The sequence below is a fragment of the Lytechinus variegatus genome, chromosome 10 (assembly GCF_018143015.1).
Source record: "Lytechinus variegatus isolate NC3 chromosome 10, Lvar_3.0, whole genome shotgun sequence".
NCBI lineage: Eukaryota > Metazoa > Echinodermata > Echinoidea > Temnopleuroida > Toxopneustidae > Lytechinus > Lytechinus variegatus.
This window is the reverse complement of record NC_054749.1, coordinates 7,443,884-7,582,574: the sequence shown is the minus strand read 5'-3', so window position 1 is coordinate 7,582,574 and position 138,691 is coordinate 7,443,884. Positions and strand designations below refer to the sequence as shown.

General features: G+C 37.2%; 3 protein-coding genes across 3 annotated transcripts; 1 reads left to right on the top strand and 2 right to left on the bottom strand.

Annotated features, from left to right (window-relative positions):
* Positions 1-8,225: 8,225 nt before the first annotated feature.
* LOC121422934 (WD repeat domain phosphoinositide-interacting protein 3-like) lies at positions 8,226-25,990 on the bottom strand. The gene is made up of 10 exons (XM_041618174.1): positions 25,614-25,990; positions 19,740-19,814; positions 18,857-18,958; positions 17,457-17,544; positions 16,443-16,537; positions 14,886-15,076; positions 11,555-11,640; positions 10,990-11,094; positions 9,125-9,246; positions 8,226-8,573 (listed from the first exon to the last, which is right to left on the bottom strand). Exons 1-10 carry the CDS (start codon positions 25,687-25,689, stop codon positions 8,467-8,469), a joined length of 1,047 nt encoding a protein of 348 aa, XP_041474108.1. The 5' UTR covers positions 25,690-25,990; the 3' UTR covers positions 8,226-8,466.
* An 8,448-nt stretch (positions 25,991-34,438) lies between these two features.
* LOC121422839 (enoyl-CoA hydratase, mitochondrial-like) lies at positions 34,439-50,610 on the top strand. Its single transcript, XM_041618050.1, has 7 exons — positions 34,439-34,633; positions 41,183-41,377; positions 43,024-43,151; positions 45,819-45,918; positions 47,125-47,229; positions 47,705-47,892; positions 49,891-50,610. The coding sequence occupies exons 1-7, from the start codon at positions 34,528-34,530 to the stop codon at positions 49,954-49,956; spliced, it is 888 nt and encodes a 295-aa protein (XP_041473984.1). The 5' UTR covers positions 34,439-34,527; the 3' UTR covers positions 49,957-50,610.
* Positions 50,611-55,103: 4,493 nt separating this feature from the next.
* Positions 55,104-128,832, bottom strand: LOC121422914. Its single transcript, XM_041618156.1, has 32 exons — positions 128,074-128,832; positions 109,541-109,836; positions 107,450-107,732; positions 102,472-106,798; positions 101,726-101,886; positions 101,135-101,305; positions 99,516-99,808; positions 98,989-99,132; positions 98,488-98,517; positions 95,115-95,246; positions 93,879-93,969; positions 89,920-90,056; positions 86,871-87,122; positions 85,380-85,857; positions 83,089-83,279; positions 80,871-81,095; positions 79,261-79,431; positions 77,711-77,871; positions 76,037-76,133; positions 75,411-75,644; positions 74,368-74,586; positions 72,639-72,920; positions 70,657-70,807; positions 68,362-68,603; positions 66,850-67,054; positions 63,796-63,959; positions 62,579-62,923; positions 60,393-60,594; positions 57,894-58,156; positions 56,989-57,156; positions 56,138-56,318; positions 55,104-55,719 (listed from the first exon to the last, which is right to left on the bottom strand). The coding sequence occupies exons 1-32, from the start codon at positions 128,258-128,260 to the stop codon at positions 55,517-55,519; spliced, it is 10,686 nt and encodes a 3,561-aa protein (XP_041474090.1). The 5' UTR covers positions 128,261-128,832; the 3' UTR covers positions 55,104-55,516.
* Between the last annotated feature and the right edge of the window lie 9,859 nt (positions 128,833-138,691).

The window sequence follows — 138,691 nt, the reverse complement described above, 5'->3', positions numbered from 1 at the left end:
AACTACCATAGAAACTCTGATCTTGAGTAGCTGATTGGCCCGGGGAGGGCCACTTCCATTCACGAGTGGATACCATGCGCGACCATGGCGTCTCGAAAAGCACCCTAAACACGTAATTTCCATATTCTGAAAATGCACCCCTTAACAAGTATTGGCGTGTGAAACCCTACCCTTAACAAGTATTGGAAACAAAACGATACTCTTGGCAAATATTCCCTGAAATGAACCCCTTAACAAGTACAGGAACGTTTTATTGTTACGGGTCCTTCGGTCGTCGGCTTTATCTTATTTGGTTTAGTATGACCCCACCTTCTACACCTCGTGCAAATCGGACTCTAAACACTAAGTGTTTGGGCAAAAAGGACATCCTTTATAAAACATTTTAATTTTGTTTTATCATCCCAGCAAATTCGACCCTAAACACGTAATTTTCCTAGCGAAATAGATACCCTTTTTTATTATTTCTGTGTTTTTGACACCCTTATCACGCTACGTATGTAACGTGCCCTATCGTGAAAAGGACATCCTTTTTACGTGTTTTTTTGGTCGCGCATGGTATCCACTCGTCAATGTAAATGGCCCCCCCTGGGCTGATTGGCCCTTTTACCATGAAAGCTACCGAATGATAAAATTGCTTATTTTATAAGATGGAACCCCTGTAGCATTAGAGATGTTCTTTTATTTCCCCACCTTCCTCTTCACATAAAAAGGTCTTACAAAGAGTTGTGATTGATGCAATCAATCACAACTATGGACAGCCAGCAACGTCAACATCTATTATGCATGTTTGTTCAAAATATTTTATAACTATAGCGTACATTCATTGTTTTCTTGAAAATTCACTGTGCTTCTCTTTGTTTACGAATGACATTGTGCAAATTTCCAGTAGAAAAATTCATGACACCGATGGATTTCCATAGTTACGATTGATTGGATCAATCATCATTTTCACATTTTTCATCAGCAATATCAATAACCACCATCGCACATTAAAACAAATATGTTCAACAATAATATAGCAAATGACCACAAGCAAATATTATTATGCTAGAAATGTTTTTTATTAATTGTTTGAATATTATATTTACAATCATATTCTATTGTAATTGTTACTGTACATATACTAAATCCATACTGCTAAGTCTTATTGGTTTATCATTTATTAAGTAATAGTAGTATAAACAAAGATGGAATAAAATTGTTACATTATTAGCCTTGATCATAATGATGAAGTGTACCACCTTACAATGGGTGATTTCAAGTTCGGTGTTAGTGTCGGTGTTGGAAGCACATTTTGGATTGTGTTTCATAGCTCCAAAACCTATTCTGAGTTTACATAAATAATCCAGATCACAATATTGACAGCTCAACACCTAGTGAGTGACTTTTCAGGACCATACCTTCATTATATGTTTGGTGTTAAACTCGGGTAAAAATTGACCTAACACCGACACCTGAAGGTCAACACTGGACTTGAAATCACCCACTGCTTCAGTAACAGCAACAAAACCAACCCCCAGGCCCTGTCTTACAAAGAGTTGCGATTGATACGATCAACCACAACTATGGAAAGCCAGCAACGTCAATATCTAAAATACACTATAAAATATTTTCTAGATATGATGTACACTCGTACATTCACCATTTTCTTGTTAATTCAGTAGGGGAAGGCGGGGTAAGTTGTGACAGTTTTTGCTTTTTGCATGTTAGAATCGATATGATTAATAATGTTGTCGAAATAAGTACCTTGCCTTGAAATTTAATTCTTCTGAAATATTTTCTACCTATATATAACTTTCTATCCCCACACTGAAAGTCATTGTGACCTTTGAAAAAAACGATGTCAAATTGCTCAACTTGCCCCGTATATGGGGTAAGTTTGAGCCACCTTCTGGGGGAAGTTGAGCCACAAAAACTATGTACAAAATATATGGGGGAGAACCAGCATGTCAATTTTTTGTTTAAAGTCTTTTCACTTGCTAATTCTCTATAAATACTAACATCCTCTAAAAGGAAAAGAGCAGTCATGTAAATTTGTTCCTTTCAGCCTGCATTTCAATCGATTTTTATGGTTTGTTTTTTAAGATACATTACCATAGGAATTACCATGGCTCAACTTGCCCCATGCTGTTTGGCTCAACTTACCCCAGTCCGAACTTAGTGCGATAATCTTGTATCCACACATTTATTATGCATCCATCATATAAAATACTATGACACGAATGAAGATCCATACCTGGACTAATAATGTTGTTATCATGTCTCTATTATATTTGAAGACGTGTATGTTTCTAAAGCACTTATCTATTTCACACTCTTTTTTACTTTTTTGGCTGAAATTCATATTTTTCCCTCTAAAAATCTACTTTTTCTTTCAAAGTTGGAAACAATGTGGTGGGGTTAGGGGTCATGCTATGGGTCATCAATACATGACACCACCACAATGTCTGACTCATTCATTATTGGCCTGGGGCTGGTGGCTCAACTTGCCCCTATGCTCAACTTACCCCGCCTTCCCCTATGCTTCTCTCGGTTCTCAAAGGACATTGTGCAAATTTCCTTTGGACAAAATTATGACAGGGATGGGTTTCCATATACAGTAGTTGAAATTGATTCAATTGTATCAGTTGTAACTGTTTAAGATGGGCTTCCATCAACCACAATGTGAATATAAATGGCTAGCAATATCATACAAATACATAGTAAATAAGAGGCTTTTTATAGGAGGAAATTATAATTTGTTTAACAAATTTTCGGCATTACTCCTATTTGTTTAAGATCAGTATGCTCGATCTGTAATGAAAATCATAAGATCAGTATGCTCGATCTGTATGAAAATCATAAATCAAATTTGTTAAACAAAATACAAATACATATTTGCATGATTGTTCAAAGTAATTTCTAGATATATGCTGTTTATTCATACCTTCATCATTTTCTTGAAAATTCAGTGAGCTTCTCTTTGTTTACAAAGGACATATTGGAAAAATGATGACAATGATGGATTTCCAAATAGTTGAGGTCGATTGAATCGATCGCAACTCTTTGTAATATGGGGCACTGATCAACTCCAATTATTTGGGAATCCATTGTTGTTATTAACTTTTCTTACAGTCGTTTGGAAACAAAGGGAGCAAACTGAATTATAAAGACAGCAATGAATGCATGAGTATACATCATATCTTGAACAAACATGACTTACATGTTGGCATTGTTTGCTTTCCATAGTTTTGGTTGATCAGATTCAGGATATTTCAAAGGGGGGGGGGGGGGAGCATTTTGTACAAAAGAAATTAAGAAGCCCCCTAAAAAGGTATCCACTCCCAATTAATGGTGACTTACATGTATACCATGAAAATTTTGACAAGCAAACAATTGTGTAAACAGGACATATTCATTCTTCAAACAAATATCTGTCATGTCTCTCAAAGGATGGACGAATGGGCCCCCACCTGGATACGCCCCTGATTGGATCACTGCAACTCTTGGTAAGACATGGCCCACAACAAACAAATATTAAATTATTCCACTGACATACCACTGGTCGGTTTGAGTTGGTTTTGCCATTGGCCCGTATTCTGAAATCAGGTTTAACTTAAACTCAGGTTTAAAGTTGTGATTTAAGTATGGAAAGCCAAATGTATAAAATTGTTATTAAGTAGTATGTTTCTTATGTTTACTGTGCTCTGTCCTGATTCATTGATGGTGAAGACAATTATCTATCTACCCTTCCTATAGACAAATACAAATGATTTTAGAGCCAAATGAGCTGAAATATGACATCTCTACCATTAGTGATTTATGTAACAATTGGCTAACCATACTTAAACCACAACTTTAAACCTGAGTTTAAGGTAAACCCGACTTCAGAATACGGGCCATTGTGTCTAGTGTGGCGTTAACACCAGAGACAAAATGAGGAAAGATTTAGTGCTGTTTTAACAAGGGACTAAGAAATGAGTCATGTACTAAAATGAAGCTTTCTTTGATGTGGCAGCATATTTGAGGCAGTCTACTGCATGTTGCCTTGTACATGCAAGAACATTACCAGAAATTGAATAAAGTTTCAAATCTCTCTTACCAGGGAGCTAACTCCCTGCTCACCAAAGACACTTCCCTTTTATACAGCAAGACGAGAATACTGCACGTGACAAGAAAGTGATTATTTGCTAAGAAAATCGAGAAACGAGCGGGAATGTAAATACAATTCACATAATAAAATTAAAGATAATCTAAGTACTGAATCTACATGTATATAATTGTTACACCTACATATTAGAAACCTTAAAACATAATATATGACATACCATGTCATATTATATTTTACAAATGCAATTTCAAATGTAAATGTCTGATATTATAGAAAGCATACATTTCTATGAAAGTTGTTTCCTTCACGTTTGATTAATATCAATTTTACTGCAACCTATGCTACTTAATAGCATGCATCCTGGAGTATATATTATACTGAGTAATACTGGAAATTGTCTCGTAGAATTTCAACTGATTATTTACGAATGTTCATGCTTAAGCCATGAAACCCTGGATTGAAAAGTCCAGTGTAGTCTGCAGGCACAGACCCTGATTGAAACTTTGATCAACAAGTGTGTCTCCATGCAAAGACTAGCACATACAAAACTTGCTGAGGGCCTTCAGTACACAAGGCATGAGTAGGCTTCAATTCAGACCCTTAACTGGAGTGAAGGGTTTGCACAGCAGACTAGGCGATGTGGGTACTATAAATTCAAACTTGTCTTAAAGGCCAGCACGCATCGTGCGACACCGTTGCACTAAGATCCGATTGCAACAAGTTTGCCAATCTCATCTTGGGGCAATCGCATCGCAGGTCAGCACTGGTTTTAGACATTCATACATCAAAATGTTTTCAGAGTTATCACTGATATCCAAAGATATCCACCAGCAAAAAAGTTTAGAATGTTCTTGTGACGCAGAGGTTTACATGCAAACGATTGGTTATTTCAAGTTCAGTGTTGACCTTTTGGTGTTGGTGTTTAATCAATTTTTACACGAGCATACCACTAAACTTAAAATGAAGTTGGTCCTGACAGGTCACTCACTATGGATTGAGCTGTCAATATTGTGATCTGGATCATAAGTGTAAACTCAGAAAAGACTTTGGAGCTAGGAAACACAATCCAAATTGTGCTTTCAACACCGACACTAACACCAGACTTGAAATCACCCTGTATTAATTGTCCATCTTAAAGGACAAGTCCACCCCAACAAAAACTTGATTTGAATAAAAAGATAAAAATTCAACAAGCATAACACTGAAAATTTCATCAAAATCAGATGTAAAATAAGAAAGTTATGGCATTTTAAAGTTTCGCTTATTTTCAACAAAATAGTTGTATGAACGAGCCAGTTACATCCAAGTGAGAGAATTGATGACATCACTCACTCACTATTTCTTTTGTATTTTATTATATGAAATATTTGTATTTTCTCGTCATTGTCAAGTTTCATTCCTCCCTGAACACTTGGAATTCCATTATTTTATCATTTTGTGCTTCAGGCAATGAGGTCCTAATCGTCAAATTCGTAAAAATTGAAATATTGTATAATTTAAACAATAAAAAACAAAAGAAATAGTGAGTGACGTCATCGACTCTCTCATTTGGATGTAACTGGCTCGTTCATATAACTATTTTGTTGAAAATAAGCGAAACTTTGAAATGTCATAACTTTCTTATTTTACATCCGATTTTGATGAAATTTTCAGCATTGTGCTTGTCTGATTTTTCTCTATTGATTTAAATCAACATTTTTCTGAGGTGGACTTGACCTTTAAGAAAATCATCTTCAAAGATTGAGGGACCGACAAATAAAAATCAAGGCACATGTTGACAATTTCTTTTTAAAATCATCACCTACTAAAAACGTTTTGAAATGACTAAACAAATGTCACGTAACATGGAATGGCATTATTGAAATCAACCATGACTTAAAATGAAATGGTGCAAGAAAGAGACATATAATGTATGATTTTCATGAAATATACACTCGACAAAATGAACTGTGAATTTTACTTTTTTTGGAAGGGTTGGGATAATGAAGCTGTGACAATCATTTTTTTTTTACAATTTCATTTATGGAACGCATATTCAACAAAAATAATAGACAACTGACAAACGACATGTGAACTTGGACAAACTAAATTGGAACACTCGGGTTATTAAGTAACATATTTTTTCTCAAAAAAGGCAGAAGAAAATATAAAAGAAAATAAATGATCATGTACTGTCCAAATGCAACACTACTGTTTACATATGACTTGAATTTCATTTCAAGGAAGAAAGAGACAACAAAAAACAGTACACAGAATTCGGCTGTGAGATTTAGTCAGCCAAGATAAGAACAATGGGGTTTTGCATGGCATCAATATAAAAATATAAAATATGATAACTTTATATTTACAGCAAATATTGAAAGTGTTATAAAGAAATATGAATAACTATCAAATAAGCATGAATATATCTACCTCATTATGAATTAAACTCATAAATGCCAAATGACGACATTATTATAATCAATAATATCGTGTTCAGAAATTTCTGAAATTAGATCACAATGAATAGTTCTAATGGCATGGATGCATTTTGTGTGAAATCTTCACTTTGCGAAAATCGAATTTGAAAACCTTTTCTCCAAAAGGTTGTAATCAACTTTACTGTTATTATTAAATACAGTGAAAGTCATTGGTGGAGTATATGACCCCAAATATATGTGTATCTCTATAATAAACAGACAATATAAAACTGTTCATTTTCAGAACAGTATCGTCAGGGTCTAGTGGTTAAGACTCGTCTTACAGTCGTGAAGGATGTGGGTTCGATTCCCAGCCATGGTGTGTTTTCCATAAGCAAGAAATTTACCCACTTAGTGCTGCACTCAACCCAGGTGAGATAAATGGGTACCGGCAGGAAGTAATTCCTCAAAAAGCTGTGCGCACCGGAATCCGGAGACTAGCTCTGCCGGGGGAGTATAGGAGCGCCTTGAGCACCTAGCAAGGTGGATTCATGCGCTATACAAATCCTATATCATTATTATTTATTATATCCACTTTGCTATCAACAGTGTGCTTTAAGGCTTGCAAAAATCAATCGCTGCTTTACTGACTATGTTAGCCGCCAACTTTTCTCTAAATTGACTAATACCATAAACCTATTACACAGACCCATCAATAACGAAATTCAGAAAACAATTTGTAATGAAAGTTTTACCCATTCAAGCGGATAATTTGACGGCTTCATGTTATACAAGGTTAAAAATGGAAAAGTACTGAAAAATAAAACCAACATTTGAGAATTCCTGGAAGAGGTCCATTTTTGAGAGCATATCATGAAGTAAATAATGATTTTTAATGATGAATGTTACAAGCCAATGCTTGGCTAAAGACAAATTAGGCAGTAAAAATCAGAAAATAAGTTTCTGGCCTGGGGAACGTTTCATGACCTCATTTTTCAGTGACTTTCATTGCCAATTGAAATTCTTGCATCTAATACCAAATTTGCCAGTGGTATTCCCCAATAGGTTATGGAAGTCAAACGCCTTATTGAAGTGGAAAACAATCAAGAGGCGACATAATATTTACATCCCAAAGTTTTATCCATGAATTTTTGTAGAAGTGATAATAGAGTATTATAAAGGTGCTTATATTCAAATTCGTCATGCAGCATAGGTTAAAGTTTAGTATTCAATGGAGGAAGTAAGAAGTATAAAAAGCAATGGCCAATGCAATGCAAAGAGTATTTATTCATATCCAGGCCCCCGTTTCATAAAAGTTACTATAATATCAACTTTACCACCCATGCTCAACCACCAATCAGAATCAAGGATTTCAGTTAGGGTGCAATTGGATGACAATGTTACTGTAATAGTTTTATGCAAAGTGGTCCAAGAGTGTCTTTCACAGAGAGTTCAATGTGACTTAAGAGTCGTAATTGAACGCAAAATGTAATCTGATTTTTCTATGTTTTCTTGGTAGTGGGCATCGTGTGCACATGATCTAACCAATGCGGTGATGCATTACATACCGCACAAAACTGTAATTTAAGTGCGAATCTAAGTCACACTTAGGGGGTGTTGCAAGAAAATATTTGCGATCAACTTCAAATATTCTGTTGCAATGTTAGTTACAGCAAATCAGATTAAACTCCTTGTTTCATGGAGCAGATTAGCAATCAATTGCAAATTTACAATTAATTGCAAGACATATGATTGATTTAGGATCCAAAAATAGACTTGCAATTGATCGCAAGTTTCTTGCAACATCCCATTAGTTTCGTGAAACACCCCCTAATGTAAGATTCAATCAACAAAATACTATTTCCAATGCACTTATTATCAGCTTCAATCTATATATTATCACACATGGAATTACACGTCTTGCCTGGTCATGTGATTAGGTGACTCGCTGTCGGACCGGTCAAGAGGAAAGGGGTCTCAACTGTGGTCATCGGTCATCTCAAGGAATCGCGTGTAGACGTCTCGACTGCATTCTCCCTTGTTGTTGAAGACAAATTTGAAGTAGCTTCCATCAGCACAGATAGCTACCAGAGATAGGAAGAAATCAAGAGAGAGAGTTTGATAGGGGGAGGGGTAGATTAAAAATTATTTAAGAGTCAACAGACGGCTTTCAAGATAATGTTAGATTCTTACTTCTTTTATTCAGACCCTCAAAATAGGAGGGGGGTTAAACCCTGGAATGTTCAGAATTAGTGAACATTAAGTCAGCACATGCACTGAGAAACCAACAAGCTTTCTGCAAAGGGTGCTAAATTCAACTTTGAATTATCAAGCATGATTTCAACTCTACACAATTTCTGCAGTCCATGGGACTTAGAAAATTCCCTGCTTGGATACCTACTTGATTTTTATCTGGGGAGCTTTTCACAAGAAGTTTTGTCATTAATTTTCTCTAATATGCTCTAAGCCAATCAGATGCAAGGGATTCACAGCAGCTTATAATATCTGTCACTGAAAATCATTGACAAAACTCTTTTATTAAACACTTGCTCCCTTGATGTCATGTGACCAAGAACCACCTGATGGTGCTCCTTGATGTCATGTGACCAAGAACCACCTGATAGCTAGCACTCACCTACAACCGAGTTTGGATCAGAACCGAAGGCACAGATGCACTGGGCGTGGTTGGGCACCTGGAATTTACAGAAACTCCATGACGAGTTGAAGTACTTTGGCAGGAAAGTGGCTGATGCTAAGCTGTAAGAAACAATCACACAATAAATTAAACACAAAATGAATGTACTCATTCGGGGCAACGAAAAAGGACTCTCTCAAGACGGCACAAAGACTATTGACTACATAATTAACCCTACAAAATGTACTAATCTCAATAGGCCTAACCATTGCAATAGGGGTCTTCCATTTTGTTGATGTACTGCCCTTGGCTATCCCTGATGGACACGTCAATAATCTTGGAACAATTTGACACTGATTTCATGAGATTGACTGTAGAACCAAGATAAATTTTCATTATATCATCCTAGATCTAGATCCATACTGTGTCATGTAGCTATTCGTAAGTTGCGAGTGACTCTACGAACGACTGGTGATCCTTGTGGTAAATGATAATAATAATAGCTTGATTTATAAAGCGCTTTTTGCCTGAGGATACAAAGCGCTGCTATTATTACCCCAGCTTTAGCTCGAGCTACCATCACCGGCGCTCAGTGCATTCAAGGATATAATCCTGCCAGGTACCCATTCACCTCACCTGGGTCGAGTGCACCACAATGTGGATAAATTTCTTGCTGAAGGAAAACACGCCATGGCTAGGATTTGAACCCACGACCCTCTGTTTGAAAGGCGAGAGTCAGAACCACTAGACCACGGCGCGCACAAATCTTCATTGATGTCGAATAATGATATCGATAAAATAATGATTATGAAGAATAATTCAACATACATTATACCTCTAATGACTGTCATGTTGTATAAATTTCTTCTAAAGAGGCCAAACTGTAACAGGTATTGCTCGGATCATATTTGGGACAAACGACAAATTCCTATGTTTCAAATTTCATGCCATGATAAGTCTGAACTTATGGAAACACAATCAAAGAAGGCACCTGGACAAAGCCTGAAGGGCCAAAATGTCTACATTGATCTGCGAGAAGGATCACAGATGATGGCCTCACCAACCAGCCAGGTAAAGAAATCAATTTTCTCTTTCAAGTACGAGAATACTTAATACAGACCAATTGTTGGGTTTAAAAAGTGAGACCTTTAAGGAGTTTAAAATAATAATAATATGCAACATTTATATAGCGCTTAATACAAATGTTTCTAAGCGCTGCATACTATTACCCCGGCTTTAGCACGGCTACCCTGATCGGGCGCATCAAGCATTCAAGGAAATCCTTCCTACCGGGTACCCATTTACTACACCTGGGTCGAGAGTGGCAAATGTAGATAAACGCCTTGCCAAAGAGCGCTAGTGCTGCGGTGGGATTGAGGATCGTTGAGAACTCTGGTAACCCAAAGTTAATGACATCCCAAGTATGGTCAAATTGGTACTCTCTGCTGTTGTTTTTTTTATATCCATTGGTCCGACGGTTGCACAGCAGAGAAGCCTTTTCCAAATAACGTAGGATTCAATCTCCCCACGGTTTGGGACTTGCAAATTCCCCTTTATTCAGGGGTGTGAGTGGTCACAAATAAGAAGATCTGAAAAAAGCTGAAGAGTGTTGAAAAAAGTCTGAAATAAAAACAACTCCCATTCTTTTTGTACAGAGGAAAGCCAAAAATAAGCTGAAATTAAGCTTAAAATCAAAACAAAAAATCTGAAATCAGATAAAAATCAGAGCTCTCACACCCCTGTTAATTACAAGATTATAGATTTGTGGGATATCGGCCCGAAAATCCATAAAAAAGTTGACCATTTCCTCGTGAGGAATAGGCAAGCTAGAGAGTAACATGCATCAGCGGTCTCTCTGTACTCACTGTGATTTTTTGTTCTTCTGTGCGTCTGCCTCTAGAGCGAAGACATGAATGGTTCCATGGTCGCTTGACACACACAGCATGGTGGAATCCTGGTTGAAGTTGATACTGTTCATGGAAAATGGACAAAAATATGTACAATCATACTAATATATATATATATCAAACCAATTTCACGAGATTCAGTACTGTTATAGAATGGATGGTTTCAAGTACAGTGCTTGGAGCTGGTGTTGGTATAGTGACAACTCTAATTACACCACACATACTGACCCTGAAGTCACAAGGCTGGCATTTTGAATCATCGGTTGAACCCATGGTTTATGAAGGTTTGCTGTGTAAAATTACACTCAATTTACCACTTCTATAAATAAAATTACCAATGTCTTTTATCCTCTTTAAATTAAAAAGACACCATATAAATCCAGCTGTTATCATTAATATAATTATTATCAACAAAACAGCGAAATCACCACTACAGTGTTTTTAACAGGACAATAGCTTCTCAAATGTCATTTTTTAGAGATACACCTGGGAAGGGAGTGGCAAATATACATTAATGCCTCACCAGTATATCTGAGCCCCTCCTGATCCTCTTCTTAGCTCATGGAGTTGTTGTCCGTTGCCTGTATCAAAAACTCTGATCAACGTGCCCTATGGAAATAAAATAGTAATATTTGAAATGATTTACCTAGTGTATAATACTAAATAATGATAACTTATTTTCAAACCACAAATTAACAAATAGCCAATAAAACATTGACAAAAAAGTTTTTACTTTTGGTAAAAACCTGTACTGGAGCGTTGTGGCCCAGTGGATTAGTCTCTGGACTACTCCAGTAGTGGGTTCAAATCCCAGCCAAGGCGTAGTTTCCTTCAGCACAAGAAATTCATCCACATTGTGCTTCACTCAACCCAGGTGAGGTGAATGGGTACCTGGCAGGAATTTATTCCTTGAAATGCACTGAGCGCTTGAAGGCTGCTTTAGCTACAGCCTGGGTAATGATATCCAAGTCCTTTGGAAGCGCATAGAGACTTTATTCGTAATTTGCTAAGTACTATACAAGAACTATTTACTATTTGAGATTTACTTTACGATTGGCTATCACTAGTTAAATCACAACTTCAGACCAAAGTTTTAATAAAACCCAGGTTATGAATACAAGCCATTGAGCTAATTAGTTATGGTCTAGTTTGGAGTCAAGGGCTTTGATGGATATGGGTCCCGTGACACAGGCGCGTAGCCAGGGGGGGCGGTGGGGGCGGTCGCCCCCCCAAAACGTCCCCAAAAAGAAAAAAAAAGAAGGGAAAAAAGAGAGGAGAAAAGGGAAGGGAGGAAAGGGAAGAAAGGTAGCTTTGTGTTTTTTTTCTTTTTATTCTTTATTTTTTTCTCAAAAGAGAAACTCCTTCACTCTTCTTGCTCTAAATTCATATATGAATTTTGCTTCCGCGCTGCGCGCGGTTAAATGACAATATTGAAGTTCTCCATTGTTCCCCCACCTTTTCTCTAACCCTGTTTTTCCACCTCAGCTATGTGCTTCTTGCCAGTTAAAGTTAAAATTGTATACATTAGGGCATGAATTTGAGTAAGGTTAGGCCGAAGTAAATATATGAAGTTATCTTTTTTTTCAATTGATCGCGCAACTTCTGGTCTGGTCGGCTCCGAGCGGGTAAAATCTTTATATCAGTTTCTGCCGTCACCTCCATAAAGTCAGCTTCTCCCGCTTTTCAGCTCATTACTATAAACAATCATAATTTGGGGGCAAACAGGTTCCTAATTTAAAAAGAGGAAGGTATGGAATTCGTGTCGTATTAAATAAACAAGTGGAATGCCTCTGGCCGTCTCACCTGCATCACGCGGTTCAATATAGCAGCAGTGCTGACTTTGAATACTACTCTAACTCGCACAAGATGTTCAGTGATACATGGTTACTCTTATGTCCACTTTTTATGAACTAGACCAATAAACTTACAGAGATATGATGGTTATTCAACAAAAAACCCCAACATGGCCAAAATTCATTGACCTTACATGACCTTTGACCTTGATCATGTGACCTGAAACTCGCACAGGATGTTCAGTGATACTTGATTACTCTTATGTACAAGTTTCATGAATCAGATCCATAAACTTTCAAAGTTTTGATGGTAATTCAACTGATACACCCAATTCGGCCAAAGTTCATTGACCTTTGACCTTGGTCATGTGACCTGAAACGCGCACAGGATGTTCAGTGATATTTGATTACTCATATGTCCAAGTTTAATGAACTAAACTAATAAACTTTCAAAGTTATGATGGTAATTCAACAGATACCCCCGATTCGGCCAAAGTTCATTGACCCTAAATGACCTTTGACCTTAATCATTAGGCCTGAAACTCACACAAAATATTCAGTGATGCTTGATTACTATTATGTCCAAGTTTCATGAATCAGATCCATAAACTTTCAAAGTTATGATGGGAATTCAACAGATATCCCCAATTCGGCCAAAGTTCATTGACCCTAAATGACCTTTGACCTTGGTCATGTGACGTGAAACTCATGCAGGATGTTCAGTGATACTTGATTAACCTTATGTCCAAGTTTCATGAACTAGGTCCATATATTTTCTAAGTTATGATGACATTTCAAAAACTTAACCTCAGGTTAAGATTTCTCCAACATGGTCTAAGTTCATTGACCCTAAATGACCTTTGACCTTGGTCATGTGACATGAAACTTTAATAGAATGTTCAGTAATACTTGATCAACCTTATGGCCAAGTTTCATGAACTAGGTCCATATACTTTCTAAGTTATGATGTCATTTCAAAAACTTAACCTCAGGTTAAGATTTGATGTTGACGCCGCCGCCGTCGCCGCCGCCGTCGGAAAAGCGGCGCCTATAGTCTCACTCTGCTTCGCAGGTGAGACAAAAAGTACAATATTTTTTTATCAAATTGTATTAAACTTCATGTCATTTCCCTGTATACATTCATCTCCTGTCCTGTTTTGCGCCCTCAGTTTGAAATTTTGAATGACACTTAAGTTTCTTCATATTCAAAGTGAAGCGCTTCAGGATAAGTCAAAAAAATTAATCATCCTTTATTATATAGATAGATAATTTCAATAAATCACAGACGTTTCAACTTTATGCGCACTATTTTCCTTGTAATGAAGTTCAATAATCTTAGAAAATCAATTGAATTAGAGACGATTGGGTATTAGAGATATCTACATTTGATGAAACGTCCGCCCTTTGAAATTTCAGAGTTTCATTGCTCTGCACGGGGAGGAATATCTTCCTCTACCAATCTTCTCCTCTGTTTTGCGAGTTAAAAATATGCACTGATGCTAAATTGTTTGTAATCAAATCTGATCTTTCCAAAGAAAGTTTCAATATATCTTTGAGAATACCCTTTTCTCGGGACCCATTTTATGGCAAGAAAAATTGATAAATCACTTTTGCTTCCGCGCTTCGCGCGGAGTTATTATCATTTTAATTTCCTCCATTGTATACCTCTTTTGTGCGTTTACAATCACTTTTGAAAACAAGGTTCAAAATCGCAATATAGTCAACCGAATTGGAGGTACTAGAGACAAGAGAAACGGCTCCTTTTCATTTTAATTTATGAAACACTAAAAGCTTCGCGCGGGAGGGGGAAACTCCCCCTCCCTGCACCCACCCCCTAGGGAGCGCGCTTCGCGCGCTCTGTAAGTGTTGGCAAACTTCTCGTGCATTTACCACCCCCTCCAAAATGAAATCCTGGATACGCGGTTGCCGTAACACAAAGGTTAGCGATTAATCGTACGCTTGATTTTCACGATTGATTGTACATAGTAGTCAATGCAATCGATCATAGGAAAATGTTCTACAATCATTGCTAAGCTTTGTGTTACAGGTCACTGGCCTTACCCTATCTGATGCTGTTGCTAGTCTTGATCCTTGATGGTTGAATGTTAAACAGCTTAGGACGCCCTCGTGTGCTGCTATATCTAAAGGGGGTTTGTCCGTCTGAGCGAGATCAATGATCTGCACATGGCCTGTCTTTGTGGCAGGGAAGGCAAGCAATGAATTGTTGCTGTTCGGGCACAGAACACAGAGACCTGAAAGAAAGATCGGGAGCAAGATTTGATGGGACAGAAGTGGGTCAGAAAAAGTGGTATGAGGATTTAGTGAAACATGACAGTTAGACCTGAAAAAGGTTGGGAGGGGCGGACCCTTGACATACCTCTCCAACAGACCTGTCAACCTTCTACAACCAAAACAAGTATTCTTATATAAATTTGTCTCAACATAAAATCGCTAGCATTGGCGGCGGAAGGAAAAAAAATTTGGGGGTGTCTACCTGAAATTTTGGGATGGACACGGGTAAAAAATTGGACAAGTGCTCCAAAAATTTTTGACAAGCAAAAAAAAAAAAAAAAAAAGGTAATCAACCTAAATTTTAGGGGGGGGGACAAAACACGTTTCAATGGGGGTCCACATGAATTTAGGGGGGGGACGCAGGGAAAAAAATTGACAAGCAAAAAAAAAAATTTCAGGGGGGGGACTGCCCCCCCACCTAAAATTTAGGGGGGGACACGTCCCCCCGCTTCCACCGCCTATGATTGCTAGCCTGTTGTAGTGAGATCGGTGAAAAACATGTGAAATGACTCTACTTGGAAACTGGATAATTCACCCTTTTAAACATGTGCTCACAGGGAAGAATTTACTTGTTCTATTCATGCAACAAGTTACTGGCCGGACAGTGAATTTTACCGGTCTGGGACTGTCAGGCCGGCGCTAGTGCCACACGCTGTGTATAATACTTAATCCATGATCAGAAATTTAAAAAAAAAAGTAACAAATCATACAAAAAATGTATCGGTGTATTTATAGCAAAAAAAGAGGAACAAATACTCTAAAAGGGAATGGTTGCTATGTCTGTTCCAATCACTTGTCTGATCATACGTCCCAGCGACAATGCTCATCACCTCAACATCAGCATCGTCATCATCTCTAACATCACCATCATCATCAACTTCACTATCATTGTTATCATCAATTCATCTCACCAACATCATCATCATCACCATAATCATCATCTTCATAAACCCAAAATCAGCATCAACATCATCCTCTACGTCATCATCACCATCACCATGGTATGGGTGCATTGTGGGCGCGTTGAGGTCTAGTTGTTCTGACTCTCGCCTTAGAGGGTCGTGGGTTCGAATTGTAGCCATGGCGTGTTTTCCTTCAGCAAGGAAATTATTCCCACAGCCACTGTAATGCACTCGACCCAGGTGAGGTAAATGGGTACCCGGCAGGAGTAATTCCTTGCATGCACTGAGCGCCGGTGATGGTAGCTCGAGCTAAAGCTGGGGTAATTATAGCAGCGCTTTGTATCCTCTGGCAAAAAATTCATCACTATCATCACCACAATATCATCATAATCATAACCTTATCACCACCACCAGTATACCATACCTTTAGGATTCATACATGTGTCAAAGACATGCAGCTGCTGAGGATTCTGTGTGAACGTGTAGACTTTGATCATAGACTGTAGGACCACAACTATCCTGGAATAATCAACAAAGAATTGCAAAAAAATGGGTATTGATAAACTATCAAAACTATCAATTATCTATTGTCTTGTCATCATGAGACTTAAACAAGACAAATGCACAATCATTAATATGATTTGTTACTTCTCTTCCTAAAATAAATATGTGAATTTACTTTGATACTTGACAGAGTATGTGAGTGAATGGTGGAGGGGGTCAACTATTCGTTTTTAAGGACAACTACAAAACCCCTAGCAAATTCTCTACACATCATGTCATGTTAACAATAAACAAAATACTTAAAGTAAGCATATATTGCTATGAACTAAAATTATGAAACTAGCTACTCAATATGACTACAGCAACCTTTGTGCCTTTATGACAATGAGTCAATATTTGCCAGATAACACCCTCAAATGAAACCTAAACCAAAATCACATCATAAAGGGCACTTATGTATGTGTCAGAATTTCAATGAAAATGTTGGGAGGCTGTCTTGCCAAAGGTCAATTGTTTTGAAATTCCCTTTGAAAATCATTTCTTTTTTAAAGAAGATGTTATCTCTGGCAATAAGTTGTGTTTAATGAAAGCAGAAAAATCAAAGAAAAATATTGGTGAGGTTTAACAAAAATCTTGCGGTGCTAATAGAAGCAGTGTGCAACGAAACTGGGCTAAGGAAAAGTGGGACTAAGCATTAGCCAATAACAGAAGTGGAAATTGCACGTTAATCGTGCTCTGTATGGTAAAATCATCAATATTCATGAGCTGTGTGATAGTCCAGAGCTATTAAGGCGTTAACCCGGCTAAGCAAATAGTATGGGGTTGAGAAAGACAGTGTGAAAAACAAAAGAGATAGCATGGGGTTATGGATAGTCTGGAGTTATGGAAATGCAGTGTGAAAAGCATATTTATATGAAAATCTATCAGAATTTACCTGTCTCTTCTTAATCGCACGCTCTTGACTTCACTAGAGAACTCAAGCTCAATCACATGTTTCTTCTTGAGATCATCCCAGATCATAGCTAATAAAATTCAAAAATAAATAATTGTGACATACATCTAAGCCTCTACTTTAAAGGTCAAGTCCACCCCAGGAAAATGCCAACTTCAATATATAGAGAAAAATCAAACTAGCAAAGTGCTGAAAATTTCACAAAAATCTGATGTAAAATAAGAAAGTTATGACATTTTAAATTTTCGCTTATTTTTCACAAAACAGTGATATGGACAACTAGGTGTGTCAGTCAATGATGTCCATCACTCACTATTTCTTTTGTTTTTTATTGTTTGAATTATACAATATTTCATTTTGTTTATAGATTTGACAATTAGGACCAACTTGACTGAACCATACAGTATCAAACAATGCTAATTCCACATGTTCAGGGAGGAATTAATCCTATCACTTGACAATGAAGAGAAAATTAGAATATAAAAAATACAAAAGAAATAGTGAGTGGATGACGTCATAGTCTCATTTGCATTCCGACCAGGATGTGTATATAACTCTTTTGTGAAATTAAACGAAACTTTAAATTGTCATAACTTTCTTATTTTACATCTGATTTTGATGAATTTTCAGCGTTATGCTTTGTGGATTTTTCTCTTTGTATTCAAATCAACTTTTTGTTGGGGTGGACTTGTCCTTTAAAAAAAATGTACTTCACATGCATTACAATGGGGATTTCAGCCCAAATATGCCCTAACACTCCCCAAACTTTGGGTTTGGGGTGAAAACAAGAAAATACAAAAGGAAGTCTGTGAAATTCCACTCAGAGATGTCAAGAGGCCCTAGCTCGCTACCACTATGGCCTTAACAAGATGCTACCGAAGTCTGGGGTCGGAAATGAATATCAACTCCCCATGAAAGCTAGCACCCATCTTGATTCTAATAAATTGGTCATGAAATATCACCTCAGGTAAAAATAATAATAATATGCAACATTTATATAGCGCTTAATACAAATGTTTCTAAGTGCTGCATACTATTACCGCGGCTTTAGCACGGCTACCCTTGATCGGGCGCATCGAGCATTCAAGGAATTCCTTCCTTTCGGGGACCCATAGAACTACACCTGGGTCGAGGGTGGCAAATGTAGATAAATGCCTTGCCAAAGAACACTAGTGCTGCAGTAGGATTTGAACCCCGGACCTTGTGGTTCAAAGTCCGAAGACTTATCCACTGAGCTGCAACACCTCTAAGAACTATTAGAAGATGTAGCATATTATAGTTCTGAGTCTTAATTAGCATCTTGAATCTTAATTTTGCACAAGTAATTTCTAACCATTTCTGACCACTGAAAACTGAACAACTTTTTAGAGCATTAATAATACCTTTATTGGGAGGATAATGAGGGTTCTTGCCACCGCCCACCAAAGCAAGATAGTTGCATCGAAACAACATCTCAACATGCCCAACTCCACCATCTGTGAAATCTGTGAATGAAACAAGATGAAATGATTCTAATTTGAAAGATACACACAATTCATTGATAAATAAAGCACCATGTCAATGTCATGCACAAATACAATGTACCCCAAGTTAGTCTCACAAATCATTTGGGAACATCAGAGGAAAGTACTTGCAATAACACTGTAGAATTTGAAACAAATGTCATTAATCTTTTGTAAGTTTTCACTAGTTCTACACATTGTTAAAAATAATGTCCTTTAGGTCTTTTTTCTGTGTTTTTCTTAGAAATGAATAAAAAAGTAATTTATTTGAAGAAATGTACATCAGTTCTCAGTGCTCTGTTTTCTATTGATAAGAGAATAGTCTGTTTACATCCTATCAATGAAAATATGTTTCAAAACATGAAATGAATCGCTGGATTACACTTTAATCTTATTTCTTAAAAAGGCTGAAGACACATTTCTACAGAAATAGAATAGAATATGTGGCTTCTTGACATTCTTTGCTATATTTGTAAGTACATGAAGTCACTGCCCTTATGAAAATATTAACTGTAATTTATGTTTAAGAGATCCAAAATGTATTTCTATTTTAAATCTCAATTGCATTTCTATGACATACCTCGTGAATGGTCAATGGTGATATCAAATCATCAACAGTTAATTATTGATGGCTTATCTAAATACAAGATTGTTACAGTTCTGAGAAATATTCTTCACTGTGTTAAGACTGGCACAATACATGTTAATTGCTGTAACTAGATCTATTCAAATAGATCTATATTAATACACAAACTTTTAATACCTTGTCTCTCTTTCTCCTTTAGAGGGTCACAATTATACACCCTGAAACCAGACTCCATTCCACATGCAAAACAACCTGAATAGAAAAAAGAAACTTGTAAAATAACTCATTAATTTGACAAAAGTTAGTTCTGACAGATATGGTAATGATCTTGAAATTAGTAGGAACATAATCCCATTTAATGACCACCCAAGTGTTTGGATGTGCCCGATGATTCTGGCAGTATTGCATAACTGCCGAGAAGTAAAATCATGGCATTCCTCTTAAATAAAGGTCAACTCCACCTCAAAAAATGTTTATTTTATATAAATATATAAAAAGAACTGGACCAAAATCAAGATTATTCTGTTTTGGCTTGAAATGCACCAAAACAGGAAAAAATAAACTTAAAAGGAAAGAGCAGTGACTTAATTATTATTATTATTATTATTTTATTTGGCATTCAAAAGACAAAGAATACAACAGATCAAAGACAAGATCAATCAAACTTGTACATGATAGAGAAAATAAGACCTGGATGAGAGTTGGAGAGGCTGCCTGGGTATGGAAAAGGCTAACTTAATAGCCATAACCCACAGGTCTTCCTCCCCAAACCTCCCAACCCCATCCAGGTCATGACAGTAATGGTGAAAATAAAAATAAGATGAAGATATTTAGAATCGGCAAAATACAATGGTCATTCATGTGACTTTGTCACCTCAAGTCAACCCCCACAATACCTCCCCAATCACATCATTATGTATCTACAAGCATTAGAATGATAAGCATCAAACATTAAAGCAATCGTAAATTTAAAATTGTAAATAATATTGCATCTACCATAAATAATGGGATATAGGACAATAAGAATTGATAAAACCATATAAGAGAGATCAAATGACATGATGTTGAGGCTGAAATAGGCCGGATTAAATTTAGTGTATAAATTATGAATAAACTTGCTCTTTAGTTGAAATTTGTCAATGGGGAAAATAATAAATTAAACATTATAGAAAGAAATATTTATAAATCAGACATCTAATTATTCTAAAAACACAAAGAATTTCACGACGAAGGAGGTTCAGAACTTTTGAGATGTTTCCAGATACAATTTCATCTTTGATATGTGAGGGCATACTTTCCCATATAATTGGAAATCTATGTATTGCAGTTTGATGCAAACGTTCGGTTCTGGCTTTCATGTGGTGGAATAGGATTGTGTGTTCACTCTGGCGTGATCGGACCGTTATATTGTCATTGACTGCCTCACATAATACAATGTTATACAGGTTTTTGATTACAAATGACATCATTAAATACTTCCTTCTGGATTCGAGAGTAAACCAAGAAAGGGTCTGTAAGCGCTGTGGGTAAGACATTTCCTGTTGCCTTTGTTTCAAGATTACTCTCGTTGCCCTTCGCTGAACTCTTTCCAGGGCTTCAATATGTTTCCTAGTGAAAACGTACCATGACGGGACCCCGTATTCTAAGATTGGCAACACAAGTGATTTGTAGAGACAGAATAATGCCTGTTGTGACACGCCATTACCTAATCTCGATATAAGACCTAGCATTCTATTTGCCCTTTTAATAACATTATCAACCTGGTCATCCCAGGTCACACTAGAATTAAGGGTGACCCCGAGGTACTTGACAGAATGTACTTGTTCTATCATTGTTTCGTCAATTGTGTACTCTGTTTGCCCGACATTTTTCTTACGAGGTGCAATCCTGAGAACTATAGTTTTCGCAGCATTAAGTTGCATTTTGTTTGATTCACACCAGTTAATTACACATGAAATGTCAGCTTGGAGTAATTGTTTATCGGACTCATTTCGTATTATTCGGTATAAGAGCGTGTCGTCCGCAAAGAGCACACATTGAGATTTTACTACATGAGTAATATCATTAACGAACAGATTGAATAATCTTGGCCCTAATACACTTCCCTGTGGTATTCCTGAAGTAACTTTTGACCAGCGTGATCGTGAGCCCCGGAACTGAACGGTTTGCTCTCTCCCACAAACAAAAGATTTAATCCATTTCCACGTATCGCCCTGGATATTGTAGTTTTTTGATAATTTATTTAGTAGAAGACCATGCGGCATTCGGTCAAACGCCTTGCTAAAATCAAAGAAAATGGCATCGATTAAAGGGGTGGGCAGTACATCCAGGGACGTTAACCAGTCATGGGTGATATTAAGTAATTGGGTAACACATGACCTTTTGGGAGTGAAACCGTGTTGTTTTGGAGAGAGCAAACCATATGAATCGACATGTGACACTATTGATCTGTCAATAAAAGTTTCCATCATCTTACAAACTATTGAAGTGAGTGCAACCGGACGATAATTACGATAATCAGAGGGATTACCAGACTTATGAACTGGAATTACAATGGACTGTTTCCATTGAATGGGGAGTTGACCTAGTGAAAGTGAAATTCTGAACATACGCTGTAATACCACTGATATCGGTTTTTTAACTTTCTTGAGTACAACAGCAGTAATCCCATCGATACCTGGAGATTTGTTCAATGATAGGTTGTCAATAAGCTTCATGATTTCACTTGCAGGGAAATCAAGGGTACTCATTGAATCAATAGGGAAATTACATACACTCGGTAATTCCGGAACATTGTCAGAATCGCATGGACTAAACACTGAAACAAAATAATCAGAGAAACAATTGGCAATCTCATCAGGCTTGTTCAATACTCTGTCATTATGACTAGAAATTATTGGTGGAGTTGGGTTGCGTCTCAGCGAGCGCATGTATCCAAAAAATCGTTTTCTGTTATCTCGCATGGAGAAAAGCCCATTTAGATAATTCCAATAGGATTTGTTAGATTCATGCTTGGCGAGATTGCGAACTGCTTTGTACTTAGCCCACCATTCATTCCTTACACCCTCTTGATCATTCACATGCGATTTGGCAATAATGAAAAGCTTCTTAGCTTTATTAGTTAGCCGCTTGATTTCTGGTGTTATCCAAGGGCAAAATCTTTTCTTATTTTGGATTTTATGCGGTATACAATCATTAATAGCAGCTTGATATAAGTCCAGAAAACCTTCCCAGCTTTCATTAACATCATTGTCATTCATGAATAGGTCCCAGGGAGCAAGCCTAAGAAGATTGTTCAGATGTTCATAGTCCCCCTTTTGGTAACATAAAAACTTCCGAACAATTGACTTTGGTAATTGAGGTGTACAAGCATGAAATCTAATCAATATTGCATGGTGATCACTAATGACACAGTTTGAAGTGACATCAATACTTTGAAGGAGTTCAGGACGATTAGCGAAAACAAGATCAATTATTGAACCTTTGCTTGGGTCATCTAGCTGTGGTCTAGTTATATCGGTTACACATTGGGTCATATTCATTGTTTCAAATATCTGAAGCAATCTATCCCTATTTCTACAGTTCTCATCTTTCCAGTTTATATTAAAGTCCCCTACAAAGACAATACCTTGATATTTCCTACTTCGGGCCTGCATACTATCTACCACCCTTTCAAGATTATCAAAAAAATCAGTCTTAGAGTTTGGTGGTCTGTAGATTGAGCAAATAATCCACTTAACCTTCTTCTTTAAAGTTATTTCACAAATAACCATTTCCATATCCGGAGACTCAATATCCAGTAGACGCTTTGGAAGGAGACGAGATCGAGCCGAAAGGAGAACACCTCCCCCTCTTTGGTTATTCCTATCATTACGGAAAATGCAATAGTCATCAGGAAGTCCTAACTCACTAGAATTGTATTCATCATCTAACCAGGTTTCACTTATTGAAATAACATCAGTTGGGTTAGTTTGCAAGTAAGATTGCAAGGAGACAGTCTTATGCCTAATACTTCTTGCATTAAAGGACAGTAGAGCAATATTCGACTGTGTTTTTTCCCTACTGGGAACGGGGTGATTATTTAGATTACATTGTTGATAATATGAAGGGGTTACGGTTACAGGATCTAGATGAATGTCCGGCGTAGAAGCATCTTGAGCGGTTGGAGAGCCATCAACGGGAGGATCGGGTTGTAACCGCGATTCGACAACAGAGGGGAGTATTCTAGTGTGACTAGGTTGTAGCAACTCAACAGTAGAGGGCGTTCTATCATAAGACATCCGAAAATTCCGAGGTCGACGCTTCCCTCTGTGGGTTCTTCGTCTTCGAGCAATGCCAAGGTTATTGATGACTTCCCATAATTACTTTGGCTGTCATGCAATTCCCACTCCCTGGTTTATCCGAACTTAACACATGAACATGTCATCGAGTCCCTGTATTTGTACAGAGTACAGATCGAGTTTGAACTTCAGTCTCTGTAATTAGCGAGTGGAGCCAACAGAGTTTAGCGGAACAACCGATTTATATATAGATATAGATATAGATATATATATAGAGGTCTATATCTAACAGAGACCAAAGCATTTTTAGTCTATGTACGATCGCGAGCCGTCTGTGTACGAGATTTTAACAAAATTTTAAAATGTTAAAAAACTCCTCAAAACAGAGGGCTGTCAGTGTCAGCTGTCTAGTGCTGCATCAGCCCAAGTTTGCCTCAAATAATCTCGAGTCGAGATTTTATTTCAAACCCGATCGGCATCATGAGCACGATTAGACCAAAAGCTTCGGTCTCTGTTATGTTGGTTGTTCAGCTGAACTCTGTTGGCTTCACTCACCAAATACAGAGACTGAAGTTCTAGCGCAATCTGTACAGGGGACTCAAATTCCATATGTTTATATACTTAAGATCGGATAAAACGGGGAAGTGAATTTGCGCGACAGCCGAGGTAAGTCACTGTTTTTGTTCCTTTTAATTTGATTTTTCTCAGTTTTTTGGCAATTAATACCCCCAGTGGGGTCACTCAATATGACTTGGGGACCGCATGACCGTTACCAAAATCGCGGGAAAAGGGGTCAATTTCACGGAACGTCCGCGGACAGAACACTCCTCGAAGTAGTGAAAATAGGGGTGCTCACCGTCCTCGATCTGATGGAAATAGGGGTCAGGAAAAAGGGGAGAACGATTACGGGAAGTAAAATCCGTCGCCGAGTCACCAGCCGCAGAGGGCGCGCGCATCATGCTCTGTATCTTTATATGGACAACTCTACATTTATTTTTACAAAGAATTCTACTTTTCTTATTTTTCAAGAAACAAAGTTCTTTTGGATTATTGTATCAGTATGACATGGCTCTTGGTCATCTTTAAGGACTGAGCACTAGCTGACGCCTGTGTTGCAATTTCCTCTAATGAGGAAAGGGTGTAAATGCCCTGTCCTTGAAATACGGTAAATAGGGGTAAATTTGCGAAATGGGCAAAAGTGTCCTTACAATCTTATAGTTAGGGGTGTTTCAAGGTACCATTTTACCGCAATTTTGTCCTTGTTTTGCATGAAAATAGGGGGTAAATTTCACAAATTGTCCTTGAAATTGACTGCAATAGGGGGTCACTTGCATTTGTGGTAACGGTCATACGTGTCCCCCTCTGCGGCTGAGTGACCCCACCGGGTTAATACCATCCAAGTGGGAATATTAACTTGCATTTTGGTCGCGTTAATTTTCAAAAATTTTATTCATTGAAGACAAAAATTGAAGAGCCCCGATGGGGGGGATTTTGCATTGCAAGTCCCCTGCCTAATGGGGGCTGCACGATAGCGAGCAGTCTGTGTACAAGGAGAAATAAAATTTAAAAATGTTTAAAAAACTCCTCGAAACAGACGGCTACCAGCTGTCTAAATTCTAGAGCATGATCAGCCCTCTTCACGATAAACATGATAAATGTTCATCTTTGAGATTCAAGAAACCCGTCTTGAACTTGAAGAAGAGCGATTCGTGCTCATGTCCATTGCAGCTGGAAATTAATAGGTCATTTTGATAACATATTTAGGCCTTACCATTGTCTTGATTGAATCCTGCGTAGAGGAGATTGTTGTCATACGAATTCTCGCCTTTCCTCTCGGCCAGATTCATGACTGATGATGCGGCTGCAGCAGTGGCAGGGCAGTCGAAACGTGATGGCAGAAAATCTGATTCTGAATTTCGTGATTTGAATTTGATTTTGAAGTTGAGAACTGTCTGATCCAACCTAACGTTGGTACATAAGAAAATCTCATAGAGCAAAGGGAGGATGTAGGTCAATCACAATTGAAGAATAAAACAATCTAAGCTGAACTGCACCACAAAGAGTGTTCAAAAGTGTGAAATTTACTGACTTCTTTTTCTCGTCCTTCGATCGGCCGGAGAAACGTCAACTCCTCACTGAGAATTTATTTATATAGATCGGATACTAGTATATGAGAAATGAGAGCGAAGACTTGTTTTAAACTCTTAAATAATATTTGATTCTCTCTATCTGTACAATCGTATTTTTGTAGAATTAGTAAAAGACATTAGGCCTAAAATAAAAAATTTAATTTAAAACATTAATGTATCTTAACCGAAATAGCATTCTGAGAAACATACACGAATGCAATCGTTCCATTGATTTAAAGAAATGCCTAAAAAAGACTACGATAGTAATGGACCACGCCCCCTAGACAAGAACTTGTCAGAGCTAAAGGTCAAATCCACCCTAGAAAAATGTTGATTAGAATCAAGAGAGAAAAGTCAAACAAGCATAACGCTTTCTTTTTTAATCAAATTCAGATGTAAAATAAGAAAGTTGTGCCATTTTAAACTTTCGTTTATTTTTCACAAAAGAAGTTAGGCCCCACAACTCAGTGATATGCAAATGAGAGAGTCAATGATTCCCTTACTATTTCTTTTGTTTATTATTTTTTAATTGAACAATACTAGTAGTTCAGTTTTTACAGATTTGACAATAAAAACCAACTTGAATGAACCATAAAATATTAAAACAATGTAATTCCACGTGTTCAGGGAGGAACAAAACTTTGTTTCACATGACAATGAGGAGAAAATGAAACTATTTCATATCCGATTAAATACAATATAGTGAGAGGTGATGTCATCGGTCATCTCATTTACAAACTGACCAGGATGTGTAGGCCTATATAACTGTTTTGTGAAATTAAGAATTAAGCAAAACTCTTAACTTTTTTATTTTACATCCGCATTTGATGAAATTTCCATTGTCGAAACCGGATATGAAATAACTCGGAAAGTTATGACATTTTTAATTTTCGCTTTATTTTATTACAAAATAGTTACATGCACATCCCAGTCGATATGCAAATGAGGGAACTGATGACATCACTCACTCACTATTTTTTTGTATTTTATATGAAATATTCTAATTTTCTGCTCATTGTCCTGTGAAACAAAGTATTATTTTTCCCTGAACATGTGGAATCGTTAGACATTTTATGGCTAAGTCAAGTTGGTCCTTCTTGTCAAATCTGTAAAATTTGAAATAATGTCAAATTTTAACAATAAAAAAGAAATAGTGAGTGAGGGACATCGATTCTCTCATTTGCATGTGACAAAATCGTGCTTATTACTATTTTGTGAAAAATAAGCGAAACTTTAAAATGTCATAACTTTTTCATTTTACATCCGATTTTGATGAAATTTCCAGCATTAAGCTTGTTTTATTTTTCTTTATTGATTCATAACAATTTTCTGAGGTCGACTTGACCCTTGAATGAAGGTCTATTGTATCTTTTGAAAGAAATTACTAGAATTATGAATTGTATTATTCTTAATGACGTATCTACACATTGCCGAACTCGATCAGCTGTTCTACTGTCCTTTAATCAAATATATATATATATATACAGTGCGTATCAAAAAAAAGTTTACACTTAGAAAAAATCATGTAAAATTATATATTTGTAATATCCTGACGATTTTTCCACATTTTAGCATTGGTACAGATCCATTTCAGCAAATGACGATATAACTGTCGAAAAATATTTCCGCTTGAGTGAGCACCACTTACTTTTGAAAAGTTGGTGAAAAATGATTTGCGCAGAACTTTGAAATAGTTATGCGAATAAAAGTAGACCTTAATCATGAAGAACACGTGGAAATTAGTTAGTAAAATTGATTTGAAGATATCTTTTACCTTTTTAAACTTGTTTCCTTGCCCGAACACTTCAAAGAGTGAATTGCGCCCCACCCCACTCACCACACACCGAGTCCATCGTGACGATATGTGCTTTACACTGAGCTGTGATTTACATGAAATGGCCTAGGCTTGATTTTCATTTTGTTAATCATTGCCAAGCTTGGGAAAAGTGTGGAGAAACAAGTATTAAATGAAAAATGAAATGTAAACCTACTTTAAATGATAAAAACTTAGTGAAAAATGCTGGAGATGTCTGATATAAACTTTTGTTCAGATTCAGTTATGTCCTCAGATCCAGCTGGCACAAAAAGGGTAAAGGTTCTGCTTACTAAGTGTTGAAATTTCAAATTTGGGCGGCAAAATTGTTACAGAATGCTTGAATGTATCCGTTTTATGTCAATTGGCTAAAAGTGCTAGGGAAATTTATGAGAAATGCTTCGCAGGGTAAGTTTGATTTCGCCCTTTTCCCTTGACACAGCGTGAAAACAAGCATTTCTGCGCAAACAGATTTCTGCGAGCTTTACAAAAATGGACAGTGCTCACTCAAGTGTAACATTCTGTCAAAATTTTAACTCTCATTGGATAGATGAGACCCAAACCCATAATTATATGTGAAAAAATTACCCACATGTTGTATATTTGTTAATTCCCATGGCTTTTTCAAAGTGTAAACTTTTTTTTTGATACGCACTGTATATATATATATATATATATATATATATATATATATATATATATATATATATATATATATATATATATATATATATATATAATAGGATGAGGCCAACCACTAGCGTACCTACGGGGGGGGCAGACTGTACATGATTAGGGGTCACGGAGCGGTTTAAAAATAAGGGGGGGGGTTGACCTTGCAATAAACACAACCAGATGGCCATTTTTACGTTCATGTACATTAAAGATGTGGGGCTTACATGATCTGCGGCCCCTAACAAAAATTTATTACAGGGGCCGGGAAATGGTTTTCAAAGTGGGGGAGGGGGGCTGTCCACGCAAAATATCACAATCCTTTCATTTTTACGTTTTTGTACACCGTGCAAAATATATCACAAACTGAAATTTTCATCTTAAAGGTTAAGATATATTTTGCTCGCTTTTCAGAAAATTATGATCCATATGCCATGTTCTGCTTGTCAGTATATTAAATATGAGGTTAGACAAAGTGTAGACGATCGATGAATGACGTAGGACATTATTTTGCTTCCGAAGAAATGTAATAAATACCAAGGCTCAATATAGGAAACAGGATTTCCTATACGTCATCCATTGATTTCATAAGCTCCCATCAAACTTTAGATACACATAAATACAAACCCATCCTCGCCCCCACCAACCCTTACACGTCCATAGGCGGATCCAGGGGGGCCGAGGGGCCCGGTCCCCCCCCCCTATTGGCGGAGCAAAAAAAGAAAAAAAGGAAAAAGAAAGGAAAAAAGAAAAGGAAGGGAAAAGAGAGGATAAAAGAAGAAAGGCAAACATAAGAGGAGGGACATGATTGAATAAAATAACATGAGGGGAAGACTTCGAAAATAATTTTTTGAAAAATCTATTTGTTAGGAATAGGATATAAAATTTTCGCTCGCGCTTCGCGCTCTTACTGTCTTGGGGGATTCGCATATCTTGCTCAACATGGAGCTTGAAATATCAAACTTTGAAGTCAATATACAAAACATATTTCAGGTGGGAAATTGAACTTTCATTATTTTGTTTGATTTACAAATTGATTTTTAAAAAGTGCTCTGTAAAAATGTCTGTGCTATGGTCTGAATATTATCATTTTCTGCTTGCGCAAAATTTGATTTGTCAGGTAAGTTCTTAAGATATCCCTATTCAGGTCAGATTGTCAAAACGTATCAGGTAGCGCTGCACGATAGCATTTTGATTAGTGAGTTATGTATATCCCAATATTAATTCTAAATCAAACTACTTTGATGACAGTTTATCAAAAATTTCGGCTCGCGATTTCCGCTCGCATTGATAGATATCATGCATCTTATGCATAATTACAAAAGTGCTTTATAAATGTCCAGTTTTTAGGCCATAATATTAACAGATTTCGCGCTCTCATGCTTAGGAAGAGAAATAGGAAGATAGTCATCATTTTCATATGATGACATAATGCCCTTATAGAATGTCCCGGTCCCATGTAAAAACTCAGAGTAATAATGATAAAATACATCAGCTCTTTTTAATTGTGATCCAACACAATTCACAATTTCAAACAAAGTGTTTCCAATACAGAGCTTAAATTAACCCTTTGTTAGATCGGAATATCATATATTTTTAGATCGCGCTTTGCGCTCGCTTTATTGATTTTCATGATAAGGTACTTAGAATACCCCAATTCTAGGTCGAAATCTACAACACACGTTAATTCAGATACGCAGATTGTTCTCTATTTAAATCATTATCCAGTTTCAGATCACAACGCGCTTTACGCAGGCATTAGATAAATAACTTATCCTTTTCAAGATTTACAAAACATGAATAGAGTGTCCAGAATTTTTCCGCTCGCGCTTCGCATCAATAAAGTTTAGTTTATATACTGAGAGTCCTTCCAAGATTACAAAAAATGCTTAGCATTTCCATTATTCAGGTAAAAAAAATGTCAAAATTTTTCAGCTCGCGCTTCGCGCTCGCAATATTTGAATGTTGAAATATGTAACGTCTTCATGGCTAAATGCAAGCAGTCCATAACAGGTACAATTTCGAGCAGTTCAAAACGTATACAAAATTTTCTGCTCGCGCTCTGCGCTCGCATTATTAATGTAAGGAAGATCCCAAATTACTCATCCTTTTCATGATTTACAAAACTAATTGAATAGAGTGTCTTGTTCAGTAGGTCTAAATCTCGATTTTTTTTTGCTCACGCTTCGTGCTCGCATGTTTAATTATATATCTATTCTGTTAAGTTACAAAAGGTGCTAAGAATTTCCATTCCTTATGTAAAAATGTCAAAAAATTTCGGCTCGCGCTTCGCGCTCGCATTATTTGATTTTTAAAAATGTGTAACGTCTTCATGGCTAATTGCAAGCAAGTATTTAACAGTACCTTTTCCATCACTTCATTTCTGCTCACTCTTTACGTTCGTAGTAATTATTAACTTGCATACACATCTTTTTTTTTTAAGGAAAACAAACATTTCCCAGAAAGTTCAAAAATTTAGGAAAAAGTACATAAGATTTCCAAAAAAATTAGCTCGCACTTCGCGCTCGCATTATATAAATAAAGGTTATGGTATTATACATTTATGTTTCGTAAGAATAAAGCTAAAAGTGACCATTAGGACTACCCCTTCAAAGAAACAAAAAATCCCGGCAAAAATCATATTCGAGCGGCCGATCGGGGAAAATATGGCTGAAAAAAATTCCGGGCCCCCCCCCTATTGGCGAAGGCTGGATCCGCCCCTGCACGTCCATCAGTAATTGACCGATATGTATTCATCCCCCCCCCGCAGTGCGTGCCACAGTGTAGGCCTAATCATAGTGTGGAATACAATGTGAAATTACCTAGGGCCTATATACACTTAAATTAATTTGAGCATTTCAACGATGAATGTGAACCACATTGTCGAGGACTCGAGGTGTACACAGAATGAAAATATCTTCACATAGTTGAATTTGAGCTTTTGATCAACGTGAATAACATTTTCACATACTTCACTAAGTTCACTTTGTGAACACGCTGTGATCATATTGTATGATACTGCATTTCGCCTGCTCTATCGAGGTCACGCTTTTCCTATAGTTTTTAAACCAAATTTAACTATCAACAATTACGCCAACTTTCATCAATAGAAACATGAAAAATCCCAACTTAATTTGTTCCTCCCATACTAGCAATTTAATAGTGTATTTTGTTAAGGACACTTTTATTTTATATTTATTGTTCATAATCATTTACTAACTATGAATTTTGATATTTTACTTGGTTATATATAGTACTGTTTTGTTTTACCTTCACTTATAGATAAATATCATATACTGTACATGCCTCAATTTATTTTGTCTGTATAAGTTCATTGTTACTATTTTGATCCCATTACTTTGTTCTGTTGAAAATGAAAATAAATAAAATTGAAAATTTACTTTTTTCGACCGCCGTGAGCACCGAAATGTGGCCTTGTGCGATTTGATTATAGGATACTTTTATTGTTACATTTTGTATTTAAATATTTTCATTTTGAGTGTGGCATTTAGAAGAATGAAAAGATTTTTTGAAAGGTAAAAGAAGATCTATGGCCTTCTTTGGTTTCTCATAACTGTTCTTATTTATCCAGAAATCATTAAATGAGCTGCGATTGTCATTAATGCATTTTTAAGGTGCGTCATAAAGGCGTAATTAAAATTCGATTTTTTTTTTTATTAACTTCACAAATTTATAATCACATTCAATTATATCAATGATAATTAACATTATAACAAAAAACGATTTTCTTAACATGGATTTTATGGTCATCAACCTAAATTTTAGGGGGGGGGCAAGAGACATTTTAAGGGGGTCCACCAGAATTTAAGGGGGGACGCAGGAAACAAAATTGACAAGCAAAAAAAAAAAGGGTTATCAACTAAACTTTTAGGGGGATCGTCCCCCCCCCCCATCTCAAATTTTGGTGGGGTCCTGTCCCCCTCCCTTCGCCCCCTTTCCCGCTTCCGCCGCCTATGATAATTACTGCTGTTTGCATTCGAAGACTTACTGGTAATAGAACAAAATAAAATAAATAAAACGAAAACAGGACACAAATCAGCTTCCGCTAAAATCAAATTTTCCCGGCAAATTTTGATACGAAAAAGAGGAAAATAATAAGCACAGATAAAGACGAGCTATAGTCGAAAGAAAGAGTAATAATAATAATGATATTAACGGTACATTTAACTGAATAATATAGACAAAATCATTAATCTGTGGTCTGAGAGGGGGAAAGATCGAGTGATTGGAATTGTAGGTTTTAAGTAAAAAGTAATGTTCAATTTTAGGAAGGGCTGGTCTTGATGTCATTACTGAGATAGTTCCGAAATATAAGACAGGTAAATGTACCCTCTGCTAATAAAGTTCTACGCGTTATTTTGTAGGTAATCATGAAATGAAGATCAGCGAAATGATAATAATAATAATATAGGATATTTAAATTGCGCACATATCCACCTTGTTAGGTGCTCAAGGCGCTCCTATATTACCCGGCTAAGCTAGGCGTTCATAGCGTACACAGCTTCTTAAGGAATTACTTCCTACCGGTACCCATTTACCTCACCTGGGTCGAGTGCAGCACATCGTGGATCAGTTTCTTGCTGAAGGAAATTACGTCATGGCTGGGATTCGAACCCACGACCCTCTGTTTCAAAGTCCGAAAACTAATCCACTGGGCCACAACGCTCCACATGAAATGGCATGTTAAGAGAATGTGTGTAAGGATGTGTCAAATACACATGGAATGGTATTTGGTCAATACAGGCATATACCTTTAGCAATTCGCTATCAGAAAATAGTGGGTCTGTGTGCGAACGAAAAGCTGAATTATGTGAAGGGACTTGATATTTTGCATGCAGTAATAACAGTCTATCTATATATCAAAAGTTGTGAAAAGTCTCTATCTACTAAGAATTAGACCTATTATTATAGTAAATCAACTACCGTCATGGATTTTCTAAAAATCATCGGATCAACGTGTATGGAAAACTTTCAAAACCAATTATAATAAATGGCAAACAATGGTCCATCCCCGGGGTCCATCTCCATGCAAGTTCGCTTGAAGGACAATCTAAAAACTCGTTGGGCAATTAATAGACTTCACCGTTGTCACGTTCGAGTCAGTATATCATCTCATTGTTAAAGGTCAAGTCCACCTCATAAAAATGTTGATTTGAATAAATAGAGAAATATCAGACAAGCATAATGCTGAAAATTTCATCAAAATCGGATGTGAAATATGAAAGTTATGATATTTTTAAAGTTTCGCTTATTTTTCACAAAATAGATTTTTGCACAATTTAGTCACAGGCAAAGTAGAGAATCGATGATGTACCTCACTTACGATTTCCTTTTTTTATTGTTCGAATTATACATTATTTCAATTTTTACAGATTTTACTATAAGGACCAACTTGACTGAGCCATAAAATGTTAAGCAATGGTAATTCAACATGTTCAGGGAGAAATACAGCTTTTTTAACACAGGACAATCAGGAGAAAATTAGAATATTTCATATAATATATTACAAAAGAAATAGTGAGTGAGTGAAGTCATCAGTTCCCTGATTTGCTTATCGATCTGTATGTGCATATAACTGTTTTGTGAAACTAAGCCAGAATTTAAAGTGTCATAACTTTCTTATTTTACATCTGATTTTGATGAAAATTTCAGTGTTATGCTCGTTGGATTTTTCTCTTTTTATTAAATTTCAAGGGGAAGTTCATACTGACAAAAAGTTTATTGTAAGAATAGCGAAATATTGGCAAATGGTTAAATGAACCTGATGCGTATAATGATTTGAATTAATTTCATTGAAAAGATGTCATTTTATTATATCATTTTTTTTTCAGTAAACATTTCCATGAAATTGCCCTGAAAATTTGAAAATTAACAGGTCAAAATTATCATCAAGAAAGATATCCGATATATCGTGGTAAAGTCACGAGAATTTGCACTTTATATACTTCCGGGGCCGAGCTCAGAGCTGCGCACATGCATGCGTACGTAACGTGGAGCAGTCACTGATAATTGACCACAGAGCCGTATAACTTCGCACCAAAAACAAAATAATGTCTGTATTTCGTCAAGTTATTACTTCTGCAAGCAGGAATTTCCTGGTATCCAGCAACAGGAATGCTCTGACTGTCCCTTCCTTGACAAGATGTCTTGCAACAGGTATGAATATCCGGTGTTTGTTCTTGCTGCTCGTGAGCGCCAGCGGTGACGGTAGTGTCAGTGAATTTCAGCCCGGTTGGTCGGCCGGCTAAGCCGTTTTGTAAACATCAATCAGACACCACCGCCCTCGCGGCTAACTCTACTTCAAGACAGTCAATGTCAATGACACAATCATGCGTGTATTAAATTTTTGCAGGCTCAGGCCAGGCTAAACAGCTGAAATCCGTCTTTTTGGAATTTTTAAATAGAGGAAGTAGATCTAATTCAGTTTACCCTGATGAAAAGTATAATGTTTGTTGTAAAAATACCTGGCCCTGGGACCTGGGGTGGTATTTAGTCTTGAGGACGCAATGATGATGATTTTTTTAGATATGTCATATCTTTCTTCATCATTGACGTCTTGACACTCTCTCCATAGTGTCTTCAGCGAAGGACCAAAACAAAGATGGATTTCCCCTAGACAGCTGGCAGCCGTCTGTTTCGAGGAGTTTTTTAACATTTTTTTTTATTTCTCGTACACAGACGGCTCGCTATCGTGCACGCACCATTAGGGGACTTGCAATGCAAAATCCCCCCGTCGGGGCTCTTCAATTTTTGTCTTTAATTAATAAAAAAATTGACAATTATTGTGACCAAAATGCAAATTAATATTCCCTCTTGGCATTAATTGCCAAAAAACGGAGAAAAATCAAGTTAAAAGGAACAAAAACAGTGACTTACCTCGGCTGTCACGCAAATTCACTTCTCAGTTTTGTCCGATCTTAAGTACATAAACATATGGCCATTGAGTCCCTGTACAGATCGCGCTAGAACTTCAGTCTCTGTATTTGGTGAGTGAAGCCAACGGAGTTCAGCTGAACAACCAACATAACAGAGACCGAAGCTTTTGGTCTAGATTTCCCCAAAAAATCCATCTTTTTAAACCGAACTCACTAGAATTTTGTTAATTTTATTAATTCTTACACCTTCCTACGCCTAATGCGTAGGAAGGTTTTAAATGTTACTTTAAAAAATGTAAAAAATGAAGATTTCTTACCTAACTGATGCCGCGTAGACCTCTCATTCCACATGTAAACAACGGAAATACAATAGCGTCGACCCTTGAACCGCTATGTATGACGTACTTCCGGAAAGCAATGCCGGCTTAACGAACAATTTAGAGATAAAAAATCTTATTTAACAAATATTAAAATTTATTTCGTGATCATAAATAATTCATATACTGTACGTATGGTCACTCACCACTGGGAAGAGCTTACGGCCGTGTTTACGTCGCCATCTTGATTTCTTTGTCTTCTGCTTGGCGACAGCATGCAAGTCACGTAATGTGTGTAAAAAAGAACATTCATTGCAACAACACAACCTTAAAAACAATAAAAAAACTAATCTTACGTTTCATTCTAATTTCTCTTGGTTTCCATCTGATCAGTCTAAAAAGTGGTGATTTAATCCAAGGCTCCACATTAACTTATTTTGGTGGTAAAAATAAAGTAATTTCAACACAGAAAGTGACATATTCCATTTTTTTCGTTAATCAAAACTCATAATTATAACCAAGCGAATATTTAGTCAATTTTCTTTTTATTGTCAAAATTTGCTAATGTCGGGTCCAATTCAAACTGCTCAATAGGTTCTAAAATAAATGCTGTTATAAATTTTACAACCATCAAAGGATAGATTTAAACTTGAGCTAATAGAATGATGTAATGTTAAGCTCATACCTGACGCATTAATCCTTATATTCAATATATAGAAATTATACCCTCTGCATCTCTGTATTTTTTTAATTTGAGGATTGCTGAGTATATTTGCTTATTTCACCAAATTTTTCACCTCTTTTGGGGAAGATAGAAGTTGAGGGATGTCACAAACCCTAATGAAATAGACAGAAGTTGACTGAGCTTATTTCGCGATAATTAATGTTTGTTTAAAGGACAGGTCCACCCCAACAAAAAGTTGATTTGAATAAAAAGAGAAAAATACAAGTATAATGCTGAAAACTTCATCCAAATCAGATGTAAAAGCAGAAAGGTAAGATTTTTGTCACTTCATTTCACAAAACAGTTATACAGGGTATGCACATCCTGGTCTGTATGCAAATGAGGGGACTTATGATGTCACCTACTCATTAATTTGTATTTTATCATATAAAATATTCTAATTTTGTCTATCTTTATCCTGTGAAACAATAAGGTTATTCATCCTTGATGTGGAATTACGATGTTTTAACTTTTATCGGTTCAGTCAACGAATCTTTAAGAATTGAAATATTGTGTAATTGAAACAATTCAAGAAAAAAAATAGTGAATGAGGGACATTATTGTCTCTCATTTGCACGTCACACAGTGACATGTACGTGTATGACTATTTTGTGAAAAATAAGAGAAACTTTAAAATGTCTTATGTTTCTTATTTTACATCAGATTTTGATGAAATTATGTGTGTTTGATTTTTATCTATTGATTTGAATCAACATTTTTCTGGGGTGGAATTAACCTTTATGGGCAAATAATTGAGTAAGCCTAATAAGAAGTGAAGCCAACCCCCCTAGTAGTCAGGGGCCTTAGCAAAATTTTGGGGACAGGATTTACAAAAGCGCCATTTTTTGCATGTGGGTTCCTGGTATCAAAAGCATTAATTCTAGATAGGGTGCCCCCAAATCGGTGAAGGGCACCCTATTTTTAAACGCTAATTTATGCAAAAAACTCGCCATTTCTCACTAAAAATAATTTTTGAATGCCCAATTTTTGTGTATTTGGGTCTTCTTTTGCTAAATATTCAAATGCAGGTCGATTTTTAAAACATTGGTGAATATCAATCAATTCTTAAGGTTAATTTATGCAAATTTTATGCAAATGATATGTAAAAACATATATTTTATCATATGTCGACATATAGAATTGTCAAAATCACATTTTTTTTCCATATGTGTCACCGGTATCAAAAGCATTAATTCTTGATAGGATGCCTCGATATCAATGACTGGAATCATATTTCATAGTGCTAATTTATGCAAAATTATGCAAAATCACACTATTCACCGTAAATTACTGTATGTGTATAGTACAGACTTAAACATTTCTATAGAAGCCTATTTCTTTTTTTTTTTTTTTGGGGGGGGGGGGTATTTTGGATTTATTTTGATGGGGCATCAAATCTAGATTGATTATATACAGTTCCAGAATAAGAATCAATTTACAATGTTTATTAGCGCAAATTTATGCAAAATTTATGGAAATATGTGTAAAATTCATCAACTATCATATTTTGAGGTTTTGAACCGAGGGACGAGCACAACACCATGCATATGAGACACTGTAACACAATTCATTCATTATGGTGACTTTCCATGCAACCAGAGGAGGGTATCATGTTTAAAATGCAAATTTATGCAAATTATAAATCTTGTGCATACCCCTTTCACAATAAAAAAAACCCCGAAATCATATGGAAAAGATAAACAGTATTTCATCTTTCTTTACAAAGCAAATCAAGAGGTCAGATTTCTTTCCCAAGTAGAGTTTTCCCCTGTCAGAAAGAGGAGGGTATATGGATGGTTCTCATGTCAGAAAAAGCTGTCCAAGTCTGCCCTCTGACAACTATGTACATTTTTTTTAGAACAGGGACACATCAGATTTGAGCAAAGAGACCTGATCCTTTTTCTTTTTCTGTCGTCCCTTGATGGTGACCTGAATAATTTCAGTGATTTTTCTTTATTGGCTAATGAATTGATCTCTATCTCTAAAACTAAGTAACACCAAAACCAAATTCTCCCAATCAATTTTAGACCGAATCAGAGTCAATTCGGTCTGGAATAGTTCCCGAATCAGAGCTACTGACTTCCTAAAATAATTGTCCAAATGCCTCCCCAAATTTAATTCAACCGAATTCCATCCGAATACATCCCGAATGTGGCTCGAATAAAATGTGTCATGGCTACATTCGGGAGTATTTTGGAGGATATTCGGCTGGTTTTAAACATTTCAAGACAAGCTGAATCCCTCCACGAATGTTCCCGATGTTGAGGGAGAACAGAATAGTCCCGGATCCTTCCGAATCGATTCCGGGAGCTCCCTAATCCGAGATGAATAAGTATTGAATCCGAGATGAATAAGTATTGAATCCAGGCCATTTTGAGCAGAATTGATCCGAATTTGGTTTTGGTGTAACCCTTTGCTTAAAGCTAGGGTTAGAACGGAACCGAATCAGCTGCGAATCCATCCATATACACATATTTTGGTGGTTTTAGAAATATTCTGTTTTGCCTTCGTAAATGCGAGAAAATTCGGGAACGTTCGTTGAGAAATTCAGCTCATTTTGAAATGTTCAAAACCAGCCGAATACCCTCCAGAATATTCCCGAATGTGACCAAAACAATTTTCATTCGGGCCACATTTGAGATGTATTCGGGTGTCATTCGGTTGGATTCGGGGAGGCATTTGGAGTCTGGACAGATTCGGACGATTTGTTTTATTTCTGGACATAACTGTCCCGAACCACTGTCTTGCACTATTCGTGTTGGCATTCTGCTTTTTTGGGGGATGGCCAAAATTGATTTGGTCAATTCCTGGCGATTCTACGCTGAATCGCGACATATTCAGGACCCATTCTTCTCTATTTGGGGGAACTTCCCTAATCCATGTGAATCAGGCAGAATCAGTCCGAATTTATTCGGGAGAATTAGATTTTGGTGTAAACCTAGCTTAAACCAGGACTGACGTAATGTATTCTTGCGACTGTACTTTGGTTATCATCTGAATGTTTGCAGAGACTGTTTACCACAGTTGCATCCTATTCTGGTTTGTCATCTAGAAATGGATTGCCTACTTAAAACATGGGTTAAACCGGAACCAAATCAGCAAATCCATCCGAATACACATAAGGATGGACTTTGGAGCACTCTGTTCTCCCCGAATGCAGGAAAGTTCAGGAGGGATTAGGAGATATTCTTGGAGGAATTCGGCTCGTTATGAAAATGGTCAAAACCAGCCGAATACCTCCATTCGGGCCACATCGGGATGTATTCCGATGGAATTCGGTTGGATTTTGGGAGGCATTTGGGGGTACTCTGGGAAGATTAAGACCTATTCGTATCAGTCGTAGAGTAAAGGTCCGACTCTTGCCTCCCCATATCGTACGAATCATTACTCGAATACAAAGAAGAAAATAGACGAGACGAATTGACCAGAAATCAGAAAAAATGGCATCCGAATAGCTGCCGAATCGGTAAGCCCATTTCGAAAGAATCTGGCGCATTTTCGGGAAATTCGGTGGCGTACTTGGCGAATTCGGGCAGAGTCGTTCGATTAGGGTCGTTATTCACATCGTCATTTGGCAATAATCAGAGGATTCGGGCTACTGATTCGACTCGATTCTGGCTGCTCTGACTCGATTCTTGCCTGCTCTGGCTCGATTTTTGCTACTGTTTGGGTTGGCATACGGCTTTATGCTTTATGTAATATTTGTTTAATCATTAGAATACAGCTTCATACATATATTATTTTTAATTCACATAATATAACACACTTTTGCATGGAAATAGGATTTTCAATAGCATGTTTTGCTGGTAAAATTGAAACTTTTGAGCTAATAAAGGTACTTCAAAAGTTTGGCCCCTTTTCCACTGTTTATACCCACTGGAATGGGACAAATTTATATATATAAAATAATTGCTAATTTACATGAATTAGCATATTTTGTATGAAGACGGGATTTTCAATAGCACGTTTGATAAGAAAAAATAAAGCTATCGATCTGATAGAGATTTCTTTAAGTTTGGTTTCCTTTTATTCCTTTTAATAATTTTTACTATTCATGCATAAATCAACTTCCAATTTACATAAATTAACATATTTTTGCATGAAGACACAATTTTCAATATCATGTTTGATAAGGAAATTTAAAGCTATTGACCTAAAAGAGACTTTCTTAAATTTTGGTATCTCTTTATTTACTTTTATTAATCAAATCCTATTGGCATTATGGCTTCATGCATAAATTACTGCTAATTAACATAAATTAGCATATTTTTGCATGAAGATGCAATTTTCAACACCATGTTTTGTGGGAAAAATTAAAGCTATTGACCTTATAGACATTTTCCTAAAGTTTGGTTTCTTTTTATTAACTTTTATTAATTAATTCCTATTGGCATATGGCTTTCATGCATAAATTACTGCTAATTTACATAAATTAGCATATTTTTGCATGAAGATGCAATTTTCAGCACCATGTTCTGTGGGAAAAATTAAAGCTATTGACCTGATAGACATTTTCCTAAAGTTTGGTTTCTTTTTATTAACTTTTATTAATTAATTCCTATTGGCATATGGCTTTCATGCATAAATTACTGCTAATTTACATAAATTAGCATATTTTTGCATGAAGATGCAATTTTCAGCAGCACCATATTCTGTGGGAAAAAATAAAGCTATTGACCTAATAGTAACATAGGGAAAGTTTGGTGCTTTTGTAAACTCTGTCCCAAAACTTCAAATTTCGGGCCTAAGGCCCCTGACTATAATCTATCTTTGTTTTTGTGCTAAACAGGAGCCTATGAGAACATCATTGTGGATCACGTTGGTGAGAATAAGAATGTTGGGTTGATCAAGTTGAACCGACCCAAGGCACTGAATGCTCTCAAAGATGATCTCATGAAGGAAGTGGCACAGGCTCTGGACGTCTTCGAGGAAGACGCCAACGTCGGGGCCATCGTGTTGACAGGAAGTGAGAAAGCGTTTGCCGGTGAGTGATCACATTGGCCCATGTTCTGAACTGGTCTAAGGGTGTGGTCAGTAGCGGACCGTGACCCGGAGGAGACAAAGCATTGGGGGGGCACTGCATTGTTGGTGAACAATGCCGTGCCCCCCCCAATGCTTTGTCTCCTCGGGGTCACGGTCCGCCACTGGGTGTGGTTTAACTTTGGATAGCATATAAGCCTTTTCACAGTTGCAATTAAAATGTCATTTGATAAAAACCATCAGGTAGAGTTCAAATTCACCTGTATTTATCTGATGATTATTGTTCCTTTTTAAAACATTCTTTTCATGACATCCAAGCTGAAAAGTGACAAAGTGATCATAATCATTGGTATTTTACATAAGCCCAAACAATAAAAAAAAAACTATTTCCAAACTTGATCACTGAGGTACTATTCTAGTCACCTGTACCAACCGCACAGAACCGCTGTTAGCGCTAACAGTGCACTAACAGAGACCCTGTTACAATTGGTAATGTGGCAGCGATGCCTTAACCCTATCTAGGCCGGGGTATTTTGGGAGTTCCTATGGCCGGGGGGGGGGCCTCCCAGGCCCCCCCTAAGATCTCGGCCCTCGACTGCGCGATCGCGCCTAAAATTGGCACGCGGGTCGCCTGGGACATAATCTACAAGATCGTATAGTAATTTATTTAATGCGAATTGTTATTAAGTGATTATGCTAATTTATGCGTAATTAGTATGCGAAATCATACTTTTTCCTCTAACTCCCCAAATAGAGCTCCAAATGTACTAATTTTTGGTGTAGAAACTCTTTGTGGTGTCTTTAGCAAGTGTACATGAAAAAAATTGTGATATCAAATCGTTTTTCTTATGTATTATATTGTTTTTTGCAATTTCTTATGTATTTCTTTGTTTTTTTACCTTTTGTTTTTCATTGTTTTTTTCAATGAAATTTGTTGGGGACTCTTCTGTGATCATAAAAAGCATAAAATGAATACATTTAGACAAGCAAAACTAAAAATAATCATACATTTATGAATTTTGGTTGAAAACACAATTTGCATTGACTTTGTACACGAAATCACGTTTTTGAGCAATTTTCGGTCTGACATGCACTTACATAATGTTGCGTAATTTCGGAACCACATACCCGGGTGACGCAAAATTAGTCTCAAAAGTTGCGCAAGACTTGAAAGTAAAAAGTCAGTGAGCGGCGCGGTCAAAAAATTTCGCACGGCGAAAATATCGCGCGATTTGTTGAGGGGGGGGCCTCCGAGGCCCCCCCCCGGCCTAGATAGGGTTAGGTTACAACAATGCATTACACATTGAAATAAATATTTTGACGTCACAATCTGAAAGATGTGACTGGGCTTACTGTTGGCACTCTGTATGGCTGGTACTGGTCTATGCCATGTAATTCTAAGAATGTGAATGCGTTGTGGGAAAGCTTAATGCTACATCTTCATATGAAAGTGTTATTGCCCATCCTAGTGAAAAATGGGACTGGTCATTAGAGAAGAGTTGATCATAAGCTACCTGTTCATTGGTCAATTGTGACAGGTATCTCGTACAACAGTCAAAACTTGTAACTCTTTATGAAATGGGCCCCAGGTTCAGTGTGTCTTCTCATTTGACACTGGAATCATTCTTACTCTTTGTTCTTTCATTTCAGCTGGAGCTGATATCAAGGAGATGTCTTCAAGGACCTTCCAGCAGACGCTTGGAGCTAACTTCTTAGAATCCTGGAGCAGACTTTCAAAAGCCAAGAAGCCAACAATTGCAGCTGTCCATGGTTTTGCGGTAAGGCCAAACTACTTAGACTTGCAGAAATGTTAATGCTCTTATCAATCATATGCACAGCCCTGGGGGTCCCGGGACATAGCCGGGCATGTTAAAAAAATATTGTTGCCCCGCCTGCTTGGTGTTTGGCCAGAACTTGACAGTAGACTGTCCGCACAGTCTGCAGGGTTACAAAATTGCACTAGGGTGTACAAAATGTTTGCTTGGCATTGCTGGAACATAACAGGGACTTGCAGTTCTTACACCGTAATTCCGGATACTGTATAAAAACATATTGTTTTGTACAAATCAATTGTTTATAATAATAGGCATTTACACAGTGCTATCTATCTAGAAATAATCCAGTCCAAGGCACATTGTCTTTAATACCCCAGCTATAGCTCAAGCTGCCTGTCAGCGCTTAGTGCATTCAAGGAATTAATCCTGCCAGGTACCCATTCACCTTACCTGGGTTGAGTGCAGCACAATGTGGGTAAATTTCTTGCTGAAGGAAATCATGCCATGGCTGGGATTCGAACCCATGTCCCTCTGATTGAAAGACAAAAATCATAACCACTAGACCATGGTGCCCCCACCAGTCGAATATAGAATGGTTCTAAGAAACACCTTAAAAACATGAGTTTTACTTGTTCTAGTACCATATATAGCACATTTTTTGAAGATTCTAGTTGCTAGTTAGTGCATACTATCTGTAAACTGAAAAGAGCATTCTGGGAAGATTAAACTCTTTTGGCTGCGATGGCAGCAAGTTGAAAGCCACTGCACTTCGATAGTCGATGCAAAAAATATTTCAAGAGCCAAGGTGTCCATTTGCGTGGCTGCTGCAAGCAGACCTGTCATTTTGAGAAGTTGGAAACACAAGTTATGGTAGCTGTTTGGTCATCGAAAATCAGAATATTTTACCAGAAAACTGCTTTTTAAGGTATGTTGACGGTACTTTCATGTAAACTGTCATGATTTTGTTTTGAGATGAATGTACATATTTCATTATAGGATCTAGTTCTTGAAATAGACGGATTTTTATTTTGGACAATGCCTATATTGCATGTGTCTACACTAATAGCCTGTTTGGATCTATCTCTCTCTGGAGCGAACAGCGCATGAAATTCCTTATCAAAACACGAGATGCACATTTGGGCCATTTTCATCTGCGGTAACCATGAGGTACATCGCCTCCCTCTGGACTCACGAATTGCGTTGTCATGACAAAATGTCAATCAAGGGGGAAAGCGTGTGCTGCATAAAGATCCCTCAGATAAAGGACTTCTGTTTTTATTTGCTGAGACTGGACCATCAGAGGATCACGTAACCTCGCGATTGTGCTAGACTGTCTAGGGTGTATTTTACCGCGAGATTACCTCAGATTCGTGCTTTGTGCAGAGACCGTTTAGATCTACATTGGACAAAGGACGACCTGCGTTAGCTCCTCCTAGGTTACCTCGCGTTTGATGGTAGATCTAGACGTGGTATTAATAGTCCCAGCCCACTGGGGTCGGGCCTATGCGAGCCTTGCGAGAATTGTCATATTGAGGGGGATCTATGGAAAATGTGTGCTCAGTAGCTGAGACTTCGAGTTACTTTGGCAAGGATGTGTAAGTGGGGATGTCATGCTGGCAGAATGTACATCCCCACTAAGCCTCTAGTCCTGAGACCTTCTGGGCCAGGGATTAATTGATAAGTGCATATGGTTATTGAAATTCTATATGTAAATATTTACAGCCTTGTTGTTTATCTTTTTGTGGTATTCTTTGTATTTTAACTCTTCACCAATATCAAAATTCATATTTAAACCTTATATCAATTTTATTAAAGAATTGAAGCAGGGGTGATGTGTAATATTTCAATATTACATACATGCATTGAAGTCTGTAGTAATTGGAGGTACATGCTAGTGAGATTGTTATGCAGTTCAACTGCACTGCCCAACTTTGGCAAAAGGAAGCAAGTGACACATCAGTCAAATTTGAGTTATTGTTGTTTCTGAAACACCCTTTATACATATAGCACATTCAGGCAAAATTAGGAGAAGAAATGATCGTTCTATGGAAAGATATTGAAGAAAATGTATGCTGTTAAAGTGCATTGACTCCTATGTAAATAATGAACACACATTGCTCATTTACAACACATGATACTTTTGTGACTTGCTTTATTTTGCCAAAGTATGGGAGTATAACCTGACTTGCATCTCCAAAATGCAAATGCTTGTGTCCTCTGTAATGATAATCATGCATAATATGTAAGCCTCCCTTTCATCTAGTAAGGTTTGAACCTCAATTTTATTCAGTTCCTATGATAAAAATGTAGATTGGTGGGAACTTGAAAATCTGCGATATCTGAATTTATTTAAAGATGTCCAGTTCCCAACAAATATCATATTTCATGACTTCTGACCGTGAGGACGCCAGTAGGAAACTGGAAAGAAAACTTCTGACTTGACACAACCCTACACCAAGGATCATTTTCCTGGTATCACACCGGAATTTGCTCCACAGTTTTTTAAGACCGCCAGGCCAAAATCTTGTGTAGCACTTTTTTTTTTTTACATAGGACTTTACAGAACTTAGAAGCTTTTATTTTATGACCCTAAATGCTAATCAAATTTAATGAGCAAAATTATTCCCTGTACCCATTATTTTCATTGTTTTCTCTCATACATTTCAATAGCTTGGAGGAGGATGCGAGGTTGCCATGATGTGCGACATCATCTACGCAGGAGAAAAGGCATCGTTTGGTCAACCAGAAATTCTCCTTGGTCTCATTCCCGGTTAGTTTTCTCTCTGAGAGAAGTGAAAAACTAGTGGTAGAGAGATGATGATGGGATAGAGTTAGCGTAAGGGGTGCAAAGTATGACTTGGCATTATTGATGATTGCTGAGTTGAGGATTAATTGTAAGCTTTTAACCCTAGAGTTTACATTTAGTTAATCATTTACAGGATGGTTTAAGCTATAAGATAACTGAATAGGCTGATCCCACTCTAGAGCAGTTTTAGCAAGGGAAGACTTAGACTTGTGGGGTGGGGTTGTTATGTGCAGCTGAAGATGATCTTTGTCTGCACTTCTCCCCTAAGGCTACTTTTCTACTTTTCTTGAAGCTTGTGGCATCTTGCTTCTGTGCTTCCCTTCAGCTGTTTCTGTTCCAAGTGATATGCAAAGGATGAGTAGGTATTAGAAATGGCACAGTTTTCCAAAGAGGACAGCTTCCTCTAGATCTTGTAAAACACATCTTATCTGAAGGAGGGTATTTGTTTCCCTATAGATCAACATATCCCAACTGCAACTCCTTTAAATATATCTTACAAGTTGCAGAGGAAGTAGGTGATAGATATTATGTGTTGCAAGCTCATGTTTGATGACTAGGGTCATGATATCTTTAAAGTTCGTGCACACAACAAAACCATTATCATCATCATCACCACCACCCAATGTTTTCACAGATCCAAAACAAAATTCCTGAAATGCAGATTTCCTGGAATTTTCAAGTGTGATTTTTGACAAAAATCAGGCAATAATACAGCGAGCCTAAATTTGGTTCAAGTAACCAAAATCAAGGAATTTAACATTTTTTGTTCACACCCTCCATTCAAAATAGAAACAAACTTATGACATGCCAGTGCGAGCTGAAAAATTTTAGCTACATACCAAGGTAAACCATTCTTTGAAATTACATAATAATAAAAGTTGCTACTCTTGATTGGTGATTATTTATAATTTTCAGATTTCCTGGTATTTCCTGGAGGAAATTTTTTTTAGTTTCCTGAACCTTTTCTTGAAAAAGTCAAAATTTTCAGAAATTTCCAGAATTTTGGGAAGAGTGGAAATACTGCCACCACTGTCATCACCACTATCATCATCATCGCCATTATCATCATCATCGTCAATCACCACCACCATCATCACCATCATCACCACCATCATCATCCTTTGCTGGTGTTAATAATTCTTTCTCCCCATATACTTCCTATCATCACAGGTGCTGGTGGAACCCAGAGGTTACCCAGGGCTGTAGGCAAGTCCCTAGCTATGGAGATGGTTCTCAGTGGCGACAGGATAAATGCTCAACAAGCTTTACAAGCAGGTATGACAACCATTCATCTTTATGGGGCTGTAACACAAAGCTTAGCAATTATCATAGAACATTTTTTACGGTTTAATGCATTGACTACAATAGTGAAAATCAAGCATACAATTGATTACTAACCTTTGCGTTTAAGGGAGTCTGATCGCATATTCCTCAAATTAGCTGTGTTGTGTTTATCATTTCGAAATGGTAACTTTGCTTGAGTTAACTTTTGTGTTATCTCTTATGGATCATTAGGGTTATGAGCTTCTTTCTAATGCTATACCATTATATATATATAGGCCTATATTATATTAAATGCATGTTTTGTATTTATTTTATTTTTATTGTGTTATTTGACTTGTGAAATAAGATAATATTGCTATATCATATATATATATGTATATATTAAAATGCATGTTTTGTATTTATTTTATTTTTATTGGGTTATTTGGCTTGTGAAATAAGATAAATTGAATTCTTTATCTTGCAGGTTTGGTAAGCAAGATCTACCCTACTGAAGAGCTCTTGGATAAGGCCATTGCTTTGGGCGAGAAGATCAGCAAGAATTCGAAACTCATCAACTCTCTATGTAAAGAGGCTGTCAATACAAGCTATGAACTAACCCTCAATGAAGGCATGCACTTTGAGAAGAGGCTCTTCCATGCATGCTTTGGAACGGTAAGAAATATTGACATCTTTTACTTTTATAAAGAGGGGAAGTGAACTGACCAACATTGTATGTGGTCTGACATTGACTGTGTTCTAGACCCTTCTTACAAGAGTTGCAATTGATCAGTTCAATCGCAACTATGGAAAGCCAGCAAAGTCAACATAAAATGCATGTTTGTTCAAAAAATGTTCTAGATATATGTATTTCATAAATTCATTGATTTCTTGACAATTTGGTGTGTTCTCCTTTGTTTACAAAGGACATTTTGCAAATTTCCTGTAGAAAAAATTATGACACTGATGGATTTCCATTAGAGTTACAATTGATTGAATCATTCGTAACTCTTTGTAAGACTGGCCCTGAATAGCTATCTATCGAGGTGAATATAAATATTTCAGATAAAACAAATTATCATCTTGTTTTATCTGTTTATAGAAAAACATTTTGAGAGGAAAAGTACTTGTTATGCTTCTTGATAGCACAGTTGTTGAGGTATGAATTTATTGAGAAATGAATGAATATGTTATTATTCAATGGGGAATTGCATTATGGGTTGGGGACCTGGCCAGATGTGAGCTAGTTGAGGACTCAAGGTGGTGCTAATAAGGCTGCTGGTTTGTATTTGCTTTAAAGCCCGGTTAAAGCTGTTTAAGGTATAAGGTTTTAGAAGAATATTCACATATCGCAGCCAATTAGGCTGAATTGTATCTGATTTACAAAATAACAATAAAATGATAACATGATATAGCAATCATACATAAATATATTGTTGACAAATAAAAAGGCAAACACTTTGGGTAACTTGGCAGATTAAGGAAAGGATGACCAGAGTGTAGAGAAAGTGGGAAAAGAGTAGGGGAAGAGGGTGGGGGAAGATGAGGACAGAACAGAGGAGAATGAGAGTAGTAATACACAGATGTAATTCTGATTCAAACCAAGTGAGAAACTGAAGAGCGAGAAACATAGCTGGTTAAATTAAGAAGGATACATGCATATCAAAATATGAATATAATTATGGTAATGATGTGTAAATTAAAAGTGCCAGCGAACTCCCCCCCCCCTTATAGGAGTGTATTGAAACCTATATGCAACAGGATTTTGCTGATAATTTACTAAGAACAATTTTACAGCAAAAACATACTAGTATAGTAATAATAATAAAGGTATATTTACCCAGGGTAGCCACTTTAGTTCCGAAAACTGTTCTCCCAGCGGGCCCTGCTATTATTACCCGGCTAAGCTAGGCTACCTTCTCGGTGCGCACAGCTTTTTGAGGAATTACTTCCTGCCGGTACCCATTTACCTCACCTGGGTCGAGTGCAGCACATTGTGGATGAATTCCTTGCTGAAGGAAATTACATTCAAACAAAGTATTACTGTTACTGTTGTAACATCATCATATGTAAGTGTAGTGACCAGGGGACCTTGGCATTGTTTCCTATCTACATGTAGTCCCTGCTCTTGGCACTTATCTTACTAATTTAGTGATTGGATATCTGGAAGCTACAGACAAAAGATTATATCCTGAATCTGTTCTGCCCATTCCACACTTTAGAGGTTTGATTTCCAAAAGAATTCCCATAGCAAAAAATATGTTTAATATTGATTGGGCACCCATTCAAAAGTGAACTTTGAATTGGTTGATAATTCGCTTATTCTGGGCACCATTTCATGAATATTGTCAGCACTGACAGATGTCGAACTTCGATGGTTACCATAGTAACACTCAGGTTAGACTGCATCTCAATTTAGTCAATGCTGATATTTTTTCATTCATGCAAGACTGATGTAACATTCATTCCATTTTAGGTTATTATTATTTTGGGAATTTGCCTGATGCAAGGTTATCAATGAGATGTCTTTGACCTGTTTTATTTCTGTTTTCTAGATGCAGAATGTAAAGTCTTCTTTGCAAGCTATGTACCAAAAGTGATTTTCTTTTCCTTATGTATAGGTCTTGTTTTTCTATATTTTAATTTTGGGATGATTTTTTTTTCTTCACACAGGAGGATGCGAGGGAAGGTATGGGTGCATTCGTAGAAAAGAGACCAGCCAACTTCAAGGATAACTGATCCATCCATTTATCTTTGAATTCTGCTGTGGTGTTGCCTACTCTCGTCATATCAGTAGGTGTCCTCAATCCCAAAGTTTGGCTCATGCTTCTATGAAGTGCGAAATTAAGCTGAAAAATATTTAGACTATGATGGAGGTACTGCTAAGACCTGGGTGCTGTTACACAAAGGCTAGCAATTGATCGTATGCGTGATTTTTATGATTGATTGCATACTCTATGCATAGGTAAACGATCAATCGTATGCTTGATTTTCATGATTGATTGCATACTCTATGCATAGGTTAACGATCAATTTTATGCGTGATTTTCATGATTGATTGCATACTCTGAGTCTATGCATTGGTTAGCGATTAATCGTACGTTTGATTTTAGCGATTGATTGTACATTGTAGTCTATGCAATCAATCGTAAAAAAATGTATTTTACGATGATTGCTATGCTTTGTGTTATGTGCCCAAGGTCATGACACCAGGGGAGTGTTTCATGTAGCAAATATTCAGTGGTTTTCACTGTGTAAATTGAGCATAGCCAATCAGGTGCAAGTATTTCAGTAGCTTATAACAGTTGTCACTCAGTGAAAGTCGCCATTTGTTTCATGAAATGCCCCCCTATGGATGAAAAAGGGATACGTGGCATGAATACCTCTGCACTTCCAGGACACACAAATGCTATTTTTCTTTTTTGTGATGCTGAATTTTTTAAATTGAGGATAAAATCAAGCACAGATAATGTGATTTTATGAAAAATTGGAATTGATCTGGGTTTCATGGTTTCGCTTTCAGGATAATGGTAAATCCAAGGTATCCTGTCCTCTTGTGGTGGTCAGTGTTCCTCTTGTGTGCTAATAAATTAATCACTTTTTTATTAAGTTGGTCATCTTTGATCTAAAATCACTGGAATCATTTTGTATAATTATTTCTGGCACATCAATTACATTTGCATTCAAAGTTATAAATTTAAATTTCTTTTCTTTCTCATCACATGAATTCCTGTTATAAGGCTTTAAAGATCTGCTCTATTTTCTTATCTTTTCCAATTACCATGTGCCATTTAAAATAAAGAGATATTTATGTTTTGTACAAGACGTTCTATTTGCAATAAGAAAGGTTCCTTATTCTGTAAAACCTGTATGAATGTATTCACATCATGATTAGTGACTTCTAACATAAAAGGTGATGACCGAAAAAGAAACGTTTGATCTCTATGGTTTGACCAGAAGAAAGAAGCAAACACACAAAGTTAGAGAATAAATGCAGAAGTCAAAAGTTTATTGCTGTAAATTTGATTCAAGGCTATATAACAATCAAGGTGATATATATATTGTACTATGATCATTGATTAAATCTGAAATTAAATTTCATCACATTTTATCATGAATAATTTGTAATTGTTCATTTTCTTCTACAGTATAAATTGCTTTTGTTTTTTTGACATCAGGGTTAAAGGGATTAAAGTATTAGTGATAATCAGACCTGCCAACCAGTATGTTTTTGGCGTATTTAGTACGTTTTTTGCAACCAAAATACGACAGTACATTTTTCTTTAAAAAATATGTTTTTTTATACAAAATCATAATTTATTGAAAAAAAAGATCTTTATATTTCATGAAACTTAAACAAATATGGTTATTTGATCAATGTAATTTCATTTTGTTAAAACCAGGGTGAGATATAGACATGTTTCATGGGGCTTTGTTCATGTGCAAGAGCAGTGCGCATTTTAGCTTGCATGCAGCTTGAGCGCCGCGATGAGCGAGTGCACCAAGCATTTTATTATGAAATACACTTTTTTGGGGAAAAATACAGTTTTTTTTATCACAGAATACAATTTTTTATTCCCAGAGGTTGGCAGGCCTGGATAATGGTGGCTCAATCCTACTGAAACTAGAACCATATTGCTCTGCAGGCATTAAAAGATAAGGTTTGAGATTTTGAGACACTCCATTCATGAATTCTTTCACGTGTTACCAGAGTGTAGTGCAATACAATGATATAATTCAGCAATATGCAAAGATGCTTCAACACCTGTAAGTATGGCATCATATGACATAGTGCTTCCCTTATTTATTATTCATGCAGGCACATGGAATTCCTTGAGTTAACATTTGTGCTGGTACTTGAACTCGAATGATGCCTGATCAAGTTTTAGAAAAAATATCTTACAGCCATTTCTTGATCAAATTAGCCAACATATTCTATAACAAATTCTAATTTATAGTAATCAAACATAATTAAATCAATGAACTCCAGCTATTACATGAAGTAGTTAAATAACAAACTCTCCTAGTAAAAGCCTTCCCTTTAAGGTATTCAAATATTTTGTAAGACCTCAAGATACCCAAACAGGTGTTCTCTAATTTTTTGTCGGGATTGCACCTAAAATTGCTTTCATTTGCACTCATCAAAATTTTGCTGTAATTTTTTTTTCAGCCTATGTTCATGAGAATGTATTTATTTTTCAAGTACATTCTTGCCATATATTACTAACTATATAAAACAAGTATAGCATCATGTACATATATAGTCAAAAAAATGTTAATTGCAGTTGATTAAGTAACAATATAGAATTCATTTTGTTCTGAAACTAGAAAGTTTTGAAAGCATGGCATTTGACCTATAATCCTTTTCTCAAAATATTTCTGGCATTACTGGTATCATTTTGTTTTCTTTGTACTCTACACAAGCAATCACATTGGCTGATAGGCACAGAGTTTTTTGCATTGCCTCAACTAGATGTACATACAATCAAATTGGCATACACAGAAACAACATGGCTCGAATTAATTCTAATTTATCAATCACAATACTCTGTAGATATGTATATATATATGTATGCTTTTTATGTTCAGCTAAAGCACTCATAAAATATCCTATTTTAATAAATTTATATTATATACGATAGCTTTATAAATAAGGCAGATTATCTTGGTCGGGGGGGGGGGGCACTTTCATTCATGAGTGGATACCATGCGCGACCGTGAGATCTCAAAAAGCACCCTAAACACGTATTTTCCATATTCTGAAAATGCACCCCTTAACAAGTATTGGCATGTGAAACCCTACCCTTAAGTATTGGATACAAAATGATACTATTGGCAAGTATTCCCTGAATTGTACCCCTAAACAAGTACAGCGATATTTCAAACATGGTCGTCGGTTTTACCGTTACCTATATCATTGGGTTCAGTACAGCCCAACTCGTGCAAATGGTACTCTAAACACGTAGTGACTCCTGGGGCACAAAAGTACATCCTTTATAAAACATTTTAGTCTTGATTAGAATTTGACCCTAAACATGTAAATTTCCTAGCAAAATAGATACCCTTTTTTCATTATTTAGTGTTTTTGACACCCTTATTCTTGTGGCATTCTTGTGGCAAGGTGTTTTTTTCATTAGTGTTTTTGACACCCTTATTCTTGTGGCATTCTTGTGGCAAGGTGTTGGTTTATTATTTGAATGGTTCAAAATTTTCCAATGAAAAAAGGTGAGCGGTACAATTTCTGCCTCAAAACAGCAAATACAATTCATTAGTATAAATATATGATAAGCAGTTCTATGTTATCAGATATGAAGTTCCCTGTACTCACTATTTACATTATTTACTAGCAATGAAATAAATCTTTATCTTGTTTGAAAGGTGTAGTGCCTCAAAATATACAATTCATAAGTATATAAATATATGTTATATCCTGCTTTACAAGTAGATCTTCTCAATTATATATGAAGTTCAGAGGCGTGATAGCTCAGTCAGTACACCAGGGGTTTGGATTCCGGTGACCCCGGTTCGATTCCCACTCGATACACTAGTGCTCTCTGGTAAAGGCATCAATCCCCTATTACCAGGTCCCTCGGAGATGACCTTAAGCCATTTGTCCTCTGGCTGCTTGCCTAAAAAGCATTTATGTTTTCTTAGCAATCAGGTAAAAAATCACCATGTACCAAGTTCCTTGCACTCTCCATTTACATAATTTACTAGCAATGTATGTAAATCTCAATTTTGTTTTGAGACCTGTGTATTTTCTTCATCATCAACCTTTTATCCAAAAATGATCATCAAACTATAGTATACATGATGGAAGGTTTTCAGTCAGAATTCAATGTTGTTTTGAAAAGGTCGCCTCTCTAGTTAACAAACGCAAATCTAAAAAGGACCCTACAGCAAAATATCAACCAACCATGAAATAAGCATTCAGTAATATACCTCCAAGGATCATCAATATTTTTGAGGTTGAAAATAAAATGTTTTACATGGTTCAAATTCAACACAGGATAAGCTTTTAAAGAAAATAACAATAGCTTTGATTAATGACAGCTTCAACTTACATGTATATGCTTTGATTATTAACAATGCACTGTAAAGCTCAACCTTATTTTAAGGTCAATATTGCATTTGCAAGCAGGCAATTGCACTTCTGTCTTATTGCACAAATTCAGACATTTGAATCCAAGAAATTTCAGGATTCCATAACATAAAGGATAGCAATTAATCACAAAGTTGATTTTCATGATCAATTGTGCGTTGTAGTCGATGCATTCAATCTAAAATAAATCTAAAAGCTTGAATTTCAGTATTTTAATGGCAAGTCCTGTTTTGCTAAAGCGCACATTTTTATTATACAGCACAAAAAAAATAAGTAAAAAATGCACTGAATATCTCAAAGGCCAAGCAAGGAGGGGAGTCTAGGCCAAACAAAAGGGCATCCACGGCCAATGCCTCTGATGACATGGGACTGATAAAAGCCCTGAAAATACACTGTTATTTGTTACCATGCAAGGTAAAAACAAGAAAATATGATTTTATTTCTTTGATAGTTGCTGTTCACTTTTGTTCTTGTCACTCAAATTAGTTTCTTCTTTAATTTCAATGAAACCCTAAAGAAGTACTCTCCCAAAAAGCGTAAACGCTGTCCTTTTTCTTCATTCCATCAATTACAAACACTGTCAAACCTATCCTCTTGTGTTTATAAGGTTTCTTTCACTTTTTTTATTTCTTTTACTCTCTTTTCATTTCTCTCCTCCAACTCTGCTCTCCATCATAACAAGATCATGTGTTTTATGATACTATACATAGATTTGTTGGATAGATATCAGTTCACATATCAAAAGGTAGTATCATTCTACATATCACTGATATTATAGCAAAACGCTGATCAAGATTTGCCTTAAATAATGTCATAACGTTTAAACTAATTCACAATATTCGTATATGAAATGAAGTATTGATTCTACCTATTACTGATTCAGATATTTTAGCAAAATGCTTATCGGGGTTTGCCTCAAATAATGTCATAACAATTTAAACAACGATTTAAGCTAATTCACAATATTCGTATATGAAATGAAGTATTGATTCTACCTATTACTGATTCAGATATTTTAGCAAAATGGTGATCGAGGATAGCCCCAAATGATGTCATATCAGTTTTCAACAATAATTTTAACTAAATCTAAATATTCGTACATCAAATTCAGTATTAATTCTCCCTATTACTGATTCGGATAATAGTAGAGATCTTTAACACACAAATGAATGGTGAGATGACTATTTGTCCGGACATCTAGCTGATCATTATGGTCCGGGTCTTCTTCTGCTTGACCGCCTCGATGTCCTTCTTGACCATAGCTTCAAAGGTGTTGAGGGTAGCCTTGCTGCCCATTGGTGCGCCCTTGCCGTCACCGTAGTTCTTGAGGACATAGGTGACCAGTTGATCAACACGATTCTCTATGGTGTCCATCATGTCCTGGTAGGCCGGGTCATTACCTGAAGATCAGCAATAAAAGATGTAAGTGATATAAGAATTTCAATTGTTTGTTTTCCATTCTATGAGTATCATCACCATGTAATGCCCCCCACCCACAAAAACAGCAATGGCAACAAACATGACAAAGTATTAAAAAAAAATCCTTTGAAACAAATATCAAATCTATTATTAAGCACAAATGATAGACCACAGATTCTAAAGCTCAAAGATGTAACCATACACTGCTTATCAATTTACTCCTAGAAATGCTTCCGCACTGTAAGTGGCAAGGGGGCTAAAGCCAGGGTAATGATATCCTAGACCTTTGGACGTGCATGTGGACATTAAAATTCTACATTTACTTTACGAGAGCTGCGCTATCATTAATTAACACTCAAAGCCTACACAAGTGTTCTTTGTTGTCATGGTTACACGTACCTTCATCATCATCCTCATCCTCTTTGTCCTTGTCATCGGTCTTCTTATCGTTGAGTTTCTTTGGAGCTGGCCCCACCGAGTTGGAGCCGATACCATAGCTGGCCAGCATCATCTTGAATCTCTTCATCATGTGTTGACCTATCGGGAATGTATTTTCATCTTTATCCGGGTCCTCTTTGGACTATCATGGACGGTGATTGGTCAGTGTTGCCAATTTGAAGAGCAATTGTAGCAAAGAGCGGGAATTTTAAAGGGAAAAGAAAAATAGGTTACTTGTTGGTGTATCATGGCAAAAAGAGTGCGAGGGGAGGCACTGGAATTGTGGCTTACCAAAGTCAGACACCACACATTGCTTCTCCAGCTGCTGCTGCTACTACAACTACAATGATGTCAGCAGCCTGGATGTCAGTGATAGCGACAGCTACTGCTTCTACCGGTACTTCTACTACTACTACGACTACTTATTATACTGCTACTACTAATACTGATACTAGTACTGTACTTCTACTACTACTACTACTACTACTACTACTACTACTACAACTACATTACTACTACTACTAGTACTACACTACTCCCACTACTACATTACTACTACTACTACTACTACTACTAATACTAATACTACTTCTACTGTTTCACCTACTCCCACTACTGCTACTAATATTACTACTACTACTACTTCTACTTCTACTACTACTACTTATTCTGCTGCTACTACTACTTCTATTACTGATACTACTACTAGTACTACTACCACCACTACTACTACTGGTAGTACAGCAATGTACTAAAGCTATGTTTAGTAATACTATTACTATTGCTACAACTACTACACTACTCCTGTTTACCTTGGCGAATGCCTCTACAATGATTGTGATGAGCATGTTGGCCAGCATGAAATATGCAGCAAAGATGTAGAGAGTAAAGAAGATTGGTCCAATAACGGACTCCACTGACTGTAAGGCATAGAAGTCAAACGACCCTATCATCATGCCAAGCAACGATTCCAAGACGGCCTGCAGATGGTACAAAGAAACATGTTTTTTAAAAAGATCTTAAAATACATCTTTTGAGATATATCTAATAGCTAATGATCGGAGAATGCATTAGCCTACAATTTATTTGTATACAGAAACTAAACTCTTTAGGGGCAAAGAAGTACTTGTTTTGCTACTTGGTAATATTATCAGTGCAGTATCAATGTATTTAGTAGTGAATTAGTGTTATTCAGCCTGTATTAAAAGACTACACTGATCAGAATGTGTTGCATTATGGGTAATGAATTCGGCCAGATTTCAGTAGTGAGGACTCGATTTGGTCCTATGAAAACTGCCGTTTTGTATTAATAAAGAGAATATATAGATCAAATTTTCTTATTGCTCTCTTTAGAGAACACCTGATGTGAAACCTTGTCACACCTTGCATCTTTAGGTCTCACAAACTATCTAGAATTCAATTTAAATCTGTGCACTGTATTCATTGGAAAAAGTATTAAAGTCTAGGGATTGTGTTTGTGTTGATCCAGAGAACATCATATATTAGAGTTATATATAGCGTTGAGTCTGGACTTGAGACCCAATATATAGGACTTGCACACGAACATCCATTGATATGTATATATAGAGCAATATCGTATATATGAATACTAACAATATTAATCTCATTATTTTCCAGAGTTGCAGGACTCGAGTCCGGACTCGAAATCTTTCGATGAATCTGAACTCGAATCCTACAACACTGCCATTCAATCTACCTGGAACGTGTGGAAGGTGAAGATAGACCTGCTGAAGATCGCATAGCCCCAGAGAGCAAAGGCAATCACAATCAGACACCACATGAACAGGAAGTACAGCATGTCCCTGGAGGCCCTTTGGAACGCCATCGCCACGTGGGTCACCCTGGCGCTGAAGCGCAGGGCGCGCATGAAGCGCAGGATGGATATGAACGTGAGGATGGCCAACAGATAGCCGAAGATTTGGTCCCACTTGGCGATGTGATTGAAATTCACGTAACCTCCTGTGCGAGAAAGAGATATTCGAAAGTTTTTGCACCACTGCCCAGAACACTTTTAAGAACATAGAAAGTGTATTGTCAAATGCTCCTCATGACAATGAGCAACCAAGAAGTATCTGTTGGAATCAGTGAATCAAAGCAGTTTTGTTCTAGACGATATATTTGCAATTTTCATAAGCTCTTAAGAAAGGACAAGTCCACCCCAACAAAAACTTGATTTGAATAAAAAGAGAAAAATTCAACAAGCATAACACTGAAAATTTCATCAAAATCGGATGTAAAATAAGAAAGTTATGGCATTTTAAAGTTTCGCTTATTTTCAACAAAATAGTTATGAGAACGAGCCAGTTACATCCAAATGAGAGAGTTGATGACATCATTCACTCACTATTTCTTTTGTATTTTATTATATGAAATATGAAATATCTTAATTTTCTAGTCATTGAAATGAAGTTTCATTCCTCCCTGAACACGTGGAATTTTATTATTTTAACATTTTGTGCTTCAGACAAGGAGGTCTTAACCATCAAATTCGTAAAAATTGAAATATTGTATAATTCAAACAATAAAAAACAAAAGAAATAGTGAGTGACATCGTCGACTCTCTCATTTGGGTGTAACTGGCTCGTTCACATAACTTTTTTGTTGAAAATAAGCGAAACTTTGAAATGTCATAACTTTCTTATTTTACATCCGACTTTGATGAAATCATCAGCATTGAGCTTGTTTGACTTTTCTCTATTGATTCAAATCAAAATTTTTCTGAGGTGGACTTGACCTTTAAGAATGAAACTGCTGTTCCAGATCACCAATTTTTGACAAAGACCTCCCAGCTGTTAATTTGATGGGCATTTCCAATATATTTACTTGGTTCTTGAATTTTTCTGCGTCGCAGTGCAAAAACTCCCCAACAACAAATGATACAAATATTGGTCTGTTATCAGTATACAAGATAGTAGATGCCACTTGATCTACACCCACTGGCCTACCCACTCTCTGGAATAGAGAGTGTGTAGATGATTTATCTATAACTAAAATTCGACTCAAAGACAAATACCATCAATGATGCAATGATTCGTCTTTCAAAAATTTGTTCATGTATGATTTTCTTCATAAGTTTGACTAGCAGAGATTGCAACTGACTTTCTTTTTTTCTATTACTTTCTTCTGTTTATTTTGAATATATAAATTTGTGCAATTCTATGTTTTTATGTTATGCAGGGCTCCCTTGTAAAACAGTATTTCAACTACTACCCTGCTAAAATAAAAATAAATGAATCAAAATTTTGAATTCAAATATTTCCACAATTCAAAATATTCATATATACAAATCATTATGGAGATACATGTGGAGGGTCAAAAAAGCACAACTGCTTGTATAAATTGGCCCAATTGTAACAATAAATCATAGTAATTCATGTAAAATGCACAATACCAATATAATCATAATGAATGAATGAGTTAATTAATCAATAATTAATAAATGAAATAATGGTGAGGTGAATGGGTACCCGGTAGGATTTATTCCTTAAACGCTTTAGCGCCTATTAGTATGGCAGCTCAGCTACAGCCGGGGTAATAATATGATACCAAGTATCAAAGCACAGTTGAGTATATGCATATATAAAACTGCGCTATATAAATGGACATATTATTATTCATAATAATATATTAAAGCTTGTGTATAGTTTTGGTAAATCCACCAAAATGCACCTATCACTATTCCAATTCATTGCTAGCTAATATGAATGGATATGCCCTATAACAGTTATGATGTGGAGGATATGAAATGAAAATGTGTTTTACAGGATAAATTTTGCGATTTTACATGGAAATTTAACTTGATCGGGTCACCCGATCAAATTAAAATATCTGTGTTTTTGTCTTTCAATTAAATCCTATTCCAAATCATGGAATGGGCTGAAACTTTCAAGTTATGTTCTTTGTCTGTAACTTTTGGATATCTAATCACTAAATTTATAAGATAAGAGCTTGAATGCCCATTTTTTAAATTTAAAACAAGCATCACTGAGAGAGGGCGCTATATATCAAAGATTTGAATATTTGAATTTTTCTCAGAGAAGTGGCAGTTGGAAAAATATCTAACGGTCTCTACGCTTCAGTAAGACTGTCATATTAGATGATGTTCGATTATCAATCACATTATTAACCCTTTACCAAAGCTATACACAGGCTTTAATAAATGGAACAAATGAATAAATAAATAAACAAAACCAACCTTCATCTTTCTTCTTGACTTCTTGGAGAGTGAACCTAATAAACACTTCTCTCATGATAAACATGACAGCTGAAAAGAACGCAAAGAGGAGCATGTTCCCCTCCAGAATCGTCCAGACGTTCTTCAGTTCTTTCCTGCCTTCTTTCTTGAGACGGTAGACAAAGTGTCCCAAGAAGTACAGAAGATAGACGACGAAGATGCCCTGGAGATTGTCATATTGGATCAAAGAGAAATATTTTTTTTAAATATGGAAGATGTGAGGTTTGTTGATGAATATGCCCTGGAAAGATTGTCGTTTTGGATGAAAGAGAAATATAAAGAAGATTGAAGGTTTCATGTTTGTTGATGAATAATGAATAATAATAGTTATAATTATGCTAACAATAGTAAAACTGATAATAATAAGCCTTTATATAGTGCCATCTTTCTAGAAATAACCCGGAAAGATTGTTGTTTTGGATCAAAGATAAATATAAAGAAGATTGAAATTATGTTTCACAAGTGCTCACAAGAAAGATAACAAGAGTAATGATATGTAAACAATGAATAATGATAATGATAATTATAATAATACTAACAATAATAAAAATGATAATAATAGGCGTTTATATAGTACCATATCTTTCTAGAAATTCATGCACCCTATTCCAAATTACACTATTTTCATTACCCCACCTTTAGCCCGAGTTGCCTTTGCACTGAGCGCTTAAGTATGCTTGGTGCATTGAAGGAATTTATCCTGCCCTGTACAATGTGGGTAAATTTTTTGCTGAAGGAAAATACGTAATACGTAAAGTCAGAACCACTAGATGGTTTGGTTCATTCTGATTAGGTAATCACTGATGGTAATTTGTACACATGGCAACAGCCAAAGATAAGGCTATCTAGCGGGTGTTTCATAAAGCTGTTCATAAATTACGAGCGACTTTATAAACAAGTGGAATGCCTCTGGCCGTCTCACCACATCATGCGATTCAACAAAGCAGCAGTGCTGACTTTGAAAACAACTATAACTTGCACAAGATGTTCAGTGATACTTGGTTACTCTTATTTCCACGTTTTATGAACTAGACCAATACACTCTACAGAGATAGGATGGTAATTCAACAAATACCCCCAATGTGGCCAAAGTCCATTAACCTCACATGACCTTTGACCTAGATCATGTGACTTGAAACTTGCACAGGATATTCAGTGATACTTGATTACTCTTATGTCCAAGTTTCAAAAGTCAGATCAATAAACTTGCAAAGTTAAGGTAATTCAACAGATACCCCCATTATTGCCAAAGTTCATTGACCTTTGTCATGTGACTTAAAATGCACACAGGATGTTCAGTGATACTTGATTACTATTATGTCCAAGTTTTATGAACTAGACCAACATACTTTTTAAGTTATGATGGTAAATCAACAGATACCCCCAATTCGGCCAAAGTTCATTGACCCTAAATGACCTTTGACCTTGTGACCTAAAACTTGCACAGGATGTTCAGTGATACTTGATTACTATTGTGTCCAAGTTTCATGAATCAGATCCAAAAACTTTTAAAGTTTTGATTATAATTCAACAGATACCCCCAAATCGGCCAAAGTTCATTGACCCTACATGACCTTTGACCTTAGTCATGTGATGTGAAACTCATGCAGGATGTTTGGTGATACTTGATTAACCTTATGTCAAAGTATAATAAACTAGGTCCATATATTTTCTAAGTTATGATGAAATTTCAAAAACTTAACCTCAGGTTAAGATTTTGATGTTGATTCCCCCAACATGGTCTAAGTTCATTGACCCTAAATGACCTTTGACCTTGGTCATGTGACATGAAACTCTAATAGGATGTTCAGTAATACTTGATTAACCTTATGGCCAAGTTTTATTAACTAGGTCCATATACTTTCTAAGTTATGACGTCATTTCAAAAACTTAACCTCGGGTTAAGATTTGATGTTGACGCCGCCGCCACCCTCGCCGTTGGAAAAGCGGCGCCTATAGTCTCACTCTGCTATGCAGGTGAGACAAAAACGAATGGTGATCCTTTCTTGTGGTTAGTTCTAAACACCAGGTTTCCACTGGTGATGATTTAGTTCCTAAGAAAGGGTCCCCAGTCGCTCGTGACTTATGATCAGCTTTATACATCACCCACCAGTACGCTAGCCGTGAAAGCTTTGTTCAATTCGTACCTGAAAGGCGATCGATATAAAACCAAGACCTCCGACATACTGGTAAAGCCTGAAGGTGTGCACCGTGTTTGAGACCACCCCTCCTCCCATCGACGGCGTCTCCAGGAGCAAAGTCACCACGCTGAAGAGATTGACGTTCGCATTGTACACGGTGAACTCGATGAAGATCGCTCGGGTGTACTTGTCGTACCAGCCGTGGGTCCTGAGGTACCGCGCCGTGTCCATGGCTTGCTCCCGGTTCACCCCAAACTCGGCGATGAAGCCGCCACCTCCGTAGAAATACAGGTTGCTTTGATAGGGAACACCATAGAGATCTACCGCTGATCGATATCGCCAAGGTCTGGTCTAGAAGATGGATAAAGATTATACTACAGTGTTGTTCTTCATTCTCTATGTTCTTGACTTTACTATCACAATGCATTAGGTACATTCAAAAACAACATTGCAGGCTACATAACTATACATTACACTGCTTTTTTCTTATGTTTGATGTGATCCTTTTCTGTGATGAATATAATTAATGCTCAGCAAAGAAAACTTAAAGTTTGGTGAAGGAGGCATGAATGCTATTCCTGCTGTTTGAAAATGTTCTGATTTTCAACCACAGACAGGTGTAGGTCTTGCAAATAATATAAGCTTTTCTTCACTCCCCGGGTGGTGATTGTAAACGAATGTCACTTACCTCATCGTAAGCATAATTTGGAATGTTCTCATCTTCACTCCCTGGGGAGTAATTTTACAATTGTACCATTCATCTCTAAATAAATGTTACTTACCTCATCCACCTTAAAGTGAGCATAATTTGGCATGTTCTCATCGCTAGGATCACAGGTGCAGGTCCTGCACAAAGTATAAGCCCATCTTCACTCCCTGAGGAGTAACTTAAGATTGTATGATTCACCTCTAAATGAAAGTCACTTACCTCATCCACCTCATAGTAAGCATAATTTAGAATTTTCTCTTCTCTGGGATCACAAGTGCAGGTCCTGTAAATAATATAAGCTCATCTTCACTCCCTGGGGAGTAATTTTACGATATACAATTCACCTATGAAAGTCACTTAACTCACCAGCTTCATGGTAAGCATAATTTGGGATGTTCTCATCGCTGGGATCACAAGTATACATGTAGGTCCTGCAAATTATATAAGCTATTCTTCACTCCCTGGGGACTAATTTTACGATTGTACGATTCACCTCTAAATGAAAGGCACTTACCTCATCCACCTCATAGTAAGCATAATTTGGGATGTTTTCATCGCTGGGATCACAGGTATAAGTCCAGTTAGCAGCGAATATTCCTTCGTCTTCATTAGACCAGGAATAGTCTAGGGTGCAGTCTTTGACAACATGCTCCATCCTACCATTCACCTCACAAGGTACTAGAATGGAAGACAAAGGGACTTTACAGTTCAAGTGCTAGATAATGATAATTCAATTTTTGAAATTCAATTCAAATTTTATTTCAAACAATCAATTACAAAAAACATGAATATACAAATCTGATAAAAACATGGGATTCGGAACCCCTGAAAGTTTTTATTTTAAAAACTTGTGGGTGGGACACCACCATGATAGAATTAAATACAAATCAATATAAGACATTCATAGAGTAAACAACAAATAACATTTACATACAATAAAAAACAATGGGCTAATATTGGGGAAATAAACAAACAAGAAGTAATAATTATAAATCATAGTGACCTACAGTGTGCTATTGGCAGGATTTTCATGCTGAGAGAAATATTCAACTTTCAGAAGTTTTTAAAACTCATTTAGAGTTTTTACTTTGTTTATTATCATTATTCAAATCATTCCAAAGCTTGATTCTTTGATGTTTGTAATGCATCCATATTTTTCATGGGAAAATGCTCATGGCACAGTTAAGGAAAGAAAAGAAGTGGAAACACTTCAAACAGCATAAACAAATGGCTCGACTGGTCGTACAGGTAGATTTTAATACACCTACTGCAGTAGTGTTGTTTTGTTAAACCCGGATCCATGCAGTTTGGAACTGACAGATATTATAAAATATTATATTATATTACATGAATAGTGTAAAAGTATGGTCATGTGCCTTCTTCTTCCGCTCACCCTTACTTTTTCTCTTTCCATCCCGATCACTTTCTACTTGTTGTTATGGGTTACATTATAGTTCCAAATTTTGTATACAAATTTCTGCTACACCATCGCCACTTTATTATACCATTTACCACAAGAAAGAATCACCAGCTGCTCTGAAAATCACTCTTAACTTACAAACAGCTTTATGAAACAGCGCCGTTTTCAGGGACAAAACACATCACCATTTTCGCAAAAACAAATGTGTATAGACAATCATTGCATGGTTTTACACCATGCTGTAGAATTATTGAATCATTGAATCCTATTGTAATCTATTCTTTTCAATTACCACATTGTATATCATTAGTTGAGATATTTAATTCATGTATATGGGAAGCGCATAGAGACTTCATGTGTTATGCGCTATAGAAATGTAATTTTATTATTATCGTGCAGCTGCAACTCGGTTTAGAATCAGCCGCTTTGTTGTCATGACATCGTGACGTCACACTTTTGTACTCTATATAACTCATAAAACTTCATTTTACAAACTGAAATCTCTGATATTTTCCTGATTGGGCCTCACAGAAGTCTTCAAAACCTGGTGTAGACACAATCTACTCTGGGTCAATGCCCCTAGCCGCCCATCCCCATCTGTAGGCCAGTTGTGTATGGCATAGAACATTCTTCTACCACCATAGGGCTAGTACTGGTCATATGATGACTAGGTAAAGTTCACTACTTGGCAGGAGCGTACCTGGAAAATCTTATCAGAAGGGATAAAATGTTTCTAACAAATCACTTTTTCCTGTCAAAGATTTTCAGTGAACTATTTTAACAAGTGGAATGCCTCTGGCCGTCTCACCTGCATCACGCAGTTCAATATAGCAGCAGTAATGACTCTGAAAACTACTCTTACTCGCACAAGATGTTCAGTGATACATGGTTACTCTTATGTCCACTTTTTATGAACTAGACCAATAAACTTACAGAGATATGATGGTTATTCAACAAAAAACCCCAACATGGCCAAAGTTCATTGACCTTACATGACCTTTGACTTTGATCATGTGACCTGAAACTCGCACAGGATGTTCAGTGGTACTTGATTACTCTTATGTACAAGTTTCATGAATCAGATCCATAAACTTTCAAAGTTATGATGGTAATTCAACAGATACACCCAATTTGGCCAAAGTTCATTGACCTTTGACCTTGGTCATGTGACCTGAAATGCGCACAGAATGTTCAGTAATACTTGATTACTCTAATGTCCAAGTTTAACGAACTAGACCAATGAACTTTCAAAGTTATGATGGTAATTCAACAGATACCCCGATTCGGCCAAAGTTCATTGACCCTAAATGACCTTTGACCTTAATTGTGAGACCTGAAACTTGCACAAAATGTTTAGTGATGCTTGATTACTATTATGTCTAAGTTTCATGAATCAGATCCATAAACTTTTAAAGTTATGATGGGAATTCAACAGATACCCCCAATTCGGCCAAAGTTCATTGACCCTAAATGACCTTTGACCTTGGTCATGTGACGTGAAACTCATGAAGGATGTTCAGATACTTGATTAACCTAATGTCCAAGTTTCATGAACTAGATCCATATACTTTCTAAGTTATGATGTCATTTCAAAAACTTAACCTCAGGTTAAGATTTGATGTTGACGCCGCCGTCGCCACCACCAGAAAAGCGGCGCCTATAGTCTCACTCTGCTATGCAGGTGAGACAAAAACGAAATAAAATTTTAATTTCTGATAATCACATACCGATAGTAGGATACATGTAAAAAGATAAAGCATGTAGACAACTGCTAGGCCTACTTTGAGAATGGGAATGTCTTTAAGTAGAAGGAATGCTCCCCAGGGAGTGGAAATTGTGCACTTTTCATGTGGGATTGAAATGAATCCATTAATGACCAGGGTAACAATATGCTGTAAAGCGCTTTGAGCTGCTGTGGGAAAAGCACTATATAAAAACTAGTTATTATTAGCTATTAGAAAGAATATATCCTTGCAGCTTTCAGTCCTAAAAATTTAAAGCTGATTACATAGAGTAAGATGGAAAAGGGGTATAACAATCATTCTATGAGAGTGAAAGAGTATAAAAGAAGAAATAACATACAGACACAAGACAATGACAATCGGCATGACAGAAAACCTGAAATTGCTACTAAAATATCTGACTCACAGGGCTTGACTCTGAGTTGACGAAGCCTTGCGGGACCGACTCGATAGTTTTGCCAATCCCTGAGGAACCTGGCATCTCTCCATTTCATCACCTCACCATTATAATACTTGAAACCGTAGAGACCTGGTAGGAGGGTCTGCTCGATGTAGTTCCAGAACTCGTCGGGCGTGCTCTGCGTCAGGGCGCCGAACGTCACCGGATCTTCCTGTAGCAGATGAAAACACGGCAGAAACGGAATACAATGTCTGTCTCCCCGCCTTCTCCTCATTTTAACATGTTCAGTACTGGATTATGTGGTTATGTACAGGGATCACCAAGTATCAGTAGGCAATGACTTAATCAGTTGACCACCGGATTCTATGATTCCTATAGGCTTTGTACAGGGATAACCCAGTATCAGTAGGCAATGGGTTAATCTGTTGACTACCGGATTCTATGATTCCTATAGGCTTTGTACAGGGATAACCCAGTATCAGTAGGCAATGACTTAATCAGTTGACTAGGGTATTCTATGATTCCTATAGGCTTTGTACAGGGATCAGCCAGTATCAGTAGGCAATGGGTTAACCTATTGACTACCGGATTCTATAATTCCTATAGGCTTTGTACAGGAATCACCCAGTATCAGTAGGCAATGGGTTAATCTGTTGACTACCGGATTCTATGATTCCTATAGGCTTTGTACATTGACCACCTGGTTATAAGCAAATGAATTGTACTCGATTCAGACAGCTGCTTTTATTGTGCCCATCAGTAATACAGGTTTAGTTGTTGGCAGCGGTCGCTTCAAACCGGCAACGAAGATATTGGACTACCACTAACCATGATAAACACTTTTTCAGTCCACCACTTATTTCAAGTATAAAATGTTTCAACTCCTTGCAAAGAAGAATTGTACTTATCTTAATTTTTGTCTTTAATCTTGTTTTATTTGCATAATTTAGGATATTTCTTGTGATTGACAAATATTACTTCATTTTCAAAGATTTGCCAATTTTAGATAGTTATTTCATGATGTTTAGTTGTTGGCAGCGGTCGCTTCAAACCGGCAACGAAGATATTGGACTACCACTAACCATGATAAACACTATTTCAGTCCACCACTTATTTCAAGTATAAAATGTTTCAACTCCTTGCAAAGAAGAATTGTACTTATCTTAATTTTTGTCTTTAATCTTGTTTTATTTGCATAATTTAGGATATTTCTTGTGATTGACAAATATTACTTCATTTTCAAAGATTTGCCAATTTTAGATAGTTATTTCATGATGTTCATTCACTTTTGTCTTTTAGACAACTTACTCAACCTAAAGAAGCTTTGTATGGTTGTGACATTGTGACAACTACTGAGAGGTCTTAAGCTAGTACACTAATGCCCATTTCCTTCATTTTGACGACACACATTTTCAGTTATCCTAGACAAATATAGAAAATGCTTTAACATCTAAAGTAGATAACTAGAACAATAATTCTCTGCCATGAATAGGTAATTTCTATGAATGATATGCTTACCCCATCCACGAGATAATCAATGTTGTCTGAGACGAATGTATTCCTGATAGTTTCCGACATTCTGAAGGATTCGGGATCTCTGTTGGTGTAGGCTAGGAAAAGAATGACGACCAGGTAGAGAGCATAGAGCACAAAGTCCCGCACCACACCGGAAACCTGCACGTCTCGGAGGCGTTCTTTGCGGGCCTTCTCGAGTATCTGCTTACTGGGAGGGGTCTTTGGGCGTGCAGAGTAGCCAGGAGCTGAAAGCATGAAACACAAAGTTGTTATCAATATTACAATGCTAATATCAATATCATGTTATTATACCATTACAATTATACTGTTACCATTTTTATCTTAAGAGCACCAAACTCAGGGAGGGGATGATTTATAGTGTCACCACTCACCACTCCCCCCACAAACACACCCCACACTTGAATAGTGCGATGTCACATGTCTATGTCTGTCATTGTTGGGATATATCACAGAGCATGCATGGTGACGATGCAATGAAATGTTTTTATGAGTATTATTTTTTTTTAGTTAGGATTGCAATACTGGATCTTACGTCATTGTAGGATTACGATATTGCCGACTCATGCGCACTTAAAATATAATAGAAAAAGGGGGAGTGGGTGATATGTGGGTGTGTTGTGTGTGAGAGAGAAAGAGAGAGAGGGGTGCGTAAATGTATGTGTTTGGGTTAGATTGTTGATGGTTATTGGTGGCTGTGGACGTGTAGGGATAAGATGCTTTCAAGGTATAGGAGTGTGTGTTTTGGTGGATAATCTCACGTACGTGTGTGTATATATTACTGTAAAAGTGGAAATTTTCGCGCATTTCACGGCAAGATCGGCGAACGTGAATTTAAAAACATGCGAATTTATGAGCATCTATTTTAATGCAAGTTTTGAACCGTGGTTCAATTGCGTGTATCGTTTTGGCAAAGAGATTGCATAGTTTGACCTAAAGAGGGCGGAATTTACACAAGCAAGCTTCAGCTCCAAATTCATATGCATCGCAAGAATTTGTTTTTCATAGCATTTTTTTAAACAGTCACAGATCGTATTTAAATTGTGATTTTGATTGAAATATAAATTGCTTTTGCTGTTTGATTGGTGAGTGTTTAGATCTGTTTAGTTTTTGAGAAGAGGTGCCGATCGCCCATGTTAGTTGATTGATCCCATGCACTTTGAACAGCCGTAATCATAAGCAGCTAGCAGCGCCTCCCTTTTGCCTTCCCCGATGTCCGCCCCGCAAATAAAAATTGCGCTAAATGTCACAAAAGCCCATGATTAGATCAAAACAATGCTTAATTATGCCGCCCGAGAGCTAGAATTATGATCAGAAAATACAATTTGTTGCTGAAATTTTAATCAAAACCATTAACAGATCGGCAAAAAGGCCCAAAAAAGAAGTGACTCTGTCATTATGGAGTGTGCAGCGCGAAGTAAAAAACCCGCGGATATGTTTTGAAGCAGCCAAGTGCGAAAAATCAATCCCGCGAAAATAACAACAGTAATGTGTGCCTATATGTGGACATATTTTCAATGATCGGCACGAGGGTGGTGTGAAAGCTGTGGGATGAGTGTGTGGGTGAGCACATGTGGGTGTGAGGGTGTGTATATTAGTGTGTGGGAGATGTGGACATGATGGGCATATGAGAGAAGGGGAGCGGTGTGAGCTGTGGGATGAGTGTGTGGGTGAGCACATATGGGTGTGAGGGTGTGTATATTAGTGTGTGGGAGATGTGGACATGATGGTCATATGAGAGAAGGGGAGCGATGTGAGCTGTGGGATGAGTGTGTGGGTGAGTACATGTGGGTTTGAGGGTGTGTATATTAGTGTGTGGAAGATGTGGACATGATGGGCATATGAGAGAAGGGGAGCGGTGTGAGCTGTGGGATGAGTGTGTGGGTGAGCACATATGGGTGTGAGGGTGTGTATATTAGTGTGTGGGAGATGTGGACATGATGGTCATATGAGAGAAGGGGAGCGATGTGAGCTGTGGGATGAGTGTGTGGGTGAGTACATGTGGGTGTGAGGGTGTGTATATTAGAGTGTGGGACATGTGGACATGATGGGCATGACAGAGAGAGAAGGGGAGCAGTGTGAGCTGTGGGACGTATGAAGGTTTGTGAATGGGAGAGGTTGTCTGGGTGTGTGTGCGTGTGTGAGGGTGAGGTGTATGTGTGTGAGAGAGGGATTGTCAGTGCATCTTAACCTGTTGACAACTGAATTCTACAATTCCCCTTCACTTCGTACAGGGACCACAAGGTTCCGGGAGGCAGTGGGTTAAATGGAGGAACAAACCTTTTCCTGCAGTCAATGAATCCTCATGGAGATATTCCTCATCTGTCTGAAGCTTGTTCATTGTCTTGTCTTTGAGACCTTCGGCATCGGCATCATTCATTTTCGAAGGCTTCTTGAAGATGATGGACACTATGAAAACAATGACTATCACCTGAAAAGGATTTCAAAAAGAAATTGAGAATATTCCTGAGATTTCTGTATTCCAGAGACTTTATCCCCTATAAAAGGAACAGATTCAATTCACACTTATGCTGTATTTTCTAAGCTTGAATAAAACACCCTCAGCCTGCATGCTGCATCTTAATTTTACTCTAAAAAGGAAGGAGATTATGCTTATTTACCCCATTTCTAAGTCATTTGAATGCATCCTATCAGTGATAATGATTCAATACTGTATCATCCTGATAATTAATCTTTTACAACTATGTTTTTTGTTGGCTAAAATCCTCTCCCAATTCCCCTGCAAAAAATAAGCAACTTCCGACTGTTACCTACTTTGGATGAGCTTCATGGATCTAACAAAAAGGGGCATTATATCTGTTCCAATTTCTCTTTATAAGATGCAGAAAATCCTGAATGACTTCGAACAGTCTCAAGACGGATCTTCAGGAATACACCCTTGCCTTAATTAGTTTGATGAACTCCAGGGCCCTGTCTTACAAAGATTTACGATTGAACTGACAAACTTTAAGAATATGGAAATCCATCAACGTCATATTTTTTCTTCAGGAAGTTTGCACAATACCCATTGTAAAAGAAAGTGAATTTTCAAGAAAATTGTCAATGTATGACTATACAGCTTATCTAGGAACTCTTTTTGACAAACATGTATTTTTATAGATGTTGGCATTGCTGGCTTTCCATAGCTATGGTTGATCAGATCAATTGCAACTATTTGTAAGACAGGGCCCAGATAAATTCCTTTCAAAAGAGTACGCTTTCTACCCTAATGCCTCAAGATCCAATCGCAACTCTCAAAATCAAAAACACTTTGAACATTAACTGTCAAACCAACGAAACAGACTCCATTCTGTCTGATGGTTTGTCCTTGGTAAAAATGCAATACCCCTGGGCCTCATCTTACAAAGAGTTGCAATTTAACTGATCAACCACAACTATGGAAAGCAAGAAATATCAACATCTAAAAGGGACAGGAGGCTTCATGCCACAGTAATTCAGTTAACTCTTTCTATCCCTGGCGTTCCAATGGTTGATATTTCTTAATTTGTAATGTTTATACTGAAATGTATTTTTGTATTATTTGCTGAATAATAATTTTTAAGAATAATAATAAAGTACATGTTTGTTTAAAATGCTTTCTAGATATAACGTATGTGGAGCGTAGTGGCCCATTGGATTAGTCTACTGACTTTGAAACAGAGGGTTGTGGGTTCGAATCCCAGCCATGGTGCAATTTCCTTCAGCAAGAAACTCATCCACATTGTGCTGCACTCAACCCAGGTGAGGTAACTGGGTACCGGGTAGGAAGAAATTCCTTGAATGCTTGAGCGCCTAGGCAGCTCAGCTAAAGCCGGGGTAATAATAATAGCAGGGCCCGCTGGTAGAACAGTTTTCGAAACTGAAGTGGCTACCCTGGGTAAATATACCTATATTATTATTATTGTTATGTTGATGCATTAATTGGTTTATTGACAATTAAATATGCTCCTTTTTGTTTACAAAAGGACATTGTGCAAATTTTCTGTAGGAAAAATTCTGACGTTGATGGATATCCATTGTGGTTGATCAGATCAATCATAATTCTTGTAAGACAAGGGCTCTGGGGCCCTTTGCAGAAAGAGTTGCAATCAATCGCAACTCTAAAAAATCATGCGCAACTTGATTTTCAACCAATCAACAGTGTGCATTTGGGACTTGCGTTTGATTTTTGGGCTTGCGTTCAAACGCAACTCTTTCTGCAACAGGCCCCTGGTCGGTCTAGAGTCAAGTTTCATTGGTGTGAGTGTGGTACTGGATAATACCTTCGTTGGTTGAATGATGAATGCCGAACTGAAGAAAGAGACGATCATGGACTTCAACCACTCATGCGCCTTCTCTTTTCCCCACTCTAAACTGTACAACACCACGAAGAAACACGACAGAAAGCAGGCAATGAAGGACAGGATGTAGGCGAGGTAGACGGTCCAGTGCGGCAGAGGATACTTCTTCTTGGTGGCTGCAGCAGCAGCACTCTGCTCGGCGGGCGGAGGATCGGAAGGGGGATCGGTTGAAGACTGACCTGATCCTACATTGACATTCACTTCCTAATGAAGAAAGGGATCAAATATAAATTTCTTGTATTAACTTTCAACTGTATATGTGACATTGCCCCCTACTTATCTTTAAGAACTTGCCCAAATTCATAGACCCAAGTGTAATCTCTGTTCTGGTGAAGAAAACTTCTGTGTCAAATCACCGTCGAGACCTAATCACATGGGGATCAGATTTTCCATAAGGGTCGCACCGGCAAAGAGGAATTCTCTCCCACCAACTTTTAGAAATATTACCCAACTTAACCCTAAAAGAACTGGCCTATTTGAGACCTATTGAGGACTAGGGGGGCCATGATGGCCCCCCTTCTGATCTTGGCTGCCGTTCGCGCCGAAATTTGTCATGCACATTCTTTAACCACATAAACTACAAGCTAGTAAAAAAAATTCTGAAAATTGTTATCTTTTAATTATCATGAATAAGATATGCAAATTTATTCACAAAAAACATTCTGCATATTTAACACCTTATTTCAATTCAAATTTTCTTCCTTTTTTGCAGATGTGATCTTTATCTAATATAAAGGTTTCACAAAGAAATATTGCAAAGCCAATTTTGCCTCATATATTTCTTTGTTTTTAGAAAATCTCATGTATTTCTTTGTTTTTTCATCTTTTGTTTTTCATTGTTTTTTTTCAATGGAAATGATTACAGACCATTTAACAACTAAATCAAACCCTAACTTAATTCAGCAGACCAATTAGAATGAAAAATAATCACCCTTTTATGAATTTCATCTCCCACAGTCTTGGTACACAAAGTATAAAATGAGCAATTTTCGGCATGACATTGCATCGTAAGGTCACGTGACGTTGCCATATTATACACGTATGTCGCAAATTAGGTCTCAAAAGTTGTGCGAGACTTCAAAAAAAAGTCAAAAATTTTGCAGCACTCTCTTTTTGCGTTTCAGAAATATTAGGGTTAACAGATTCAAAATAGGATTAAAATCACACCTCTTTCTGAATGCCTAAGTTCACTCTATATTTAATATTCTAAACATATTTGTAATGTATATCTAATGTTTGATATTCAGTTAGTATTTTACCATACTTTATGCTATTCCTCTCACACATTGACCTTAGGATGCTAAGCATTCATTATAAACTGTTTTATTAATTAATTTCCATGTGTTTCTCTGATATTTGCTGATAAAGTCAAGCAGGTTGATGAACCTTTAGAAGCTTTGTATATGATGGTGAAGTATCCCCTTGTTGTGCTGGTGCTGCTGGTAGGTCAGTGGCACTTGTCAATATCCTTTGAGCAAGTCCATCTTTGTGATATAGGCAGAATTTCCAATAATTCTTAAATTTGAGGTCACACATATAAGGGTAGTGGAGATAGACCTTTCAAGAATTATTGGAAATTCTGCCTATATCACAAAGATAGACTTGCTTAAAGGAAATTGGCAATACTTGGTAGTTTCAAATTACACTGTACCTTTTCAGAAATGGCTTTATCATGACGCTTCTCCTCAAAGTTGAACTGATCAAGTGGCTTCTTCTCTTCGTCCCTCTTCTTCCGAGTGAAGATTCTTCGGATGAGGGCTATGAGGGGGTCTGGTGCATCAGTGTCAAGCGGTCGCGCCTTCCGAAATATCTGGGCTATGATAAGGTTAACTGGCATGACGACTAGAGAGCTACTTATACCTATTCCAATCTACAAAAAGAGCAAAAACAAAGAACACAGGGGAAAAAACACGAGTGATTAATAAGTGGTGTTTTGAAATTTATGAAAACTTTTCAAAAAGAGTGAAAGGTATGTTAAGGAATGCCTTGTGTGTCATTCTCATTCAAGGCACACTAATTGCCAGTGTACCATGTACATGTCCTGTACCATGTACCCACAAATTAGCTGGCAATGCAGCTCTTCTGCACCCAGGCGCTGGAATAAGCTCCCTCCTCTCTCTGAATCGTCACCAACATGGGATCAATTTAAACAAAACTTGAAGACCTACCTTTTGTAATATCCTAATCATGTATGCACGCGACTAAACAACAGTCACTGCCTAGTAATTCGTATACATGTTATCTCATTGCTTAACAGGGAAATCATCTAATGAAAGATGGGTTGTGCCCCATGGCATTGTAACTCATGGAAAAAGGTGCTTTAGAACTCTGAACTGTTATTGCAAATTTGTATAAAAGACAAGATACAAGAGTTTCTTTGACACCCTACGGCTTGCAACTTTCATTGAGATTGCACATGCGCCCATCTCATGCTTGAGGGAAATATGAACTTCAATTCTTGCTCTCTCCATTAATATTCTTTGAAGCTCACACTGAATCTCCTCTGCATTCATTCCATTCCTTTGGTGGGTTACTGCTGATCCATTTTGATTAGATAAAAATAATTTAAAGCTTCGAATGTGCTTTTTTCAAGTTCAATGGAAATCTAAAAATATATTTTGGGAGACTTATTTTTGGTTTTGGGGTGGCCAGTCACGAAAAGATCATAGTATTAGTAGGTTAATTTGAACAGACCTGACTTGGTGTGATGGTGATGGGTCCAATCTTGATTGCCTGTGCTTGAGCAGCCGTCACATCTACCTTGTAAAACAGGGCATTGGCTAACATGGAGGTACACAGGAGTGTCAGGCAGCAACACAGTCGCTGGCATCGATTGAAGGAACTCCTTGTTGGGCGGCTGAACAGGGAAAACCACAGATGCTGGTCGGATAGATTCTTTCGCCCGCTTGTGTAGACTAGTTGACCCACCTATGAAAGAAAGCAAGATATTTTTTACCGTAAGAAAATATGATACTGGTAATCATGATATCAACACAGTACATACTGCAAGAACAAGAACAATATAATGTCGACGGTTGGTGGTGATACTAATAATATTTGATTAGTAATATTAAAAGCATGCAATTTTACACAATAATGCATGTTGTGTTATGAGATATCACAATCAAAGCGCTACATTTATATCAACATCATCATCATCATTGTCCTAGTCTTTATCAGCACTGTCATCATCATCATCATCACCACCACCATCTTCATTATCTTCACCACCATCATCATCAACACAATTAATATCACAATCACCAGCAATATCTCCATCTTCATCATCATTATCATCATGATCCTTATCATCACCATACCTGTGTCATGTCTTTCTTGCTGGCTACAAACAATGTTCTGTCTATAGAACCATCTCCTTGCTCTACTGCTAGCCACTGCTCACATAGAAAGAAGAACCTGCAGAATAATTATGAATGACATTAAAAATATTCCAATGGCATATCAACAATATTCACACAATTTCCACTCACGATATCCAGTTTAAAAAAAGGACAAGGTTATTGATATTCATTTAAACCAAAAGCAATTGTTATTCCATTTCATTTCCCATAAAATAGAGCAATAAACCATGTGGGTAAAAAAAATTGACACCTCACAAACCCCAAGGAAACAATATCTCATGTACATCATCATTATATATGGCCAGAAAGAGTATCTTCTCCCAAATAGTTTGATATCATATTAATGTGGTATGTCTTCACACTTTGAAAATCAGTAGGTATTCTTTTTAATCAACTTCTGATTTGCACCAGAGTTATTACTCAGTCACATTAAAATCCATTTTAACATTTTTTGTACCAGTTACATACAGATGTTTTGAATAAAATTAGATAAACAGCTGATTTCAACTTGCCATATGGTGGCCGTACAGGAAATGTGACTGAGGTATAAGGCATGATTGCAATTAATGAATCCAGATGTCAATGAGGCTGTTCTCACTACGTTCCTAAAACTAGTTTACTGGAAACTAGTTTAGTGGAAACTAGTTTAACGCGTAGTGAGAACGGTAAAAGTGGTCTTGGAAGCGATCTTCTAAACCAGTTTGGAAAACCACCTCGCGATGTGGTTTTCAAGATCGCTGTGCCTCGTTAAACTGGTTTCAGCGTAAGTGAGGACACAACCGTTCTTCGGAAAGTGATCTTCGAACATTTTGAGCGCGTTACTCCACACGACAGGTGTAGAATGCCTATGCTGCGGTTTCGAATTTTGCGCGAAACGTGTCACCCCACAGAGAGCATTTCCATAGCAACAAGAGCGCTTTACGTGAAGTGATTTTAAAAAACCACTTTCGTGTGATCAAGTGAGAACGCTAGCAAAGCGATCTTCCAAAGTGGTTTCCTGAATCGATTTCCAGTAAACTAGTTTTAGAAAGCGTAATGAGAACGGCCTCCATGATGTCATAATCCTATAAGAGTTGCATTAAAATCCATTGCAAACCCCTTTTCATTAATTAACATTAAATTTTTTTAATAAACACTTTCAGTATCAATTCTCAAGTTCATTTCATTGAAAAGGGATTTACAAATATGTTTATTAACACATCTAGGATTATATGACATTATCAGGGTTTAATCATTACGAATATATCGTTTCATGTGTTTTCTTATGGAAGCTTTAAAGTAACATATATTGACGAAATTGCGGGATATTTAACTTTACCACGTTGGATCATAGCCTCATTATGCTGAAATGGCGAGATATTTATTGCCACCTTAAATGGATAACTCTATTTTGGTGACATCTGGATATACTTAATATTGCCAAGTCGACTTATCAATGGTTTTATGCCATCACAGTACAGGTAATGTTTTGTAAGATTACTTAAAAGTATAATATATCTTGTCATGTCAACATAAAAATTGTTATTAGTCGACTTGGCAAAAAATTTATCTCACCTTGTCAACAAAATAAAGCTAGAAGTCTACATGGAAAAATACAATATCTCGCCAAGTAGATGACCATTTTATACTTACTCCTTGCCCGTTTGTAGATCCATGACAGAGACCTTTGAAAGGAACCAACCTGCTTGTCCTCCCGCCCCAGAGTTGTCATGCCAGATTCGAACGTAGGTAAGCAGACCCAGTGGCCTCGGAACTGTCATCAAGAAACTGTTGATGCAGCCGCTTTGGAATACCTGTCAAAGAGTGACACAATCGTGGATACACTATATACGATGAAAGACTTCATATCATTGATTACAGGTAAAAGGAAGTGGTTGCAGACAAAATTATTTCAGGAGAAATTTTTTCAAATCAAGGTTAATTGTGACCATAATATCATGACATATCTAGATCTGGTACATGTGAAATCATGAAATCTTAGCTGAAAACCAATAATTTTGATGACTACTAACACAGAAAAGCATACATGGGACAGTGTATCAATATTGCTTGGAAAATTGCCCCACATTTGATGCAATTCTATGCTTATTTTATAATTTCTCAGCAATTACACATTTCCGTCTAGAGCCATTTGGCACATATTTTTATTTATACACAAAAACATTAGGATGGTCATTCAATTGGATTCTGTTTAAACTCATTTTGAGATTGTTACCACAATTGGTATTCATCTTTAATTCAAACCTTAGACCATGCTTATAGTTTTATAGAGTGTGTCAATCATATTGCGTATCTGTATACACACTGTAAATCCGCTGTGGATATACTGAACATGCTGTGGACATACAATTAACACACTGTGGACATACTATTAACACACTATGGACATACTACTAACACACTGTGGACATACTATTAACACACTGTGGACATACTATTAGAACACTGTGGACATACTATTAACACACTGTGGACATACTATTAACACTGTGGACATACTGTGAACACACTGAGGACATACTACTAATACACTGTGGACATACTACTAACACTGTAGAAATACTATTAACACACTGAGGAAACACTGGATACACTGTGGGACCTACAAAGAATACACTGTTGATGCACTGTGACACTTTATGAACACAATGTGGACACACTGTGGATGCACTGAACACAATGTCAACACTGTGGAACACACTTGGGGATATTGCGTTCTTTTCAGCAGGGCTATTTAGACAATTCTCACAGGATTGGTTAACCTTATAGCTCTGACAATATTTTGATTTAAGTGAAAGTTGCCAATCAATTCAACAAGTATAAGTAATTTGTATCTTGCACTTAAATCTGTCCAAAATAAGATACAGAAAGTGAAGGTGAGAGAAAAAACAAAGAAGTAGAAAGAGACAAAGGAATAAACATAGAGATTGAGATAGAGATAGATCATTTGAGGTTGCACAAAACTTTAGATCAATTGCAAATCTGTTAAGGGTCCCCAAATCAATCGCATGTCTTGCAACTAATTGCAAATTTGCAACTGATTGTTGACATGCTTCTTACAAAACATGCTGAAAACTGATTTTCTTCAGATTATCTATATGACATTGATTACAAGATTGCAATGGTAACTTGCGATTGATTACAAAATTTCCTTGCAACACCTCCTCTCAATATCATCTTACAGGTCTCTTGGGGTCATCCAAGACTCTCGATCCAGTATCCGCATCCTCTCCGGATATCATGATACCGACTTTGGATTTGGTTCCGGCTCCTGGTCTGACCCCGGTCTCCACGGTCACCTGGTATCCGTAGGTATGCGTTGGGTGGTTGTCACTCAGAGGTGTAACACCCCACTGAAAGCAAATGAAAAATAAAACAAGAGAGAAATCAGTCGTTACCATCACTTCACCAAGTGTGTAAACTTCTTTGTAACCAACTAGGAGGCCACCACATTTCTTTGCCATTTTTATTCATGTTGCAAGGTGGAATAATAATGCTGTTGTAAATATTTGTTGTATTTATCACATTTTCCTCTTTGCTCTATACTTGTAATATGATGAGGTGTTGTTTTTAGACATGAAATCAAATTAAGCTTCATACACTCATTCATCCAAGAAATTCATCCACACTGTGCTGCACTCAATCTAGATGAGGTACACTGTATAGGTAAAAGGTTACTTGCAGGAAGGAATTCCTTAAAAAAATTTGTAGCTGCTAGCTTATTTGGGGTATTATACAAGCAGCTTAACCAGCTAGCGAGGTGAATATGTGCACAATAGACAATTATTATTATTACTATCATTATCATCACTATTTTTAATCATTATCAATATTATCAGAATCACCGTCAATTCATTCAATTATCTCAAATAGGTGACTACGGAACAATTATTGTAAGTCTTGTCACACACACAAAGTGAGTCACATAAAACTTACGATTGATCCATTGTTGTGAAAGTGTGTCGAGTCACATCTATCTGTGCCATAGTCCACACATGACTGTAGGTCATGTTCATGTTCACTATACCTAGGTGTCATTTCACCCACATGTATACTCTGTATTTAAAAAATGAGCTGCTTGCCTATTCAACCTTTAAGCGTACATAAAAGTTATGTCTAGTAGGCTAAACACATGAAGGCACTGGTCTGATCCAGAGAGGCATATTTAGATCACTCTCATGGGGCAGCTCTAAAAAATGTCATAACTTTCATATTTTTACATCTGATTTTAATGAAATTTTCAGTGTTATGCTTGTTAGATTTTTATTCAAATCAACTTTTTGTTGGGGTGGGCTCAGGGTCACTTGAATATATTGGTGGTGCAGGGACGTGACGCTTTGATGACCCCCTTTTTTGTCCTGATTTTCAGTTCTCTAGATACTCTGAATGATATTCCATTCAGAAAGCAGCCCCGCCCCGCTCGCAAGACCTCTCAGTTCCCTAGCACTGCCAAAATTGTCCAGCGCGATCAGCACTGCATGCAAGAGCTGCACGCAGAGCTTCACAACTCCCTCCGCTAGCAGCTCCATGCACCTCTAGCGCCCACATATGCATGGCGCTAGCGTGCACTGTACCGCGATCCATTCCGTAAACCCTTTTTTTCACACCGCCTGGAATATATTAAGTACTCAAGACCCAGTATCTTACCCTTGTGGTCAGTTCCTTAGACCCCCATTTCAGGGTTTCGTGAGGCACACCCCCATCAAATATAATTTGGGTGGGCTTGTCCTTAAATTCACTTTTTAAAATACCACCAAGGAATAGAGTTCTTATACTTAGCAGATAGACTCACCTTGATGAGATCTTGCTTGTCTTTCCTCCTGGCGTAGATGAGGAGAAGTAGATATATCGATACAATCACAATGATGGTCCCCATGACGGCAAAGTTTTCAAGAAGATTCTTGCTGAAGACATCGCTGAAATCGATTTTGTTGGGCGGGACGAAGAAGGCGGATGCAAAGGATGTCAGATGGTTGCAGAGACAGTGCGTTTCTCTGGTGCTGGTCATAATCCCGGTCTATATGGAGAGAGAGAAAGACAGAGTGAGGGAGAGAGAGAGGGAGGGGGTGGAAAGTTACAAATATTTTCCTAGCATTTGTACAGATTTGTGTATGTATTACACCACTGGTTCATACCTATTATTCCCTTCCTTATCAGTGTTAGGAATTAATATCTGCAATTGCATTCTTACTTCTTTATGCAATGATGTGCATGCTGGACATAGATAAAACAGGGTATATTCAAATAAGGAAACTAAAGTAAACATTCACATCATTTCCTGAGAGGTATCAAGATGATAACCACACATAAAACTGGTCAAAACCATTGGTAATTAAAATATTTCCTATAATCCCTTCTACTAAATATAATCTTATCATATCATCAGATTTTTCAGATTGAACATTTCTATTTCTTTGTGCTCGCTATGCTCTCTAGTAGAATGTAGATTCAAGACTCTTTAGGCAGCTAGCAGCTCTTATTCAAGCCGAGGTGCCTCATTGTAGCTGCATTCCAACGAAATTAGGAGCATACTGAATTCAGACTGAAAACAAGAAAGGCAACAAGTGGAATGCCTCTGGCCGTCTCACCTGCATCACGCGGTTCAATATAGCAGCAGTGCTGACTTTGAATACTACTCTAACTCGCACAAGATGTTCAGTGATACATGGTTACTCTTATGTCCACTTTTTACGAACTAGACCAATAAACTTACAGAGATATGATGGTTATTCACCAAAAAACCCCAACATGGCCAAAGTTCATTGACCTTACATGACCTTTGACCATGATCATGTGACCTGAAACTCAAACAGGATATTCAGTGATACTTGATTACTCTTATGTACAAGTTTCATGAATCAGATCCATAAACTTTCAAAGTTATGATGGTAATTCAACAGATACACCCAATTCGGCCAAAGTTCATTGACCTTTGACCTTGGTCATGTGACCTGAAATGTGCACAGGATGTTCAGTGATACTTGATTACTCTAATGTCCAAGTTTAATGAACTAGCCCAATAAACTTCCAAAGTTATGATGGTAATTCAACAGATACCCCCGATTCGGCCAAAGTTCATTGACCCTAATGACCTTTGACCTTAATCATGAGACCTGAAACTTGCACAAAATTTTCAGTGATGCTTGATTACTATTATGTCCAAGTTTCATGAATCAGATCCATAAACTTTCAAAGTTATGATGGGAATTCAACAGATATCTCCAATTCGGCCAAAGTTCATTGACCCTAAATGACCTTTGACCTTGGTCATGTGACGTGAAACTCATGCAGGATGTTCAGTGATACTTGATTAACCTTATGTCCAAGTTTCATGAACTAGGTCCATATATTTTCTAAGTTATGATGACATTTCAAAAACTTAACCACAGGTTAAGATTTCGATGTTGATTCCTCCAACATGGTCTAAGTTCATTGACCCTAAATGACCTTTGACCTTGGTCATGTGACATGAAACTCTAATAGGATGTTCAGTAATACTTGATTAACCTTATGGCCAAGTTTCATGAACTAGGTCCATATACTTTCTAAGTTATGATGTCATTTCAAAAACTTAACCTCAGGTTAAGATTTGATGTTGACGCCGCCGCCGCCGCCGTCGGAAAAGCGGCGCCTATAGTCTCACTTTGCTTCGCAGGTGAGACAAAAATCATTTTCTGCAGATTACGGTATATGAAAAGATGGATTATTGATAAATTTTTGGTTCATAGTTGATTTTAATCATATGCCTACTACTATTCCATCCATAATATGTACCTGTAACCTAAAAAAAACAGTATGGAGAACGATCCTGAGCAGTTTCAGGGGCTTTCTCTAAAGAATTATGGCAGAATTCTAAGTATATCCATAAATTAGCATGATGAATACATTAAATGTAAATTTGAATAATTAACTATACAATATTGTACCATTCACTATGAGTGATGTGCTGCCACCTCTCCTAGGGTTATATTTCCAAAGATATCTTTGAGGATACTAAACTAGTGACTTACCCAGCACCCATCGCCTTTCCACTCGTCCGTAATGTTATCATAGTATCTACATGCCGATGAATAGAAGCTAATATTATACGCAAATAAGACAGCCGTCGTATTTTCGTTATTTGCGTTAATCACGAGCCGCCTCTCCTCTCCAGAACATTTGGTCGAGTTTGATTTCAGAGATGCAAATTCCTCATCAGAACCTGTTGATGATACCAATCGTGAATCATCATTTTGTAATACTAATGTTTTTTTTACTGAGGGAAGCCACTTAGTTAGGAAACCGGTCTACCAATGGTCGTGCATAACATATGTTATTATTAGGCTTCTACATCGAGTGTCTTGCGAATAGGCAGAATGTCCCATTTTGGCCTCGCCTGCATAGCAGAGCGAATCTATAGGCATCGCTTTTCCGGTGGCAGGACAGCAGCATTGTCAAAATTGAAATCTTAACCAAGGTTAATTCTAAGGTCTACTTCATTAAACGTAGACATAAGAGCAATCAAGTATTGCTAAACATGGCCTTGAATGTCATATCACATGACCAAGGTCATAGGTCATTTAGGGTCAACAAACTTTGGCCATGTTTGGGTATTTGTTGAATTGCCATCATAACTTTAAAAAATGTATGGATCTAGTTCATGAAACCTGTACATAAGAGCAATCAAGTATCACTGAACAGGTTGTGGGTAAATAAACATAATATTTTATTATCTCATGAATGATTTTTTTTTCGTGAATAGTCATTAAATAGTTGTTTTCAAAGTCAGCACTGCTGCTATATTGAATCACGTAATGAGGGCAAGACTGCTACTACTGAACCAATATGCCTGGTCCAACATTACTTGCATTATTGTACATTTTGAGCCTCAACATGTTTGACCTATGCACATGAATGAGTGTACTTTATTGACATTATTGGATAACACATCATTATAAGTCTATAGCATTGCAGCATGCAAAATGAAAGGAAATTGTGTTTTTTATGTAAACTATCATTTGGACCCCATGGAAGACCAGCATAACTGTGCCAGTCAAGCTGAATGTGGGCATCACAATCATCATCATCATTAGCACCGGGGGGGGGGGGCACTCGACCAAAAAAGTGGTAGGGGTGTGCCGCGGGCGACAAAAAATGGGGGCCTTGGAGCGGGCTTATTGTAAAAAGGAGGGTCCTTGGAAGGGGCATGCGTGCATCATGCAGCTAGCGCGGCCTCCGCTGGGTGCGCTCACGCAGAGGCGATGGTCGGACAGCGCTCTGCGGCCGCTCATTGTAGCAGATCAATGCAACCGGAACGGCGTAACGAAAAATTTGCGAAGGTTTGAGCGGATTTCTTTCTTTTTTCTAAACAAGAAGAAAATGCTATGCCTTGGAGCGGCTTTCTTTGTTCTTTTTCTCAATAAGACAAAAATGCTATGCCTTTGAACAGAAATTTGAGTGTAATAATGGGGGTCCCCTCCGCGGCACATACCCACTATGCATTATATACTGAGTGCCCCCCGGGCATTAGCATCATCATCATCATCATAATCATCACCACCACCACCATCAACATCATCACGATAATCATCATCACCATTACCATCATCATAATCATCATTATCATCAATATCACCACCACCACCATCATCATCACCATCATCATCATCATCACCATCATCATCACCATCATCATAATCACCATCACCATCATCACCTTCATCATCATCATCATCATCATCCTCAATATCATCCCCATTACTATCATCAGCATCACCATCAATCATCATTATCAACACCAGGGTCCCCTCTTACAAAGAGTATTACAACTGATCCAATCAATCGTATCATTATGGAAATTCATCAGTGTCATAATTTTCTCAACAGAAAATTTGCAGTATGTCCTTTGTACAAAAAGTCTAACACACCAAACTGTCAAGAAAACGATGAATTTATGAATTTAGACCCCACGGAAGACCAGCATAACTGTGCCAGTCAAGCTGAATGTGGGCAATCCACCATATTTTATTTTATGTATGCTTTTCATAGGGAAATAAATACTACTACTGCTGCTTCTATCATGCCATTCATACCAACATATTGACATTCGTGGTATCTTCGTAAATATATGAAACCCGAAAATATCAAACGGGAAACACATCAAACTTACCGATGACTTTATCATAAAAAATCACTAAATTTACTCAAACTCATCAAAACTTCTACATTCCTCTTGTCAATGCAACAGAATATGTTAACAATGTCGTCCAATTACAGGCTAGCTGAGGTAAGTGAATAGAAATTTTGAAAATTATAAGCGTACCTGCAGGCACGATGCCAATGAAATATGTCCCGTTCCCGCAGTGGTCTTCCTTTGATAAAACAAACGTGTTCCTAATTTCTTCAATCAAGGATCCCTCCCTACCATCTGTGTCATTGAGTTGCCTCGGTAACCGCTGGACCACGTCGTAACTGTCATTGAGTGGCGGATACTGAAATTTCGCAAACACCCAGAAACCACTGGAACTGTCGCTTCGGATGACCGCCCTGAAATCATCATCAGGCTTGGAGATATTGAACTGGTGATAGGACATTGGACGTTTCTGTGTGATGTTGCCGTCTACCGCTAACGTTGCCGGAGCATCCGCTTCTGTCTGAAGCACTATCCTCAAGGGTTCCGACGCGTTTGAGACGGGTATCTTCTTTCGATCTGCCGTCTGGAGCTCGATGCTGAGTACACCTGACCCGAGGCTATTGCTTCCTCCAGCATAGCTGAAGGGATTCACGGCATAGCTGATAATCTGTAGATGGGTTGGAAGAACATCAAGAGGATCAGACATATACATAAAAAAGATCTCATCACTACCTTAAAAGCACCCCAAATAGTCTATTGTTATTTTTGTAATAATTTATGCCTAGTTATATTGGGTAGGTCTCAATAATATCAACAGATTAACAAAGAGGATAAGCCAATATAGTTAAGAGTATGTCTTTCTTTCATGATTTATTGAGGACATATCATTTAAAACAGAAGCAATCATGTGAAAAATCTTCTCATTTGTGTGGCCGGGGGGGGGGGGGGGGGATCAGGACTGATAATGATCTGAAACAAAAGTGTGTTAAGAATATTGACCTCTATATCAATTATATTCTGACTCTTTGGCAGACATTGAATGGGAATACATCCAACTCGTCTGGTTATTTCTCTGTCTCAAATTGTTTATATATAATAATAACAATAATAATGATAATAAAATGATGATTATTGGTTTTTATATAGCGTGATATCAATCTACAACTGCTCAAGCGCTTCACAATAATAATTACCCAGTCACTGGATTCATAGCCTGTTAAGCGCACACTTGTCAAACCAACCACAATGACAGTTTCCTACCAGTTCACAGTCAGCACCTGGGTGAAGAGTGGCAAAGTGTGGATTGATGCCTTGCCAGAGGATGCTAGACCATGGTGGGATTTGAACACACGACCCTCTGATTACAAGGCAAGAGTCAGAACCACTACACCACGGCGCTTCCTCTCTCTTTATCTCTTCCACTCCCTCCTCTTTTCTTTCTCTATTAATTTTACATTAATGCACAATGAAAGTAAATTTGTCTTTGTTCATGTTTCACATGCATAATCATTCAAAATCTGTCATTTGTCTTTTAAAGTAATAGACCTGGTAAAATTGGACATTTCCATATCTCAAACTATATGTTATTCACTTTGCAAACTGTCAGATATATCAAGGATATCCAGTTATATAATTTTTTGCTACTTTTTTGAGTAAAGAAATGACATCAGCAACACTCACTTTGGTTGCAACCAATTTCTGTCCAATTTCCTCTCCGATGAAGTCAAAGGCTGGCGGAAACCCTATCTGAGCCACTTCCACTTGGATAGATTCATTATTGGTGGTTAGATCCTCAGGGGCATTGACCTGGCACCGAACCTGAACTGAAGGTCCATTTGAGATGGCCGGAGCTTGACCAGCTACAAGCTTTGAGGTGATCAGGTCACTGACTTTGTCGATGACATCTACTATCAGCGTGGCCACCATTTTCTTCTGCATAAAAAATATAAACAAACACAACAAAAGAATCAAGAGAGCTGCTCACTAATCTGGTGATGACCATTGTTTGTTAAGATGAAATGTATAATGAATGTACTCTTTCTTTATTAGGTATACCTTGAAAACCAATAGCTGTTTTAATATAGGGTAGTTATATTGCGCACATATCCACCTTGTTAGGTGCTCAAGGCGCTCCTATATTACCCGGCTAAGCTAGGCGTTCAAAGCGCACACAGATTTTTAAGGAAAAAACTTTGTCAGAGGCACTTAACCCAGGTGAGATGAATGGGTACCTGGTAGGCCGGGAATATTCATTCCTTGAAACGTCACACGTATAACGGTAGCTCTGCTTATGCCAGGGTAATCATGCTGCATCACTGTAGAGAGGTTAGGGACTTCTGATAAAGTAAGTTTTTAGTGCTATGTAAGCAAGTATATTGCTGTTATGAGCAACTGTTTTTTCGCAAATGTCTGCAAGAACATTTTTTAAAATAAAATATTCTTTTCGAAATGCATTGCATTGTGTAATTCAGATTTAATTATCATCGTGTTTTTGTACATTATTTCAGATTTTGGCAACCTTGGATCTCTTGCAAGTCATTGAATTTGTCATGACTTGTTATATTGTGCAGAATAAATAAAAAATGTTTGCATGTTTGGAAACTGAATTGCAAGCATCGAGAATCGTCTGTAAAATTGCAGATTCTTGTGGAATAGCTTAAATTCACTTCATGGTGATAAGACACAGTGGAGATGAAATGCGCATTAATAACATTACAAACTGTTGGAAATAACAGCCGTCGGTCAAGCTTCACCTTTGATGAAATCTGAATTTAAAATACAAGAGATTTGTAACCCTTTTCTGACAAATGAAGATAGTTTGGATAAAAAAGAGAAGGTTCGAAAGAGGTGTGCTTCTAAAGATAAAACATGTGGAATGCCTCTGGCCGTCTCACCTGCATCACGCGGTTCAATATAGCAGCAGTGCTGACTTTGAATACTATTCTAACTCGCACAAGATGTTCAGTGATACATGGTTACTCTTATGTCCACTTTTTATGAACTAGACCAATAAACTTACAGAGATATGATGGTTATTCAACAAAAAACCCCAACATGGCCAAAGTTCATTGATCTTACATGACATTTGACCTTGATCATGTGACCTGAAACTCGAACAGGATGTTCAGTGATACTTGATTACTCTTATGTACAAGTTTCATGAATCACATCCATAAACTTTCAAAGTTATGATGGTAATTCAACAGATACACCCAATTCGGCCAAAGTTCATTGACCTTTGACCTTGGTCATGTGACCTGAAACGCGCACAGGATGTTCAGTGATACTTGATTACTCTAATGTCCAAGTTTAATGAACTAGACCAATAAATTTTCAAAGTTATGATGGTAATTCAACAGATACCCCCGATTCGGCCAAAGTTCATTGACCCTAAATGACCTTTGACCTTAATCATGAGACCTGAAACTTGCACAAAATTTTCAGTGATGCTTGATTACTATTATGTCCAAGTTTCATGAATCAGATCCATAAACTTTCAAAGTTATGATGGGAATTCAACAGATATCCCCAATTCGGCCAAAGTTCATTGACCCTAAATGACCTTTGACCTTGGTCATGTGACGTGAAACTCATGCAGGATGTTCAGTGATACTTGATTAAGCTTATGTCCAAGTTTCATGAACTAGGTCCATATATTTTCTAAGTTATGATGACATTTCAAAAACTTAACCTCAGGTTAAGATTTCGATGTTGATTCCTCCAACACGGTCTAAGTTCATTGACCCTGAATGACCTTTGACCTTGGTCATGTGACATGAAACTCTAATAGGATGTTCAGTAATACTTGATTAACCTTATGGCCAAGTTTTATTAACTAGGTCCATATACTTTTTTAAGTTATGACGTCATTTCAAAAACTTAACCTCAGGTTAAGATTTGATGTTGACGCCGCCGCCGTCGCTGTCGGAAAAGCGGCGCCTATAGTCCCACTTTGCTTCGCAGGTGAGACAATGAAGACAAAGAAGACTTGAAATGATCTTTGAAAAAAGAGGGCTTTTATCTCGATCTGGTTGTCAAAGTTGATTCTAGGAAGGATTATTTCCTTTAAAAGGGTTTTTGGACCCTTGTTGCACTGCCAGATCGGAGTCAGCCGGGCTAGCCCCGGTCAAGCGGTGTATAAAACACGCACTAGAGCCAATCAAAATCAGATAAAGTTGTCAGATCTGACAAGTTGCAACTAAAATATTGAAGAAATGCTTCTCGGGTCCGTTTTTGTGCGGCCTCTGAAATAAATCTGGTGTGACATCACTGATGTCACCACTGCTTGACCTGGCGGGTGTTTCATAAAGCTTTTCGTAAGTTAAGAGCGACTTTAAGAAAGACTGGTGAACATTTCTTACGCACTAAACAATCACCAATGAACTATTAATGAAGTATATTATACCAATTACCACAAGAAAGGATCACCAGTCGTTCTTAAAGTCGCTCTTAACTTACAAGCGGCTTTATGAAACGGGCCCCTGGTCTTGCCTGCGTTCTAGCCCTGTCCAACCCTTACAGGTGATCTGAAGAACGGACTGGCTTTGGTCTACCTCATACCCCGGTTCATCTTGATACCACTTAAACTGGACCAACCTAGCCTGGTCTGGCAGTATAGCATAGGTTATGATGATCACGAGAATTAAAATGAAGAAACAGATGGAATAGAAATGAATTAAAATTGGTATTTATTCAAGTTCAAAGACTGTAAACAACAGTGTAGATTCACCTCAAAATTATTCTCCTGTATTTGTCCTTCTTGGTCGTCTGGTGAAATTACTTCTTCAGTTACGTTTGATCCAGATGAATTAGAAGACATGGATGGCAGAATTACTGACATCATGTTACCACAGGTACCAATGAGTGCTTCAAAAATATCGGGAAAGATAAGACAACAAAGTTTATTTATAAACTTCATATGCATGAACATTTTTACAAAATACAAATGTGAGGATGATTTTGACATAATGGCCCAATTCAGTTCACACACTGTGAACACATTGTGGGACACACTGTGAACAAAATGTGTGATACACTGTAGACACACTTTTTACATACTGAACACACTGTGAACACTGTTAACACACTGTAGTACACACTGAACACACTATTAACAAGATGAATATACTGTGAACACTGTTAACACACTGTAGTACACACTGTGAACACACTATTAACAAGATGAATTCACTGTGAACACTGTTAACACACTGTGAACACACTATTAACAAGATGAATATACTGTGAACACTGTTAACACACTGTAGTACACACTGTGAACACACTATTAACAAGATGAATTCACTGTGAACACTGTTAACACACTGTGAACACACTATTAACAAGATGAATATACTGTGAACACTGTTAACACACTGTAGTACACACTGTGAACACACTATTAAAAAGATGAATATACTGTGAACACTGTTAACACACTGTAGTACACACTGTGAACACACTATTAACAAGATGAATATACTGTGAACACTGTTAACACACTGTAGTACACACTGTGAACACACTATTAACAAGATGAATATACTGTGAACACTGTTAACACACTGTAGTACACACTGTGAACACACTATTAACAAGATGAATACACTGTTAACACTGTTAACACACGGTAGTACACACGGGTCGTGTGGTCCAGTGGTTAGAGCATTGGACTCATAATCGCAAGGTTGCGACTTCGAATCCCATCTCTGCCATTGTCTCCACTTTGATAAAAAGGCCCGAGAGTGATATCTGTCGTCTATAACGTCAGCCCCTATGACTGATTAACCTAGACATAAAATGTTTCATAGGTAATTGGTTATATACCAGCTTGGCGTTTACCAGCAAAATGCTGTCCTGCCGAGTTCCTGCGGGAGTTACCACAAACAGAAACTGTGAACACACTATTAACAAGATGAATATACTGTGAACACTGTTAACACACTGTAGTACACACCGTGAACACACTATTAACAAGATGAATACACCGTGAACACTGTTAAAACACTGTAGTACACACCGTGCACACACTACTAACAAGATGAATATACTGTGAACACTGTTAACACACTGTAGTACACACTGTGAACACACTATTAACAAGATGAATACACTGTGAACACTGTTAACACACTGTAGTACACACTGTGAACACACAATTAAAAAGATGAATATACTGTGAACACTGTAGTACACACTGTGAACACACTATTAACAAGATGAATTTACTGTGAACACTGTTAACACAATGTAGACACACTGTGAACACACTATTAACACATAGTGGGATGCGCTGTTAATACACTGTGAAAACACTGTAGACACACTGCAAACACACCATCAACACAATATTAAGATACTGAACACACTGTGAACACTGCTAATGCACTGTAAGACATACTAACACAAGGCATAGGCGATGTTGTGTCTCGCCCACTTGTGAAAGTAACTTGTGGGCAACCAACCTAATTGTATCATAAGTTCATTCTAAAATAACTGGGATGGAATAACCTTTGTCAAAAGAGTCTTGCAAATAAATTTTAATGTTGACCTCAAAATGAGCTAAGACCTTACCATGTGACCTCGATCTGAACACAATAACATGCAGGTCTCCTAAGTCAAGCAACAACCCAAGTTTGATTCAAAAGTGACTTACGGTACGTTGCCAAGTTATGTCATAACAATGACCTCAAAATGACCTTTGACCTCACCATGTGAACTCTGACTGCAGCATGACATGCGGGTCCCCTAATTACATCTACCATCCAATTTTCGTTGAAAAGTGATGAATGGGTGTGGAGTTAGGTGTCATAATATTTGACGGACGGATGACATTTGGATCCCTTAGTGTGTTTAATGTCGATTTTCAAATTTAAACAGCAACATGAATCATGATTGAAAACTCAATTCCAAAACACCAAAAACAAACACGATCAGCGCTGCACCGTTCAGTGTCAAAAATATAAAGTGGTTTTTATGTTGATCGTCTTTAAATTTCCTGCTTTCGTGAGCGCAGCTTTAATTAGTGCTCAGTTAGAACCATCACAAGAAAGGTCAGTTCTGGCACCTGTTTATGTAGGCTTCCACTGCAAGAGCAAATTTAAAGACATTTGAAAACGTAAATGTGTTCAATGCCGCATTCGCGATGCTCAAGGTTGTAAATTTGAGCTGATCGCCGTTTAAATTTTCCTCAGAATCATGATTTACAAGACGTTTACTTTCACATCCAGGAATGGAGGACATTGAAGACATCCTTTGTTTCTCATTATATCAGCGTTTTGTAATCATGTTTGATGTTGCCGTTTAAATTTGGAAACCAACATTGAACACACCCTTAGTCTCGCCTTCACCTCTGGTGGGCAAGACAAATATGAACACTGTTAACACACTGAACACACTGTGAACAAACGCACTATTAACACAGAGAACAAACTGAACACTGTTGAGACACAGTGAACGCATTATTAACACACTGTGAACACAGAAAACAAATTGTGGGACACACTATTAACACATTGTCATCACACTGTGAACACATTAACACAATGTGAACACACTGTTACTACACTGAACACACTGTGAACAATCACTTTGATACACTATGTGAACAAATTATTAACACACTGAACACACATAACACAGTGTGGGACACACTATTAACACACTGTGAACACACTGGTAACACACTGAACACACTGTGAACACTCGTGACTAATTTTGAGACACACTGTGAACACGTAAAACACTATGATCACATTACACACACACTGTAAACATGACTTTGTGACACACTGTTCTTTCTAGCAGGCTACAGTGATTCAGGAGAGGGCGAAACTGCTCAAATGTACTCGGTGCTTCTTCAAGATTTTTAAAGGAATAGATGTCTGGTTTACGCCTTTACTATCTTGCTTTTTAATATATTTCTACATGGATTATATCGTCACCTTCCAGCAGAAAGGCCGTTAACGTATTTTGGTGCCAAAAAAAATTGAATTTTGTTTTATTGCATAGATGGAAAAAGCATGTCATGAACTCTCTTCTGGTACCATCTCGAACCTGAATATGACGTCATTATGACATAATAAGCAAAATAGATTTATAGAAAGCGTTAAGAGTGTTTTAAGTCAAACAAACAACTATCAATGAAGAAAACATCTTGCTTTGTCAGAATGTATGAGAATTAGGACAGAAAATAATACACTAGCGGCTTAAAAGCACAAAAATAAGGTCAAAACACAATTTGCATTTTCTCGAAAATGTACTTTTTGTACATGTGCACGTCAACGTCCTCTCTGCGGGAAGGCAACAACATTCCCTTTCGTTTATGAACAAGCTTTTATTTCCCTCTCTCCTCGTCTCAACTCTTTCCATTTTCATGAGCTGATAGTGGGACGTGAACATTATGTACTCAATACGCCATTCTGTCATAAACTGAAAACAAGAGGATGTGATCACTATTCAATAACTGCATAATTATATCATTGTCTAGTCAATACATCCTATAACTCCCTAAAAATGCTGCATCAATCTGATCAAACATCCCATTTTGATGAATTTTTCTGTGTGTAAAATGCTTATTTGCTTTTTCTCTTGTTCTCAAAATTTACTCGTTCAGGGGTGAATCCAGCATTTCAACATTAGATCCTTGCCATCCGACATCATATCATTAATGTGGTAATCGGTACTTACAATCGCCTGTTCTTTTAATGTCTTCAGCGCTACTCCCTGTGATGTCAGCATAATTAGATGTCATTTCCTCCAACGATGTAGCAGCATTAATCTGTGCAAAGGCAAAGAGCATCAATGTTGGCAATAAAAATAGAACGTACTTGTATTGCACTATCTATATTTATAGTTTCATTCATTCATTTGTTTCATTTATTGATCCCACTTTTAAAACAAATATCATAATATACATAACAAATGTGTTCATAAACATAGTGTATCAATGATGAAATTAGGTATCTAACATAAGTATTTAAGCATAAGGTACACTACAAAATGTAAAAAAAGTGAGGAGCCTAAATAAAAGGCAGAGCTTGTAGAAAATTAGGCTCCCAATGGGGAAAAAATACAAACACATACAAACACAAGCAGGCCAGGTGTTAAGGATGAGACAGGCTTTCTCTTTGGAAATAATACTCACACACAGATATTTATGCTCAATTTTACTAAACCATTTTTATTATTTTTAGCCCCTAAACAAGGTGAAACGCTTCGAAACATGAAAAGGAATCTTAGATTGCTTATCAATCTTAATTCTTTTTTGTGAGGGAGGGTGTCTATTTTCTTCATAGACACTGTTCTCACTACTAGTTTAGTGGAAACTGCACCGTTCTCACTACCTTCCTAAAACTAGTTTACTGGAAACGAGTTTAACGTGTATTGAGAATGGTCGAAGCAGTCTTGGAAGCGATCTTCCAAACTGGTTCACAAAACCACCTTGCGATGTAGTTTTGATGATCGCTTTGCTTCTTTAACTGGTTTTAGCATGAGGACACAACCATTCTTCGGGAAGCGCGTGATCTTTGCACATTTCGAGCATGCTACTCCAAACAATGTATATGGAATGCCTACGCTACGCGCAAAACATGTCACCCAACTGAGAGTGTTCCCATAACAACAAGAGCTTAATCACGTTCGGGTGATCAAATGGGTACGCTAGCAAAGCGATCTTCAAAATTGGCTTCCAGAACTGGTTTCCAGTAAACCATTTTTAGAAAGCGTAATGAGAACAGTGTCTATAACTACATACTAATTTTCTGGGGTCCTTGAAAAAGTATCTAAAACGTGAGCATTGCATCCTAGCCAGTAAAAAATACAATATTTAGGTATCTTTCTGATGTCCTTTGTATATAAAGCGAATACCAAGATAACTATTAAAATGACTCCCTCCCCCCAAGCTTATGAGTATCCAAAACTTACAGCTTGATTGCCACTAGGAGGGGGGTAGGATGCGTAGAGGCTTGAGAATCCCTCCGCAGCCATGCCGATGCCATCCGACGTCTTCGACATAGCTGCCAACTCCGTCAACACATTTATTGACTTGTCTTTCACCTACACAAAAACGATCTCTTACATATATATATATATCAATATGAAATATGTTTCATCATTTATATTAAGATGTACAAAACCATACATTGTATATTACCATTGGAAATGGAAATAAACAAAATGAAATGAATTATGAAAACCATCACTTTCCATATATATTGTCCCATTTCATCGTTCATTTTTGGAAAATGTTGTTGCTGATTTTTTTATCTGAATCAATCAAATGGTGTTGTAATTTCATAACGAATGAAATTATTCTTGATGCGTTAATGGTGAAATGTACCTGCCGAAAATAATCTCAAATCATGTGCCATGAAATCATTAAAACTTGATTTTTTTAGGTGGACTTTCAGGCCTCGAAATAGGATTTTGGGGGGGCAAGGCCACTTTTTTGAGGGGCACATTTTCACTGAGGACAGGCAGCAGAGGGCACCAAGGCCATACAGAGGGTCACCAAGGCCACTTTTTAAGGGACAAGCCTAAATTCAACCTTCCAACGATCGACATCAAAACACAACTCGGAGAAATTTTGTAATTGCTGTACATCTTTTTTGCTTGCATCTCGTGCCTTTCAATCAATTGCACCAGCTACATGCTACTCACTCAATTCTAAACATGTACTTGTACGGATATATCGGAGGGAGGGGGGGTGTTTCATAAAGCTGTTCGTAAATTACAAACGACTTTACGCACGACTGGTGATACCTTCTTGAGCTACATGTAATTAAATGTGAATCTGATTAGCACCAAAGAAAGTATCACCGGTCGTTCGTAAGTTGTTCGTAACTGACGAACAGCTTTATGAAACACTCCCATTCAAAGTACTGTACTTATGCATCGCGCGCGCTCGCCAGGACAGTACAGCGTGCGCGACATTTGTGTAGTACACATACGGAGCTCGCGCTTGTCCATTCTTATGCTCCAGCTTATATAGCATATGTAAAGCGCGCTAGCTGCCGGCCGGCCAGCTGTGTATAGCTAGTTCATTGTTCGGCGCGGCTTCGGACTAGACTGCATACATGCACTGGACGTCGCTGGTAAAGCTAAGGTATTGAATACTTTTTGAGATCGGAGAAAAGTTTTCCTCGCTCAGAAAAAAAGGTGCAGACTTTCAAAAGGGGCACATTACATATCAGAAAAAGGGCACATTTATGAGAAAAAGGGCACCACGGCCATATAAAAAGGGCACACTTTTAGTGGCCGTAACTTTTAGCAAAAAGAAGAAGGGCATGACGGCCAGTAATGGGGGCATCGACGGCCATGGCCGTCGATTATTTCGAGGCCTGGACTTTTTTTTAGATCAAAATGGACCAATATACATGGTAAATAGGAAACAGCTTGAGAGGAATAAAACATGGTAATATTCTCAAAAAAGACTATTAAAAAGACAAAATAGCTGCAATCAATAGTAATTAAAAAAAACATTGCCGACATGACTGCAGGATTTCATGTAATTCACATGACACAACTCTTTGAAACTCAATCAGTACGAGTACTAATAAAGTTGATAAAGACACTTCAACTAGTAATAATAATATATAGGATTTAAAGTGCACCAAATCCACACTGCAGAGTGCCAGAGTTGCAATAGAAACAAGTGGAGTGCCTCTGGCAGTCTCGACTGCATTACACGATTCAATATAGCAGCAGAGCTGACCTTGAAATTCACAAAAAATACAATTATATAATAAGCTACGTTCATTGACCCTAAAGGCCATATGACCTTGATCATGTGACCTAAGACTTGTGCAAGGTGATCAATGATATTTGATTAATCATATGTCCAAATTTTATGAAATAGATCTATAAACTTTCAAAGTTACAATTATAATTTAACAAATACCCCCCCCAACATAGCCAAGTTCATTGACCCTAAATGACCTTTTACCTTGGTCATGTGACCTCAAACTGAGGCAGAATGTGTCAGCAATACTTGATAACCCCTTTGTCCAATTTTTATGAACTAGATTCATATACTTTCTAAGATATAATGACATTTCAAAAAACATTTCAAAAATCTTGGGTAAAGATTTGATGTCGATGCCCCGCCGCCACCGTCGGAGGTAAAGCGGCGCCTCTATTATAGTCTTGCTCTGCTATGCAGGAAGAGAGATGAGCATTGTATATGTAGTCAAATTACAATCCAAACTAAATAGTTTCATATAGCTAATAAATAGGCTTATATAAATATATTTTGTCCATAACAATATCACAAAGGAAATTAATCAGAATATATTCGGGGTCCATGAGGCTGAATGTTATGTACATCTGTCTACTTCAAAAAAATTCTGCTTATTAGCCAAAACATCGATGTAAAATGCTATACACTCAAGAATACACTGAACTCGATCATTTTAACCACATAGACGTCAACTACTGATTGGATGGTCATGCAGACAATTAATGTTTTAACTTTGAATAATCAAGATCAATTATATCAGCCACCAAATTAGCTTAGTCGTACAAATATATTAAAAACACCTAAATTTACATGAACATATCATTGTGAATGCTTCACAAACACAAGTAATACAAAATGAACAGACATACAAAGCACAACTGAATTGAGAAACAAATTGGAATTACCCTATTGCATTAAAGGGGAATCCAACCCAAACAAAAAAACTTGTTTTTATAGGAAAAAGAAAAATTAGGCAAGTTGATAGGTGAAAGTTTGAACATTATCAGACAAACAATAAGAAAGTTATGAATTTTTAAAAGTTGTTTAGATTAATGGGTAATCACAATATCTGTGGAAACTTCAAATTGGCTGCATATGTGATGTTATAGAGATGTAAGGCGAGGACTACTCTTTCGTGTACTCCAATACATAAAATGGCTAAAATGTCATTTTTCACAAAAGTTTAATTTTAAATTATACTTTTCTTTGATGGGGGCATAAAACAATATTCTACCTGGGTTATATTTAGATTACTGCCCTAGGGGAATGGGTACTTGGGAGAAAACCACAAATCACTGATAATAAAGTACATGGCATATGGGAAAGTTGTCCTTGCCCCTTGTCATAATTTACTTACCCAGTTGCCAATTTGAAATCTACATAGTCTTAGTAATCTCAATTTTAAAGCAGCTTAAACTTTTTTATTGCTTGTCTGATTCTTTTAAAAATTTCACCATTCTATTTAACTTATTTTTCTCCTTCCCAACACAACATTTTATTGCCAAGGCTGGATTCCCTTTAAGTTTTATTTCAATGAAAAGACTATAGCGTGGACCTTACCAATACTGTATCTTCAGTAGTCAGAGCAGTCTAATCAGTGTAAGAAAAAGACAAGGAAAAAAGTATAATTTGTGATTTCTATCTATGACAATGATATATCAGTCTGATTCTGGAATACTCCACAGGGAGTAGAAGTTCATAGAAGTGCATAGTTCCTTGAGTACTAGAATGAATGATTGAATATAATCACCAGGTAATCAACCTGTAAGTGATTACATACAAAAGTTTATGTCTTTAGCCCTTCACAAGCAACCATATTATTATCATCACTATTATCATTAGTATTACTATCATTATTGAAATTTTCATCATTATTACTATCAACATCATTATCATCGCTATCAATATCATCATTGTTATTAATAATATTGTTATCATCATCATTATTATTATTATCATCATTATCATTATTAGTAGTAATTCCATTATTGATATCAGCATTATTACTAGTATCATCATTATTGAAGGGAAATGAAACAAATATGTACATGTACGTACTGCCTGAGATACCACAGATATGACGGCACCAAGCAGGCGCATGCCGGCTTCTGGATCCTTGGACTGTGTCAAGGCGTTTAGATCTCCTTTCTCACTGAAGAGGTTCAGCAGCTCCTCCTTCTCCACAGCTGCCTCTTTCAAGAAAACCTTGAAGAAAATGTAACATGGCAGATAAAGGGGGGGGGGATGTACCTACCGGGTTGATATTACAAATTACATAATACGAAAAGGCTATTTATTCATTTTGATAATGTTCTCTCTTCCTATATGCCGGGGAAAGATGCACGCTTTCCGAGCCTTCTTGAGACAATCGTTTTTCCTTTTCCGGGAAAGTTTGGTTATTTCATCTAGGTTTAAGACAGAGGGCTGCCGATTCACCAGCACACCTTTTTTTTCATGTCATCATGTAAAAAAAAGGGAAAATTACCATCAAATGGGAATTTCATGCATGTTCAGTTCCCCGCTTATGGCTCAGCATCCCCCTGCCCCCCCCCCACAGCCCCCGGAATAGGTTTGACATAAAAGCTCACCTGGATGCTTCTCTGCACTTGGGCAATTCCGCCAAACTTATCCAGGATCGTGAACAGAACTTCAAATGTGTAGTTGGCAGATTTTGGACCGATGGGGAACTTCAATCCTTTGGTTTCCTTTGCTTCTGCTGCTTGCACGAGCATGGCGTAGTCGGCATCCGAGCCCATAGCCCGGTACTGCACTCTATAGAGAAGAACCGATTCATCGTCGCTTCTTTCGTCATACTCTGGTGCATCCCCTTCATCCTTCCAGTTGTCGCAGGATGCCGTGAAATCCGACACAAGGGCTGACCCTATGTAGAAATAGAGACACTCGATATCTAATTAAATTCACGAAGACAGAACTGTACACTGAAAACACTCTGGTGTTGATTTAACACCAGCCCAGAATCTACATTATATATGTCCACACCAGAGAAGTGTTAAACAACACCAGTTGGGTATTGGTCTAACACCAGATGGGTGTTTATACAACACCTATTAGTTTCAAAACAGCATCGGTCTGATTCCAAACTGGTGTTGTTTCAATATTTCTCTGGTGTGGACATATATAGATTCGGGGCTGGTGTTAAGTCAACACCAGAGTCTTTGCAGTGTACTAAAACTGTGATCTCTTTGGTGAATAATATTTTTCTTGATTGGAGACATCGATATAATTATTTTTTTATTATAATCATAATAACCTATTAATAATAATAATAATAATGGTGGCTACTTATATAGCGCACAGGTCCACCTTTCGGTGCTCATGGCGCTTTAAAAAGGCACTGCTATTATTATTACCCCGGCTAAGCTAGGCAACCTATTAAGGTACACACAGCTTTTTGAGGAATTACTTCCTGCCGGTACCCATTTACATCACCTGGGTCGAGTGCAGCACACCGTGGATGAATTTCTTGCTGAAGGAAATTACGCCATGGCTGGGATTTGAACCCACGACCCTCTGTTTCAAAGTCCGGAGACTAATCCACTGGGCCACAACACTCCACGTTGTGGCCCATTCAGTTTGTTCAGTTTGTTTGAACACAGACCCCAAAATAAACATTGGCATCAAATCTTATGCACAAATATATGCACATTCTAAATACTGGGTATTCTTCCTCTATTCAAAGATGTCGCCCAGATGTCGCACCTGTTTTTAGACCACCTGAAGCAATTTATTCCAAACCTTCAAAACTTTCTCCTGACAATGAGGTACATTTGAATCATAATGTAATTTGTTTGTACGTGTTTTTTTTAGGGGGGTATCAAGATGCTCAATACTCTACTGTAAATTGTGTTGTCATATTTTTTATAATTCACAATGGATATTTGTTTTCAATACAATACAAGGTCATCTCCATCTGTCTATTCAAACAAGCAATTATTCTAAACTGCTGATTGCCTAGAAATCAAACTGTAAGAATGCAACCAGAGATAATACCTGTAAAAATTTATGTGTGAGGACTGAAACCAGTTGGGGCCGCGAGAGAACCACAAACTAGAGTGTAAAAGTAAAAACCAAAGGTGCTGTAATAACATCGATAGGTGAAGTAACACCAACAATTTAACACCTTAATAAAATGACTGGTGTTGTCCAGTATCGACGCCATAGGATTTGCGGAGAGTGTCTATCTCACCGTTTCTTGGATACATGTCACAAGTGCCTCCAAAGGGAACGAGGTTCGTGTAGAAGGAGACCTCGACGAATCCCTGTAACATCCCCGGTTCTTCCACGTACACTCTAACGTAGTAGAACTTGCCACTCTCCAAGACATCGCTCTTTATCTGTAGTCCGCTTTTGGTCAACTCTGAAACATGACAATTGCCAGAAGACACAGATCAAGAGGCACGGTAGGGGTAAGTATTTCAATATCTTAATCAAGGGCTGCTCCAGGACTTCAAGACTTGATAGGGAAAGGAGACAAACCCTCCCCCACCTCCCATTTATCTCAATTTTGAACGAACGATATGCATAATACTTGTGCCCGATTTAGCAGAGAGGATGGAAATGCATCCCATTTTAAGTTAAGACCATTTTGGGGAGAGGGGGCAGGGAGTACCCATTTAAGAGTGATGTCACCTTCATTTTTATCTCAGTCACATTTTCCATAATTATGGTCATAACTAAATTCATGCCTCAGTAACACTAACGAAACTGTCTCCAGACCGGTCGAAACTAGCAAAAAACAAAAGGTCTGTGCCTGCAGACTAGGTTCCTGTGGTCTTACCACTTGCTGCTTTTGCTTCAAGATCTACCAGCTCTCTCTCTTCTTCCCCAGTCGTCATCTCCCAGAGATATGTTGCATTCTGTGTGGCACAGTTCTCACAATGAGCCTGGTACGACACTGGCGAAGTCGGGTTAACCTTCAATAAACAGTTGGTAATGCAGCTGCAGAAGAAAGTCAATGAAATTGCACAAGTTTACCTCTCAATGAAGCGAATGAAATTTTGCATTGAGGGCAACTTTCATGGTAAAGGGGCTAAGCAGCCAATCACAATCAAGCTTTCCATAGCAGTTACAATAATGGCAAAGTTCCCCTTACTGTAAGTCTTTAGGAAGTCTTCATGAAACTGGTCCCAGATTAAGGAAGGGAAGGAAGGCATACACTATTACGAATATTACCTTAAGAATACCATCTGACCAAAACAGACGAGTGTGGGTTTTTCGTTTTAATAATAGGATTAAGTCACCGTTCATTTATACAGTCATCCTCATTGATGACTTTGCCATCTCAATCTAAATAAACCCTTTTTTCACTTTTTTAAAATGAAAATCTCCCTCTTATCATATTAGCCGTGTCAAATTCCATCCTTTTTTTTGCAAATTTCTCAGCAATTACTCAATTTTTCCTGAATACTTTGGCACATATTTTTTTAGCAATACTAACAGACACTTGGGTGGTCATTTTATTGGATTCAGTTTAAACTCAATTTTAAATCCTTAAATCTTTAATTAAAAAAAAATATTTCTTACTCAATTCTAGCCAAGACTGGTGTTCCTGGAACAGTTTGTATGGCCTGTTCATAGGATCCAAATCTACCGTCAGCATGAATGGCATCCACCATGATAATGTACTTTGTATCCAGCGCAAGACGTTCTGCTTCAATAGTAAAGAGCGGTTGCACTTTTCCGGGAATCGTCTGTTCTGTGGTTTGCTCGCAAATTCCGTTGGGTACTGTAGGAGTGGGCGTCGTGTCATGATTGCTCTTACAACTCCATGTGAAGTTCCATTGACGCAGGTCTTGATCCTCAAGGATTTGGTCAGGATCTCGTGACCCTGATGCATTGAAGTGAATATCCTGTAAGCCATTGACAGACCTGGCACTACCACCGGCAATGGTGACAATAAGGGGTGATGGGTCAATGCGCATATATGCAAAATCAGTCCCAGATAAATCAGGTGTTGTATCAGTTACTGTAACAGTCATGGTGAGATTGTACAGCCCCACTTCAAATGTAAGAGGTTCAATGTCGACATATGACCCATCTTTATCATCTAGGTCGGTAAAATTTGCATTCTCTTCATACGGGTCTATCATCATTGTCGACCACTGAAAAATTGGCGGTTGTTCAAGGCCGAAACACCAAAGCCGCACAGTGGACGTCAAACGGAACTTGTCTGAACGTAGATATATTTTAGGCTGTTCTCTGGAACTTCCGGATCCACTTATAGTCACAACCGGTGGGACAAGACATCCAACAATGGTTATAATTTTTGACAAACTGGCAGTAGAGGCATCCGCGTCCATGTTATTTGTAATGATAACGGTTAAATTAAATTCTCCTGGCGTGTTGAACTCAACATGAGTTAGCACTTGTCCATCTGTTGACCATGCAACACCCGGTTCACCGCTGCTATAAGCAGCATTGTAGCAGTTTGGGGGACCAGAAAAGTATAAAGTTTCATTGCAGAACACCCAGAGGATACAAAGAGGAGAGGTGAGACCTTCTCCCAATAGCGTGATGTTGAGTTTACTGTAAGTCTTCAGCCTTCGAGTTTCATTTCCCGAAGCATCTTCCACGACAATGTCCTCAAATGTAAACGGCGACACAATGTGGAGAAAAGTCACCAGATTATCAGTGTACAGCGGATGTTTTGCTTCCACAGTTACGGCAAAAACACCTGTTGATTCAAATTCATGAATAAATTCATCTTCAGAACTTGCTGGTTGATCTGAACTATATTTCCATACATATTGTGTGTCATTATATAAAGGGACAGGTGTAAATTTAAGTTGATTGTTTTTGTAAAACCAGGTTTCATTCTGACCACCTCCATACTCCCCATCTCTGTCACCACCAAAATATCTGATAGAAACGTCCAAATCACGTTTTTTGGCTACCGTCACTGATGCTGTGAGAACACCATTCCACAAGCCATAAGATATAGTCACATTGGTTTGGTAAAATCCTTCATCTGTGTACTTTTTGGTTTTAGATATTGTCCGATCGAGCATGATCCTGTTTTCATGTGAGTAGTTCCCATCCCCAAAGTCCCAATAGAAGTCAGCATAGCCAAAAGGAATGTCTTCATATTCCTTCACTGACAATTCGTACCAAACCGTACTTTCGGAAAGCCAATGAAACGAATTCAGCGCGTTTAGTTCAAATACATCTGATATTGGCTTCCTCACACTGACCGCCGTTGTAAGGTTCAATGATCCTAGGACATTGAAGCAATGCAATGTGGCTAGATAATTCTTTAATGCCGGATGATAAGACCAACTTTTTTGATGTGGAAAAGAAGATATAGAATCTTCATTTATGACGATAGGGTCGGTACCATCACCTCCATCAATGATGCATGTCATCCCTGAAGGATGGGGTACCTCTGGCAAAAGTCCAATAACAAATATACATGAATCTCTTATAATAAGTTGGGTATATGTGTTGAAGGTTAATCCCTGAACCGGATACAGGATTTGTATGGCCGTGCAGTTTGGCCTTGCACTGGGTGACAGAGCATTGTACACACTCACACATACTTCATACTCATTAGGAGTGTTGTATGTGTGATTAAACGTAACAGATGTAGCTGATGATAGATGGCGGTCATCGTGGCTACCATCACCCCATGTAATATTTATCAGTATTTCAGTTCCACTGGCAGGCAAGACTGTAAATTCCAGAACATCCCCTACCAGCAATGCTTCTGCAGACAATGTCATGGTGACCTCTCCTAATCTTTCCACCGCCCCAACCTGCATCTGCTTGGTGGCAGCACTCACTCTATTAGAAATAACTGCAGTGACGATGTACGTTCCACTAACATTGTAGATGGCCCCGGTAAATGTCAGATGGTTCTCAAGCTTCATTGAAAGACTGCAGGTACACTGCTGGGAAAAAAGGAATGTAATATACGTATCTTGGGGGATGCTTTGCCCTGAATCTAGAGTCAAGGTGAAGTTGATTTGTTGCTCCACGGTCACATCAATAGCATCAGGGGAGGCACTCAATGCAAATAAGTGAGAGGCTGGTATACGATCCTGGACATATATTGTGGCATTATCACTCGAACACGCAATATCAGACGTTTGTGGATTCCTGACTGTAGCAGTAACGTTATACATTCCAACCATACTGAAAGAATGATTGACCGATATCCTTCCTGGGATTTCAGAATTTACGGTAACAGTACCTGAATCATCATCAAAGTCTAGCTCGATCGTAAGGGAATTGCCACCTTCAACAAGGATAACTGTTTCATCATCCTCCCCTACGACCTGTGCATCAGGAGCGTAGATAGAGCAGCTTTGCACCGTTTTACCAACCACGATATATTTTTCTACAGTTTGGTTACTGACAGCATTCGAACATGTTGCTAATACTTTCACAGGTTCAAGAAACTCTTGGGAGTACGAGAAGCTTTCAGAATACTCGAATCCACTATTCAGTATTACATCACTTAGCTCAAAACTCGCCCCATCGCCTGTCAGTATGGTACATGTCACATCATTGATAACAGTGGCTCCTGCAGTGAGTCTATAATCAACAGTTTCGCTCGTAGCGACAGAAAGTGGAGTTACAGACAGTTGTAACCCAATGACAGACTGGATTATGTCAACAGCTTCAGTTTGCAACTCAGATCCAAAGACGTTAGATGCAGTGACCCTAATATTCTTTGTACCTGCTGTTGCATAGCTTCTAATCCATGTGTAGTCGTTGATCAGAGGGTGTTGAGAAACAGGATCACCTTCGTCGAAATCCACATCAACAGTTACATTACTCCCACCACTTATCTGAACTGTAACATGTAGAGGCTGGTTTGTACCAAGGGGACCTGATACTGTGACTAATGTTCCAGATACTGCATCCCCAACAGTTACATTCAAGGAAAGAACAATGTCTTCTTCAACCTTGTTCGAAATGATAACATCCATGGGGAATGTTCCAAACTTAGTTGGTGTCCAGGAAGTTTCAAATTGGGTGGATGGTGATGGCACAAAGTCTTCTTCCAGTCCATTCAGAATGAAAATTGCCCTTTCAGGCAACTCCTCTCCACCTGTTCTGGTAACCCGAACAGTGATGTCTGACAGAGTAGATGTTGTACCGACCTGTTGAATACTGAACTGCTCGGATGTTAATCCATCGAGGCTGCTCCATACTGTGACTGATGCAGAGTCTTGTATCCCACCACAGTCAACAGTGGCAGTGAAGTCACCGGGCTGGGTGTATTGATGCTGATACTGTGTACCATGTTCAGCATCGGATTGAGTTAACGTATCAGTGCCATCACCAAAGGTCCATGAGCATGTGAGTGCTGATGTTTCAGAATATATGACATACGTGAAGTTCAGAATAGTGTTTACCAGACCATTGATATCATCGAGAGCAATAAAATCTGTACTCCTTCGGTGCCTAACAAGAGGACTATCTGTTTCTTCATTAACGGAACTTCTCCTGTATCTCGCATGCGGATGGAGTGGTGTTTCAAGAGGCCGGATGTCAGATAGGGAATTGGAAGGAGAGGCATCGTCAGCTATTGGATAAGGCAATTGAGTGACCAAACTCGATGTTAAGTAAACACTCAATTCTGCCTCAGACCCACACGGCAGAGAAGAGTAACTGGGACACACCTCTCCGCACATCAGTGTATGGTCTAGAGTAGTAATGTCATCAGCACATCGACACTGGTTCTCTCCAATCAAGGCATACAGTGATGCGAACTTGTTATAGCATGACCTGCGACACGAAATAACAGCGCTGTCTTCTGCAGATAACGGCAACGTTTCTCTGAATAGGTCGAGCAATGCTAATTTAGTCATTGGGAGGCAACCCAAGTAGTAGCTGTATGTCGTATCTGCATATATGATGAAATGACAAAAAATACAGTCACTAATCAAAGGGCAACAAATCTGTACCTGCACCAATCTCAGTAACTTTAATGAAAACAACTCATGATATGAGGTTGAAACCAATATTTTATTGTATTTATATATCATTTAAATCCAAGACAGAATCAGCCCTTGCCGATTGTTTTCCTCATGCAATTCAACAAAATAGACACATAGGTCTTGGCATGTTTTTAAGCATACTTATTAAGAGGAAATCTATAAAAAAAAAGGAGAATAGAGGTAATTAACTTTAAATAAAATAAAAATTAAAAAATCAAATAAATAATTTACTCTCTTCATGTTCCTGAAGACAACAAGAACACACTTGTTGAAACATAGAGTTTGGGTGGTCTTTTCCAGACCAACACATGCCAACAAAAAATATGTGCATCGTGAAACTCCTACACTCATCATTATCTCTCCACCAAAAACAGGTACAATGGTTCTCTAGTGGTTGATCCTATAGGGGTAAATGAGTTTCACAAATGATTGATGGCATCAACATACAATCCATCCTGTACAAAATATGAGTGATAAATAGCTATGTTGTGTGATATGAGAGCCAGGTGCAGTATTTGTTTGGGGGAAGGGGGGGTGGGGACTAGTCAGCACCTCACCTTCATTCAGAAAATCCAAGAGAGATCCCGAAGGTCTAAGAAACTCTACAAACTGAAATTTGTCTGGCGGGATGGTGATGATACCGTCTCCATATTCAGTCTGGGCTTTATCCAATATTTTACGAGAAAAGCCTTTGACAATGAACCCAGCACAGATGTCATCCACATAGACATCTAGACCAATGCTACGTTTCCAAGTCAGAACCACAAGAATGGGATGATCAGCATTAAGCCGGGAGGTGAAATGTAAGTCCCAAGCCAGATCGGATGTCTTCACTCGCACCTAAATATAGGGAATCATTCAGTGCGACAAGATGAGCAATTGAGCCTTTCAAAGGTGAATTTAATACAAGCCCACTCTTAGCTTTAAATGCTATGCAGTGGTGAAATGAGCTCAAAAAATTCTAAGGTGCCATGCAGACGCAGCATGGTGCGCAGAATTTTTAATAACCTACAAGCGAGAAATTTCTGTTCCTTTTCGTAAAAAATAAATTATTTTCTGAGAGATTTTTAAATAATATTCCGAAAATGTACCATTTTACCTTTCCTTTTTGTCTCCTTTTCTCTTTTTTTCCTTGGTCTTTTTATAAGTCGACTTGTCATGATAAAGTATCTAACAATGTCAGCATGGAAACACCTTGGGGGTGTTTCACAAAGATTTAAGTATGACTTAAAGTCACTCTTAAATGCTTACATGTAAATGATATACAACGCGCAATCTTATTAACATGCAGTAGTGCGTGTCATCTTGGCATGGTCTCACCAATATGCAATCCTGCCTTTTTTCATGACGAACATCTTGCTTTGAAGAGCAGTATACCCCAGTTTCCCTTATCATCAATTCTCTTCTCCCAGTACTACAAACCCTATTGCCCTCAAGCATGAAATTTAAGTATAGAAACACCTGTTTCTTGACCTCGGTCCATAGATAACACACCCCAGCATCAACGGTCACAGCAGGGGTCCACACACAATGGATTGCAATGTGTGTAGTTCTGGTGAGTGCATGGAGTTCCATGTATACACGCATTGATAGAAACTTTTTTCTTCCTTTCTTTCTTTCTCTCTCTCTCTCTTCCTTCCTTCCTTTCTTTCTTTCGTTAAGACTGTATCATTGCGCGAGTGAACGGCATGCATCCCATATTTTCTTGCTGGACGGACAGAAACTATATGGGATGCATTGCGGTCCTTGCATGCTAAGCATATCGTAATTTTTATTCGCTTACTTTCCTTATTTCTTCGTTCAAAATTGAAAATGGACTAGTATTGGATGTCTGAATATGCCTTTGAAAACGTGATTAATATCGAATACAATAATTTCATTCCGAAGATCATCTACAGGCAGACAAGTCTTACATAATAGCACAGCTGTTGTTTATCATTTCGTCCTTGGCTCAATGCTCGTTTAGCTGGCCCGTGGTGGTGAAATTGAGACAAGGGGATTACCTGGCCAAGATGGGTTTATCGGGGTTGGAAATGTTGTTGAAATTTTGCAAACGAAAAGTGGGGTTTACGACCGCAGTTTGCAGTCCGAAGTGCGTCGAGAATCAAACGGGACATTTTCGTAATGTACAACGCACGCAACCAGGCTTTTATGCACCTCTATGTCATGCTAAATCTTTGTGAAACACCCCCTGGTATAGAAATCTAATTTTGATAGCGAATTAACGGTTGGAAGTCATCCTAAAGTGTGTATCATACACCAGGGGCCAATGACATAAAGATTAGCAATTGATCATACGCTTGACTTTCACCATTGATTGTACATTGTAGTCAATGGAATCGATCGTAGAAAAATATTCTACGATCATTGCTAAGTTTTGTGTTACAGGCCCAAGAATGCATTTTCTTTCAGGGCAACAAAATAATTCAGGTTTGCTTTAAATCTTATTTCATTGCATGCTTTTTCCTGGTGTTTGTTGGCTATAACACAGGAAAAAACATGAGGGAACACACCCTAACAGACGGGCATTTTTTAGCAACTTTGGCAGATATCATCCATTCATATCATTTTGAAAAATTATGTGAACATTTTATGTTAAGTACTACTTATCTTCAGGTGAATTTCTGAAGAAAGTTCATAGAATGTACCTTAAAAATTCCTATCTGTTGCTTCGGGTCAATCTCTTCAAGACGCAACGACACAGGCATTTCCCAGTAGCTTTCATAGACTGAGGGATTGAGCGCTGGCATGAAATCGATAATATCGCCACTGTCTAAGGCCTTGACTTTGTCCAGTGTAATGTTGAAGCTGGCTGTAAATCCATTCTGACAATGATCAAGGTCATCAATACAAGCTATTACTCCTCCATGGCGAAATTGCGCTAGGTTAGGTAATGAAAGGTCATCTTCTGTCGACCACGGCCACTTGAAGACATCACCAGCATCTATTATTGAAATAAAAGGACAAATGCATTTTTGAAATCATGGGGAAGTTAATATGAGTAACACTGGAGTATAATGACTGGTGTATGTACAGTGTACACCGATTAACGCCAATTTTGCTGTTTTGTACTTTTAAAATAATGATAAATCCTTGTCCATCTCACGGATAGTGATAACATTCCAGCGGTTGCACTCCTTATGATTATTCTGTAAGCACAGACCCATATTTGACACTTTAACCAATCATACCATATCTACAGTGAATAGTAGATGCCAAACTCTGTCTGCATTTGGCAGCCACAGTACATATTCAATCCAGTCTCTCTACTTCAGACTTAGCATTGTGCACGTACTATGCGTATTTTAAAAACCTAGGGTCTGTGCCCGCAGACTACCCTATAATTGGTCTGCGGTCTGCGACCAGACATTGGAATAAAAGGTTGTAATATCTGATGAGGAAATTTGAACAGAGATCAATATACTGTCCTGAATTCTGAGTAGATACATGATTACCTATAAACTTGACACTTAGGGGGTTTTGTATTTTTGCTTGCGGGTCTTAAAGGTATTTTTAACTTTGTGAGCAGCTGATTAAAAAAAATCTCAAACCAAGATGAAACATGTGTACAAGTGCATGTATTAGAAATTATAAACCCTAAAAACAATCATTATTGAGAATGAAAAGCTAAAACTACAAGGCAAACCCCGATTTTGTAAATGGGCGTCTTATAGATGCCTAAATAGTACACATAAGCTGTGTATGGGATGAAATTAAGATGGTGTTTCCGGTCACTTTATTTTTCAATTTTTGAAGCACTAAATAATTATTTTCGAACACAATTTTTTCTGGGCTTCATTTGTGTAAAATATCACAGACACAGGCGACAAGTGTGACCTTCTATAGCTCAGATTTTTTAAAGGTCAAACCAATGTTAACCAATCATTTTAAGGTAAAAAAATGAACTTTATTAATTATCATAGTGGCATGAAAACAATGGTATGATCGGCTATGATTCTGAGTGGTTCAGCCTTCACACCAAAATAGTGGCTTGAGATTTATCAGAACTCAGTTATAAAAGATATTTTAAACCCTGATCGGGCTGTAGAAAACCAATCGTAATGCCAATGCTTTTATCGCAAAACAGAGTCTGTATATAAACGAGGCATTAGGTGCGTCTTGATGGTAAAGAAAGACGTGCATCGGGGGGGGGGGCATTAATTCAACCAAAAAAGTTGTGGGGGTGTGCCCCTGGCGAGACAAAAAATTGTTAAAAGGAGGGTCCTCGGAACTACAAATGTTTGTGAAAACGGGGGTCCTTGGAATGGATCGCCAGCGTGTGAGTGCGTATGCATCCCTATGGAACGGGTATGCATGTATGATGCAGCTAGCCCGGCGGCATGGCCGCCGGGTGCGCTCGCACAGAGGCGCTGGTCGGACAGTGCTCTGCAGCCGCTTTTCACCAAAACTGCAGCTCATTGTAGCGGAACAATGCGACTGGAACGGCGTAACGAATAAATATGCGAAGCTCTGGAGCCGATTTCTTTCTTCTTTTTTTCTCGATAAGAAAATGCTATGCTTTGGCTTGGAACGGAAATTTGAGTGTAAAAATTGGGGTCCCCTCCGCGGCACCTACTCACTATGCATTATATACTGAGTGCCCCCCCCCAGGCGTGCATCAGAGGAAGACAAGGACCACCACTGGGGGGCTACAGAAGGTCACTCAACTCTGTAGGATGGTTGTCTGCTGCGCTGAACGAGCTAGGCCTAAACCAAAAGGTGTCGTTCCACGATGGCAAAAATGGATTATTAAAGAGTAGATGGATGGGTTGGGACACCACAGGTGCCCACAAGCACGATGGGGGAACATCAACTACAAGGGTACTCCAGGAAACGGTCGTGCAACATTTCAGATGAGAACTGCAGGAGCCGGGATTGCATATAGGAGTAATTACATAGTGATGGTGAGTCACAAGTATCAAGGGCTATCATCATCAGATGGTTGGGGTCCATGGGGACATCTATAGTAAATGGCGAGTTGTTGAAAGGGAGCTGATATTATACAATGTCTACTTAGCTGGTTGTACGCAAGCAAATGAGAGACTGAATGTCAAACATTTGTACCATTGCACACAAGACGTACCATCCAAAATGTACCATTGCATGGCTTTAGGAGGTGACGTCACAATACGATTTAATTCATTGCGCTCAATAAAATGAAGGTGCAATACGCGTAAAAGCCTACTGGCTAAATGTGCAATGCTGCCCAAGGTCATGCGCTTGTTGGATTTTGCTTTTCGCTTTCAATTTTTTTACTCTTTTTTCATAGATTACTGCAGGGAAAACCCTTGTTTTTTCATATTTTCGCTAAAATTCCAAGGCATTGTACAACACAAATAGTGAATATCCTTATTCATGCAATGGTGTGAGATTTCACGAGGTGAAAGATGCTCTATTCAACGAGGCGTTAGCCGAGTTGAATATAGCGTCTCTTTCTTTCACCGCCTATGCCTATTCACTATTTGTATATTGGCAGGTGGATGGTGGTCTGGGGAGGCATATCAACAACTATGCGAGATGTTATGGCAAGTTCCCCTAAGTCTGCGCAGTCCCCCTTGTCTGCGCACAAGCGTATCTGCGCGATTCTAGTAAAAGAAGATACGCAACGAATACAGAATTTACACATGCAAGGTAGATAGACAGATCATTTTAAAAAATCCAATTCAAAATGATGGAAAAATAATGAATTTGGGGCATTTCATGTAACGGCCTCAAAATGCGGCCTTTTTCATCAAAATCCCTGAATCGTGTGCAAAGTCAATGGGTGCGCAGACATGGGGTATGATGGGGGGACCTAAAGCCACACACTTTGTTTTCAAACGAGAAAAACGATACCAATTTTAATATTTCAACAATTATCTTTCACTTATTTGTGGCAAACATTCTAAAGATCCTTAACCAAGAAGAAAATATCGCAAAACTCACTATATACGAAAATCCCGCCGTGTTTTCCGAACACCTCTTGATTTCGCCAACCGATGTAGAAGGGGTTCTAATGCTACACACTCGATTTATCATGCCAATAGGTATTTCTGTGCCTCAATTTCTAAAATCTATTCACATTATTTCAGGATAAAATGAAATTAAAGTGAATATAACTCAAAATTTTGAAACAGTTGTTAGTTTTCTCTGCATTTAGAGATTTACTGCAGCCTCTGTAGCAAAAATTGAATAGGAATCGTTCGTCACTCTGCAGTCACAGTTCCAAACACAGAGTGCGCATTTGCCATAAAAACTGCGTGCGCGATGAGTGCGTAGCTTTAGGACCCGCGCAGCTTTAGGACCCCCTACCATACAATTTTTTTTTCAATCAAGAAATGACTGCCTGAGGTTCTTTCCATGGAAATCCTTTATGTCTTTCAAATTTGTACGAGATATTTGGTACACTTACTCATAATATATAAGGAACATTGTTATCTGAAAGATTTTGTGAAATGAAGAGAAATTTATGTTAAATCTTAACTCAAAATGTTCGGTGCGCAGACATCTAGGTAGTTGATGGATCAATCTACATCTGTAGATGGTTGGCAGTCGAGGAGGGCATACATCTGTGGGAGGTGGTAGGTGAGTGGGTACGTCTCCAACATCTTTCCATTCCTTTTCATTCTTTCATTTGTTTTTGCTCACCTTTTAGGTATTTGTCTATTTCTACAGATTTTTTTAGTGACTACTTAATATACACTGTTTTCATTTATTCAGTTACATATTGTTTTCTTGTAATTTTCTATCACAACTTTCCTATTGTCATTTTGTTATATAAAATAGTTATTGAACTGTATTTGTTATTTTTTTATAGTTAATTGATGATATTTGTTAATGTTCATTTTTTTTTCAAACTTCAAACCTGTTGTGTCAGGACCATAATGTAAAACAGCTGTGCTGATCATGTATTATCTTGTATAAATTAATTCAAAGAAATAAATAAATCTATGGTACATGCCAATTGGTAATGGGCAGGTGTATCAATATGGCATATAGGTGGGCTGGAGTAAGGGAATATTGGCACTCTAGCTGAAAGAAATAAATGAGCCCCAAAATTTTCATATTGGAGGCTTAACCATCTCTGATTTTGATGTTTTGGATGGTCAGCTCCCCCCATTTTTTTTTTTGGGGGGGGGTCACCGTCACATGCATTATTAATTATGCGTTATGTAGATTTCTTTAATCTACATAATATGTTAAAATGATTACCATGTATATCATTGAATGTACACGTAATTGTAATTGTATGAAAATAATTACTATACTTCATCTCCTGTTGGATATGAAATCAAATTTGAATTGGAGTAGAAGACATACTCTCGATGGATGGATGTTCCCAGAATCAAGATTAGTTACGAATATCCCGATGCAAAAGGGACAGAATAAGAAGATATAATAAACATAAGAATCCCTTGGTATTGAGGCTTCTTCAGTAAGAAAATCCCCAACAAACAATGCATTTATTGAGTAAGTCCCATCATGCAACACGTCCAGACTCCACATATGAGATTAAGATACCTGGGAGTATCAGTCTAATGTCCAAATTAAGTTTAATTAAGTTTATAAAAACATGTCATCAAAAATTAGCACTCATTCATCATGCAGCAACCAAGATGATCTATTGTTACATGTATATATACTGCATCACACATTCTTGATTATCATATTCAAAGTTAAAATAATTAGATCTAAGTAAGATTGAATCTAGACAGGTCTATAAATGAGTGTATTCCTGTCAGGGATATACTCCGCTGAGACTTTGTCTGGCTCCGCGGTATCCCCTTCGTCAATAATCAGAAAATGTTAATACGAACTCCTGCAAAACAGCATATTTTCAGTCTAGGTTGAACCTACTGCAATTGATCTGATGGCCGCACCATCCAAATCACCACTGTTTTCCAAATGAAAGGTGCAAGGCATGCACCACCATATCAACATCTTCATCCACAACTAGCTCTAGTTCAACCCCCCCCCCCCCCTCCCCCCAAAAAATCATTCTGACACCACTACTGAACTATTCAGTCAAGAGCTGACGTTTGTCTTCTTGGAGGACTTTATAAACATTTTTTTTTTTTACAAATACAGAGGAGGTGTTTAAAACAAGATGTAGTCCAGTGGAGCAACTGAATTGATGAAACAGAGAGTGACTCTATCGTGACTCTATCCATCCCATACTCGCCCTGGCCCGGGGTCTTCGCCACTCCATACTCGAGCTGCTGTCTCAATTTTGGTCAATAATCGAGTTGTTAGAATAGAAAGTTGCAATGCGTGTTCATTAATCTTTCACCCCGGCCTTTCACTAACGTTATATCATATCGAGTTTACTTACCTCCTTCTTCAATCCACTTTCATTCTGTTATCACCAACATCTTGATCAAGATATATCTATAAATAAAGAGCTGATTACCACACAAAATTCGAGTCAGTATCAATGATCTCATGACATGTCGGGTATACCGCTGCTAGCCAAGCACGGGATGTACATGGGAGTGACTATCCTCCGGCACGGCAAAACCCCCGGCAAAATACCACAATGGGTAACGCCACACCCCTCGATCTCGTGAAGCGGTTCCCATGACCCCCCCTCCAGGCGCAGGCCTACGGGGCATATTGTATGGAAATACCGGTTTCCCTATATATACCCTGGCATTATTTTCATCGATCATCAATCATTATGCCATGTTCGTAATCAACACTATCATTATCTTTTCATTATCTCATCTTAATCACCATTATCGTCGTCATCATCTCCATTATCATCATCACAATAACACTATCTTGATCAACATCACCATCATAGGTTTACTATCATCATCGTCGTCATAATCTTAATCTTCAGCATCACATCGTTACCATCAACATCATTGTCATAAATATCATCCCGCTATCATCATCATCAATCGGCACTGTCACACTACCATCATCATCAAAATTACCATCTTCATCTTATTTTCATCATCGTTATCACTAGCATCCTCATCTTTATATCACCACCATTACCCATTACTTTATTAGAATGAGAGAAATTTGGGAAATTTAAATATTTTTTTCCCCGAATTTTCGTAAATTCTTCTTTGGATTGGAATGCAAATTACAAAACAGAATATATAGCTGGTTTGGTTATTATCAGAATATTTCTTAATATATACCTACGTTGGATAAAAAACAAATACAGTTTAACAAGGACTTTGTGTCTATATTTGAAGTAAATAAAAAAAGCACAAAATCATTCATGAACTGAGCATAAATGATAAAAATAATAAATAAATAAATGAATACATAAATAAACAAATAAATGAATAAATATATATGCAGGAATTAGTGATGATGGCGTGCCTTCAGGACAAGATCTCTTGATATCAAGAAATCGATTTTTTATATCGAGAATTCTATCATTGTGAACCACATAAAATCATTTCTTGATATTAAGAATTCATTTCTGGATATCGAGAATTCAATTCTATATAACAAGAATTTCCATTTGTTAACTGTGTAAAATCATTATCACTATCATTAGGGATCATCACTAGCATCCTTATCTTCATATGAAGAACAAAAAATGATTTTTTTTTGTAGTTAACAAATGGAAATTCTTGATATCAAGAATTGAATTCTTGATATCAAGGACTGAATTCTTGATTCTCGTTCTTGATATCAAGAAACGAATTCTTGATATCAATAAACTAATTTTTGATATCAAGAAATGAATTCTGAATATTAAGGAATCTAATTCTTGATATCAGAAAATGTGAGTAAATGTTAAAACGGCTTGCCATACGCTCGACCGACATACGCTTGCGCGTCTCTAAATTTTGAATACTAATTTCAACTATATACTCACCATTTAATTATCAGCAAAAATATTGTCCCAAAATTGAAAACCTACATATCCTTTTATTCTTTTTTGCCAGTCATGCATGTGAAATTGAAAGAGTAACAAGAAAAGTAGGTTATTGCAAATAATATTATTGGGCGTGGCAGGGGCGGATCCAGAATTTTTCAAAAGGGGGGGGGGAGAGGGGGTTAATTTTACCGAGGAAAATATTGACAAAAAAGGGTCTTCACTTTCAAAAGGGGGGGGCACACTTCTGTTTCAACGGCAATTTTACAAGGGGACACAGGCCGGCTGTGCTCCCCCCCCCCTGGATCTGTCAGTGGTGCGTAGGAATATAACTGAAAATATCATCATAGTAAATTAGAGGAATTTTACTCTTTCTTCGTTTCTTAAATAATGTCCTTTTGTATTTTATACCCTTTATCATAAGTCTGTAATATTTCTATGGGGAGGGAATCCATATCCATCCCTCTCCGTCGCTGAATCACGTGATTTCAAGCTGTATTTAACCAACAAAATTGAGCTCTTGATTTAATCAACGAATGACGCGACTACAATAGCCATCATCATTGTGCCATGGAACTTTTACAATTTGTGTAAACATAATACTTTTTCAATTGACCGAACATAACTGTCGTTCAATAACCGAATGAGAATATAGTTCGCTTTGATGCTTCCCGATCGATCCCGTTCAGAACTTGAATGACATCAGCTCACTCGAATCATAAATGGAGAAGGGTAAAACATTTAATTTTCCAGGTCCCGCGTAGAGAATAGTTAATTAAAGAGTGATGACACTCTTAAAAAAATCAAATGTTGAACCAACAACAAGTGAGCTTGGTCGATCACAACAGTTTGAACACCGACTAAAATAGAAAATGTAAATTGGTTTCTTGAAACACGATGTTTGACATATTGTATACAATATTTTAGTATTTAGCCACACGCAGATAAGCAAACATTAATGGGAAATGTATGTCAACAAGGGTCGAGGATCAATAATGCTTTTCTCTCTCCCTCTCTCTCCCTTTCTCACTCTATCTCTACTACAGGGATTTGTATACAACCACAAACATTATTTTCCTGTTCTTTTTTTCTTTCCTCTGGGGGTCGTTTCATGAAACGGCTTATCCGACAAGTCCAGTTTTATTCAAAGTTACCAAAGTAACTCAAAATCAGGGAAAATTGTCATATCTGACGACTGGTCGTACGAAAATGTTGATGAAACCCTTCCCTGACTTTATCTTCTCATTTTTGTTTTCCTCTTTTTTTTCTACTCTTAAAAAACTCATAATGGGGGACGCCACCACACCCCTCATGCCCCTGTGGCACCGTTCCTGAGCCCTACAACCAGTCCCAACTATGTGCCTTTAATTCAATTCGCAATATACACAAGGGAGATTAACTGGTGGTACGTGGTTACTTGTAGTACAAAAGCCAAAGATCATTTTTTTCGGGAATAGGTGTGAATTGAAAGAGTAATAATCCATCTGAAATCATATATTTATTTTAGTCGGGAATGGATGTGAATTAAAAGAGCAATAATCCATATAAAATTATATATTTATTTTAGTCTTGCGTTTCATTTGAACCCATGAATATAATATAAGTCTGTATATATATTCTGACTAGGGCATAAAAATGGGGTGGGGGACAGGGGAACCCCTCCCCACGCACAATACACACGCATATTTCAAAAACATTTCCATCATACTGTCTTACGTGTTTTAGTTCGAGACTGAACAGCAATTTTCATGATTGTAGGCATTGTGTTGGTATTTCTACACAGTGCATGAAAATACCTATTTTCGATGACAAAGATTAAAAAGTCCAATGACGGCCACACAAATTTGACCCCCTTTCCCCCATAAAAAGCAACAGCAATCACAACAAAACACGTCGTTTTACAAGCGAAAGTCGTCTTAATTCATCTTGATTAAATTACAATTTTGGTGAGGATTCTTCAATTTGTAATTTCTTTCAATGAAAAGCCATCATCCACTCACGCAAATTGTGATTACCAAAAGCATCAGAGCAAAGCAGCTGTATACATCCATTTTATGACTATGGTTTGCGTCTCATCTGTTACCATGGTAACCTCACGCATGAGCACCATTTTGTTTTTCGTGTCTATGATGAATATATAAGAGAACAATATGCCTCGTCTAATCTAAGTATAGCTTGCATATTTCAAAGTTTTTCATCCTTCGTGAAGTGCTGGCTGCGACCCCGTTTATCATCACTATCGCAAAAGCCAAAACCTTACAGCACTAGCGAGATTATAGTGATATTGATACAAGCTATTAAATTATTCAGAAGAAGTAGATAAAACTGTCGCCTAAACAACAGAGACAGAGAAAGGTCCCCTTAAATCAAAATGTAGTAGTTGACGTATTGTCATTTTACATCATCATACCATTAGTCTGAAAAATACTAAGAAATTACAATCTTGAATTGACTTTTTTGTTCAAGAAAGTAGAAAGTCTTACGGAAGAACATTTCGAGACCGAGTTCAGCTTTTCAAAAGAATCGATATCGATTATGGATATGCAAATAAAACGAAATAAAACTAAATATACCTCATTATTAGACCATCTTCTGTACTGAAGACCAGGATTATAGACTTACAATCTTGGATTGTAAGAACATTTTAAAATAACTTGCCATGCTTACGGTAAACTCTGGTAGTTTTTATCCGGATGTTTTTTTTTCTATTCATTGAAAAAAAAAATGATTGGCAAGACGTCATTTTTTTCATCTTTTCAAAATGTTGAATTACCATTGAAATTAAAATGTTCGGTCATTGATCTCGAGAAGATATGGAGTTTTGGGTGTTATAGTTATTATCATTTTCATCATTACTATAATCATTAACATTATCATGAGATTTCATAGTATTGTAATTAGGCTTATCATCGTAGTTATTATTATTATTATCATTATTATTATAAGTAGTTAGTAGTAGTAATAGTACAGTAGTAGTAGTATAGTAGTAGTAGTAGTAGTAGTAGTAGGAGTACATGTAGTATAGTAGTAGTAGTGTAGTAGTAGTAGTAGTAGTTGTAGTAGTTACTGTTGTTGTTTTTGTTGTTGGTGGTGTGTTTGTAATAGTACAATCTTTTTACTTCTTTGTCCAAGAAAGTCCTACGGAATAATATTTAGAGACCGAGTTCAGCTTTTCAAAAGAATCAATATTGATTATGGATATGCAAATAAAAAGAAATAAAACGAAATATACATCATTTTTATACCATCTTCTGTACTGAAGAGTGAATACTAGGATTAAAGACTAACAATCTTGGTTTTAATTTACACACCAGAACATTTTTTTTAAATTCTGCAGAAGAAATTGTGGTGACCAAGGTTATAGCTTTATTCTGTGCTGTTATGTCCTCCTCATATATTGTTTTGTGATCCAGGGTTTGTATTGAGGATGTTTATAGAGTATAAGAATTGAAATTTGCTTGAAAATTAATTCATTGACTTGAACGATCATGTTTAAATTCTACTTCTTTATTGATTTTTTAAAAGGATTTTGACATATCAAAGGTATGTCATTTCAGAAGTCGATCAATAGATGCCTCTCCAATGCAATTATTCCCATGTTGAACTTTGTTGATTCAGTTATCGGTTTTACTTTTCAATTACGTTTGCAATATAAATTATTTCAATAGTTGTATAGAAACCCCGCAAGCCGAGCTGACAAAAATTATATATCCGCATCAAAAAAGTAAAATTTCATGATCCTACATGATATCCAATATACTGCTTACTTACTTATATCTAATCTTATATGGACATTTTTTTTTCTTTTTAAAGCAATTTTGCAGTGCCTCTTATGTTTTCCTCTGGTCGACTATTTTTGCCCAGATTTTTTTATCCCGTCTTGGTTTTTAAGTATCGTTTTAAACATAAATTGATTCATTTTCAAAGTTTTGTGTAATCCATTTTTTTTTAAATATATGTTTTCCATTTTGTAATTGAATTGCATCTATGGATCTTTATTCATCCAGTCGGGTGTGAGGGAGGGGGAGTGACAAGGATTTTATCCCGGCAGTGGCGTAACTACGGGGGGGCATGGGGGGGCACGTGCCCCCCCAATCGGCTGGCCAAAAAAAGAAAAGAAACGGGAAAAAGGAAGAGAAACGTATAGTGGGGGAAAGAAGAAATTGTTGTTTATCATAGTGTTATATTATGTTATATAACATAAGAAGCATTTTTTCACAACTTTATTTGCTTAATTGTGTCTTCATTGTTCCTGGTGCTCACATAGACTTTTTAACGAGATATATAAAACTGCTGTACTAAAGCCTCCGGTTTTCAAATCAATATACAACAAAATAATATATTTCCTCACAATTAGAGTCATTATTGTTTTAAGTAGTGATATATTCTTCATGACTACTGAAAGTTATTGCCCTATTTTAAGGTCTTGATATAGAACATTTCCTGTCCGTGCTAACGTTCGCATTACTAGTGGATTGGTGAGATTTCTGCTCTTCATGAACTCCTAAAATCAGTCCTTAAAATGTCAATATTTCTGATCTGAATATCAAAAAATTTTAGCTCGCGCTTCGCGCTCGCATCATTTCGTTAGTGAAATACGTGGGTCTTAGTGAATTCCTACAAACAAGCCTTAGAATGCCCCTCTTCATGTCTGAATTTCCTAGATTTTCAGCTCGCGCTTCGCGCTCGCAGTATTTCATTAGTGAGATGCGTATGATAATCATGATTACAATGACTTCAAAAAGTACTCCATGTGTTTAGATGTAATTATAACAAAATCAGCAAGCGCTTGGCACTCGCATTAGATGACTATGGTGAGATATGTATACTCTGACTTAATGAATTCCTAACTATAGTCCTTAAAATATCCATGTTTGGGGTCAATATATACAAAAATTTCAGCTCGCGCTTCGCGCCCGCATCATTTGGTTAGTCAAATTCGTAGGGTCTTAGAAAATTCCTACAAGCAACCCTTAGAATGCCCCTCTTCAGGTCTATATTTCCTAAATTTTCAGCTCGCGCTTTCGCACTTGCAGTATTTGATTAGTAAGATGCGTATGATAATCATGATTACATGACTACAAAAGGTGCTTCATGACTGTGTTTAGATGTAATTCTAACAAAATCAGCAAAGGATGGCACTAGCATTAGATGACTATGGTGAGATATTTATACTCTTAATGGATTCTAAAATATAATCCTTAATATTTCCTTGTTTAGGGTCAGTATATACAACAATTTTAGCTCGCGCTTCGCGCTCGCATTGTTTGTTTAGCGAGACAGTTAAGTATCATGATTACAAAACAATTTGCTTATAATGTCCATTTTTAGCCCTCAATATCAAAAATTTTCAGCTCGCGCTTCGCATTATTTAATCAGAGAGATACATATCCGTTTAATGGCATGTCCTTAAAATATCTCTATTAGGTCAGTAAACCTGACAACTGAGCGCGCTTCGCGCGCTCCCTAAGTGACCCGAAGTTTTTGCTGGTGCCCCCCCCCAATGCCGTGACCCACGGTACGCCACTGTTCGGATGTACGATATTCAGAAAGCTATCTTGGGTACAACGAGATTGATAAGAAAGACTCTCGGACATTAGTAGTGTAAAGTTCCTAGTTGCACTTGAAATTACTTGGTGCTTTTTATTAGAGCAAATTTATTCAAGAAAAAATACGGACTTGATCCTGTGTAGAAGAATGATGATAATAATAAAATAATAATAATAATGGTATATTTACCCCGGGTTGCCACTTCAGTTCCAAAAACTGTTCTCCCAGCGGGCCCTGCTATTATTATTACCCCGGCTATATAAGCTAGGCTACCGATGCAGGTGCACACGGCAGCTGTTTTGAGGAATTACTTCCTGCCGGTACCCATTTACCTCACCTGGGTCAAGTGAAGCACACTGTGGATGAATTCCTTGCTGAAGGAAACTACACCATGGCTTTGATTTGAACCCACGATCCTCTGTTTCAAAGTCCGTAAACTAATCCCATAATAGGCGCTGGCGCCCCGATATGACACACAATAATCATCATTAATGTAGCTTTCCCTCTTTCTTTTTTGTATACATTCAATGATAAGAATGCTCTAAATGTTTTTCCCGCCATAACCTGTCATGGAAAAGTGGTAGATAGATTGACCAAAGTGCATCCGTTTCCAACCAGGGTGCAAGTTTGCTCTGGGTGAGGCTTTTATTCCATTTGGGATGGAAAGTTGCGCCATGATCTGAAATGGGACAGAGACGGATCTGTCCCCACATATACACACATACACACACAAACCCTTGCTATATCAATCGATACACTCTCGGGTTTTTTTTTTCGTGGTTTGAACCTGCGATCATAAATAAATCACATCGTGGTTAATTGCAATATAGGCCTAAATTGCCACCCTTTAATTTTTACTCGCCCCCCCCCCCCATATCCTCCATGAAATGCAGGTGTCATATTCTACACATGACAATTGAAACAATTCGAGTCATTTCGTTTGTGTGTGTGCGCGTGTGTGTGTGTAAGGGTATATATGGGTGTGTGTGTGTGTGTGTGTTAAGCTTATCGTATGAAGCAACGTTGTTTAATGTATAAGTCGTGTAAATTATTTGACGGCTAATCTACTAATGGTTGCGGCATTGTTATTTTGGAAAGCAAGAAAATTGCATTCTCATTTTTCATCGCCAGCAACACAATGGTGCTCCCAGCATGGAAGATATTCGTCATCTACTGCCATCTATCAAACAAATATAAGGTGATTAATTCACGTCAGATCGCATCTCCGAGTGTTCTAAAATTAAATGGTTTTCATGTTTAAAGGTCAAGTCCACCTTAGATAAATGTTGATTTAAATCAACAGAGAAAATCAGACAAGCACAATGCTGAAAATTTCATCAAAATCGGATGTAAAATAAGAAAGTTATGACATTTCAAGCTTTCGCTTATTTTTTACAAAATAGTTAGATGAACGAGCAAGTTACATCCGAATGAGAGAGTCGATGATGTCACTCACTATTTCTTTTGTTTTTTTATTGTTTGAATTATACAATATTTCAATTTTTACGAATTTGACGATTAGGACCTCCTTGCCTGCAGCACAAAATGTTAAAATAATGGAATTCCACGTGTTCAGGTAGGAATGAAACTTCATTTCACATGACAATGACGAGAAAATAAAAATATTTCATATTTCATATAATAAGATACAAAAGAAATAGTGAATGAGTCATATCATCAATAATTTGCATACCGACCGAGATGTGCATATAACTGTTTTGTGAAATGAAGCGAAACTTTAAAATGCCATAACTTTCTTATTTTGCATCCGATTTTGATGAAATTTTCGATGTTATGCTTGTTGATTTTTTTCTCTTTTAATTCAAATCAAGTTTTTGTTGGGGTGGACTTGTCCTTTAATATGATCATCCATCCATTTTCACTTTGTCAAAATTGTCGACGAAACATTTGACCATGGAGGTATAATGGGTCGACATTGACCCTACTGATATATTGAGAGGTAAAACAAAATTATAATGAAATCTTTTGAAAACCCCATTTTTATTGGGTATTTGATTTTCTATTCTGTGTATTACTTCTCATGGTGGAAACACTCGAAACCATACATCATACAGCCCTGCACACTAATAATGCGGAGATTATATATTTTTTGCGATGTTGTAATATTTGATAATTTCAATTTTCGCTACACCTTCCTATGAATGAATACTAAAACTAGAATTTAATTCGTCATGCGGACGAATTAGGTGGTCTGTCATGATTTTTCATTCAGAGTCGGCTAATGTATAAAATGAATAATTTAGATATGATTGATAATCTTCATTCTAGACATCCTAAGAATAAATTTTGACCATTGCTCAATGTGATTATTAATGTTTCCCATAGACTTTACACGTAAGCAATTTTGAGAATTACAATTCCAATATTGCAAGTGAAAAACGGGCATGATCCCGGCATCTGATCAAAAAGTGGAGGGCACATTACCGAAAGCCCAGAATCTCAGCTATAACATATTAAAAGCTCCGGCAAAAAGAAGAAATGGAGATATGGCTCACGAAATAGAGGAATGTCGAATCTAGTTTTGAGAAAAAGTCATGTCCCATAGAGATTACACACAAAATACATGTGATATGAAAAAAACAATTATAATCTGTTTTATCTTGCTAAATTTTAACTTTCATACCTTTTAATTATCATAAAGGATCATGTCAGAGGTGGCAAAAAGAAAAAAAAATGAAAAAAAAATCATCTTTTCTACCCCAGGAATCGAACCTCCGCCCTCGAGAAAGCAAGTCAAATGCGTTATCCATTGAGCCACGATATTCCCCATAGAGATTACACGTAAGCAATTTTGAAAATTACAATTCCAATTTTGCAAGTGAAATACGGGCATGATCCCGGCATCTGATCCAAAAATGAAGGGCACATTTCCGATAGCCCAGAATCTCAGCTACAACATGTTAAAAGCTCAAGGAAAGCTGACAAGAAAAAATGGAGATATGGCTCACGAAATAGAGGAATGTCGAATCTAGTTTTGGGAAAAAGTCATGTCCCATAGAGATTACACGCAAAATGAGGAAAAATGACATGCCTCTTTTCATCGCTGTTTTACGCAATGATGCGTTCCTCAAAACGAATATTCATGTAACTGAGGAGAAAGAGTACCTTCTAAACTACAACATATCGAAATCTGGGCGAACAATGATTTATATTCGAGAAGTTACAGCCAAATTTGCATAAATTTGATGACGTCATTTTTGAATAAATGAAATTTTTAGTTTGGGCGCCTATTTGATGACGTCACGAGATAATTTAGGGACAATGGTGACATGAAATCAAATTTACAACTCATAATCTATCGATATATGAAAAAAAAATTGGGGTCAACGGACTATTTAAAGAGCTACAGTGAATTTGCAATAGGCATGTTTTTGCCCATATATGGCCTATAGTGAGAGCTCGCGCGCACACGTGCTGCAAAGTTTAACGGGTGTTAATTTCGTTATTAATGGTTGTAGAAGGTTGATCAAGGTATCAAATTGCTCAGAATTTTATTAGCAATGCAATGATATTAAAAGAAACGGTTTTTCTGCGTTGCGTTAAGGTGTAACGCGCGAAAACGCGCGCGCATATGTGCGCGCGCGCAAATTTTTGAAATGCTTAAAATGACCTGAAACGTACCCAAAAAATTTTATAGGTCATTTACACGATTTTTTTACCTTTGACGCGCGCGTACGCGCGCGTCATGACCTCTACATGACCTTTGATGACATTGGCATTTGACCCCTGACATGAAGTTAATGTCATGTAAATATTGTTAATTTTTGATAATTGATAATGAAGATATGATCAAATGAAGAATTTTACAAAATGGCGCGTACATGACGTCATCATGACCATATGACCTTGAAAAGCTTATTTTGCCGTCTCTATGATAGATTCTATATATGACAAAAAAATCAGCAAAATTGATTCAGCCAATGTCGAGAAAAGTTGGCGACAAAAAATAGGTACAATGAATAAAGATAGGAAGAAAGAAATAAAGAAAATTCTGACGAAATCAATAGGTGATCTGTCATAGACAGACCACCTAAAAAATCCATACATAATCGTTTCAGTTGACTTTTAATCGATATCGATTATTTAATTGTACATTTTTGCAATATACGACCTGAATGATCAGTAATACTGCGAATGTTTAAACTTGCATGTCTTTGTGGAGCGTTGCGAGTGGATTAGCCTTCTGACTTTGAAAGAGAGGGTCGTGGGTTCGGATCCCAGCCAACCGTAGCCATCCTCCACTGTCTGATGAATGTAGTCTGTTTAAATGCGAGAGAGCGTAGCGACCGATCAAGAAATTTTCTCACTTTACACTGTGGAACTTTGCAATTTACACATCAAATTGAGTATAGCCGTGAATGGAATGGGATTTGTGACATAGTCCTCAAAAAGGAGATACTTCCGTTACTTGTATGCGAGTAAACGTATCGATCAAGCAAATTAAGCTACAAACTTTATTGGTAAATAAAAAAGGAATATCATGGCGACGCACTAAAAACACTTTTAGTGCTTCTCGAAATTTAAAAGCAATGCATCTGCCAATATTTTAAACAGTTTGTGGTAATTGAGCTATTTTCACTCTTTCACATTCACATCAATTCAACAAATTTTGTCCACAAAAAATCAGAAATTACCAAAACATATTTCCTCTCTCTCTCTCAATTTCTCCCTTCTGTTATTTTACTATTTTCTTCTCAAATTTTCAACCAAAAAATGGTGCCACAACCGTAAATACAGTACCACGCGTATTGGTCCCGATTGGCCTAATACAGTATAATCATGTTTTATTTGACATGTGTACGTTTTTCTGCACTTCGGTCCATCACATCTTGTAAACCTGCAAATATCGTTGGTGAATCAATATATAAAATCATCGCCTTTTTATTTTCATTATCTGCATTAACATGTTGTCAATGATTATTATATTGTTCTGCATCAGAATGTTCTTTTTTTTCTTTTAATCTGATTAACAAGTGTTTTTTTTTTAACCATTATTTAATATGATTTGCTCTTCACTCTATGCAGTGCTCACCGTTATTCGTGCCATGATGCTTTGAATTAGACAGGATTAGCCGTGTTGGAATTGCTACCAATCTAGGGTTTAAATAACTATCAATCAATGATAAAAGTAGGGGAATTTGAATGGAACACTTTATTTTACATTAGCAGATTAATGTCACCATATAGGCCTATGTTTCATTCATTTCACTTCGATTTTTTCTCCAATTTCCAACGATAACAATGTCGTTTAATGTTGTATACTCTTGATATGTAAGTGAAAACTATGAACATTCTGCCCAATTTTGCGTACAATATAAGGTAGACAAAATAATTTAGCAACACGTTAGTAATGGAGGATGCTGATGAAAAAAAGTTGAGCTTGTAGAGTGCAGCGTCTTTCTTATAGGAGAAACATTCTTATTAACAGTATAGATCAAAATTAATGATAAGAAATTCATTTACAAATGACGAGTGTATTATACCAGTTGATTATATTGTAAATAGAAAAAAAAAAGATTGGAAGGAAAGATGAAAAGTCTCCAGAATGTTGCTCCGGCACTAAAACTCACTGATAAAATGACAAGAGAAATGATGTACATATGGAATCAAAAAGATGTATTTCATTTGGTTTGGGCGACAAAAAATTCATTATGAATGAATAACAAGCAAGGAAATCTTTTTAGAAATGCACTTTCAGCGAAGATCAATATTCAGGCCAGCAATTATGGCCAGCAAAGTTACAGGTGATGTTAAGGACTGAAAACCAAAATATTTTACCAGACTTACTGTTTACGTCATCATAAGGAATATCACGACAAGGTTGCCCCATCTCCATTCCAGACAACTCATCCTCTCCATTGAGAGCTTGGTGGCAGCGACATAAGCACATCATCAACAGCAACACCAGCAACTTCACCGGTATAGCGGTGTAAACTCGAGATACGCCCGGTATCATTCTCCGTGATCCCAACATTCTGTGCTCACAGATGATTAAAACAACCAAAATTTATTGTCTGTGTGTCAAATGACTATTAAGAGTAATTATCAAGTCATTTCATTATTCAGAGCAAACTATTTTACTGATCTACGGGGAAAACATTAACGGAAATTAATTATTACAAATTCCACAAAGTGACGATGGTTTCGCAAGAGATTCGGTCGGATAATGATCACCCATATACGGTTGTAATAATTGTGTAATTGATAAATATAATGATCTTCCACAATAAGATTTACTAAAAAAGCTGGTTCTAGTACTCGTTGAATTCGAACTCCAATTTGGCCTCCGGTGTCCGATTAAAACATTTTGAATAATCAGGAAGAATCAATATTCAGTCGTTGTATCTGAAATGAAATATTTTCACAAACAAGAAGCGTGAAGTTTACGATAATCGTCATAGTCTTCTTTGATATCTTCTTATATTGTCCGATACTGATGAGTTTGCGATAAAAATGAAAAACAATTTACAACATCCGCATTTCTACTGTCGCAAAACTATAGATTCTATGATAAACAATACAAGTCCGTCAGACGACAGACTACCCAACAGACGAAATTTATAATTTTGATGGAAGTGGAAGGCGGCGGAGAATGAGCGTTGTCATTGGACCGTCACGACAAAATTATTAGTCTGTCCGTTCAGGCTTAATTAGTGATCAGGCTTACTCAAGGAAAGTTTATGAAATTCACGAGCGACGACTGTTTAGAGGACTAAACGACCTAAATGTGACGTCACTTTCCATTACTTAAGAAATATTCTAAGGGTAGTAGCACCCTGACCCCGGGTAACACCGCCCCTGGCAAAAATTTATTTCGTAGTAAACAATAAATAAATTAATGAATGAGTAAATAAATACAGAAGAAAGAAAACCACAGACAAGAGAGATTTAGGTTGTTTTACTCTATATTAGCCATAAAATATGAATAAGGGAACGATATTATAGAGGTACGCAAGACAAGAAAAGTAGAAAACAACATGGCTTGGTCATTATCGGTAAGGTATACAGAAAGTGAAAGAATTCAAAGAAAGGAATTAATATTTGTATTATTATCACTTTACTGAATAATGAAGGCTGAAATAGAAGACTAGATTAGAACTGAAGTATGCTTAGGGAACTTAAAGGGGAAGTTCACCCTGAAGAAAAGTTTGTTGTAAAAATAGCAGAAAAAATAATAAAAAATATTGGTGAAGGTTTGAGGAAAATCCGTCAATGATTAAGAAAGTTGTTAGAATTCATAGTTTTGAATTTGTGACGTCATATGCGAGCAGCACTCATACAAAGCAAATGGTAAAAAATCTTTGAAATGTCATTTTCTCAGAAAATTGAAAACGGTTTTACTGTGCCTTTTGTATATCAACAGACAAATCATTTCACACCCGATCATAAATAGAAAACAAAATAAAGTCATCAGGAACCATACAAAATTTGAAATTCATTGATTTTTTACCATTCGCTATGTAGGAATGCTGCTCGCATATGACGTCACAAATCAAAAACTTTGAATTCTAATAACTTTCTTAATCTTTAACGGATTTTCATCAAACCTTCACCAATATTTTTTATTATTTTTTTCTGCTAGTTTTACAACAAATTTTTCTTCAGGGTGAACTTCCCCTTTAATAATGATTGAACATGATAGGATACAATGACCTGAAAGAGACAATTTAATCATGAAATTAATGTATTGTACTTGAAAGCGAAAATGACCTGAAGTATGGAGTGTAGAATAGAGAGTGGAACCCTCCCCCCAAAATAATAATAATAATAATAATTAAATAAATAAACAAATGAATAAAAAATGAAAATTATAATAATAATGATAATAATATTTGATCATGAAATATCAAAGACCAAGGGGGAAAGGAAAAGAATGGGGGAAATAAAGAAAATGAAAGAAAAAAGAATGAGTATGATATCATTATCGGAACACTTTTTAAAACAGTGTCTATTCACGATGTGGGACACAATGTGAAATCGCCTTCACACTGTGAAATTTGAGCACTTCAACAGTGTGAATCACAATATAAACTTAGTCGATCTTGTGAACATGCTGTGAACAGTCACACTATCGAGGTGTCCACAGTGTGAAAATATCTTCACACTGTTGAATATGAGTATTTCAATCGTGTGAATAATATTTTCACATAGTCCACATTGTGAACAAACTGTGATTACACTGTATGATATTGTGTTCTTTCCAGAGAAGATCAGTTTCCTCTGCATGGTGTTTGAGTGTCGGTGTTATTTCAACACCTTTGGTTGTTGCTAGAGGGTATTCATTTGTCTCGCAATCTACTATGGTCAACAAGGAAATTCGTGATCACTCTCGCAAAAAGTGTTCACTGGCTTTCTTGGAAATTCGTGATCACTCTCGCAAAAAAGTGTTCACTAGCTTACAAGTTCACGAGCTTTCGAGTGCCGCTGCAACTCTTTATCAAGTGGTTGTTATTTTTCTTTACACAGTTTGGTGTTATGTTCAATCTCTATGTTGTAATTTGACGGTGTCTACGGTGGAACATCAACACGTGTCTGATTGTTAAAACACGGTAGTTCTTACAGCATGACATTTATGGAGTAATGCCTTAAATGATGTTACAAAAATTACACCATATCGATGATATTGGTATATGTAGTACGAAAACCCTATTACATTCCTTGCTCTACCCCCAGATGTAAATTTCATTCTTGCGGTTTACCGACATACACATATTCAATTGAATTCTATACTAAGCCTATACTGATGGATGACTTCACCACATTCGTAAGTTGCCTGATGTACAATAGAAAGCCAAAATTAGTCCATTTCCCAGTATATTATACATTATATCTTCTCATATTGTGCAGACAATAAACACGGTAAACAATAAACAGCTCCGTGAAATCATCGTGGGGGCATGCTAAAAAAAATTAAAGTGCATCCACTGCGTCGCCCGTTGGCATGGTAGCGATACAGCCTTCAGAGTTTGTATTTTTTGGTTGTTCATCATCGCGGAGGCACGGATGATTGCTTATTAATGCCATCTTCTCCCCGCATAAAATGACACTCCATCATCTCCAACCATTGGTGACGATTAAACCCTATTGTATTTGAGATGTTGTGGTAATTGGCTCTTCACTCCTACTGTATGGTACCATTATCATATCTAGGGTAATAAGAAAGTTAGAGTATGATTCGTTTGCCTTAATTCTCTTTGTCCTTCAAAATCTCATTATACACTTTTTTTTCATAAATGCAGTATAATTTTTTGCCTTGTACATTCATAGGCCTACATTAATTTCGTCCAGGCCGGAGGATGGATATATCTCTAGCACTAATGGGTGAGGATATGACCATTCTAATCCTTATCTTATATTCAACCCTTCAATTTTGAATAAGCCCACAAAACAAACCAAAAAAGTATTTTTCAAAAAGATATAATAGTGGATCATTACGTTCTCTCACTTCACTCACTTGCATCTAAATGTCTAGATTATTATTGTATTTTTGTTCTTCCTTTCTCGCTCTTGAGTGTATAATACCTATAAATAAGAAAGTTCGAGTATGATTCGTTTGCCTCAATTTTCTTTGTCCTTCAAAATCTCATCATACACGTTTCTATTTTTCATAAAGGCATTGGAATTGTTGCCTTGTACATTTAGACCTACATTTCGTCCAGGCTGGGGGTGGATACATCTCCAATATTATTGAGTAAGGGCATGACCCTTCCAATCCTTATCTTATATTTAATCCTTCAATTTTGAATAAGCCCACAAAATAAACCAAAAAAGGTATTTCAAAAAAATATAATAGAGGATCAAATAAATGATACGTTCTATCACTTCACCCTCCTGCATATAAATATCTAGATTGTATTTGTATTTTGTTCTTCCTTACTCGCTCTTGAGTGTATAAGACCGTCACCGTGCGTCATTAAATGTTTTAACTATATAAACTTTGTGTTTTTTTTCTTACAATGAACTGTCGTCTACAAAAAGGTTTGCCTAAGTACACGATGTAAGGTAACATCTTCTCTATAATCTATCTATATACATAGATTTTTTTAATGAAATTAAATTCATTTATATCTATCATTTTCTTTGGTGAGACAATTGGAAGGCTACTATATAAACTGAATCAGGGAAAAATGTCCTATGTACCAATAGCCTGTCCTTGTATAGCCTAAAAAAGGCATAGAAATTACATTATATCAACAGTAAATCAAGAGATGGGTTTATGAATATACCGGTCCAGAGCTGGTACCTTGCTTGCTCAATGTTTTTGCCAATAAAACTATAGAATCTTGATGATATTCTCGATTTTTTTTATCATCATTTTCTTTTCGTTCGAGAGGGTATGGATCTTCATAAAAGGTTATTTGACCTGGAAAGATTTTGCTCGTTAAAAAACTTGATTCTCATTCATTGACCGGTATAATTTTTTGCCTGTATGAAGGGTGGCAAATGTTGACGAATGAAATTATCAGACGTGTTAATAAAATAAACAGTAAATTATCAGAATAGAAGTAGCTCCGCTGATATGATTTTAGTGCAGACAGACAATTTGCTTATTCTACTGTCAACGATCCATTATAGGCTCGATCACAATGTAAAAACATTTTGTTTTTATTACGCCTTAAAAGTACGCTTGGGAGAACGCAGCTTCGAAAAGGCGCCATGAAGATGGCGCCAAATGACATTTTGTTTGATGCTGATGAAAAAATGATTATGATACATAATCATAAAGCGGTAATTTAATAAAAACATTGATGAGACAGCTAAAATATCCTACTATATCATCAACGATCCCTTGAATAAGGTAGTAAACATCATAAACGTCATCTTCGTTCACACAATAAGAATTTATAGTGCTCTACCAAGTCTCACAAGATTGTTACAATAATACCATGCAAAATGAGATTGTAATTGTGTGACAGCTGCATGTGAAATACTTTACTGATCTATCTTTCATTCCTTTTATCTCTACTTTTAACTGCACATTTGTAATTATGATCTATGTTTTGGTATATTTATTGTAAATCCAGCCTGGGGCGGACCCAGAATTTTCCAAAAGGGGAGCACATTTCCCGTGGAAAATTGAACAAACGAAAAAAAATTAAGGTCAATTCGTCCTTAAAAAAAAATTGACAAGCAAAAAAAAGGGTCCTCTCTTTCAAAAGGGGGACACACTTGTGTTACAATGGTATATTTACATCACAAATTTGTATTATCCCTCTAAGAGGGGAGGGGGCACGGACCGGATGGGCCCCTCTCCCTCCTGCATCCACCAGTGTGTAAAATCTTGATAATTTGTTTCTTCTTACATGATACTTTACTGCCATTGTGTAAACATCTATTCAGTCTTGACTGCCAATCATAATGGGTTCTTTTGCAACAAACCTGAATTGAATGGAATCGAATTTGTTAATCGTTCCTTCAGTATCAGTTCTCATGATTATGCACGTATAGTGAGTGAATGGTCATTTGCTCATGCAGGCCATGTATTGTAGAACAAACTAAAACAATTGATATTGTATACAAATTCAAAACAGCTATTAAAAACTTTTTCAAAATGTACATCAACTCAACAAAGTGACACCTTTTTATTTTCTTTATATTCTGAAGCGCAGAGAGAAATGGTTATATTAACGCGCTTTCTAAAAATTGATTACTATTTCTCGTAATGTGAGAACGTCATGTTTTTATCGTACCTTAAAGCAGCCTTAACGACCACAGTTTCAATTAGGCGCCATAAAGTTAGCGCCAAATAAAATTTTGTTCAAGCTGATATCATCCAGCTTCAATAAGCGGTAAAAAGATGAATAGATTGATCAGACAGCTTAGTTATCCTACTATAGCAACGATCCATTCAATAAACAGTAATAACATTGTGCTTTTCTTTTCTTGCCAAAAGTAGAGTTATACGAGCACAGTTTCAAAATGGCGTCATAAAGTTGGCGCCAAGTGAAATTCATTTCAGTGCAGATGTAAATATAGTAGACATAACCGTTACCAATGGCGTTAATCCGGCCGAGTGGTGGTGGTGGTGGGGGGGGTGATAGCCATAATCATATTGAACTGAAAATTCAAAATTTGGGAAACACCCCCGCCCCACATGAAGTTATACGAGGAAAATTTATACGGTACGGGATACGGTATAACCGTGTGTATAATACTACCATCTTCAATTTAAAGTGATTGGTTAACATTGCCGGGTTTTAAAAAATCTGAGCTAGAAGGTCACACTTGTCACCTGTGTCTGTGATATGTTACAAAAATGAAGCCCAGAAAAAATTGCGTCCAAAAATAATTATTTAGTGCTTCAAAAATTGAATGATAAAGTGACCGGAAACACCAACTTAATTTCATCCCATACAATTATGTGTACTTATAGACGCCTATTTACAAAATCGGGGTTTGCCTTGTAGTTTTAGCTTTTCTTTCTCAATATTGGTTGTTTTCAGTGTTTATTAGTTCTAATACATGCACTTGTACACATGTTTCATCTTGGTTTGAGAATTTTTTAAATCGGCTGCTCACAAAGTTAAACAATACATTTAAAGGCCTATTTTACAACGATTTTGTTTATGGCTATATTGTAATGGATTTGTTGTGAAATGAAGTAATGACCTACAGTTAATATCAATATGCGAGAGAGCGAAGAGAGAGAGCAAAGTTTCAGTAGTTGGAAGACAGAATGGTATCCACAAACCTCTTGAAAGTAGTGTGTAATTAGAAGAGGGCAGTGTTTACGTAGGCATATATATTTTAAATGAATACATAATTATACTACCATCTTTCCGTTAAATGCCTATCAGTATTTGTTATTCCAATGACTACATTGTAATGGATTTGTTGTGATTATAATCAAATGCAAGCGAGCGAGCAATATATTCATTAGTTGGAAGACAGAATGTTGGCCAAAACTATATTTCAAGACAGTGGTGTGTAATAATATTATTGGAGAATTTATCAGCGAGTGAGCGAATTGAGCGACGAGCCTCGAAAAGTTACTTCAGTCGTTTAAAATGATATGCATGTCTGAATGTATGTATGTATAGGTGTATGTATGTATGTATGTATGTATGTATGTATGTATGTATGTATTTCAGAAGATCAGAGGATAATAAGGGTAAAATTAATTATCAATAACGTTATCTTTAGAAGAAAAAGAGTCCAAATTTTCGTGGAAGTGGTTTACGGACACCATGACCATGTAAATTCCTTGAAGGACTGAGATAAAAGTGGATAGAGACAAAAGTGAATTGGAAAGGCGTGAAAGTGGAGGTTGGGAAGTTATAAAGGCCAAGTCCACCCCAGAAAAATGTTGATACGAATAAAAGAGAAAAATCAAACTAGCATAACAGTGAAATTTCATCAGAATTGTATATGTAAATAAGAAAGTTATGAAATTTTAAAGTTTCGCCTATTTTTTACAAGACAGTGATATGCACTATATACTCAGTGACATTAAATGACACAGACAATGATGTCCCTCACTCACTACTTCTTTTGGTTTTTATTGTTTGAATATACAATACCTCATTTGAGATTTGGCAATAAGGACCAATTTGACTAAACCAATTGTATATGTAAATAAGAAAGTTATGAAATTTTAAAGTTTCGCCTATTGTTTACAAGACAGTGATATGCACTATATACTCAGTGACTTTTAATGACACAGACAAAGATGTCCCTCACTCACTATTTCTTTTGGTTTTTATTGTTTGAATATACAATACCTCATTTTTTACAGATTTGGCAATAAGGACCAATTTGACTAAACCAATTTAAATGGTATTAAACAATGATAAACGCGGAGGAATTTATTGTTGTTTCACTTGACAATGAGAAGAAAATTAGTATATTTCATATAACAAAAGAAATAGTGAGTGGATGACGTCAACAGTCTACCCATTGCATATACCGACTAGGATGAGCATATAACTTTTTGTGAAATTAAGCGAAACTTTGAAATGTAATAACTTTAATATTTAACATCTGATTTTGATGAAATTTTCATGGCCATGCTGGTTGGATTTTTATCTTTTTATTAAAATCATTTTTTTGTTGCGTTGGATTTGTCCTTTAAACCTTTAAATTAGGACTGTAAACCAGAAGAGGTGGAAATCCGATCGACTAGTAGGCAGGGTGAAAGGCTTGAGTAGGCCGGGCTGGATTGCCGAGTTGGAGAGTTTAAAGAGGCTTGACGAGAGAAGACTTGAGTCGGCGAATGGAGTTGTAGAGCATGAACAGAAGAGAAGACTCGACGTTTCGACAGTACCTCGTTCCGGTAACTTGAACCTGTCCGAACTGTCGAGTCTTCTTTATTGTTTCTGTCTTGAAAAGTGTGGGGATGAGTGTACACGCCATTCCCCCTCTCCTAAGTATTGAGTATTGTTTTATTTAAATCTTTATTTATTTCATTTCTTCATGAATTGAAATCAACGGCTGAACTGCCGCGTATTCAGAAGGTGGGGGGGGGGGGTGACTTGCCCCCAAATGTTCCTTGACCAAGATGTAACGAATCCTGCAAGCTGAAGTATGTTCTCGCCTTGACAGAAAGAAATAACCGTGACTAAAAGCTTGCGAGAAGAAGTTGATTTTATTACAGGTTCAAGACTTCAAGATGAATCTTCAATGTGTATATATTTCAACACAAGCGCAATAAAATACCAGCTCTGAGACATACGTCTCCCTCTCTTTCGTAGCTATACTATCTTCTGACTAAACTTCACTTTCCTTCCACTATTTATAACGTACCGTTACATAAATATAACTCACTGTTATGAAAATAAAAAAGAATTCATAGAGAATTCTCTACCTTATGTTCTCCTTTTCCAAAATTACATAAAATACTCTAGCCAATCAAGGCTCAGGACTGACTTATATAAGTTATATTATTTCTAATCTTGGGGTGGATATTAAAGGATACATAGAAAAACTACTTGGAACCAATCATCTCACAGGACCACCTTACATAAGCATTGGGAGGCGTCTTTAAAGAAATACATAACGAAACTTCTTTGGACCAATCACATCATAACTTAAGTTGTTCGTTGTCTGGAGACGGATACAAAAAGTAACAAAGAATAACCACTTCTGGCCAATGATACTAAAGGGCTATCTTACATAAGTGTCTGGAAATGAACTAAAGTTTTGTAAAGAGAAACTTTTCCTGACCGATCACAGTTTAGTACTTTCTTTCATAAACTGTGTTTTTCCAGACAGGGGTAATGAATGTTTATCCCTCCCTTGACGTTTGTATCAAGGACAAAGACTCCTGCAGTAGCAGAAAAGACCCTGGCCTATTTTGAGCCATGGCCTGAAGACTTGAAGCCATATGAACGTAATTCCTGGCATTAGGAGTTTCACATGCCTACTTAAATCTTAGGTACACACCTATATCCTATACAAAAAAATATAATTTAACTGTGAAGACTGCTTCGTCACGCAAGACAAAAAGAAAGAGGAGAAAAATAAAATTATTGAAAGGGGTAAGGGGTGAAAAAAGCGTGAATTATGATATCATACAGTAATGTTGAACACCATTTGTTGAACATTGTGCCGAAATCTATCACAAACATTTCATTTTATTTGCAAACTTTCGCTCGCCCTCGACTGATGTACCCCTAATTCGTTTTGTTCCCTTAATTAAACCCCACTGGTCAAGATGTATACCCACTGACACCAACATAACAAAAAAAAATCCAGTTTAATCCTCCACAGAGGATAACATCCGTCCAATGATTTAACGTACATTATGGGGGGGGGGCACGAACCCATTTTCACGACCATGGGAAAATGAAGGTTAATAAGAAAGAAATGAAAGGAAACTCTTGTCCGTCCGCATCTCGAATATTGTACTGTGTCTTGGAATCCACGCTTTGTAACTGATGACCGTAAAATTGAGGCAGTGCAGAGGAGAGCTACAAAAATGGTTTCTGGTATTATATGTCTTTTTTAACCTACACTGAAAGATTGAAAAAGCTTCAACTCTTCTCTCTTCACTACCGACGTGAAAGGGCCGATATGATTCAAGTTTACAAGATACTTAATGGCTTAGACAGACTTGCTCCAGATTACTTTTTCGAAAGATCTCTCTATGGTACAACTCGTGGTCACTCTTTGAAGCTTTTTAGCACACATCGGAGACTCAATGTTAGAAGTAGCTACTTCAGCATACGTATTATTACTTCATGGAATGCCTTGCCTGAATCACTTATCTCTGCATGTAATATTGTCGCTTTCAAAAATGGCTTGGACAAATTTTGGCAAAGCAAACAGTTCTATGTACCATGACGACATCCACGCACACACGCATCATGTATCAGTTTTTGCAATTTTATCCGTTATGACTGTTGACGACCGGGAGATCTACAGGTTTACCTCACTCCCGTATACCAGATGATGAGATGATGATGAT

Coding starts and splice junctions, on each gene's coding strand:
- LOC121422934 (XM_041618174.1), bottom strand. CDS start 25,689: ATGAATCTGGCCGAGAGGAAAGGCGAGAATTCGTATGACAACAATCTC. Junction 17,545..18,856: donor TCATTATCCTCCCAATAAAG/GTATTATTAATG, acceptor GAATTTTATTAG/CTATGATCTGGGATGATCTC. Junction 9,247..10,989: donor CAGAAGAACAAAAAATCACA/GTGAGTACAGAG, acceptor TGTTTCTTACAG/CTTAGCATCAGCCACTTTCC.
- LOC121422839 (XM_041618050.1), top strand. CDS start 34,528: ATGTCTGTATTTCGTCAAGTTATTACTTCTGCAAGCAGGAATTTCCTG. Junction 34,634..41,182: donor GACAAGATGTCTTGCAACAG/GTATGAATATCC, acceptor TGTGCTAAACAG/GAGCCTATGAGAACATCATT. Junction 47,230..47,704: donor TCAACAAGCTTTACAAGCAG/GTATGACAACCA, acceptor TTTATCTTGCAG/GTTTGGTAAGCAAGATCTAC.
- LOC121422914 (XM_041618156.1), bottom strand. CDS start 128,260: ATGTTGGGATCACGGAGAATGATACCGGGCGTATCTCGAGTTTACACC. Junction 79,432..80,870: donor ACAAGCAAGATCTCATCAAG/GTGAGTCTATCT, acceptor ATTTGCTTTCAG/TGGGGTGTTACACCTCTGAG. Junction 74,587..75,410: donor TCACCATCACACCAAGTCAG/GTCTGTTCAAAT, acceptor CTCTTTTTGTAG/ATTGGAATAGGTATAAGTAG.